Genomic DNA, 144,179 nt, shown 5'->3' with positions numbered 1-144,179 from the left:
AGTATTCTATTCTGTCTCCATAGGGATATGGTCAAAATAATTGCTGTTAGAGACAGTCCAGGGGAATTGATTACCTTTAAAGAATGTTCTTTCTCTAAATTTTGAATAGAGATCAAATTGCGTAACATGCTGTAGCTGTTTATCATATTGTAATATTACTGTATTTCTAAAATGAAAACTGTTTCTTATATCAGCAAAAAATAGACTAAGACTGTTTAGAACTGTGATGTGAAAAGGATTTCTCTTTGCTATGCAAAAACAAATTGCTTTGTTCCAGCAGAATGCTGAGTACTTGATAAAACCCATACATCTTTGATCTTAGAGCTTTACAAATTATGTCCCTAATCTAGCATTTGCTGCAGAAGAGTAACTTGAGAGATATGCAATTCCAGAAACAGAGAATGGAAATCTAAAATGATTTTATCTCAGTCACTGCTTTTACAAGAGGATTCCCTTTTCTGGTATGTTCATTCTGTATAAAAATGATTGGGTTCTTGCATAGATTTTCCCGATTCTTTAACATGACTGCATTCTTACTTTGTAAGTGGGGAAATAATGTAGTTTGGTCCTTTACCAAGCTTATTTACGAAAATTTGTAATTCTTAAGAACTGTGAACATATTTGAATGCTATTATTATTTGCTAAAAAGAGAAATGTTTTGAGAAAGAAAATAGAGTTCAGGAATGGATTTTAAATGGACAGAATATAAACTAGGACTTATCTTAAAAATATCTGAATTAGCATCTAGCATCCCTTGAATACAAGGAAATAAATATTTATCCTTTGCTGTTTTTCATTCCCTAAAAACAATGATATTCAACAATCATTGTACTGTTAGCAATCTTCACGTTGCAAGACCATGGAAAGCCTAATCCATACTTTCTCACTAGAAAGTTACCCTTTGAGAGAAGTCATATAATGGCTCTCCTGTTGAAGATTAGAACCAATTAGTGCTGAAGCTACTTAATTATTACAGATAATTGGAATTTTACAGTCTTTACTGAACTGATGTAAAACAAAAGCTGAACAGAAGTTTTATGCTGACTATATGGATTTATTCTAATGCATTTCCAGAACTATAAGAATAGAATAACTTCAAAACTCTTTGCAACTGACCATCATGAAATGCTATTTGTTGGGGCTCAAACTTAGCACAGTTATACATTCTTAAATCAACAATATTACTATGGAAATGAATTGATTTATTCAACATACGAGCAACAAGGTCAGTCAAGAGGAAATGCTTATTTTAGTTTGATTTGGTTTGATTTTACTTTTGAATATAGCAGATGCTCTCGCATGACTTTTCCCATTTTTTTTTTTCTTAATTACTATTTTCATAATTTTTTGGAGATTTCTATAAGCACTCTTTGTGGCCCTAGGTACATAACTATACTAGCCTGGAGAAGTTATTTTTCTACAGGTCTCGGGCTGATTGTACTCTCAGTTTAAGAGAAACATAAACAATGTTAAGGAATGAAAATTGCAAAGTAATAGTATTTTCATCCACTTGGAGCTCTTTTTAAAATTTAAAGTATAATTATTAAACTTTACCTAAACTTTCATATATTTTAACCTTTACTGAAATGGTTAGGATAAATTTTAAAATTACTTGCTAACCAATAGCAAGTTTTTTGTTGTTGTTGTTGTTGATTTGTTGTTGTTTTTTTGTTTTTTTGTTTTTTTTTTTTACACTTTACAGAACACTGGAGAAACATAGGCAGTTCTGAGTATAAAGGTTATTATCATTGAATCATAGAATTGTAGTATGGCCTGAGTTGAATAGGACCTCAGAGATCATCTAGTTTCAACCCCACTGCTATGTGTAGGGCTGCCAACCAGGCTGCCCAGAGCCACATCCAGCCTGGCCTTGAATGCCTTCAGGGATGGGACATTCACAACCTCCTGTAAGATTGTATATTGCTCAACCAACTCAAATCTTTAGCATTTCTCTGAATTACAATTAACTACAGTTTCTTGAAACAAAAGCTTTACTCTGTTTTCTAGTTATGTCATTCTAGTATATGAATAAGGACTTTGCAAAAGCATGCAACATTTTTTTTTTTTTAATCTGCTGTATTCTATTATAAGATAAAGAAAAAAAAAGTCAGTCTGATTCATCTGACATCAGAAAGTAGGAGTCATTTCCTGCTGGATCTCAAAAGTGAAATATGATTGAATGCCTTAAAGACAGCTGCGAGTGAATGGCTTTGACTGAACAAATATTTAAGAGGGGAAAAAATCTTACAGAATATCAAACTACAGGCATTGCTTATCTTGTACTGAGACTCTGTGTTTTATGCCATGTGTAGCCAGAAATTTTTATTTGGAACTTGTAGTTTCGTATACAGTTAATGAAGAAAAAATATCTACAGAGGAAAAAAATTTAATAACTGTGTATAGTCTATTATACATGAGATGATGTGATGTACATTATTGTGTCTTCATCCTAACTATTAATTTCTAGCAGAAAGTTCAGATAAGGCAGGAGGATGTGGTTATCAAGTTAGATGTTTAGTAGTCACTATTGGGGGCTATAAGGAGGGTATTGCTTGTGAATAGTTGAGACTTTTTGACTGATAGGTTTTGTTGTGTAATTAAGAAGAGTAACACTAGAATACTGATTTTGGGAATAAGATAATGGAAAACTGATCTGCTTCATAAATTATTAGAGTGAGAGGAAAAACAGCTATGTGAAAAATTAATAGCATTTCATTTTCTTCATTTGTTTGTTTGTTTTTGATGTGGAAATTCTGAAGAGTAGGAAATTCACTAGATACGTGAGGAATGGAAATAGATATGACAGAGTACCTCAGAGAAGAGGCCTAGATAAAGGATAAATACTTCTGATAACACTGGAAAAACAGAATTAATGAATCTGGTCCTATTATCCTAAGGATGCATACCTTTGAAGGCAACAAGGGAAAGCCACAGCACATTAGAACAGACTTTATTCTTCTGTTTACTACATCTAGCTGGTTTGATGTTCACTTTAGGAATAGAGAGAATAGATTCTTTGCAGCATAGATATTATGGTATATGCTAAAGAAAAGCTTTCTTCCATGTCAGTGTTGTCTTGCCAGAAAGAATTTATAAAGTGGAGTTTTTCTATCTTGGCCCTTAATAAGATCTGAATGCTCATGATTATACATCTAAAAAAAAAAACAACAACTGAAGTGAATCACAATTTTAAAGAATCTTTTTAAAACTCAGAAGACAAAGTCATACCTGCATTTTCACTAGACAAATAACACTTACTTTCTTTAAATATTTTCTCTCTGTGCTCTTAGAGCATTTGTGCATTCTTTCCTCAGAAACTACATTTCCTGGAATATACTTCATAACAGCCATTTCTCTGCACATCTCTTAGGAGAAGTTGGGAAAAAAAAAGAAAAAAATTGGGCTTTATAAAAAATATGCACAATGTTAATATTAATAACAAACAAACAAGCAAAGACATACTGTGAATTCTTGAATTCTTGGAAACTTTCACTCCCATCATTCCTATATTTCATCCCTACAGGGAGAATTGAACATGACAGATATGATATTATAATTTTCAACCTCTATATTTTCTAAATAAACTAAATAAAGAGTGATGTTTATTCATTAAGAGAGCAAAGAACACAAAGAACAGCGTGATCCTTCCCTGTGTTTTCGTTCCATTAAGGCCTTTTGATCTAAAGGACAAAAAAAAAAAAAAAAAAAAAAAAAAAAAAAAGAAAAAAAAGAACAACAACAAAGAAGACCAAATAATATGGCCTAGTGGTTATATCCTGGTTGTTTCCAAGATGAGAAATCTTCATTTTTTTATTAAATGGACAGTGGGAGAAAACTATTTGGATGGTTTCTTAACAGATATAAAGATCCTTTGAGAAAACAGATTTAAAATGGTTATAACAGTGATTATTGTAAGAACTGGTCAACAAAACATGGGAAAAAGTAGATATATACTAGAAGAAAATATAAACTGAGTATATTTATGCAATTTTTTCTCAGCATAAGAGACAAAAAACTATCTGGAAACAATTTGAAACACCTGTTAAGTAATCTAACGAGCTGGAAATACACATACAAAAAAAATTAATAATTGTCAATTATTATTTTGTGAAGCTTGTGTTATGAGACAGTCTCTTCCAAGTCTCTTTTTACCTCTATATATTTCTATGTTATAAATACGGTAGAATGTAATGTGTTTTTTTTTAAAAATTAAACACTTCAGAAATATGATTGATGAACTCATGTTTCATGAATATTATCACATATATTCTTACATTGCTTGTATGAAAACATATTACTTTCAAATTGAAAAATTGCAGTTATTCAATAGGGTGTGACTATGTAACAAGATAATAAAATGTGTAATTATACATTCAATTCCCTGCATAATCTCTTTCTTTTCCAATGTGTTGTTTTTCCACCAAGCTATTATCACCTTAGAAGTTGTTAAAACTAAGCTTTTAAAAGTAATATTTATTTTGTTTATTGCATGTCTATCTTCTTGTAGTATAAAATAAAATTCCACATGCATAGAAATTCAGAGAAATAATCATGTCTACGATAATATTAATGTGTGTTGCTGATTTTTCTGTTCATGTTTAAAATCTTACTGATTTTGCTGAAGAGCTGCTAAGCAAAGATACAGGATGATGAAATAAGGAGACGATAGTTTGATCCAGGACAGCATCCTAACATTTCTTTTTGTGCATAATTTACTGACGTCAACAACTTTGGGTGGTTTGACGCAGTTCTGTGACTAATTGGGGTGAGGAGACCCACAGTCCTGAGACCCGAGAGAGGAGAAAGGGGGGAAAATGGAAAAAAAAGGGTGGGGAGTCAGGACTAAAAACAAAGCAGCAGCAACAAACTAAGGAAGAAAATTAATTTACTAAAGATGATGGTGGAATACAAGATAACACAATATAATACAATATAATTGGAACTGAAACTAATAAATCAAATAAAATGAGAGAGAGAGAGTGTCCAAAACTGAAGGCCTTACTCTAATGCTGAAGACAAGATGGGTCAGAAGAACACGCTGCAGTGATGAGCAGTAAAAGAAGGGGACATTTTGTTACTCATGAGCAGTTTTATCTTTCCCTCTAAACAGAAAATGGAAAAAGAACAGTGAAAGTCTTCTGGGAGATGTAGTTCTTCTCTTCTGAGAACCAGGTGCCTAGAAATACTGAAAATCCACGGAACTGGGGCATTTACTCTTTGACTCCCAGTGCGCTACATGATGTGGAATACTGGAATACTGATAACAAAAATCATAAAAACGTGACAACTGGACTTTTCAAAATATTTTAGCAGCATGCAAAGGTATCTAGTTCCACATTCTATACGTCTTTTCTTCATTTTTAGAGATATCTTTGTACCAAAGTCAAATAAAAGAACAAATAACGATATTTTTATAGTAGCTCTAACTTAGGCCTCTCTATACATTTCTACACCAGATATTCTTGTACCAACAGTACGAACAGCAAGCAAAATATAAACTGATTCTACTGTAGAGAAATCAGAAAATGAAATAATCCTCTGTCACTTCATAAAAACAGTGCATTAAATGGCCTAGACCTGTTATCTGAAGGCCATCTGATCATGAGGAATTTTTAAGCAGAGACCAACACAGACAAGTCACATTGTTCCTCTTGCCAAAAAGTAATCATGCTCCAAATAACAGAAAAAAGGATAGTATTGTGTGTACTTTTAACAACACTGTGGTTGCTGAATGTTTCAGGATAGTTTTGGTCAACTGAAACAATAAGTTCTATGATTTCACTTTTCTTACCTAAAACAGTCATGAAAATATACAAATAAGGGAGGTAGACTGTCTACTTTGCTTTAGTAATGTTTTCTTTGATATTGATAAACAGAAAGCTAAACTAAACCTTGAAAGACCATCTTGAAAAATGGGGAATTATCCAGACTGTGTCCTTCCAAAATAGATGTCACGGAGTTAACTAGATCAATTTACGCCCGTGACAGGGGGGCAGTAGGCCCCTGCCCTCCCTCCCCACTCCACAAAATGGGAAGGAAGGGAGGAAAAAAAAAAAACAGCTGCAACAATCTATGGAGGAAAACTTATTTTACTAACTATGATATCAGAATGCAAGATAACACAATATAATACAATCTGATTGAAATTGAGACTAATAAATCAAATAAGACAGGAGAGAGTTCCCGAGACCGACTCAAACCTGAAATAATATATAATTTATAATAAAAAATGAAAAAACAACAACAACAAAAAACACCAGCAGCAGATACAACAACAAAAACAACAAACAAACAACACCTGTATTATTTCTGTTTCACACAGAATTACTTGTACAAATATAAACTGATAACATAGTATTATATTTTTCTTTGTTATTGGAACTCAGACAAGTTTGGATGCAACCTGGATAGAATAATACATTATAACATTATTTATCATAAGTATGAATCTGCAAGGATAAAGCTTGTCTTATCAGCTGGAGACATCAACAATACAGACTGCTACCCTCAAGCTTTCCATTCTAGGCTCCCTAAACAATCAATAGACATAAAGAAACTGTTTCAAGGTACTATGCATCTCCCTGCTAGAGTAAACAGAATAGGTTTTGAGCTGATTTCTCTAGCCTTTCTCCCAAACGACATAATGACCTGGAGATAAAATACTAATGATTCTGTTCGTAGTACAGATAGCATCATATTATATTATGTACAAATGGACTCTTGAGGCGATCATCTGACATGCTCCAAGCCAATAAGATTCAGCTTATATGAGAAGAGTTTGGTTGTTGTTGTTTTTTTTTTCCCCTGGCAGAATCATAAGTTAACCAGGTTGGCCTGTCAACACCTAGTATGCTAAAAAACTGATTTTATTCCAGAGCATTCTGGTATAACCTGGGCAGCTTTCCCAAGGTGCCAGGTGGAAGAGATGTAGAAACATGGGTGTTGGAAGACTATAAGCCAAATTGTGTCAAATGTTTCTTTCTGTAAATTTTTATCTGGGGAGCTCTAAAGTTTAAGTGGAACTTTTTTGCTTTAAAAATAAACAAATAGATACTGAACATCACTATTTTCCTCTTAGAAAGCATGTGTCATTCTTAAAATCTAGTAAACATCTTATCAGAGAGTGGGAAACAGATATTTCCTGCTGCTTAAATGCTTTTAAATGCTTTTTAATGATCAACTGAAAAACCTCAGTGCTTCTCTGACCTCCATCTAATTCCCAGTCATCACAAAGTTAACAGTTCTAGATCATCAGAGTTACTTTCATAAATATCACTTTTGTATTTGTACTTGAAAACAGAAAACAAAAAGATTGCTGTAAAAGTATGAGGGATTGTTCCAAAAGTAATGCCTCCTGTTTTATTACACTGACTCCCTATGTCAAAGATGGATGTTGGCACTACAACAGTAGAAGTTGAACCTTCCCACCAGTATTCTGATACATCTTGTTGCCGTGCAACAAATGACAGAAAAGGCAGTCTGATTAAATTATATCTGACATGCATATGAAGCAAAGGAGTGTAACTGAATTCCTCCATGTAGATATAATTGCACCCACTGACATTCAGCGTTTACTGAACACTTATGGAGGTGAAACAGTGGATGTTAATGGAGTGAGGTGGTGGATTGTGTGTTTCAACAGTGGCAACAGCGACATGGAAGATGTCCACGTCCCAGATGGCAAAGCAGATTTTCACGAATGTGGCATGCAGACTCTTGTTCATCACTTGTGAAAATGCAGAGCCATCTCTATTGCTCCAGTGAAATATTACAAAAAATATGTAGGTCTTAAAACACACCATAGTATGTGATGTTCAGATATATGGACTATGAGGACACTGGGGGAAATTAAGCCCACACGAAGCTAATCACACAATGGAATCATAATTAAATAACTGATAACTGTACCAAATTCAATATCTATAAATAAAAATCTTTCGAATTTTAAATTTAATTCTATTTTTCTTGGTAATTTTATTCACTGATTTTCTAATCTGAAATCTACTGAAGTCTAGGACCATGATCTTGTTCAGGTGAAATTTTTTGCATTAAACCAAAGAATATCTGCCATCTAAAATATTTGCAGATCCCAAAATGAGGTCTTAACATAAATATAAAAAGATATCTTTAGATCCTAAATTCTAGAGAAATATTAATTACTGCTTTTGAAATTCTTACACAAAAAAGACATTTAGATTCTAATTTCTAGGGAAATATTAATTACTGCTGTTGAAACTCTTTGACTAAATTCCATTGTCACCTCTGTGAAATTTCCTGTCTTTAATAATTAATTCAAATCATATAATCCATATTATTTAAATTTCAATTTAGTACAAAGGAACTTAATCTATTTATCATAATATAATAACATTTTATTCACATTTTTATAAGTGCATAAGTACTTATAATTAAGTACTCCAATTTTTAATGCAAATATGATCTTTATATATTTATCTACTTCATAGGTTTTTAAAAAATTTTCTTACAATTTTGCATGAACAAATTGCATTTTGTGCAGAGTCTCCATAGTTGTGCACCTGCTTGATTAGTAGAGTGAAATGATGAGTATACAAATCTGTACTTACTGGCAGTTATTTATGTTGTTTTCTTTATTTAATTATAAGAAGTTTTTTAATGATTACAATATAATATTCATATGCAAAATAGACTTGACATAATTCTTACACTTTTAAACTAGATTAAAAACTAAAATTTATCTGCTGCTAATTTCAGTTATCACTTAGGAGAACTGAGATATATTTTTATTGCGAAGTAAACCAGAATGTAGAAGTTACATTTCAATGTTAACCGACTGTTACATGACAAGTAAACAAGTTTAATCGTGTTATTCACCTCATTGACTTTAATGATTCAATAATAGATGTAATAGGCACCTCAGGACCAGATGGCTTAGGGAAAAGAAGTCCCCATGAACTAGTATTTTTTCATCTCAAGTATCTGATAAATATGTTAACTCCCTGTGCTGTGATGACAGCCAGGATTTCTCACCAGCTGGCCACTGGCTCTGCACAGTGGGCGATATCATCCTCAGCCAAATGTTGAGTACTCAGCTGTGTAGTAAGGTCAAGACTCCTGTTTTGTTGCTGTAGTTTTAAATGAAAACAACGCTGTTTCTACCGATTTCATATAAACATAATAATTGTCAAAAAGAAAAAAAAAGTGAATAAGTTTTTCTCAAGTAGAGGAGTTAAACTATTCACTTAGGAGCTCTCCTCATAAAAGTACTTGTCAACCATATGCATTAGCAACATAGTTTGAATGTGCAAAGAGATACTGGGACTACAGTGATTTATCTCTCACCAAGTCATTTTACTACCCCAGTCTTTTGCACAGTACTTTGCCATCTCAGGCAGAGTCTGGATATGATCATGCCTGGCAGACATTTTAAGCATGAAAGCATTGCTTATTTCTAGCTGTCATCTGTGTTTCTATAAGAAAAGTGCCAAAGAACCCCCTTACATTTCTCAGAAATGTCAACAAAGTGGACAAGTTGATTATCTACAGCTTGTATAAGCTAACACTGTTCAGCTCCGAGGCTGCATATAGCCTAAAGTCTACCACTATTCTTTAGTTTTGGTCATGTATTTTTGTAACATTCTTGTTCTTTTATAATTTAATACACATTTTTTTCTGCCTCTGGCTGTACAAAAAATAGCAGTGGTAGAGCCTACCAAGACAAAAGGATGTCTGTAAGAGATTATTCTTTTACATCATCATCTCAAAGCTTGCTGGGGACACGGATAAATAAGTCCAAGCAAGTCCTGGGCAAGAATTGAGAAATCCTTTGTCTGGAGAACACTGATGGACAAATCCTGGGCAAGGGCTGCAAAATCCTTTGTCTGAGGGACACAGATGGACAAGGCCAGGGGCAACGAAAGAGAGAGATAAGCCACAGATTAATGGCCAGGAAGCAGTCTTTTGTGTGGGCTTATCTCGAGGAAGACGACCATCTCAGGAGGTGCTGCACATGACTCTTGCCCAAGTGCCCAGGAATACCACGATGACAGAAGAAGGAAAAAAAGGGGACCTACAACCATGAGGTTTAAGTTTTCTGGCAACAGATTCCCCATGAAGAAGAGGGGTTTCTGACAGGAGAAACCTCACAACCTGCCTCTCTCTCTCCTGGACTTGCTCTGCGCTCTACCAGAATGCTGAAGAACAAAGGTGTCTGCCCTTAGATTCCTCAGTATGGAATGCCTGACGGACTCTTCTGGGCCTGCTACCTGAGTCCTGCTGCTTCCTCCCGGACTTACCCTGAGGCTTCTTCCTGCTACCTGCTTGCTGCCCAAGGCTGGCCATGGTGCTACTGCTCTTCCCCCTGCTGCTTTTTCCTCAGACCTTTGAAATGGCGTGCAACAGGACTGCTGCTGGATCCTGGTGGTAACTATCCCCGTTTTATGCAATTTTTGTTTATTTTCCAACTTTTCTATTACCATCCTTCCCTTCTCCATTACCCTAATTCATAATAGTGCCTGTCCTCCCTCATCTCTCTGATTAAGATTTGTAATAAACTGATTGGACCAATATGTGAACCGTTGTTTCTTAATCTCATGCCGGGTATATAGATATCAAAGAACCTCCTCTGCCTCCTATATATTGGAGTGAGACAATGTCTTGTGTGTATTTTGTGTGTGTTTATATGCGTGTGTGTTCACAAAACACTTCTCCTTTTTGTTACCTGATTTATGATCTGCCTTTGTAAAGAAAACAGTATTTGTTCCTGCCATCCAAAACTGCAGAGTTTTGGACAGGAAGCTGAAATTTGTATAAGCAAAAAAAAAAAAAAAGAAAAAAAGAAAACCACTTGCATTAGCCATCTCATCAGCGAGGAAGTGATTCTGAAACACAACGTAATTCGAAAACCTGCTGTTACTTAATTGCATTTCTATTCAAATATGTCTATAAAACAAGTTGTAATTCCTCAACAACTTTAATTACATCCAAGTTGTATTAATGTGCTAGAAAATGAAGAAAAAATAACACCAAATAGTACTACAAAACTTTATCTCACTATATTTGTTATATATTCTTTACCTCATTGTCATGATTTTATCAGTATTCAACATCATAACATCATGTAGTGCACTGGGAGTTAAAGAGTTAATGCTTCAGGTCTGGGTACCTGTCCCAGAAGGAACTACTACATCCCCCAGAGGACTGTTCGCAGTTCTGTTATCGTTTCCACTCAGAGGGAAAAGATAAAAGGCCTTTATAGAACACCTAATGGCCCTCTTTTCAATCATCTGGCTTGTCTCTGTTGAGGGTGCTGTCAATTCTAATTATATTGTATTATATTGTATTATAGTGTGTTATCTTGCATTCTGATATCTTATTTAGTAAATTAGTTTGTTTCTCCTCAGATTGTTGCCACTGTTGCTTTTTAGGCTCAGCTTTCCATCCTTTTCTCTTTTTTTTCCCTTTTCCCTTTCCAGGCCATGGATCTTTGGGTTCCCCTGCCCCGCTAGTTGCGGAACCGGGGTGGACCAGCCCGTAAACCATTGACTATCATTTAAATGCACATTAAGATGTCATTTAGATGCTATCATAACAATGAAGAATTTACACTTTTCCTATCATAATAATATGTGTTTGTGAATGACTGTATATAAAGGAACTTATTCACACTACGTTCTCTTACTCTGGGATGTATTCACACATAACCTTAAAAAAGGATGAGATACCACTATTCTTCAGTATAAAAATCTCTACTTTAAATAAAGAGAAACTGAATATCACTGACATTATTCTTTGGGGTTCTTTGCTGTGGATATTCCTCTGTTTGCATCCATTCTTATGAAGCATATGTGCCAAATATATATTTATATGTATATGAGAAAAATGTTTGCTATTATAACAGGGGCATACTAAAAAAATGATAGTCAATATAATAAAGAACAGAAATATAAAGTTGTTGGTATTCTCAATTCAGCAAAAATCAATGCAAAGGTACACCTCCTGTAGGAAGAGTTGAAAGGAAAAAAAAAGAAAGCAGAAACAGAGAGAAGAGTAATTTAAAATCTCAAAACCAAAAAGACAATATTAATTTATGCCAGAAAAAAATAAGTGTGAGAAAGAGTTACTTTTTTTAATTATTATTTTACATATATATTTAACTTGGATATCGGAAGCTAGAACAACTGGCTAAGATATTCAGAAGAAGAAGAATCTTCTGCACCCTCCCTCATTAAAGGAGCAAAAATTATCTCAACCAAGGTACAATACGTATAACAATTGAGATGGAACTAATGAGGTGTTATCAGGTCATACTGAGAATTTATTCTTTGTATCACTTTATAACTGCAAGCCACACACAGAAGTTAAGTGGTGCAGAACTTTTCCAGAAAAGACTGACACTGTTTACAGCAGTTAGCAGTTAACATATTTCTACAGCACTATATTGTTTTTCAGTGGTACCCATATTCAATATTTGTGGGGACTTTGGGGGGTGTTATTTTTTTTCCAGTTCAGAGTGTCTTATAGTAGGGCTAGTCACTGCAGAATAGGTGATTGCATGAATATCAGAATAACATTCTTACCGAATTAAATGATTATATGTATTTTATGCTTGTAAATCATTTGGAGTGTTTGGAGATGCTGGCTGTTCTCGGAAAATATTGGAAAATTGCATAGGATGGTAAATAGACATGTAAAATGCAATTTTTTTCCCACTTAGTCTTTAAGGGCAACTCCTTAAAAAATTTTCTTGTCCAGCCTTTTCCAGCTACTTTGTGTGTTTGCATGTGTGTGTTCTATGTATTCAAATACTATTTTGTAGTTCTTTAAACATTGGTCAGCTGTGTTTTGTTGGTAATTAACCTCAAAGACAGAGGTTAATTGGTCAATTGTCTTTAGAGAGTCTAATGGGGACGTTAGTGCTTGTGAACAACCAGAAAGTGAAAAAGGGCAACTCTCCAGAGTCAATAAAGGAAGCTTCTATTAAAGTATTCCAATTTTAATTTGACAGTGTATACATTTTCTCCTTGTAATAACACATGCTCCAAAAGCCAAGCTGCTATATCAGATATTGTAAGTTTATACTAATATGCCATATTTCTAGATAGTTATGAGATAAACTTTTTTACTGTTTCCAGTCATAGCATGTCTATTTAAAGGAGGAATTTGTTTAAACTCTTGTGAATATATAGTTATGATACCATGGGGAGGGAGGTTTAAATTTGTTTTCAGTAATGGAAAAGCTTTCTAAAAATATATAGTTCTGGGTGGTCAAATGTATTCAATATCTCACTGAGTGGTACTATTTCTGTTACAACAAACAGCCGAACAGATTTAACAGAAGATGTCCAGAAATTCAAATAATAGCTTATCTTCTAATCCAGTAGCATTATGTTTTCTAGGTGATGATAGAAAGATCTATGTAATATGAACATAAAAAAGAAAAACAGATGATTTTTTTTTTTAACTGAGTACTTTTTTCTTTTTTTCTTTTTTTTCTTTCTGAATAGGATTAGATTTAAAAGAGAAGATCATTTTTTATTTATAAGGGAACTGACAAATCCAAATTTAGGCTGGAATAGTTTTACCATTTACTTATAGGCATTAACTCTATTTATGACTTGTTATTCAAATTAGAGAATTCAAATGACAATATTTGTACTTTTCATGAATGGGTAGAAACGTAACTAAACTACCTCAAAGATCCTAACATAATTAGTTTTTGTATCTATTATGATGTTGCCAACTTTCCCAAATTGATTTTCCATACTTCTGGCTTTACATCTTGCTGTGATTTTATAGAAAGCTGCTATTTAGTAAGAGATTAATTTGAATTTGTTCATTTCTACTCTATTTTATGGTAGCCAATAGATCTAATAATATTGTTAAAGTGGGTCATCACGGAGTACTCTTTTATGATTATATTTAAAAATGAAAGATCATTATCCTAAACCTTTTAATTTTGAGACATATCCACAACATGTAGAAACCCAATTTAACCTAGACAGTTGAATTCAAAACCCAGAAAGGTAGGAGACTGTATTCCCAATAAAAATACTTCAGATATTGAAAATAAAGTAGGTTAGACATACTATGTGGAACACTGCCTCCACTTATTTGCTTATGCAGTGAGATTTTCATTTTAATATTTAGAGTATCAAGGGAAGATAATAGACATGTGCCACAGTTGCACACCAGTTATCTTTCTCCCTTCATTCTTCCCTGAAGACAAAAGATGAAGCAATCTATCATATTTCCATCCCATTTTCCCCAAATCCCCAAATCTTCCCTCTGACCCACACCCAGATTCTGAGAAAATTAATTCAATGCTTGGCCGAGAAACCTTGAGCTACTCCTATCTGTAACACATAACACACTAGAGAGAATCTTCATCTATTAGTTAATAGTAGTTCAAGTAATTTTCCCAGATGCAGTTTTCTTCTACTAAAATGAAATATATACTATGTTTCTACTAAAAAGTCATTTTCTAAAATCTATGGATTAGCTGCAAAGCACAGTGGAGTCTAGAATTCTCACTACAGACTCATCTGTACTGTGTCTCTGAGGCATCCTTCTAGAATACAGAGCGTAATACTATGATCATCAAATTATACAAAAGTCATACACAGTGAACAGGTGGCAGAAAAACTCTAAATGGAAAGAAAAAAAGGTGAAAAAAAAAGGAAGAAAAAGAAAATTAGTGGAAGATTGGGAAAAAAATATATTAGACATATTTTTAGTGCACAGAATTTTTAATATATGAAGCAGTGTATGCAAGGAAGTGCTGTGGCATTATTTTTAATTATTTTAGGCATAGTTGCAATTACTTGATTCATATTGATCTGTACCTTTCTGCTTAGATTCTACAATTGACTTTGCAGAGATATATATGTTTCACTGAAGAAGTTAACTCCTTCTGCTGGGCCAGATGCTATTACTTTGGTAGAAGTAATTAAACATCTTGAAAATATTTACAATGAGCCATTGCTTCCAAAGAAGGAGAGCTGCAGTTTTTGTGTTACTGTTAGCAGTATCTTTATATTCAAAATGTAATGGAAAGAAATATATATGGCATATAAGTATGTGTGCATGGCTGTGTTATCATTCAGTAACCTGATGAGTTTCTATAAAAGCAAGTGTAGAGTCTTCCATCTGGGGAGGAATAAATGCACACAACAGTACAAGTTAGGGGATGATCTGGAAAAAAAACCTCTGTGAAAAAGGACCTAGTTGTTCTTGTGGACTACAGATCGGCTATGAGCCAGAAGTGTGTCCTTGTTGCCAAGAAAGCCAATGGTATGCTGGAGTGCATTACAAAGAATATAGCCAGAAGGTCGAGGGAGGTGATCCTCCCCCCCTACTCTGCCCTGGTGGGAGCCTATTTAGAATTGTGTGCGGTTTGGGGCTCTCCAGTTCAGAAAAGACAGGAATCTCCTAGAAGTGGAGGGCCACAAAGATGATAAAGAGCTTGGAGAATCTCCTGTATGTGGAAAGACTGAGTAACCTGAGTCTGTTCAGTCAGGGGAAAAGAAAACTGAGGTAGAATGATTATTTATAAATAAATTTATAAAATTTCTAAATCATATTTATGATTATTTATAAATATCTAAAGGGAGATGAAAGGCAAATGAATAAGGCCAGGTTCTTCTTGGTAGAATGTAGCAATAGGACAAGAAGTAATGGCATAAGGCTTGAACATAAGAAGTTTCATATAAACATGCAGAAAAACTTCTTTACAGTAAGGGTGTTGGAACCCTGGAACAGGCTCTCCAGAGAGGTGATGGAGTCTCCTTCTATACAGATATTCAAGACCTGCCTGGACACCTACCTGTGCAATCTATTGAAGGATGCCTCCTTTAGAAGGGGAGTTGGACACAATGACCTCTTGAGGACCCTTCCAACCCCTGCAATTCTGTGATTCTGTGATATTTTCTGATATATAAATATAGGTACATTATATGTGTATATAAATACCATACAGGCATAAATGAGTTTTTCTTTAAAAACTGATAGGAATATCATATTTTTAATAGTGACAGTAAGGCATTATAAAATATACTGTGAGAAAACACAGTAATTACAATTCTTTAGAGTAAGATTTAAGTGACAGTACAAATAATGTTGGAGAGCTTAGAGTCACTTTTCAGCTGAAAAGTGTACATGAACTTTCTAGAGCAGAGACAACTTGTATAAACGTTCATTTGCTGGGACATTAATTCATTTGGTTCCTGACCACCTGTTTCCTTTCTGGGTAAGGACATTGAAAGTAATGGAAAGATCTTATCAATAAGCACCTGCATTCATGGCTGGTGACACCACCAAAACTCTCTTTTTTTTTTTTTTTTTTTTTTTTTTTTTTTACAAGAGTTGTCTACATGGCACTGGGCTTGCAGACACCAGATGGGGTTTTCCTTTTTCAAAGAGGGTAGAGGGTCACTGGGGAAGAACTAGCAGGACTCATTGGCGGGGCTTTAAACTAGATTATTTGGGGGAGAGGGGTAGTAGCCTGCCCGTGATAAGATGTGGGATAGTACAGCTAGGTTAGAGGGACAGGGTGCCAGTGAGGGCCCTCAGCCTGCTGCCCTGAGATGGGCTAACAGCACTTCAGCGTATTTGAAATCTATGACAATGAACCAGGAACTACTAAGGCAATAGGAGAAGATAACATAGAAACTCAAAATGCTTCTAAGGAATTAAGGAGTTATCCTTCAAGAAAGTGACAAATTTGGCTGCCCAGCTTAAATGCCAGTGCATGCAGGTTGGAAAACAAACAGGAGGAATTGGAAGCCACTGTTCTACTAGAAAACCACAATATTTTTTGCCATCACTGAAACATATTGGGATGATTCCCAGAATTATGGTGTGGCTATAAATGACAAGTTTTTCAGAGGGGACAGGGGAAGAAGGAGGGGAAGATGCTTTGCCTCCTATGTCAAGAAAGAAATAGGATGTGAAGAGCTGTCCCTGAAGAATGGACATGAGGAAGTTGAAAGTCTCTTGATGAAAGTTAGAGATCAAGGCAAAAAAAAAGGAGGGAAACCAGCCGCCTCGAGATATGAAGGAAATAGCTCACAGCACTGTGAGCTATAGGCAATTCAGGAGGCTTCTGTAATATATCAAGGTGTAAGAGATTATTCTTTTACATCATTGTTTCGAAGCTTGCTGGGGACATGGTTGAATAAGTCCAAGCAAGTCCTGGGCAAGGGTTGTGAAATCCTTTGTCTGAGGGACACAGATGGATGAGGCCAGGGGCAAGGAGAGAGGGATAAGCTGCAGTTTAATGGCCAGGAAGCAGTCTTTTGTGTGGGCTTATCTCAAGGATGATGGCCATCTCTGGGGGTACTCACATGACTGCTGCTCAAGCACCCAGAGATGTCACATAGGCAGGAGAAGAAGAACGATAAAAAGGAAACCTACAACCATGAGGTTTAAGTTTTCTGGCAGCAGATTCCCTATGAAGAAGAGAGGTTTCTGCCATGAGAAGCCTCACGATCTGCTTCTCCTTCCTGGACTTGCTCTGTGCTCTATCCCTCCTGGACTTGCTCTGCGCTCTACCAGGATGCTGAAGAAGAACAAAGGTGTCTGCCCTCAGATTCCTCACTACAGAATTCCTGCATACTGACAGACTCTCCTGGGCCTGCTACCTGAGTCCTGCTGCTTCCTCCCATATTGGCTCTGCGACTTCTTCCTGCTACCTGCTTGCTGCCCAAGGCTGGCCACACTGTTGCTCTCCCCCCTGCTACTTTTTCCTCAGACCTTAGAAACGGCATGCAATGGGACCACTGCTGGATCTTGGTGGTGACTATCCCCACTTTACATGATTCTTGCTTATTTCCTATCTTTTCTATCGTCTTCCTCCCCTTCTCTGTCTCCCTGATTAGGATTTATAATAAACTGGTTGGACCAACATTTGAACCGTTGTTTCTTAATCTTACGCCGGGTATACAGATATTAAAAGAACCTCCTCTCCCTCCTATAAATTGGAGCGAGATACAAGGATAACTCCTTGAGCCAAGTAATAGACATCCCCACCAGGGGGGGATGCAATATGAGACCAATCACTCATGAGTGAATTGATTGATGACATCAGGATTGGAGGCTGTAGTGAAAATGGAACAGCGGAGTTTATACTCCTGAGGGACTTGAAGCAGAGAAAGACTAAAATGTTAGGAAAACCAATGTTGAGCTTTTCAGGGAGTTAGTAAAATTTCCCTAAGAATCTATCCTCAGAGACAAGGGAGCATAGCAGAGCTGGCAGATCTGTAAGGAAGCTTTCCTTAGGGAACAAGATGTCATGAGGTTCAACAAATCCAAGTGCAGAGTCTTGCACCTTGGTCATGGAAACCCCCACTATCATTACAAGCTGTGGAACGATAGGACAGCTCTGACAAGAAGGACTTGGGAATACTGGTGGATGGCAAATGGCATGAGCCAACAATGTGCCCCTGTAGATCAGAAAGCCGAACGCATCCCGGGCTGCATCAAAAGAAGTGTGGCCGGCAGATCAAGGGAGTTGATCCTGCCCCTCTATTCTGAGCTGGTGAGACATCCTCTGAGAAAATGGCCAAAAAATTATCTAAGGGATGGAAAATCTTTTCTACAATGACAGGCTGAGAAAATTGATGACATTCATTCTGGAGAAGAAGAAGTTTAAGGTGACATGATATTAGCCTTTCTGTATCTAAAGGGAGGCTCTAAGGAAGAAGGGGACAGACTAGCAGATTCTGTTGTGACAAGAGAAGGAGAAATGTTTTCAAACTAAAAGAAGGGAGTTTTAGACTGAATATAGAGGTTATTTTTTTTTTTACAATAAGTGTGTTGAAGCACTGGAACAGGTTGCCTACAGATGTGGTGACACCCCATTCCTGGAAACTTTCAAGGTCAAACTGGACCAGTCTCTGAGCAACATGATCTAGCTGTAAGTGTCTTTGTTTATTGCAGGAGAGTTGGACTAAATGACTTCCAAGGGTGTTTCCAAAGGGGACTTCCAAATCAATGATTGTATGGTTCTATGAAACATTGGCTTTTAATAGAACTTAGAAATAGTCTTTTGTCCACCATGAATGCAACAAGTGTAATATTTCTGCCTTTGTAACTAGTGTAGTGACCTTTCATAGACAAACTTGAAAATGTCTCAGTTTACTATCTTCCTGGAAAATGTCAGGAAATTTGAACAGTCTTCAGTAGTGGAGAGTTGGCATGTCTCTACTAAAACTATGGTTATTAAATTTCTGATATAATTCATTGGGTTTTGTTGAAGTACCTTTCAAAGAAGTATCACAAAGAAAAGGAAAGTTGTTTTGGCATTATCTCCTCATCGTTGTACTATTGCAAATCAGTGAGGTATCAAAGACTTATTTCTGTAAATATATATTTTTTTCCAACTGTGAGAATCCTTCTTTGTTTTTTTGGCTCAAAGCTTGCTTCCTGAGGTATTTCTTGTGATAAGACTCTTATTGATTTGTTGAGGAGCCAAATGATGGGTGCTACCGTGTGACTATCGACATCACTTTGGGAACCTTTGAAAGCCCCTTCCTCCAGAGCTGCTTGCCTCCAGAAGAGAGTGCTCAGGAGTGTTTGCTGGCAGAAGCTCTGGCCTGTGACTGAATAGCTCCAGCTTGGTATAGGAAAATTGGGGAATGATACCATCATGTTCTGTGAAAAACAGGATGCAGATGGGCATCCCTGCTCCCTCTTATCTGCTGGCAAGGCCCGGAAGGTGGGAACAAAGGAGTTTCTGCTGAGATCCCAGAGCCAGATGCTGCCACTCCAAGGAGAGCTGACTCAACCACTTTGGATTTGAGCTGTCACTCCAAAGGCAGCTGACTCGACCACTTTGAAAGCATTGAAAAGGGGCCATCACTGCCATGGTCACTGTCATCGTTATCGCCGTCATCAACAGAACAACAATGTATGATGATCCACCACTATTGAAGATTAGTGACTGAACTATGAACCACGCTGGATCCATGGTGGTGACTATCTCCCTCTTGCTTCCTACAGAGACTCCTTTTCTATCTTTTCTATCGCCCTCCTTCCCTTCCCATTACCGTAATTCATAATAATGTCCATTCTCCCTTTTCCCATCTCTCTAATTAAGATTTATAATAAACTGGTCGGACCAACATTTGAACCGTTGTTTCTTAATCTCATGCCAGGTATATAACATTAAAAGAACCTCCTCTCCCTCCTATAAATCGGAGTGAGACACCAACACAAATAGGTGTTTGATGCATACCTTCCTCTCCTCATGAACATCAGAGGTCAAACTGTCATAGAAACCAAACACTTATAGTCTACATTTCAATATTTTTAAATTATATTTTATAACACAATATATCACCGTAAGACAATCTATCCACAACATTAAATACTGTAAATTACTATTAATGGAAGAACACATCACAAAGGGATGCTAGTACTGTACATCACTGATCTCCCAGATAAATGTTCTTTTTCTTGAACTCATGATGTAAGAAGACACTTTGATACATATGTAATTCTTCTATTTCACATAGCTGAGTTTAAATGATCCTGTTATCTAAAAACAGCAGGTATACATGAACATGCTCACAAAATATGCATGCATCCATCATTTTTGAAATGAATAAAAAGAAGTTTTGAACTGATGGAAGTAAATCAAAAAGCATGTATTATTATTTATATAAATTGGTATAGGTCATAGCTTAAACTAGTGAAGAAAGACCTATGAGTAGTTTTGGTAGGTTTTAATGATTTTGTGCTACACCAATAAGCTGACTTGATATTATTATCTTCTCTATCATAACATCATTATCTAAGATTTAAACATTTTTCCGGAGATGTCGGATTTGTAAAATTTTTCTAAGGCTTCCTGTTCTGTGCCACTAAATTGAGACTAAATTTGTCACTGAAAATAAACAGTTTGACATTACAAAATCCTTTAAAAAAATGCCTCCAAGTTAAATTGATCTAAGGATGTTGCCCTATTTCCATTGTCACAGTACTGTTGAATTTAGGTCCGTGTATACTATACACTGAGGTAGGCAGTAGCTTACAACTCTGCAAACAGACAGAAGCTTCATCCAGAACTGCTCATCAACTCAGTTCAACAACTGATATTAGTTAGGGAACTAGTGGATTAGAACAAAGTATTTGCAAAATGTCAGACCTGTTTGTGTTCAGACAGCAAGTGCTACCTCTGAAGGAGATTAAAGATCAGCTGAGGTCCTGTGAGGGAACAAAAACAGATAATTCAGTGAAGACTGTGCACTACAATTGTAGAGTAAAATATTTTAAAATCAGCACCATCTCAAAGCATCTCAAATTAAGACCAAAAAAAAAAGTTTTTTTGAAGTCAGAAAAGCATGGGACATACCAAGCTGGAGTATACCAACAGAGAATTGGACTACAAAGTCTATGCATTTAAATGAAGTTGCTGATATAGCCTTCAGATTAAGTATTAGCTTGTGAAGAGCTATTAAATCTTCAGACTGCAGCAAGTATTGCTAGCAAGATGCCTAACTTTCCAAGGCTAAGAATTAACAGGTGAATCTGAACCTTATGACCCATCTACTAACTGCATGACTGTCAGGTGATTAATTTCCAGTCCCAGTGGAAATGTATCATACCATCCTGCACTTGAAATAACACGCTAGACTGTGCAAATAAACATAAATTAGACATTTCAACAAATCCTTCCACCTTAATCTAGCATGGATGAGATCTTAGCTGAGTAACTTCGGACTTTGAGTCAGATATTGGTCTTCACATTTAAACAAAGTTTTGGACTAACATGAGAATAATTATATAGAATTCTAGAATTAGATAGAATTCTAGAAAATTGCTCTGTGCAAGAGAAGTCTGAGGAATTCAGCTAGATTAATCGCAAGAGCAGAAAGCCAAAGAGAGACAAAATAAGAGCTTGCAAATATACAGAGGATTATTGCAAAACAGAAGAAATAAATCCTTCGTCAAGGGGAAAGGAAAAAGGAAATGAATTAAATATCACTGAGAGTGATCTAGGATAGACAACAGGAAAAAACTTTCTAGCTGTGAGGCTACTTAAGCAACAGAATTGATTGGTCTGGCAGGATGTGGACTCTATCTTTAGAGGCTTTTAAGAACAGGTTAGATAAACATCTGTCAGGAATAGTTTAGATATAGTAAACCTCTATTCATCAGGTTATGAAATAAACAAATTCCTGAAGTGATTGGGAAGTTTTTCAGCTTTATTTTCTATTACTCCATATATCTCAAAAAAGTTATGTGTAATTAATTTACAAATTATTTTACAAACAACAACAACAGCAAAACACATGGATCTATTATTCAGTCATTAGTTACATTCTTTTTAGAGGTTTCTTTTTTCTTCCCCCTCTCTCTGCTTCTTATGGCCAAATAATCCTCCCCTTGCTTAACTAATACCACTTTCAAGAGGCAAAGAGCAGAGCTGCACATAACTGTAAGACAGCGCAAGAACCAACTATTTACAGATGGTAATTCTCAATTTTTATTGTGTTGTACAATTATTTCAATTTGGACGAGGGAAACAGCTCTGACAACAAAAAAATTAACTTTAACCCAACAAATGGAGTAGCTGAAATTTTTAAAAGGTACAGAAGTTTAAGAATATTTTAAATATTTTATATTATTGTAGTTGCAATCCTACTTGTTTCAGGTTTATTCATATAGCAAAAGCTTGGACTATCTGCCTAATAAATGTATTCTTGTTAATTTATATCCTGGTTAAATGTGTGGTTATTCTAGAATATTGGATGAAAAAGCCATACTTTTCTTTTATGAATAGTGCTAACTAAGAACACGTACAAAAATATTTATCAACAGATGTGCTTTGAAGCTTGATAAGGTCTATTCATCTTTCCCCCCCCCCCCCCAACGTATATTTGTATAAACATACTCTAATTTATAAAATATGGAAGTTTTGCATAGCCTTGAAAGTGGAAAATATATTTTATTCAGCTGATGAGAAATGGTGAATATTATTTACACATAATGTTCTCCATTTCCAAATTTATGTATTCTTAAAAGAAAATAAAAATGAAAAAATAAAAGATAGATTTTTTCTCGATGTTCAGAAGTGTTTGTAAGGTATGTATATATATATAATTTAAGCACAGTTTAACTACTAAGTTATTCTCATCATAATACTCTACAAAAAAATATCACCAACAAAGGAAAGCTAAAGACAAATTTATCTTTCAAACAGTAGCAGGTCTTTTATTGTCTTTACAATAAAAGTTCCATACAGTAAATCCCATAGATATTATTCCTAAATACTGCTGTATTAATCAATAAAAGTAAACCAGTCAGAATGATTTCAAAATTCTCTCTGGGCTGGAAGACAAATGTTTATAATTCGTCATCTTATTATACATTTTTCCAATTGTTTCTCCAGAGGAGTTACTTGAGATTCTTTGGTTTTAGGTAAGGAAAATTCAAGTCTGAATGATGTTCCAGGTTTTATAAAGCATTTCTATTAGAAGACTCTCTTAACAAAAAGTTTGTGGAGTCTGGAGAAAAGGGCAGTTCAGTATAGAAAACAGCAACAATCAACAGCTACAATGCTGGCTAGATGAAAGTTGAATAATATTTTATTCTGAAAAGAAAGTTGAGGAGTAGCACACGGAGACTGCTTCCTCCTTAGTAGCAGTGAAGCACTCAATATTTGAACTTACATTTTACAGTTTTCCAGGATTAATTACTATATTCATCAGCACTTGTCTTATGATTTTACAAACATTTTTGTAAGATAATTCAAATGTTTCAAAAAACATACGAAAGTCCGTTGGAAAATGAATGGTAGTATGACGGAGCTTTTAGTGTCAGTTATTTAGATTAGCCATTTTAGACCTTGACAAAAACAAAACTCAAATTATATAAGATTACCAGAACTTTTCATAATAAAATCAAAAATAAGCCTCAACAGAATATCTTAATTTTCTAATTCTAGCTGAATAAAACCATTAAACACAGAACTTCCTGCTTTAAAACAAATATGAACTAAAAACAATAAATAAGCATTAAATATATAAAAGTTTTAGCAGTTTTTCTTCTGAAAAAAATATAGAAATTTTAAGGATAGAATTAAGGTAGGGATTGCTTCTGATGTTTCTACATTGCATTAAAGTGTTGGGTTTTTTTTGTTGTTTTTGTTTTGTTTTTGTTTTGTTTTGTTTTTTTTGTTTTGTTTTGTTTTTTGTTTTGTTTTGTTTTTTACTTCACATTAGTTTAGGGAAAATTTAAAAATAAAAATAACAAAACCACTTTCTACATACCAATAAAGAACATTAGTTGTCCTGCTTATGTAAAACAGTACAAGGATAAGCCAAAAACAGGGCACATTTTTTCCCAGTTTTATCTAACAAGCAGTGGTATCTACATCTTTCTGGAGAAGTCAAGTGTGCTAGTCATGTTTAGAAATCAAATTATATATTTATTATAATTGGTCCAAAAGGTCCCATGAAAATATTTTTACAGAATATTAGATTTCAGATCCATTTTAGCCACTTGCACCCAAAAATATCTGAAGTGTTTTGCTTTCCTATAGGAAATGTTAACTCTTTTAAGATGGAAAATTTTAATCTACAAAAATATGGATATTTCATGAATATTTTAACTTAATGTTACTGTATCTGTCAAACTGAAAAAGCAGTGCCTTTTTACAGTGGTTAATTTTATCTACTGAATTGTAATAGCAACTTGTTTATCTAATCAGAATTCATATTGTGGTACCTGAACCACTTATGAGTCCCAGTAATCTAAATATGTAAGGATATTCATGTGGATGTATTCTAAACTTACTAAGCTCAATGCATTCCAATCATGTAAGATACAACATGCGGGTTTCTTTTCTCTAACCTTACGAACACTTGCACATGTTCAGGAAAGCCCAGTGGATAAATTTTTGTATTGTTAATGTTTTTTATTAGTGTGGCCTAAAGTGGTGGCAAAATGCCCAGAAATTAGAAAGAATCCTGATGTTGCTTAGAAGTCAGAACACAGAGCCATAAAAATAGAAAGGGCTAGATCGAAGTTTGAATGCATTCTAACAAAGCAGAACTGAAGCTGTCTGTTTTATGTAGCCTTTTGTCATTCCACCTAAGGCAATTTTGCAGAAGTTATCCTAACTCCACATATTAAACAATTAGGTAAAATAATACTTTTCAGTTCAAATCTTCCCTTAATTTCCTGGGAGAGCAGAAGAGGAAGATCCATATTAGCCTAAATTGAGGGGGAAGTAAAAAAGCTATAGCTCCACTGTATTTATTTCTTCCTGTGAGAGCATTTGGAAATCTCTTCACTGGAACTCAGTATCTTAAGGATGCCATTAAAAGTTGTGGGGACAGGAAGCATACTATTGGAATTGAGGAGAGGCAGCTTTCTGCAACATAGTCAACAGTGGGTAACAGATGAAACTATTGCAGGTGTTTGTTCAAAAGTTAATATTGCTTCAAAAAGCAGTAAACATTAAATTTTCCTTCCTGCAGCTGCAGCTGTACAGCTGAGAAGGAGGAGTCAACAGTAACCTGCTTTCTATAAAAGCTGTTCTGACAATGGGATGAAACCAGTAGCTACGTGAAAGCACCGAAGAACCTTTGTAGTCTCTGAAGACCGATAGACATGAAAAGTTAGTCATCTTTTTCCCCTTTTCCTAGATAACATCGTATTTTTTCCGGAAAATTTTTCTGGCCCTCCAATGGAGTGCAAGGAGAAGGACAGGAATATTTACCCTGTCAGCAATAAGTAAATCTCAATGATAAAATCCCAAGGATAATATCACTGAATCACTGAATCATAAAATCATCTAGGTAGGAAAAGGTCATTAAGATCATCAACCTGACCTACCCAGTCTCACCACTACATCATTATCCTTGCTGCTACATCCACAAATCTCTTAAATATCTCCCAGAGTGTAATTCTACTTCTTATCTTGTTCAGCTCATTTCAGAGCTTGACCACCCTCTCCATAAAGGAATTCTTTCTAATATAATTTTCCCTTTTCACAACTTAAAGACTAGTCCTTACTTCCTATCATTTGTGACCTGAGAAAGAGAGACTGACAACTTCCTTGCTGCAACTACTTTTCAGGTGGTTTAGAATATGATGAGGTCTCCCCTCAGCCTCCTTTTTTCCCAGACTAAGTAATCCCAGTTCTATCAGTTACTCCTCATAAGTCATGTTTGGTGGTCCCTTCATCAGTTTCAACGTTCATTGCACATGCCTAGGTAACTCAATACCCTTCTTGTAGTGTGGGATCCAAAACTGAACAATATTCAAGGTGTGGTCACACTAGTGTCATATCCAAAGGAGAAATCATTTCCCTAGTCATGCTGGTCACATTATTTCAGACACGGGCCAAGATACCACTGGCCTTCTTAGTCACCTGGGCATGTTGTTGGCTTATGTTCAGGAAAATTCAAAATTCATACAAACAAACAAACAAACAAAAAAAAATAAAAAAAAAATAAAAAAAACAACCAACCAAACAAACAAAAAAACAACCAAACAGCAACAAAAAAAAAACCCACAACCATAAAGAATCTCCATCATCCTTTGAGAGTCCTGGATAATTGAGGATGTCCTAGTGGACTGGAGACTGGCAAATGTGAAGCCTGTCTTCAGAAAGGGCCAAAAAGATGATCCTGCTAGTTTCAGATCTATCAGTCTAACCTCAGTGCCAGGGAAAGTTATGGAATGGATAATCTCAGGAGTCATCATGTTTCAATTAAAGGTCAATCAACGGATCAGTCCAGGTCAGCGTGGGTTTATGAATGGTAGATTCTGCTTGGCAAACCTGATTTCATTCTATGACAAGGTGACTTGCTTAGTGGATGAAAGTAAGGCTGTTGATGTGGTCTACCTGGACTTTGGTAAGGCCTTTGACACTGTCTCCCAAAACATCCTTTTGGAGAAGCTGACTGCTCATGTTTTGGATGGGTATACGCTCTGCTGAGTGAAACACTGGCTGGATGGCTGGGCCCAAAGAATTGTGGTCAGTGGAGTTAAATCCAGTTGGCGTTCGGTCATGAGTGGTGTCCTTGGTACTGGGTTTGGTACTGGGGCCACTCTTATTTAACATCTCTATCAGTGATCTTGATGATTCTCAGTAAGTCTGTAGACAAAACCAAGTTGGGAGAGACTGTTGATCTGCCTGAGGGAAGAAAGGCACTACAGAGCGACCTGGATAGACTGGATTGATGGACTAAGGTTAACTGAATGAATTTCAATAGGGCCAAATGTTGGGTTCTGCATTTTGGTCACAACAGTCCCAGGCGACTCTACAGGCTCTGGGAAGAGTGGCTAGAAAGCTGCCTGACGGAAAGAGACCTTGGTGTACTGGTGGACAGTCAGTTGAATATGAGCCAGCAGTATGCCCAAGTGGCCAAGAAGGCCAATGGCATCTTGGTTTGCATCAGGAATGATTGTCATGGTTTTATGATTTTTGGTTTTCAGTATTCCACATCATAACATCATGTACTGCACTGGGAGTTTAACTGTTAATGCCCAGTTCTGGGTACCTGCCCGGAAGAGAAGAAGAACTACATTCCCCAGGGGAGTTTGCGATCACAGAGAGGAGATTTACCTCCTGGCAAGGTCACCTGATGTGCTCTTCTTCATCAAGCTCTCCTCCCTGCTGCTCAACTGGACTGTGCATCTCACCTCAGTGTTATGGTGAGGCCTTTCCACCTTTCAGACACACTCTCATTACATTTGATTCATTAGCTTTAATTCTAATTATATTGTATTGTAGTGTGTTATCTTGCATTCCAATACCATATTTAGCAAATTAGCTGTTTCTCCTCAGATTGTTGCTGCTGTTTTTAATTATTTTGGGGTCCCCTGTTTCCCTTTTCCAGAGGTGTGAATTTTGCGAAATCCCTCCACCCCGCTAGTCACGGAACTGGGCAGAACCAGCCTGTAAACCATTGACACTCGTGGTGGAGAATATGGGCAAAAGCTGATTTTTAGCTTTCTAGAATGAATCTCTCTCTCTGCTCTTGGAGAGCTTCATTGGGAAAGTTTATTTCTTTCACAGGTGCTCACTGAAAACTTGACCTTGAAAGTCCAGGCAGACTAACAATATTCTGGGATATTTGTAAACTTTGAACACTGCTATCTTGCTTCTGTAAAGAGAAAAAAAAAAGATTCCGTTTTCTCTTTTAAACCTGTTTGCAGAGGGAACTGCTAATCTTACAGGACTTGGGATTTTTTAACAGGTTCCCAATCTCTCCTTTGAATCCTTTATGCATTTTTTGAATACTCATCTGATCACGCTGTTAATCTCCCTGAATGTACTGCTCATCATTACACTCAGTATTTGTATTTATCATATTTTGAGGAAGCCTTCCCCAAAACCAGAGAATACTGAGTGGCAGGGAATGTGGAGAGGCATGGGAGAAACTTTAGAGAGATGGACATCTTCGGTGTCATGGAACTTTACTGCTGAACACTCTTGAGAGTTTAAACAGATAATTGAGAGGAATGCTGCAGCTCAGGCAGATCTGAGGAGGCACAGATTTGGGGTCTGGCTAATGCTTATGGGCCTTGTTCAGTACTATCCCAGAGAGGGAGAGAGTTTGTGAAATTGAGTGAGAGCGTCTGAGAGATGAAAGGGAGAGTCTCAGAGAGACAGTACAAAATGAGCGAGATAGTCTCCAAGCTGAAAAGGAAAGTCTCCAGGAGAGACTCTGAGCCGAGAGGAAAGATCTCCAGGCTGAGCGAGTCTCCTAGTCGAAAGAAAAGACCTCCAATCTGAGAGAGATGCCCTCTGTGTTGAGAGAGACTCCCTGCAATCCAAACTCGACACCCTCCAATCTGAACAGGACACTCTCCAAGCTGAGCGAGACACCCTCCATTCTGAGAGGGACATCCTTAAGTCTGAATGGGATGTACTCTGAACTGAATGAGATGCCTTCTAGCATGCAAAATTCAGTTTCCAAATTGAACTAAACAGAATTCAGTCTCATCAAGCCACGCTCGAATCTGAACTAAATATCCTCAAAATCAAACGAGACAGACTCTGAGCTGAGCTGGAGGGTGAGAGCATTAGAACTGACCAACCTAATAAACCACAGGAGGCACCACAACTGATGTCAGTTGCCCCTGTAAGATGATGGAAAATGAAACGAATCTTGACTCAGTTAGAACAGAAGAAAGAGGAGGATGGGTGTCATGGCTTTTTTTATTGTTGTTGTTTTTGTTTTTTGTTTTCAGTATTCCACATCATAACATCATGTAGTGTACTGGGAGTTAAAGTGTTAATGCTCCAGTTTTCCAGGTACATATACCTATACATCAAGGAAGTTATGGGATCTGGCCCTTCTGGGTGGGGCGGTCTCTTACTACCTTGCAGTGGTGCTGGAGGGTGCTTTCCTAGCCGTTCCAAGCTTGTCAGTTTTGACTCAGTCTCAGGAACTCTCTCTCTCCTATTTTATTTGATTTATTAGTCTCAATTTCAATTAGATTTTATTAGATTGTCTAGATTGTGTTATCTTGCATTCCGATATCATGGTTAGTAAAATAAGTTTTCCTCCATAGATCATTGCCGCTGTTTTTTTTTTTTTTTTTTTTCTTCCTTTAGCTCAGCTCCTATCTCCCTATCTCTTTTCCCTTTCCCTTCCATTTTGTGGGGCCGGCGAGCAGGGAGGGAGAGGCAGGGACCTCCTGTGCTCCTGTCACGGGCATAGATTGACCTAGTTAACTCCATGACAAAGGAATGCGGGCTGAAGCTGCATTTTGACTTTTAGAACTAATCTCTCTGCTCTCGGAGAGATTCGTTAGGGAACTTTATCAGTAGTTCAGGTTTCTGTACTGAGAAACTTGACCTTGAAAGCCCAGCTGTACTGGCAGTATTCTGGGATATTTGTAAACTTTGAGCACTGCTTAGTCTAGGCAGTGCTTTTTCCTTTTTTTTTCCTCCTCTCGTCAGCTTCCATTCATTAACCCCTTTTTAGCAGCTACCAGTGACGAACCCACTCTTTATCATGGGGGCGCTGTGTAAGGGATTAAAAATCATCATGTTCCTTGCGACTTATTGGCCAATTATCAATGCCATGGTTTCTTGTTGTGGAATTGTGTTCATATATAACCAAATAAGGGAACTCATGAAGACACCTGCATGGTACTTATATGCAATGTGGCATGATTTGAATTTTGACACTAACATCCCAGATAGAATAGCTAATTTTACAAACAACACGATGTTCAGGCCCGTTTCCAAGGTTTTTTCTTCAGTTTGTCACACGTTTTTTGAATGCCAAATTGATGCTACTTTTGTGGGCATACTCCTGTGTCTGTTATCACTCCCCCTGAATGTATTCCTATGCATTCGTGGTATATGGAAGGAGTCTTCTCCAAAACCAGAGAATACTGATTGGCAGAGAATACGGAGAGGTTTAGGAAAAATCTTAGAAGTATGGGGACCCGCAGTGTCATGGGATTTCACTCTTGAACACATATGGCATCTCAAGAAACTAAGCCAGTGGAAAATGGAGGCTGACAGGAGACTACCTTCATCTAAATGAAGTCATACCCCCATTGAGTGCTGCTGTGCTGGACATGTTAGAACTCCAATATGAGCTGGAGTCAAAAGCAGCCAAATGGTATGTCATCACTGACCTTGCTAACGCCTTCTTTTCCATTCCTATGGCCACAGGATGTAGGCCACAGTTACTTTCACATGGAGGGGCGTTCAGTATACCTGGAACCATTTGCCCCAGGGGTGGAAACACAGCCCAACCATTTGCCTTGGGTTGATCCAGACTGTATTGGAACAGGACAGTGCTCCTGAGCACCTGCAGTACATTGATGATATCGTTGCGTGGGGCGATACAGCAGAAGAAGACTTCACGAAAGGAGAGCAAATAATCCAAACTCTTCTGCAAGCCGGCTTTGCTATTAAGCAAAGCAAAGTGAAAGGACCTGCCCAGGAAATTCAGGTCCCAGGTATAAAATGGCAAGACGGCCGTCGTCACATTCCGACAGATGTGATCAACAAAATCACTGCCATGTCTCCGCCCACTAATAAGAAAGAGACACAATCGTTCCTGGGTGTAGTGGGTTTTTGGAGAATGCATGTTCCAAACTACAGCCTCATTGTAAGCCCCCTTTATCAGGTGACATGGAAGAAGAATGATTTTGCGTGGGGTCCTGAGCAGCAGCAGGCTTTTGAGCAGATTAAGCAGGAGATAGCCCGTGCCGTGGCCCTGGGGCCAGTACGGATGGAACAGGATACGAAGAACATCCTCTACACTGCTGCTGGAGAGAAAGGTCCCACTTGGAGCTTGCGGCAAAGAGCCTCAGGAGAGACCTGAGGCCGACCCCTGGGATTTTGGAGTCGGGCGTACAGAGGGTCTGAAGAGTGCTACACTCCAACTGAAAAGGAGATCTTAGCCACATATGAGGGGGTTCGGGCTGTTTCCAAAGTAATCGGTACTGAAACACAGCTCCTTCTGGCAGCTCAACTGCCAGTGCTGAACTGGATGTTCAAGAGAAAGGGTCCCTCCATCCATCATGCAACTGATGCCACTTGGAGGAAGTGGATTGCATTGATTACACAACGCGCACAGACGGGGAACATCAGTCGCCCAGGAATCCTAGAGGTGATCATGGACAGGTCTAAAGGTAAAAAGTTTGGAACATCACCAGGAGAAGAAGTACCACGTGCTAAAGTGGCCCCACCATACCATGAACTACCAGAAAATGAAAAGAAATATGCCCTGTTCACAGATGGATCGTGTTGTATTGTGGGAAAGCATCGCAGATGGAAAGCTGCTGTGTGGAGCCCCACACAACAAGTTGCAGAGGCCACTGAAGGAAAAAGAGAATCAAGCCAATTTGCAGAGGTAAAGGCTGTCCAATTGGCCTTAGACGTTGCTGAACAGGATTCAAGCCATTGCTTTATCTTTACACTGATTCATGAATGTGGCAAATGCCTTGTGGGGGGGGGTTACAGCAGTGGGGGTAAAGTAACTAGCAATGAAGGGGTAAAGCTATTTGGGCTGCTGAACTGTGGAAAGACATCGCCTCCCGAATAAAGGATATGATTGTAAAGGTGAGCCATGTACATGCTCATGTGCCCAAGTGTCGGGCTACTGAAGAAAAACAAAATGATTATCAGGTAGATCAAGCTGCCAAAATTGAGGTGGCTCAAATAGATTTGGACTGGCAGAACAAGGGTGAACTATTTCTAGCTTAGTTGGCCCATGAGACCTCAGGCCATCAAGGAAGGGATGCAACATACAAATGGGCTAGAGACCGAAGGGTGGACTTAACTATGGATGCTATTGCGCAAATCATTCATGACTGTGAAATATGTGCCCTAATTAAACAAGCCAAGAGGATGAAACCCCTCTAGGGGGAAGGGTGATGGCAAAAGTATAAATATGGGGAGGCATGGCAGGTTGATTATATCACCTTGCCATGATCTCGCAGTGGCAAGTGTTATGTGCTTACCATGGTGGATGCAAACACTGGGTAGCTTGAAACATATGCAGTACCCCATGCTACCGCCCGAAACACCATATTGGGTCTCGAGAAACAAGTCCTGTGGTGACATAGCACTCCAGAAAGAATTGAGTCAGACAATGGGACTCATTTCAAAAATTGTTGTAAATTCTTGGGCCAAAAAATAAAAAATAAAAATAAAAAATAGAAAAAAATAGAAATAGGGAGATCCTCTCTTTAACAAAAAATCTTCCTGGTTGAGATTACTACTAGGTAAGTTTTTCTTTATGGTATCTCCTTATCAGGCTGCTTTATACATTCTCTAATAGCTCTTGTCATGAGGAAACACAAGCAGGCAGTTGATCAAATATGGTGACATGAAGGAAGATTTGCTCACAAAAACAAAACAAAACCATATTGAGGTAATAAAGTCTTAAAGTAAGGTGGCTTTAATAAAGAATTCTCTTTATACTGGAAGAATTTTTTTTTTAGATTTATGTCCTGTATACTATGATGACAACTCAATAATGATTGCACCAGACCCTTATAGTAATAAGATTTAATATGGCGACGTTTCCAGAAATGTGTTTTTTGAAATGGTATAGTCAAAGACTGGTTCTCTGAAGCTGAATCTCGTTGTCTTGTTTATGAGTCTGAATTCAAATAATTATATATGGTATGCAAAAAAAGAAAAAGTAAAGTAAATTGGTGAACTAGTTATTACATAGAGCAGATATACAATCACTGTGACCTATTCATGCTACGGAAGTAGAAAGAAAAAACCTTCTTTTATAAATGTTTTGAAGTTTGCACTTGTGTGTGTGTGTGTGTGTGTTAAAAACACAATAAAATCTATTCTGTGTGCAGATGTATTACTTTGTAAATGTCTGAAGTTTTGCCTTGAAGTACCAACTATTCTAGAAATGATTGCAAAGCTAGAAAATTCTAAATTGGTATTTACATAATTGTTCATTACCACTTAGAATCTCAGGATGGGAAGTACCATTTATTTTGCTAAACAGAATAGGAACAGAATTGATTATTTTTAACTTGAATTCATCAAAAAGCTTAAAAAATAGCTTGAGAATTTTATACAAGAATATTTTTATATTATTATTCAGTTTTGAATGTAAGGTTATACATACCACAATTAATTAATTACACAATTAATTTGTAAGGACAAAAGTATTATTCTGGTTGTGGAAAAAAGTTTTAATTCATTATAACTTGTCAGCGCCAATTCACAACTTGAAATACACAAAATGTTTAAAAACACAAGCCTGGAATCCAAACTCACAGCTCTATTGGATAGTAAAACAAGGTTTCACACAGCAGAATACCTTTAAATCTCAATATTATCTCTCTCTCTCTTTTTTTTTTTCTCCCATATCCATCTTCAGTGGAAAAAAATATCACAAAGGAGATAAAACCTAGTCAGTTGTATCTTTACCAATATTTTATTCTACTCCACTGTAGTATCTCTTATGTTGAATAGATTGGCACAATCAAATTAAACTTAGAACTATTATTCTTAATTTGTATTTAGACACTATATTGTCAATTCCATTTCAGATCTGAAAAATAAATGCTCTCAAAATTAAATAAAAATAAAAATAAAAATAAAATATAAAAACAATTCTAGTAGCATCAGCTTTTCTAATCAAATATGTGAATTTTTCATAACTTTAATTTTATTTGGAAAACAAGTAGAGTTATAGACACCATTCATTTGCCTGTACTGCATGTATAGAGCATCAATAAGAGCCTTTGTGAAAATGAACAAGCAAGCAAACAAACAAACAAACAAAAAAACAGCATAAAGGATTCAATTGGCACACCAATTGAACACTCAGAAAACAGAATCATAGAATCATAGAATCACCAAGGTTGGAAAAGACCCACAGGATCACCCAGTCCAACCATCCACCTATCACCTATAGTTCTCACTAAACCATATCCCTCAACACAAAATCCAAACATGTTTTTGCATCTAAATAGAACTGTTTCCCATTTTCTTAATATAGAAGCGTGCTCAAAAGTATGGAATGTAATGCAAATAGGATTTTTCGTTATCTAAAATCTTTCTTACAGAAAATCTTTTCATTACTATTATGCTCAGTCTCCTTCAAAATTATATAACTATTATTTTAATGTGTTTAGAAATATTTTATTTCTTTTTTTCTTTTATTTCATCTTTGTTTTAAAGTGTGTTTCAGATCAATCTGATTTTTTTTTCTACTTTGTTCCTTATGTTTCCTTCCCATAATACTCCATGATTTCACATAGACTATGTAACTCTGATGTCACTTTGCCTTGTAGAAGATAATAATACCATAAATCCTAGATTCAAAATTTTACAAACTGCATTAAAATTCTCAGAGAAAGAAATCTCACCCCAGTACTTAAAGTACTTGGATGAGTTTACTGGGAGATATGTTTAGAAAGCTGTTAGAGAAAAGGAAAAACTTGTTTGGTCAAAAAGTCTTAAAGTAAAGCCCTCTTACAAATGCAAAGAGGGCTTTATTTTAAGAACTGACTATTAATAATTTTAACTCTGCCACTAGAAAGTTTGGACCTATACAAATAACACTGATGTGTTCTGTCTTCTCAGTTTTAAAAATCCTGACATTTTCACTGATGTAAATACTTGATTTCATATATGCATTCTAAGGGTAGACAGTAATTCTACAAACTCTCTTTTTTTCTTCTCTGTAAAGCATTGCTCCATTTCTCATCCCTGGATAATACAAAAACATTTCATCTACAAATCCTCAGAAGTGTGTACAACTGCCAGCTGATTACATGGGTATAGAACAAAAGCAGAGAATTTGTGGAGTATGTTAGTATTGTAAATTCACTTCTCTCTGAGGTGAATTTTGCAAATAGCGTAGTCTAAGTGTAAGAAGCTGACAACTTCTTAGCACAGTTGAAATCTCTGCTAACCACATTTGCTTTGTCATCTCATAATAAGGACAAATTTAGTCTCATTTTCAAACTTGCCTCTTCAAAAGCTCCTTAAGAATACTGCTGTTTGTATAACAATAAAATTGTATCTAGAATTATTGTTTCTTGGGACAGATGAACCAAGAAGTCAAAGCTGAGGTTTCCCCTTATATGTTTCAAATGTGCAATACAGGAGAAAAGCAGAAAATCATAGATAAATATTTATGGAGTGGAATGCATATACTAAGTATCATCAAGGTCACTGTTACATTATACTACTACCTCACTTTAAATGAAGATATCATGAATTTAAGATACTCTTAGCTACAAGCTGAGAGAGTCTCTCATCTACTGACATTCACCAATCTATGGCAGACACAAGTAGTTGGAGTGCACCTTCAGTAAGTTTGAAAATTACACCAAGCTGGGAAAAAGTATTAATCTTCCTGGTGATAGGAAGGCCTGACAGAGGGATTTGGAATAGGCTGAGGCCAACAGAATGAAGTTGAACAAGACCAAGTTCCAGGTCCTGCACTTTGGCCACAAAAACTCGAGGCAATGCTACAGGCTTGAAGCAGAGTATTTCAAAGACTGTGCAGAGGAAAAGAACTTGGGAGTATTGGTCAACGCTCAGGTGAACATGAGCCAGCAGTGTGCCCAGATGGCCAAGAAGGCTGATGGCATCCTGGCTTGTGTCAGAAATAATGCAGTCAGCAGGAGCAGGGAGGTGATCGTTCCCCTGTACTCAGCTCTGGCGGGGCAGCATCTTGAGTACTGTGTTCAGTTTTGGGTCCCTTTCCAGAGAAGGGAAACAGAACTGGTGAGGGAACTGGAGTACAAGTCTTATGAGGAGCAGCTGAGGGAAACTGTGTTGTTTAATCTGGAAAAGTGGAGGCTCGGAGTAGACTTTATCGCCCCCTACAACTACTGAATGTAGATGTTCTTGGAGATCTTTTCAGTTCTTAATGATTCTATGACTGTACATCCTGAGATCATAGTGTCCCATATAACCAGTGTTTGTCTACTCTGAGAAACAAAAATGGAGAATTCATGGTGATGCAATTTCAGATCCATTGCAGATGCACTCACTGTTTTCTGCTTACACTTGTGGATGACTCTCTCCTCACTCTTACCTATGACGGAGTTCTACATCTGTGTGGGTTTTTGTTTGTTTGTTTGTTTGTTTGTTTGCTTTAAAGATGTTTTCTGTATGTAAAAGTAGAAATAGTGATGGTTATTAGTTGTCACGGTTTTTTGGTTTGTTCTACATGAAAATACCATGTAATGTACTGGGAGTTAAAGAGTTAATGTTGCAACTCTGTGGATTTGTTGATAGTTCCAGTTACCTGGTCCCAGAACAGAATAACAAACTACAACTTCCAGAAGACTTCATACTTCCATTTCCATTTTCCTGTTGAAGAGAAAGATAAATCTGACTGGGAGTCATGGAACTGCCTCATTTTGCCCATTTTACTCTGTGTGCTCCCTGACCATCTCAACTACAGCATTAGAGTAAGGACTTCAGTTTTGGACCCCCTCATTTTATTTGATTTATTAGCTTCAGTTCCAATTATATTTTGTTACCTCATATTCTGTTATTATATTTAGTAAGTTATTTTCCTTAAGCTCACTGCCGCTGTTTTCCTCATCCGGAGCCATCTCCCTACCTTTTCTTTTCACCCCTTATCCCTTCCCCAGGGTGTAAGGACCCCACTTAAGTGCCTGTACACTAACACATGGAGCATGGGGAGCAAACAAGGAGAGTTACAGGCGTGCATGTGCCTACTTGGCTATGATGTCACTGACATCATTGAGATATGGTTGGGTGGCTCTCAAGACTGGAATGTAGGAATAGACAGGTACAAACATTAAGACAGGCAGGGTAGAAGGGATATATGTATGGCCTTCTAGATTAATAGCTAGCTGGAATCCATGGAAGTTCACCCAGGAATGGATGAGCGACTGACAGAGAGCTTTAGGTGAGGATTAAAGACAAGGCAGGGGAAAGAGACATCATAGCAGGTATATGCTACAGGCTGCCAGACATGGAAGACTGAGTGGATAAGGGCCTCTATAATCAGATAGGAGCAGTTTACATTCACAAAAAATGGTCCTCACGGGTGCCTTCAACCAGTAAAAAATCTGTTAGGACAACAGAACAAGTTACCCAGAAAGGCTGTGGATGCCCCATCCCTGGAGGCATTCAATGAAAGGTTGGTTGTGGCTCTGGGCAGCCTGGTCTAGTGCTTGTCAACACTGCCTACATCAGGCTGTTTGAAGCTAGATGATCTCTGAGGCTATTTTCAACCCAAGCCATTCTATGATTCTGTAACAACAGCAGGACACCAGCAATTAAAGATGTTCCTGAAATGTGTTAATGGTGACTTACTCTTCCAAGTGATATGAGAGAAGGTGCTATGCTGGACTTCCTCCTCACCAATGGGGAAGAAGGGAGTAATGAGTAATGTGAAGCTTAAGGCAGCTTTCGCTGCAGTGAACATGAAAAGGTGGAGTTCAAGATCCTTAGGATGTCAAAAAGGGTGCAAAGCAAGCTTGCTATTCTGGGCTTCAGGAGAGAAAATGTTGACCTCTTCAGGGAAGTGTTAAGCAGTGTGATATGGAATAAAGCAATGGAGGGAAGAGGAGCCCAAGAAAGCTGGCCAGTATTTAAGGACTATCTACTTCAAGTCCAGGAGCAACACATCCTGAGAAAAAAGAAAAGCTAGCAAGAATGCCAGGTGGCCTCTGCGGGTGAACAAGTTGTTCACGGACTTATGTAGGTACGAAAAGAAATTCATAGAAAGAATTATCAGGACTGGAAGCAGGAACGGGTTATCGAGGACTAAAGAAGTTGTCCGACAAACAGGGATCAGGTTAGGAAAGTAGAACCCAGATTGAATTAAATCTATCCAGTGACATAAAAGGGAACAAGCAAAAATTATACAGGCATATCAGTGATAATAAGGTCAGGGAGGATGTGAGCCACACTGGAAAGAAACTGGAGACACCTTTGTGTCTGGCAAGATTATAGAGAAGGTCCTCCCAAAGGCCCTACTAAGGCACATGGAAAATAAGGATTAGATGATAACCAACATGGTTTTACCAAGGGATAAGGAGAAAGCTGAAGTGCTCATTGACTTCTTCATCTCATTCTTCACCAATAAGGGCTCTAGCCGCACTGTCCAAGCTGCAGAAAGCTAAAGTAAGAACGTGTAGAAGGTAAACATGCCTGCTGCAAGTGAAGGTCTGTTTTCAGATCATCTAAAAGAATGTGAAGATGCACAAGTCCATGGGACCTGACAAGATCCATTCACAGGTTCTAAGGAAAATGGTGGATGAAGTTGCCAAGCCACTACCCATCAAATTTGAAAGGTCATGTCAGTCTGGTGAAGTTCCCACTGATTGGAAAAGGGAAAAGATAACCCCCATTTTCAAGAAGGGAAAAAAGAAGATCTAGGGAACTGCTGCCCAGTCAGTCTCACCTCTGTGTCTGGCAAGATTATAGAGAAGGTCCTCCCAAAGGCCCTACTAAGGCACATGGAAAATAAGGATTAGATGATAACCAACATGGTTTTACCAAGGGTAAGTCATGCTGACAAACTTGGTGGCCTTGTATGATGGAGTTACAACATCATCGGATAAAAGAAGAGCAACTGATATCACCTACTTGGACTTGTGCAAAGTTTTTGACACTGTCTAGCATGACATCCTGGTCCCCAAATTGGACAATAATGGATTTGACGGATGGACCCCTTGCAAGATAAGGAGTTGGATGGATGGTTACACTGCAAGAGTTGTGGTCAATGGCTCAATGTCCAAGTGGAGACTGGTGATGAGTGGCATTCTTCAGGGATCACTATTGGAACCAGTGTTATTCAACATCTCTATAGGTGACATGGAAAGTGGGATTGAGTGCAGCCCAGAAGGCCAACTATATCCTGGGTTGCTTCTAGAAAAATGTGACCAGTGGGTCAAGGGACTGGCCCCTCTACTCTGCTCTCATGAGATTCCACCTGGAGTACTGCACCCAGTTCTGGGATTTTCGACACAAGGAGGACATGGAGCTGTTGGAGAAGGTCCAGAGAAGGGCCATGAAGATCATCAGAGGACTTTAGTACATCCCCCATGGGGACAGTCTGAGACAGTTGGTGCATTTCAGCCTGGAGAAGAGAAGGCTTTGGGAGGATCCTATAGAAGCCTTCCAGTACCCGAAGAAGACCTGCACGAAAGCTGGGGAGGGATCTTCTATATGGGTATGTAGTGACAGGACAAGCAGAAATAGTATTTAAGTAGAAGAGAGTAGATTTGGACTAGATATTAGAAAGAAATTCTTCACTGTGAGGGTGGTGAGATGATGGTACAGGTTGCCCCTAGGGGTTGTGGCTGCCCCCTCCCTGGAGGCATTCAAGGCCAGGCTGGACAGGTCTTTGAGCAACCTGGTCAAGTGGGAGATGTCCCCGCCTGTTACAGGGGGTTGGAATTAGTTGATCTTAAAGATCCCTTCCAACTCATACCATTCTATGATTCTGTGATTCTCCTTGGCCCTCTTATTGTTAAGGTATTTCTGAAAACCCCTTTTTTTATTTTTTACAGTGGTAACCAGTTTAAATTCTATCCGGGCTTTTACTTTTCTGATTTTCTCCTTGGATATTATGGAAATGTCTTTGTTCTCTTCTCATACGTTTGCTCCTTTTTCCAAAGACAGCAAAGTAGCAAAGATAGGTTTTTTATTTGTTTGATTGTTTGTTTATTCGTTTGTTTGTTTGTTTTAACCTCATATCTCAGTGAAATCTCCCTATTCATCCAGACTGGTATTTTTCCCTGCTAGCTCTTCTTACAGCACATTGGGATGGCTTGCTTCTGCCCCTTTAAGTTTTCCTTCTTTAGAAGCATTCAGATTTCGTGGACCCCTTTGCCTTTCAAGAATCTCTCCCAAGTGACTCTCCTAACCAATGTTCCAAATAGTTCAAATCTGCCCTCTGGAATTCCAAGGTAGCAATTTTACTTATTCCAGTTCTGACTTCAATAAGAATTGAGAACTCTCTCATTTTGTAGTCACTGTACTGAAAACAGCTCATGATCCTCATGATCACTTTTCACACCAGTCCTTCTCTGTTTGTGAGCAGCAAGTATAGTACGCTAACACCCATGGTAGGCTCTCTTACCTGTTGTGTCAGGAAGTTATCTTTCAGACGGTCCAGGAATATCTTGTTTCCTGTCTTCTGTATTGTATCTCCAGCAAACGTCTGCAAGTTGAAGCCCTCCTCTGAGACAAGGTCTAGCAATTGTGTGACTTCTGCCAGGTACTCTTAGAATGCTCCATCTGCCTCTTCATTCTGGTTGGATAATCTGTAGCAGACTCTCACCAGGATAATAGACTTCTTCCTCATCCTTAGGGCAGAAGTCACTAAAAAAAATTGAAATACAAAACCAAGTAGCCTTCCAAGTTGCCTGAAAAAAAAAAAAAGAGAGAGATCATCGAGTCCAACCCTCCAGTCAAAGAATGTTCCCTACACCAGGTCGCACAAGTAGGTGTCCAAATGGGTCTTGAATATCTCCAGAGAAAGAGACTCCACAACCTCCCTGGGCAGCCTGTTCCAGTGCTCTGTCACCCTCACCGTAAAGAAGTTCTTGAGCACATTTGTGCGAAACTTCCTACACTGTAGTTTCTGGCCGTTTCCCCTTGTCCTGTCTCCACACACTGCTGAAAAAAGTCTGGCCTCACCACTCTGCCCCCCACACCTCAGATATTTATAGACCTGGATCAGGTCCCCTCTCAGTCTTCCTTTCTCAAGACTAAACAGACCCAGTTCACTTAGCCTTTCTTCATAGGAGAGATGCTCCAGGCCCTTCACCATCTTTGTGGCCCTCCGCTGGACTCTTTCCAAGAGATCCCTGTCTTTTTTGTACTGGGGAGCCCAGAACTGGACACAGTACTCCAGATGAGGCCTTACCAGGGCAGAGTAGAGGGGATCACCTCCCTTGACCTGCTGGACACGCTCTTTTTAATGCACCCCAGAACACAAGGGCACATGCTGGCTCATGGCCAACCTGTCGTCCACCAGGACACCCAGGTCCCTCTCCGCAGAGCTCCTCTCCAGCAGGTCATTCCCCAGCCTGTACCGGTGCATGCAATTATTCCTCCCAAGATGCAAGACTCTACACTTACTTTTGTTGAACCTCATCCGGTTTCTTACTGCCCAGCTCTCCAGCCTGTCCAGGTCTCGCTGAATGGCAGCACAGCCTTCTGGCGTGTCAGCCAATCCTCCCAACTTCGTATCATCAGCAAACTTGCTGAGAGTGGCCACTGTCCCCTCATCAAGATCACTGATGAGATGTTGAACAAGACCAGACCCAGCACTGAGCCCTGAGGAACACCACTGGTTACAGGTCTCCAACTGGATTCTGCACCGCCAACGATGACCCTCTGCGCTCTGCCAGTCAGCCAGTTCTCAACCCACCTCACTGTCCACTCATCTATTCCACACTTCCTCAGCTTTGTTATAAGGATGTCATGGGAGACAGTATCAAATGCCTTTCTAAAATCAAGGTAGACTACATCCACTGCTCTGCGCCCATCCACCCAGCTAGTGACAACATCATAGAAGGCTACCAGGTTGGTCAAGCATGACCTCCCCCTGGTGAACCCGTGCTGACTACTCCTGATAACCTCCTTCTCTTCCAGTTGTCTGGAGATGGCATCAAGCACAAGCTGTTTCATCATCTTTTCAGGGACAGAGGTGAGGCTGACTGGCCTGTAATTATCTGGATTATCCTTTTTGCCCTTTTTGAAGACCGGAGTGACATTGGCTATCCTCCAGTCTTCAGGCACCTCCCCCATTCTCCAAGATCTCTCAAAGATGACAGAGAGTGGTTCAGCAATCACCTCTGCCAGCTCCCTCAGCACCCGTGGGTGCATCCCATTGGTCCCATGGATTTATGAATATTGGTGTTGCCTCGGCACTCTCAGACCACCTCTTTCCTGACTAAAGGAAAGTCTTCCATTCCCCAGACCCTCTCACTAACCTCCCCGGTGTGGGAAACCTGAGGGAGAGCCTTTTCACTGAAAATAGAAGCAAAGAAGGCATTCAGTATCTCCGCCTTCTCAGTATCCCCCGTTACCAGAAAAGCCCCCTCACTTAGTAGGGGAGCCACATTCTCTCTAGTCTTCCTTTTACTGTTAACATACTTTAAAAAGCCTTTATTATTATCCTTTATCACCTTTGCCAGATTCAATTCCAGGCGGGCATTAGCCTTCCTCGTTGCACCCCTGCAGGCCCTGACAACATTTCTATATTATTCCCAAGTGGTCAGACCTTTTTTCCACATTTTGTGGACCTTTTTCTTCCCTTTGAGTTTGAGCTCCTTGCTCATCCACACAGGCCTCCTGCCACTCTTTCCTGATTTCTTGCTCACAGGGACACACTGATCCTGAGCTTGGAAGAAGAGCTGTTTAAATGCTGACCAGCTCTCACAGGCCCCCTTACCTTCTAACACCCTTGCCCATGGGATAGCTCCAAGTAGGTCCCAGAAAAGATCAAAGTTGGCTCTCCTAAAGTCCAGGGTAGCAATTCTACTTTTCGCTTTCCTTCTTCCACTCAAGATCTTGAACTCCACCATCTCATGGTCACTACAACCCAAGCCGCCCCCAACGTTTACTTCTTTGACAAGCCCTTCCTTATTAGTGAGAATAAGGTCCAGCAACATCCCTCCCCTCGTTGGTTCCTCCACCACCTGCATCAGAAAGTTGTCTTTAACACACTGCAAGAACCATCTGGACCGTGCATGCCTGGCCATGTTGGTCGTCCAGCAAATATTTGGATAATTGAAGTCCCCCATAAGCACCAGTGCCTGGGATTGTGACGCTACATCCAGTTGCTTATGGAAGGCCTCATCAACCTCCTCCTCCTGGTCAGGGGGCCTGTAGTACACACCCACAGCAGTGTCAGCCATACCAGCCTGCCCCTTGATTCTCACCCACAAGCTCTCCACTGCTACACCACTCTCCCCCAGGCAGAGTTTAATACGTTCTAGCTGCTTTCTCACATAAAGAGCAATTCCACCACCCCAACTCGCTAGCCAATTGTTCCTAAAAAGCACATAGCCCTCCATGACAACATTCCAGTCATATGAGCTGTCCTACCACGTCTCCGTGATTGCAATGAGATCGTAACTGTGCAACCGCACGCAGATCTCCAACTCTTCCTGTTTATTTCCCATACTGAGCACATTAGTGCACAGACACTTTAGGGAAGCAGTATCTTCCTGCCACTCTCCATCCCTTTGAACTCCACCCTCATCATCCATCAAGCTCTGTTTTGAGCCTCGAACTACCCGCTCAACCCAAGCTGCCCTCTTTTTTTCCCCTCCCCCTTCTTACCTAGTTTAAAGATCTTTCAATGAGTCCCACCAGTTCCTGGGCTAGGATACTTTTACCCCTTGCAGACAGGTGAGTTCCATCTGCAGCTGTCATGCCAGGAGCCTAGTAAGCTGCCCCGTGGTCAAAAAAAAAAACAAAATTCTTGTGCCTGCACCAATCTCTAAGCCATTTATTTATGAGGAGGGTTTTTTTGATCCTCTCAGTGTCCTTCCCCGCCACTGAAGAGATAGAAGAAAAAACCTCCTGAACGCCTGCTCCATCAAGTATGCTCCCCATTCTCTCGAAGACATTTTTGATAGCCCTCAGGCTTCTCTCAGCAGCATCATCACTGCCGACCTGAACTACCAATAAGGGATAGTAGTCAGATGGGCATAAAAGCCCAGGAAGCTTCCTGGAGATATCCCTGTCCTGTGACCTAGGGAGGCAGCACACTTCCCTCCAGGTGGGGTCAGGCCGACATATCGGCCCTCAGTTCCTTTTAGAAGGGAGTCACCTACGACTATCACCCTCCTTTATTTTATTTCTTTACTAGAGGAGGCAGTCTTCAAGCGTGGAGCTGACTGCTTCTCCTTACAAAAGCTTGGAGGCTGTCCCTCCACCTCATTCTCAGCCACCTCGCCCTCCAGTTTCAGGGCTTCAAACCTATTACTTAGAGGCACCTGAGGAACTGAGGTAGGTTGGGAGGGGCGCCACCTGTGTTGCTGAGGTGGGACCTGCTGCCATGTGAGAGCACTGCAACTGACCAACCTAATCAACCACAGGAGGCACCACAATTGATGTCAGTTGCCCCTGTAAGATGACGGAAAATGAAACAAATCTTGACTCAGTTAGAACAGAAGAAAGAGGAGGAGGGGAAAGTAGAGAAAACAGTCCCTGTAAGAGAAGAGGAGGAAAGAGGTCCAGAGGAGTGGCTCCAAGATTCAGGGGAAGATACCCTGAGTCCAGGGGAGGGGCTCTCAATAAGGTTCGATCACCAATGCCTAGGAGGGCAACCAGAAGTCCTGAAAGGGTAAGAGGTGAGCAAGATATCATTGCCATTAATGAAATTCAAAGTCTGAGAAATGACTTTTCACATCACCCAAATGAGCCTACTGTCACCTGGTTACTTCGAGTTGGGACAATGGGGCCAACAGTGTGTGGGTAGATAGTAGAGAAGCTCATCGACTGGGTGGCATTGCTAGGGACTCTGCCATTGGCAGAGGTATTAGCACATGCCAGAAAGGGTCCTTCACCCTCTGGAAGTGAATGTTGTTAGCTGTAAAAGAAAGATACCCCTTCAAAGACGATCTGATGCCTGAGAAAAGGAAATGGACTGATATGGAAAAAGGCATCAGTTGTTTGAGAGAATATGCTGTGGTGGAAATGCTATACAGCCCCAATTTCATTCCTAATGAGCCAGACCAAGAGCATGATCCTGAAAGAGTCAGGTGTACACCAAATATGTGGTGTATATTCACAAAGACTGCACCAAAAAGGTATGCCAGTACCCTTGCAGCAATGTATGGCAGAGGAGAAAGAAGACCTCTTATAAATGAACTGATTAATAAGCTCCAAGACTTTGAGTTACATTTAAGCCCTCTACGAGCTTGTGTTTCAGCCATTGCAAAAGTAGCTGAAAAGCTGGAGAATGGAAAGCAAACACGAAGATATAATAGGCAAACTGTCTACCATGCGTAATGCTGATGGATCCATGGTGGTAACAGATACATCCGATGGAGACCAGAATTCCTAAAACAGCCTACTGGAGGGGCTGATCAACTTGGTTTCCTCCCAGCCAGTGTCATTCAACATCTCAGCTATCAAAAGAAGATGTCCTCCTGCTCGAGCAAGTGACAACAGTAAGACTATGCCGTATATGGCCTTGTGGCATTCCCTACGTGACCATGGAGAACATATGAAGAAGTGGCATAAAAAACCTACTACTGCACTTCAAGCATGAGTAAAAGAATTACAAGACAAATCAACCACCAAGGTGAACTTCTCCAAAAAGGCGATTGCTCCAGTTGCTGCAGCCAACCAAGGTAAAAAATAGAGGGGCCCTGCCCCCAGTCGGGGGTGGGGGAGAAGGGATAATAGAGTTTATTGGACTGTGTTGATTAGATGGCCTGGCACATCAGAATCACAGGAATATAAGGCCCTGGTGGATACTGGTGCACAGTGCACTCTAATGCCCTCCAGTCACCAAGGGACAAAATCAATTTGTATTATGGGGTGACTGGGGATTCCCAAGAGCTGACTATGTTGGAGGCTGAAATCAGCCTCTCTGGTAAAGACTGGCAAAAGCACCCTACTGTGACTGGCCCAGAGGCTCCATGTATACTTGATATTGATTACCTCAGAAGGGGATACTTTAAGGATCCCAAAGGGTATCGATGGGCCTTTGGAATAGCTGCTGTAAACACAGAAGGTGTTAAGCAGTTGTCTGTTTTGCCTGGCCTATCAGAAGATCTGTCTGTTGTGGGGTTGCTATGAGTGAAAGAGCAACAGGTACCGATTGCTACAAAAACGGTGCACAGACGGCAGTACCGCACCAACAGGGATTCCTTGCTCCCCATTCATAAGTTGATTTGTCAACTAGAGAGTCAGGGAGTGATCAGCAAAACTCACTCACCTTTTAACAGTCCCATATGGCCAGTGCATAAAGCCAGTGGAGAATGGAGGCTGACGGTAGACTACTGTGGCCTGAATGAACTCACACTCGCACTAAGTGCTGCTGTGCCAGATATGTTGGAACTCCAACATGAACTGGAGCCAAAAGCAGTCAAATGGTATGCCACCACTGACCTTTCCAATGCCCTTTTCTCCATTCCTGTAGCCAAAGAATCTAGGCCACAGTTTGCTTTCACCTGGAGGGGCATTCAGTAATCATAGAATCACAAGGTTGGAAACAACCTATAAGATCATCTAGTCCAACTGTCTTCTCATTACCACTTCTACTACAAGCTACTAAACCATATCTCGCAGCTCCTCATCCAGATGCCTTTTGAACACTTCCAGAGACGGCGACTCCATGACCTCTCTGGGCAGGCCATTCCAGTGCCTGACCACTCTCTGAGAGAAAAAGTTTTTCCTCATGTCTAACCTAAACTTCCTCTGATACAACTTGCGGCTATTTTTCCAGGTCCTGTTCGTTGCCAGGGAGAAGAGGCCAAACCCCTCTTCACCACAACCTCCCTTCAGGAAGTTGTAGAGTGCAATGAGGTCTCCCCTGAGCCTCCTCTTCTCCAGACTACACAATCCCAGCTCCCTCAGACGTTCCTCATAAGACTTGTGCTCCAGACCCCTCACCAGTTTCGTTGCCTTTCTCTGGACACGCTCCAGGGCCTCAACATCTTTCCTGTAGTGAGGGGCCCAAAACTGAACACAATACTTGAGGTGCGGCCTCACCAGTGCTGAGTAGAGGGAGATGATCACCTCCCTGCTCCTGCTGGCCACACTACTTCTAATGCAGGCCAGGATGCCGTTGGCCCTCTTGGCCACCTGGGCACACTGTCAGCTCATGTTCAGCCAAGCATCAACCAGCACTCCTAGGTCTCTTTCTTCTTCACAATCATCCAGCCACTCATCCCCAAGCCTATAATGCTGCTTGGGGTTATTGCAGCCAAAGTGCAGGACCCGACACTTGGCCTTGTTGAACCTCATCCCATTCATCTCAGCCCAGCAATCCATCTTATCTAGATCCCTCTGTAGGGCCTCCCTATCCTCAGGCAGATCCACATCACCTCCCAACTTGGTGTCATCTGCAAACTTACTGAGGGTTCACTCAATCCCCTCATCTAGGTCATCAATAAATATATTAAATAAGATGGGCCCCAATACCGACCCCCGGGGGACACCACTCATAACGGGTATACTTGGAATCGTTTGCCCCAGGAGTGGAAACATAGCCCAACCATTTGCCATGGGTTGATCCAAGCTGCACTGGAACAGGGAGGTGCCCCTGAGCACTTACAGTGCATTGATGACATCATTGTGTGGGGCAACATAGCAAAGGAAGTTTTTGAGAAAGGAGAGCAAATAATCCAGATCCTTCTGCGTGCTGGTTTCACTATTAAGTGAAGCAAAGTGAAAGGATCTGCCCAGGAAATTCAGGTCCTAGGTATAAAATCACAAGATGGATGTTGTCACATCCCGACAGATGTGATTGACAAAATGACTGCGATGTCTCCACCCACTAATAAGAAAGAGACACAATCTTTTCTGGGCGTAGTGGGGCGTAGCCTCATTGTAAGCCCCCTTTATCAGGTGATGCGGAAGAAGAAAGATTTTGCAGCAGTAGGCTTTTGAGCAGATTAAGCAGGAGATAACCCAAGCTGCAGCCCTGGGGTCAGTACAGACGGGACAGGATGTGAAGAACATCCTCTACACTGCTGCTGGAGAGAAAGGTCCCACTTGGAGCTTGCAGCAAAGAGCCTCAGGAGAGACCTGAGACCAACCCCTGGGATTTTGGAGTCGGGCGTACAGAGGGTCTGAAGAGTGCTACACTGCTTCTGAAACTGAAAAGGAGATCTTAGCCACATATGAGGGGGTTCGGGCTGTTTCCGAAGTAATCGGTACTGAAACACAGCTCCTTCTGGCAGCTCAACTGCCAGTGCTGAACTGGATGTTCAAGGGAAAGGGTCCCTCCATCCATCATGCAACTGATGCCGCTTGGAGGAAGTGGATTGCATTGATTACACAATGAGCACAGATGGGAATCATCAGCCGTCCATGAATCTTAGAGGTGATCATGGACATGCCTGAAGGTAAAAAGTTTGGAACATCACCAGGAGAAGAAGTACCACGTGCTAAAGTGGCCCCACCATACCATGAACTACCAGAAAATGAAAAGAAATTTGCCCTGTTCACAGATGGATCATGTCGTATTGTGGGGAAGCATCGCAGATGGAAAGCTGCTGTGTGGAGTCCAAGTTGCAGAGGCCACTGAAGGGAAAGGAGAATCAAGCCAATTTGCAGAGGTAAAGGCTGTCCAGCTGGCTTTAGACGTTGCTGAACAGGAGAGGTGGCCAATGCTATGGTGAGGCCTTTCCACCTTTTGGACACTCTCTTTCATTATATTTGCTTTATGGGCTTCAATTCTAATTATAATGTATTATAGGGTGTTATCTTGCATTCCAATACTATATTTAGTATATTAGTTTGTTTCTCCTCAGATTGTTGCTGCTGTTTTTTTCAATTATTTGGGGTACCCTATTTCCCTTTTCTGGAGGTGTGTATTTTGCGAAATCCCTCCGCCGCACTAGTCATGGAACCGGGCCGAACAAGCCCATAAACCGTTAACAGGAAATTAAAACAGTTATATATTTAATTTACTCATCATCAAATTGCTCACTCACTGGAACATCTTAAACACATGTGTGTGAACAGTTTATTCCTAATCTTTAATTCACTCATCACACATCTAAAAATCCAATATCAGCTTCTTTTCTGCGTCTTTTTTGTTTTGTTTTGTTTTCCCTAGGGCATACAAAAATGCTTTAAAGAAGCAATTTTTTGTTAAGTACTGAGAAATCAGTTTGTTAATTAATTTTCAGAAATGTACACATTGTCAAAGATGAGGTTTTTTCTTGCTTCATTTTATCACTTAAAATCCTTAAAAACAGTCTTCTCCAAAAAAATATTTCAGGAAATGCATTACTTCAGAAACTACTACCAAAGTCACTCAAATTCTGTGGTTTTATTACGGAAAATATTGCATTGCAGGTAAACTTGAATATATTTTTGTACCGCCGCAGGACAGAATAAAACAATCAAGAATATGTAGCACTCTATATATAGAAAGTGATTACATTGAGTAATTTGTACAGTGTTTCATATTTTTTCAAGGAGCTTAGAATCAAGTTTGTAACAGAAAATTTTGTCTAATCTTAGAAGAGATCATTTTTTGAATCCTTCCTGTAAATCCATTGATTTGCAGAGAAGCTGAAAATATCATAGTATGTGACCTTGTGTCTGATGATAATCTGAGAAATTATAAAAGGAATTTGATGCATCTGTTTCAACAGATTTTCATGTTTTGTAAAGCATCATTCATAAGATTTCTGCAGCTCCTTTTTTTTCTGCATTTGTTTTAAATTCTAGTAACTTCATCCACAAGTCAGAATTAGTCATACTTTAATATTAATAAAGATAGATAGAAAACAATTTCTGTAGACACATGGCTCCAAAATTGGTATTTGTGTTAATAATACCAGTATCAATAATTCAGTATCATTATTTCTTTCTGCTTGTAACTTCACTTTTTTTCTCACCTCATAGAATCAAAGAATGGCCTGGCTTGAAAATGACCTCAAAGACCATCTAGTTTCAACCCCCCTGCCCTGGGCAGGGTCACCAATCACTAGACCAGCCTGCTCAGAGCCACATCCAGCCTTGTCTTGAATGCCTCCAGGGATGGGGCATCCACAACTTCTCTGGGCAGCCTGCTCAGTGTGTCACCACCCTTTGAGTGGAAAAGTTTTCTAATAACATTTTCCATTTTCTAAATGTTTTCTGAATGTTTTCTTTAAAACATGGAAAGGAAAGGAAAGGAAAGGAAAGGAAAGGAAAGGAAAGGAAAGGAAAGGAAAGGAAAGGAAAGGAAAGGAAAGGAAAGGAAAGGAAAGGAAAGGAAAGGAAAGGAAAGGAAAGGAAAGGAAAGGAAAGGAAAGGAAAGGAAAGGAAAGGAAAGGAAAGGAAAGGAAAGGGTAAAAGAGACTGTAAGAGGTTGCCTTTGCTTAACTGAAAATAAAGTAGGATCTGTAAAACTTGTTTCGGTCTGAGAGGATGAGAACATCTGACTTTGATCAACTTTGACAATGTATCCATAAATTTTAGATATCATTCTACAAGTGTGTTTTAAGCTGATAATACCATGTTAACATTCAAATAGCACTTAGTTCAATAAGTAGCTGAAACTTCATGCTAGTAAGAACCCCACAGAATAGAGAATTTTTTTTTACCCTCAAAGAATAGGGTATAGAATAGTTATGTTCTTATCTGTAAAGAATTTTCTTCTTGAATTGCCACTATCTCTACTCAAAAGAATGACCAAGTTTGAGATCTATAGTAAAGTAATACAGTAGATCACATATGATCTCCTTGAATTGCTCTACTGGAAGAGGAATGATTTTTCACCATACAAAGTAAAAAAAGCTGTAATATTTGAACAGTTCTACCTCTTCACCATTCAGCATTGAAGCTAAAGCTGCTTTGTTCCCCATCAGCCATCATGCTAACGCACACAGACTCAGTCTATGAAATACATCCCAATGCTGTAAAAAGGGTTTTGAAAAGATGAATGAATCTTCAATATTTCAGAATAAATCTTAAACATTACATATTTTAAACTTACATAGATTGTATACTCCAGATAAGGATGGGTTGCATGTTTTATTTATTAATGACAGAGCATCCTGAATATAACATTTTAACATATTGCATTTTCTATAACCACTTTGATATTCATACTTCTTTATTCAAATCAGAAGTTATATTTAATAATTGCTAAGGCCAAAAAAAAAAAAAAAAAAGAAATAGATTGGCAAATATGACAGGAATACAAGTTCTCTTAAATGTGGAATGCATCTGTGGGCAAAGGTGATGACTCTGGGTCGTAACACAGCTCATTTAAGAGATATAATGCATTACAGTGGAAAATATTTACTTGAAATGACGTGTTTTGGAGTAATTCATAAAAAAAAATTCAGATAAATGGGCAATAAGGGTGTGAAACAAGAGTTTAGAACTACTAAAGAAATGATTTTCCTCTTACATCTGAAGAGACTTTGAAGGAAAGCCAGTAAATCACTGGTTAATCTTCAGGTCGTCCTTTATATAATAAAATGGATACTCCAGAGAAGACAAAAGGAAAGCTTAGCAGATATATCTTTTGAAGCTTCAGATGACAGGGAGTGAATCCCTGACCTTGACCAATAATGGATGAAATAACGGATGAAAAAATGGAAGATGGTGTAAGAGAGAAGGCACTTTTAATTATTTTGTGATTTACTTTAATTTAAATCAAACTTTAATTTGTTGTCATAGATTAAAGGTGGCTGCACAAGCAAATATAATGAATTCAAGGTGTTTCACAAAAGCTTAACCTGGATTTATTGTTGACATGTGTTTTATTCATCTCCTTGGGCAAGGCTTTTTCTTTTCATGTTTTTCTTTTCCTTCCCAGAGAAATCAGTGATTTAAAGCAAATTAATGAGAAATAAATAAAAATGAAGCAAACTCCAACTTGACTAGAAGGTTTGTGTTTGTGCGGTTATTTTGAAATAATGTTACAAGCAGCTGTGTCTTATTCCACTTTATTTACTTTTTTTTTCTGAATGAGCAAAGAGAAAAACTGTTCTCTACCATAACTCTGATTCGGTCCTAATCTGGAATAACCCTTCTATTAATATTATACTAAAGCTCAGGAAATGATGTCATAGGCCACATATTAGTGCCAAAATACATATGAAGTCAGTTGATTCTATTTATTAAGACCATACAAGGTCTCTGACCTCCTTACAGTGAGCAAACATTAGGCCAGCTGGCTTACAGATATTCTTTTATACTTAATCTGTACACTCGTATCTGTTAGCAACTTTTCATTTCATCACGGCAAAAGGAGTACCAGGACTGTAGCAGTGGTTTATATGGTTATATTCAGACTGCATGACTGGCCAGTAGAAGTACATACTGTGTCATTTTCATGTGTTCATTAGCAGTGGCTGATAACAACCATACTGCTTCTTTCAGGTAGATAAATCATATTAAACTGAGAACCTGGAAATGATCAGATTAGTTAGCTCTGAACACACATCTCACTCTACAGAACAGAAATATTTAGCTTGGCAAGAATTTATCACTGGAAAACTGAGTATGAAAGCATTTAAGAAAGCATTTGCAAAAGTTTGTATAGGCACAAATCCCTTTTTGAGATGCAAGTATGGGTTAGAGGTGTTACAGATTTCCAAAGAGATTATCTGAATCTGTAATGGAATGGTGCAAAGTAATTTTGTTTAGTAGACAGAATCTACATTTCCTGAGCCCATCAGGCTCTGCAAACTGCAAACAAATACAATCTGTTTATTTTATGAATAGACTGGCTGTTCAAAAGCTTCAGATCTCAAAGTAGACCTAATTCAAAACATTTTGTCACCATTCACATTCCTCCACTAATTCACCATGCCCACATAAAAAGGCATAGTGTTCCATATTGGGACTGGGTACATATTCCATAGTTATAGTTATGCATTTTCTTTTTATATTGGGTGTAAAAGTCAGGGTTCTAGTAACTGGTCACTGCAGGAGTCAAGAAGGCAGTGAATTGCCCTGGTTGGTCCCCAAAGACTCTGAAATGGAACAAAACAACTCATTCCGTGGTGGAACTTCAACCCATCAGAGGAGCTTATAGTACCTATACTCAAACATATACAAGTAAGAACAGCAGCCTTAAGGGGCAGGAGGCAGCTGGTAACATCACTTTGATGTCGTGTAGTGTGGAATATCCCTGATCCCTATTTGCTTGGACAGCTTCTTTATAGTCCTCAGTAACCCATGCCTGCTTCTAGTCCTGATAGAATACTTTTCATGCCTACGTAAGTCCATGAACAATTTGTTGATCTGCAGAGGCCAACCGGCATTCTTGCTTGCTTTCCCTTTTTCTCAGGACATCACTCCTGAGCTTGGACTAAACAGTCCTTGAACACTGACCAGCTTTCTGGGGCCCTTCTTACCACAACGGCTTTCTTCAACATATATTGGATTCAGGGGGGAGCATTATGATGGGGAAAAGTCTGAGAAATTCATTGCCGTCTTTTTTTTCCTGTCTTTAATGTTCAGATCAGTTATCCTCAGGATACTCATTCTCCAGAACTGGAGAACTGGAGGACTGGATTGAGGAGCAGTATAAACTCTTCTCACATAATTCAGGAGGAAACCATTAGCAACCTGTTTTTCAGCTTGTATTATCAAAAGTGTACGGAACATGATGGGATTCACCCGAGGGCACTGAGTGAGTTAGTGGAAGTGCTCACCATATATTTTCCATCAATTACCAGCTGTCCTGGTGAACCATCTGTGATGGTATGAGACAACTGAAGTCTTGCCTATATGACATCCATCTAAAAGAAAGAATGGAAGGAGGATCCAGAAAACTAGAGGCCTGTCAGCCTGTTCTCAGTTTAGGGAAAGGTTATAGATCAGATCATCTTGAGTGTGATGAAACAACATTGGCAGGACAATCAGAGGATTGGGTCCAACCAGCAGATTCATTAAAGGCAGCTTATGTATGACCAACCTCATCTCCTTCTCTGACCAGATGACCCACCTAACAGATGAGGGAAAAGATGCTAATGTAGTCTACCTAGGTTTTAGTAATGCTTTTGACTCTGTCTCACCCAATATTCTCCTGGGAAACTGGCAGCTCACCGTTTGAACAAGTATACTCTCTGATGGGTAAAGAACTGGCTGGAAGACTGGGCCCAGAGTGTTGTCATGAGTTAAATCCAGCTGGTGACTGGTCACTAGTGGTGTTCCACAGGGGGTCAGTATCAGGACCACTTCTGTTTTGTATCTCTACTGATGATCTGGATGAGGAGATTGCGTGTACCCTCAGTAAGTTTGAAGATGACACCAATTGGGAGAAAGCATTGATTTGTCTGAGGGTAGGAAGGTCCTACACAGGTGTCATGGTTTCATGATTTTTGGTTATCAGTATTCCACATCATAACATCATGCAATGCACTGGGGGTTTGACTGCTGATGCTCAAGTTCCGGGTGCCTGTCTGTAGGAGAACTACATTTCCCCAGGGGGCTTTGTGGTCAGCGAGGAGATATAACTCCTGGCAAGGTCACTTCTTCACCTGTGCTTCTTCGCTTGAGCTTCTCTGCCTGCACTTCTCCATCTGCACTTCTCTGCCTGTGCTTCTCTGCCTGCGCTTCTTCATCGGTTCAACTGGACTGCACTTCTCATCTCAGCATTGTGGTGAGGCCGAACCACCTTCCAGACACACACTCTCTTTCTCTCTCATTATATTCTGCTGATACTGTATTTAATAAATTAGTTTGTTTCACCTCAGATTGTTGCCACTGTTTTCAATTATTTCGGGGTCCCTTATTTTCCTTTTCCAGGGGCGCTGATCCGTGGATCCCTCCGCTCTTCTAGTCACGGAACCGGACTGAACCAGCCCGTAAACCATTGACAACAGGGATCTAGTATCAATGGACTGAGGCCAATTCTACAAGCTTGAATAAGATCAAGTGCTGGGTTCTGCACTTCTATCATAATATCCCCATGCAACAACACAAGCCTGAAAAAAAGCCAGAAAGCTGTGTGGCAGAAAAGAAACTGGGGGTGTTAGTCAACCTCCAGCTGAAAATGAGCCAGTAGTGTGCCCAGAGGGTCAAGAAGGTCAATGGCATCCTGGCTTGTATCAGAAATAATGTAGTCAGCAGGACCAGGGAAGTGATTGTCACCTGTACATAGCACTCGTGAGGTCACACCTCGATTACTATGTACAATTTTGGGCCCTTCTCTACAAGAAAGACATTGACATTATCTTTCTTGTCCAAATAAGAACAATGAAACTGGTGAAGGATCTGTAGCATAACTCCTACAAGGCGCTGCTGAGGAACTGAGCTTCTTTAGTCTCAAAAAGAGGAATCTCAGGGAAGACCTTATTACTCTCTATAACTACCTGAAAGGAGGTTTGAGTGAGGTAGGGGCTGCCTCTTCTCCTGGGTAACTTGAGACAGGACAAGAGAAAATGGGCTCAACTTGTATCCAGGTTGGATATTAGGAAAAAATTCTCCAAAAGAGTGGTCAGGCACTGGAACAGACTGCTCAGGGAAGTGGTTGAGTCACCATCATTGGTGGTGTTCAAGAAGCATGCAGATGACAAACTAAGGAATATGATGTAAGTAACGATACTGATAGTAAGTTGGACTGGATGATCTTGGAGGTCTTTTCCATCCTTAATGATTCCTTGTTTTGATGATCTGAGTTATTCAAAGATGACATCAAGGAAAGAATGGAGGCCAAAGAACGGCAATCGTGTTTACACACTTCAGAACAGTAAAGGTAATATTTCCCATAGTTGAGAAGACTGGGCTAGAGCTCATTATAAGACCCCTGCATAGTGTTGAACGATACAGTTTAAATATTCTACAAACTATCTTCCTATTAAAAATATCTAGATCCAAACTTTTATTGCTTCCTGAGTTGACAGGATTTGCTGCTTATTTTGGAAATGTTTTAGATTTTTTTTTTGTTTTAAAAACGTAGTTAACAATTTCTTTTTAGTGATTTAAACTGAAATCATGGGTCTAAGTGTGTATTAAGGATTATTTCACGCTTTTGATCCTTGAGAGCTTATGTGGGAGGAGCACTTTTAAAATCAAATTCTCCCCAGAAGCTTCAATCTGTCTCTTTAAAATGCTTTATTTATAAACTACATTTTATTTTTCCTTCTGTAGGCAAATGAAAGAAAAATCTTTTGGAAGCTAAAAAGATTTGTGAGCCTGCTCTGTCCTGTTAAGAACTTTATTCCAAAATTACTTACGATACTTTTTCTTCTCTTTCACCATTAAGAACAATCTGTATTATCAACTATTTTCCTGTGGTACTTTTTTTGCTTTGTTTCTTTGGTGATTGATTGATAAATTGACTTTTGTTAGTTTTCTTTTGTTTATTTGTTATTTTGCTTTTGTTTTGTTTTGTTCTTCTCTCCAGTCACCACTCCTAGCTGCATTACAGCAGCCTCAGTCTGCCACTTCAGAAAACACTACTAGCTTCTAATTAAGAAGAGACCTGTGACATTTATAAATTAAAATTTTACAGATTAAGATTAAGTGAAATGAGCTTGCCTTAAAGTCAGTTAGAAGCATATAGAAGAAATGTATTCAATAGCAATATCTAAGTATTTTTTCATAGTCTGACAGCAGATCCAGATACAATTTTATATAAATATATGAACAATATCATCCTCAAAGAAACAAAGAAAGATGGGTTTAATTGGATGTAGGAGGCATCCAAGTAACAAAAATTGTCAGACTAAGGCCAACATAAGTACAAGGGGCTGCAGATAAGAAAGCTATCCCCCCAAATACACTAGAAATATGTCTAGTATATAGCCTACTTCCACCTCTCATGCCCCTTTCTGGGAGGGAGACAACAGTGAAATGAGCGATGAAAATCAAAGAAGAAAAACAAGACCATTAGGGATCCAATTTACCAGCAAACTCTCAAGCTCGATCACTTAGATCTTGGCTTCTACAGACAATATTCAGTACAGTGCTAAGTGTACATTAACAGCTAGCTTAGAATGTCACCATTAAATACTATCAGTTTTTATATACAGGGATGGCTGAAAATGGAGAGTAATTGGCTGTATCACTAAGAATGTTTTTCATGAATGGATTTAGTATCATAATTTTGAAAATGAAATCTGTCCTGATACCTCTAAAAACTCATAGATACATAGAATCATAGAATTGTATAGAATCATAGAATGGCCTGGGTTGAAAAGGATCTAAAAAATCACCATGTCAATCCCCCTCCTATGTGCAGGTTTGCCAACCACTAACCGGCTGCCCAGAGACACATCCAGCCTGGTCTTGAATGCTTCCAGGGACGGGGCATCCACAAACTCCCTGGGCAACCTGTTCCAGCACCTCACCACTCTCTGTGTGAAAAACTTCCACCTAATACCTAACCTAAACTTCCCCTGTCTTAGTTTAAAACCATTCTCTCTTGTCCTACCACTATCAACCCATGTAAACAGTCATTCCCCCTCCTGTTTATATGCTCCCTTCAAGTATTGGAAGGCCACAATGAGGTCTCCCTGGAGCCTTCTCTTCTCCAAGCTAAACAAGCTCAATTCCCTCAGCCTTTCTTCATAGGAGAGGTGCTCCAGCCCTCTGATCATCTTTGTGGCCCTCCTCCGGATCTGTTCCAAGACCTCTTGAGCTGGGAGCCCCAGGCCTGGATGCAGTGCTCTAGATGGGGCCTCACAAGAACCAAGTAGAGAGGGGCAATCACCTCCCTTTCCCTGCTGGCTACCTCTTTCTTAATGCACCCCAGGATACACTTGGCCTTCTGACTGCAGGTACACAGTGCTAGCTCATGTACAGCTTAATCAGTCCTAATACTCTTGTTGATACATATCCAGCCATATATATTAGATCTACATCTAGTCTATTTCTGTATCTATTTCTGTATTTACCATCTTTATCTAATCTATATCATCTATATATCTATATCTGACGGTAACTTTGTAGATATATTCACAGGCATGCAGATACATGCAGCTGCAAAATGCTCTTAATTATTCTATTCTCAGACTGTGATAGGCTGGGAATACAAAATATGTGAAATTTTACAACACTGGTGCAAAGAATAGAGTGGTATCTATCACTGAAACTTTTTTTCATGCTACAAAGGAAAGACTGACTCCTCCTGACTTCATTCACATTATTTTTGGTGTTACACTTTGTGACCACATGTACCATACAGGTAATCTCCCAGTTCTAGAAGAACACAGCATTCTCCAGGTCTGATCCCAAGATTTATGAGATGTTTCAGCCTGACTGTTTGAAACAGATCATAGAATCGCTCATGTCGGAAAAGACCTTAAAGATCATCAAGTCCAACCACAACCTAACCATACTTCCCCAACTCTAACAACCCTCCACTAAATCATGAGCCAGGATGTCACTGGCCTTCTTGGCCACCTAGGCACACTGCTGGCTCATATTTATCCGACTGTCCATCAGTACACCAAGGTCCCTTTCCATCAAGCAGCTTTCTAGCCACTCTTCCCCAAGCCTGTAGGGTTGCATGGGGTTGTTGTGACCAAAATGCAGGATCCAACACTTGGCCCTGCTGAAACTCATACAGATAACCTTGGGCCATCAATCCAGTCTATCTAGGTCCCTCTGTAGTGCCTTTCCCCCCTCAGGCAGATCAACACTCCCTCCCAGGTTGGTGTTGTCTGCAAACTTACTGAGGGTGCACTCAATCCCCCCATCAAGATAGTTAATAAAAATGTTAAATTGAAGCAGCCTAGGTACCAAGCCCTGGGGAATACCACTCGTGACTGGCTTCCAGCTGGATTTAACTCCATTGACCACAACTCTGATGTGATGATGAGAAGTCAGCCATCCTATACCATACAGAGGAACCCAAATAAACCACTAAGCTTTTCTGTGTGTCAGTTGGCTTCACAAAGGATGTCTCCTCATGTAGATATGCTTCTCGAGGTTATGTTTGCTGCAGAGATCCCTTATACCTTGATATCAAGAGACTTCTTGCTGATGCAAATCGTTGCTAAGTGACTAACAGTGGGTTAAGCTTTGCAAGCTTCAGTAAGATTATATCTTAGATTGATTGTGCACATACAGTCCTTTAGATATAAACTGTTGTTCAAGCCTGGGTCTATGAGTGGATTCATTCATACCTACACTGTTCTGAGAAGGAATTTAGAAGGAAAGTGAATTCATTCTAACTCATGAATCAACAGGAGGCTCACACTATGAAGTGTCCTCTATGCAGTAATAACCAAGTGTATCTTGTCATCTTGAATCTTGTTAAGTATTGATTACAGTTAAGCTTTTGAGAAGAATTATTTTATATCAATAAATATATTCTTCTATCTTACGAACAAAGTGTGTAATTCCACCCATGGCACATGCAACAACTGCTCACTCACTCCTTCCAAGTTGTATGTGGGATAGAATGAACTAGGTACAAGAACTTACGGATTCAGACAAGGACAGATTACAAAGAAAAAGCCGCATGCAGATTCTTGGTAAAAATAAATAAATAAATAAATAAATAAACAAGTGAACAAACAAGCAAATGAACAAACAAACAAGCAAATAAATAAATAAAATTAACTACTTCCCACTGGAAGATAGATGTTCAACTACTTCACGGAGAACAGGGTAGCAGGGTTCATCATGTCTAATACTTACTTGGGAAGACTTGTCACTCCAAATGTTCACCTTTTCTTCCTTCTTTTCCTTAGATTTTATTGCTGAGAATGACACTGAGATATCGAATGATATCCATTTTATCCATTTCAATCAGCTTGCTTGGCTGTGACCAGGCTGCAACCCCAGCCTCCTCACTGACAAGGTGGTATGAGAAGAAAAAAGTCCTTGACTCTGTGTAATATCTGCTCAGCAACAGCTAAACCATTGGTGTGCAATCACCACTATTTTCATCAAAAATCAAATAAGCAAATAAGCAAAAAAAAGTATCAATCGAAAAGTCAAAGTATCATATAAGTCTGTGCAAAGAAAATTAACTCTAATCCACGTAAAACACATGCCTTCTCAAACATCATAGTCCACATGTAAGGGTTATTAGACTATATTATTGTTGAATAAATTGATCTGGCTCTCTATTAAAAAAGTAGTAGTTCTTTACACAGATATAGGCCACAGGAGACAACGACTGAATACATGAAAGCCCTCAAAACCTTCACACTATCTATTGGGTAAGATACATAAAGCAAAGTCTCCATACCAGCCCTGTTCTCTTTCAAGTGGTTTGCAGATTTCCAGTCACATTTTCCTCCCTGTGGGAGTTACTAACTTGCTGTTTATTGACATGGAATATCATACAGTCTCATAAGTGTTTCCCATCTGAATTTATCTTCATGGCTTCACATTTTTATATCAAGATATATTTCCAGAATCAGATGCTTAATAGGGGAAAAGAGGATGGAGGCCTAGAACATCTCAACCCAATGCTTCTTAGTTCATCTAGTACCTTTAAAGAGGCAGAGATGGTCTGGAGAAATTCCTCTGGCTGCTGCTTAAAATTTGGTTTGGCTGAATGACAATAGTTATAATAATAGCCACAAGAAACCTGTGCTTGAATACTAATTTCAGTGTGAAAGCTGAGTTATCAAGAAAGCCCTTCAGAGAGTGCACAAAAGGGTGGTTATGTGAACACTGACAAGAAAAGACAAATGCAGATAATATAATAGAAAAAATCATAGCCAGGTTCAGAAGTGATGTCAGTTTAAAGACCTACAGACACTCTCATGAAACTGTAGTTGATGACACTTGCAAAAGGTAGAGATGAACAAAGGTATCACATATGATCACCTAAGTAAGCTGAAATTCAAGGCCAGATTCATTCTACATATCTTCACTTCATCAATATACACCTTGTCACTACAAATTCTCCCAGTACCAATAGTTTGCTTTTAATCTCTTGACTAATATCTAAGTACTGGAAGCAAAAATATTAGTTTTGAACACAAAATTATATTTAATAATAATAAATCAAATTAACATAAAATTAAAGAGTTTGGATGAGGCTCCTGAATGTCATCTTTTCCACCCTTCCTGCTCAAGTAGTGGTTTTACTCTAGCAGGGAGCTCAACATCACACACCTACTTGCTCATCAACTTATGGGTTGAGGTTTATTAGGTAAATAAAGGTTTATTAGGTAAATAAAGAACTTTGAATGACAGCAAAGCAAAACAAGAAAATTATTTAAAAGTTTCCATCAGCACACAGTTCAGCCACTTTCAGGAAATTATTGAAAGAAAAAGAAAGAAGGAATATTATTGACCTGCATTGATAAGAATTTATTATGACTTCATAGATCAAAATACATGATACCATGTGTAAAAACTAATGGACTGTCTAATAGATCCTGTTACTTGGGAACACATCATAAAAGAATGATATCAGAAAAGTCATCGTAGAATGACTAATGTTCATCACAGAGTAATGAAAAGGCAGACTTGACCTTAAAATGTTTCAGGGAAAGTTTCTGCAGAAGACAGAAGTAGTACTGTTTGCTCATAATACACTTATGAAGTTTCTTCTGGAATACACGTTTTTAGGTCACTTCTATTTAGAAAACTCAGAGGCAGATATAGCTGAAGACATTAGAATGTGGATATTAAAAAAGAACATACATAGTCTGGTTATATTAAGAAGAATGGTCAGAGATATAAACAGAGATTTTAAAATCTACTTAAAATAAGAAAAATATTTGGCTGAGAATAAACTGGTATGTATTGGTTGTGAACAAATTTAGGACAGACATTTCAGGTCATTGGAATTATGGGGTTCAGACATGGATTTTCTGTGGGAAGACTAGAGTCAAAAATCTATCTTGTTTGAAGAAAGATTATGATTTCTGTGCTGGAAGGAATATACAGTGTAACTATTCATGGAAAAGAAGCTTGAATCATGAATCACAGAAGTTCCAAGTTTGGAAAAGACCCACAAGATCATCCAGGCCAACCGTCCACCTATCACCAATAGTTCTCTCTTAAGCATGTCCCTCAACATGTCTAAATGTTCGCTGAACATCTCCAGGGTCAGTGGCTCCACTACCCCCCTGGACAGCCCATTCCAGCGCCTTACCACTCTTTCAGAAAAGTATTGCCTCCTAGCATCCAACTCAAAACTCCCATGGTGCAACTTGAGACAATTCCCTCTCGTCCTCTCACTAATTACATGAGAGAACCTCACTACAATCTCCCTTCAGGTAGTAATAAAGAACAGTAAGGTAACCCCTGAGTATTCTCTTCTCCAAACTGAACAATCCCATCTCCCTCAGCTGCTCCTCATAAGGCCTGTGCTCCAGACCTCCTCATAAGCTTCATTGCCCTTCTCTGGACACTCTAGGGCCTCATTGTCTTTCCTGAAGTGAGGGGCCCAAAACTGAACACAGTGCTCGAGGTGTGGCTTCACCAGTGCTGAGTACAGAGGGACAATTACTTCCCTGTTCCTGCTGGCAACATTATTTCTGGCACAAGCCAGAATGTCACTGGCCTTCTTGGCCACCTGGACACACTGTGAGCTCATGTTCAGCTGAGTATTGACCAATACCACTAGATCTATTTTCTCTACTCAGTCTTCCAGCCACTCTGCCCCAAGCTTGTAGCACTGCCTGCGGTTGTTGTGGCCAAAGTTCAGGACCTGGCAATTCAGTATGCCAGTAAGCCAGGAGTTTTCTTTAAATCACAGCTTTCTAGTCTGAAGTATGACACAAATTTAAAGCATCCTATTATTGCAAAACTGTCTTCTGATGTCATCTTTATTTCCAAACTTCCCCCATTGCTTCTACAGCATTATAATAGGTTATTCTCCCTGTAAATGAGATTCAAAATCCTAAAAAGTTGTCAATTCTTGAAATGCTTATAAAGGACTTCTCAGAATTAAAAAATAGCACTGTTTCACCATTAAAATTCAGAATCAAGTGACAATTCACACTTTATTCTGTTAATTTTCACAGAATCATGCTGTTATCTTTAAATGTGCAGAACAGAGAATTTTGCACATTCTACAGAAACAAGTATGAGAAATCTTAACCAGGTCTGATCATCTATGATAATCTATCAGCACTTTAATTTTCTTAACATGATATATTGGAATAATTGGTGCTGTCATGGATAATCTACATACACTTCTCTTAAAAAAGCTTATTGATATATCCATCATTCTAAAATCTACTCATCATGAACACGCTAAAACAACGTTGCATTAACAAATTTGCTAAATAAAATAACGTTAACCAGAGACTTTGCATATTTCTCGGCTCTTAAAATATCTAATCAGGAGAACTACTAATACACTTTGGCACTAAAGTTATAAATTATGCATAACACAGCATAACATTAAAGCATTAACATAATTTAACAATACCAATCTATCAGTTTCTAAGCCAAATAAATAAAAGTGCTATATCTGAATGTCTTGACTTGATTCCCCCGTTTGCACGTTTATCATTTATAGCAATAAGAATGTATCTTCGCTAATATGCATTTTGTCACCTATTATACAGTACAGTTAGCCTAAGACTGGCTGTTTAAGATAGATAATAACACCTAACGTCATTCTGACCTTTTTGTTAGATTTGAAATACATGTAACAACTAACATCATCAAAGATACTTCAAATAGTATAGCAAACATTCACAAGAAGAAAAGATAGCATTTATCCACGATTGTCACTCTCATCATACTCCTAGGAGTTCTGAAATCTCAGCTGATTTATTTTTTTTCCCACTTCAGGTTTTAAGCCAGTAATATGGAAAACTATGTAAACTTAGTGGTTTCCTTTAGACTTGGAAGGATAGAACTGGCATTAACATAAGAAATTGTGAATATTCATCTGATCTGTAATATTTACTTATTTTGTGGTATGATCTCATTTAATCATTAGTTACAAATACAGCACTGGGAAAGACTCTTCTGTTACATACATAGACAAAGCAAATACGTGCAGTATAGGGGGGATAAGTGACATCTCAGGGTGTGCAGTATCACCTTATGGTGCTTCTAGACAGAGAACCAGAGCAACTGTTATAGTGAAAACAACACAACATAACAATAAAACAAGCAAACAAACTTCCTTTTTTGTAAAATGATAATTAAGTGATTTTACTGAAAAGTTCCTTGCTACTGCATGATTGCTTATAATTTTGATGTTATGTGATGGCAGCGTTCTGTTTTGATGTCCAAAATAATCTAAATAAAACTCACCTGATCACATGTGACTTACCATCTTTTTCATATCTTTCTACACTTATTTTCATTTTAAATGAAGGAGAAAACAAAGAGAAAACCTAAACATTCATAACAGCATTACATTTTGACTCTTCTTTAACATATTTTACAAAGACAAAAAGAAAAAGAAAAAAAAGAAAAAAAAAAAAAAGAAAAGTTAGCAGACATCAATTTCTACCAAGATTTTCCTGGAGAAAGCAAATGAAATCATGAACTATATACAACCAGACTAAGTACTTGCAGTTAACAACTCTGATTTTCACTGAGAACTTTCAGTTTGCCCACACTGAAAAGTGTAAATTTCAACTTAGCTTCTGCTTGTAGTTCTTTTGGGCAAATAAATACTCTCTTAAGAGTCTATCTATAAAAATAATTCAATATTATTCTGTGGGAATGTAGATAAAACATATGATTATTTAGCATAACAAAGGTATTCTCATCAGAGGTACTTTTGCTAAATAAGTTCATATTCTTGTTCTAAAGCACTTCAGTATTTTTCATTTAAAACTTTTTTTGTTTTTGTTTTTGTTTTTGTTTTAATTCAAGACTGAAGAAAAAATCTAGTAGAATGTCCACATCTGTATCTAATAGTCTTGATCCTTCCTATTGTTTTATGTTGAGTTCATGACTTTTATATCATTAGTAGCACGGTGGGCTAGCTTTTGCAGAAGAGCAGCTAAAGGCCTATGCTGTGACTCAGAAGATGGGTATCAATTTCTTCAGGCAGATGAGAGCACTGAACACAAATCTAACTTGTTGGACAAGTAGTGTAACTCTTGTTACATTATACAACGTAGGCAACACTAGCAGTAAATATGACCATAGAAAATTTTAAATTAAGAATCTCAAGTTCCTTTCCAGAGTACTTTTAAAGAAATGGAAACAATCCTCAGGTTCAAAATTTATGTGTTGAGAATTAAAAGAAATATGTATTAAACATTTTAGAAAGTACTTGATTCTCTACACACAGAGAAGATCATGAGTATCAGTGAAGATGAGGGTGTAGACATATATTTAAGGGATGCAACATAATCCAGAATGAAATGATTCATGACTGCAGAGTAACATTATTTAATTCTATAATTTTTCAAATTTTTGACTATATGCTTTAATATATTTTTTCTTTTTATGAAGTTCTAATGAATAAATATAACTAAATATACTTGCACACCAAGATACCAAAGTCTTCTGTAAAACTTCCTTAGTTACTCTATTGCAAATTCTTCTAAAAGTAAACTTATTTTTATGATGCTGACTTTTACCCTTGAAAAAAAGTCTTAATTTTTTTTTCCTTGTCAATGAATCAAAGTACATTTAGATTAAATAATGAGCTACTGAATTACTGTAAAGGAGGCTTTAAAATGGGGTACTGAATGGAGCATTAGTACAATAAATTTATATCCCTGAAAATAGTTTTCTAGTCATTTATTCATGTCTCCTTTGTATAAAAACTTTGCACAGTGGTATTAATATGTCATAACTGTATTCTCACACCATCTTTTCTCTTTTTAACTTAACTTCTAACTTTAGATTCCATTGCAGATTTGGCAAAGGAAATACACACAAATACTATCAGAGAATTACATTTGTTTAAATATCCACTATTTCTGAACTGTATTTATTTGTCCTAGTGACTTGCAACAGACAAAAGTTGATCTAGCATTGAGTTATAATCAGCTCAGACTATAGGAAATGAAAGACTCAACAATTAAATGAATTGACATAGGGACTTACTACTATTTCTGTCATGGTGGCAGTTTCCAATACAACTTGACATACAATGTATAAAAGCAATTCCAAATATAGTTACATGATTTGGAGTACACTGCTGGGACACTGCAATTTCTGTATCTGCCATAGTTTAAGCAATAGCTACCTTTTTGTGTCCTTTTTTTTTTTTTTTTTTTTTTTTTTGATAGCAATGCAGTGACCTCTAGTTATATTATATTAACTATTAAAAAAAAAATTAAAAAGAAGTTCTTAAGATAGTTTTTAAATATGAGTTTTTTTTCCAAGTTTTTTGAACATCTCTGTGAAGTTCTTCTCAATGAGAAAATATGTGTAACTTTTGGTTACATGTTACAATAATCTCACCTATGTTAAATAGCCATAGTTCCAGTAAAATCAGTCTACCATAGCAGGAAATAGTTTCTCAGGTGATAAGACTCTAGATTTTCTAGATCAGCTCTAAAAGCCAGTAGTACATAAAAAATCACGGCAGGGTTTTGATGCAACATGCCTTTTTAATTTTTAAATCCTAATAACTTCATCTTTGCTGCCCACCAATATTCTGTTATATTTTGTTGCTGTGCGACAGATGGCAACAGACGGGCAGTCTGACAAAATGTCCTCTGACACAAAAGCAAAGACATATCACTGAGTACTTACACATGAAAAAAATGGCACCCACTGAAATTGGTGAATGTTTATGGAAAACGAGAAGTGGGTGTGAGCTCAGTGAGGTAGTGGGTGACACGTGACAGTGATAGTGACAGTGAGTCATCTTCACTAGTGCATAGCAGCATGTGAGCTTTTGTTGATCCCTGGTGAAAATAGAATCATAGAATCATGGAATCACAACGTTGGAAAAGACTTACAAGATCATGTAGTCAAGCCGTCCTCCCATCACCATTACTACTACAAGCTACTAAACCATATCTCGCAGCTCCTCATGCAGACACCTCTTCAACACTTCCAGAGATGGTGATTCCACCACCTCCCTGGGCAGGCCATGACAGTGCCTGACCACTCTTTGAGAGAAAAAGTTTTTCCTTATGTCTAATCTAAATTTCCTCTGGCCTTTTCCTTGGGTCCTGTTCGTTGCCTAGGAGAAGCCACTGACTTCCAAAACCAGAAGCAATTATTAACAGGTTCAAAACTAATTTGAAAACTTTTTTTTTTTTTTTTTTTTTTCCCATATATAATCTACCTCAGTCACAAAGTTGTTGTTTTTTTGTTTTTTTTTTTTTTTTTGCTTCCTTGTGAAAATTCTATTATGCACTTTTTTGTGGAAATATATGTAGATGACTCTGAAAGTCATGTCCTCTATTTATTTCCATGGAAATGACAGGAGATAAAAAGAGCACAATAATACCATTTGATAGAGTAAATTCTTAGCTACAAAACATTTTTTTCAGTGTAGCCACCACCATTAGATATGTATTTTTGCAAGTAATGAAGAAGAGTCTGCATTCTGTTCTTTGTTTGAATGTTTGAATCAGAAGATGTGACCCACTATATCACAGCTGCTATGATGGTATCATTGATAAGTAAAAGTTGCTCATACAGTCTATCTTTCAACAGCTTCAGCAGATGGAAGTCAGAAGATGCCAAATCTGGACTATATGTTGGGTATGGTAGGACAGTCCAGACAAGATTAGCAATGTGATCCAGTCTTCTAACTGGTACATGGCCAGATATTATTATGTTACAATAGAAAAGTAGTTTTCTTTGACCTGACTTTCAAGGATCGAGCTCAGTCAGTGTTGTGATGGAATGTTAAGAGTTGATGGTTTGTCTGGGTTCGAGTAAATACAGAAATTTCACCTCTTTCCTATCCCAAAAGACAATATTCATCACTTTATGCACTGAGCGCAACATTCGCCCCCTGTTCTCAAAGCGTCTTCAAGCATAGTGCTGATAGCATTTGCTGAATATTTTCCTTTTGGGCATGCAAGTAGTTACTAGTCTCCTGACTTTGATTCGTTCCAATATTGGGAAAGGAAAAGCTATCCCAAAGGAGACATTTCTTTCAGGAAAATAATAAGTCAAATGGTATTTTCAATTATAGTGAAAATATAGAGTAGAATTAAATTCTTGTTAAATTGAGGGGATTAAATCTAAGTTTGCATTTCAATACTAGAGATAAGTATTTGGCCTAAAATTTCCTACATCACATCCAGAAATTTGTTTGGCTTCTGAATGTATTATTCAGATAATCCAGATTTCATTGATGAATTATGTTGATGGAAGATGCTAGTAACTTTTTCAGAAAGAGAAGCTGAGATATATCCATATGCATTTCACATGTGACATGGAAGACAGGAGAATAGATATTTTACATAATAATAATATATTTGAAAATAAATATACATTTTATTTCCTGACATCAATGGGTCAAAAATACTCCTCTACATTTAATCTTCTGTTCTCAGCTGAAATAATCTCAATAAGTAAATAAATAAATGCAAATTATGTAATTACCTCAGCAAGTTTTTCATGTTGAGTTAAGTTTCTTTTTCTTTAGTTGGTTGGTATTTAAAACCACATAGTATCAGTCACGTATCTGGTAGGTTTGCCTTTTTACTTGAACTTCTAGAACTTTTAAAATCTTATTTTTTGCTTAAACTTTTTTAAACTCTCTCTTCTTATTTCTTTATTATTATTATTATTATTATTATTATTATTATTATTGTTATTATTATTTTGAGAGAGAGAAATATCAATACCTGTCACATCAGGTTAATGATAATTAAAAAATCCTAAAATTTAAATAAACTTTTTGAGTTATTGGTTATACTGTACAAAGTTTAGTATCTACATATGAATAGAATTTGATATGAGTAACAATTTTAAAATACAGCAGTGTTTTTTCATTTATACTCAACTATTAATACACTACTAATAAAATAAAATAAAATTAGATAAAATAATAATAATGAAATGAAATAAAAATTTAAAATATTAAATAGTGTGTATGAGTATGTTGCTTAAACTATCTCATATACCACAAGTTTTGCAGCTCCATTTAACCTTTTGGCTCAGTGTCATGGGTCATGGGTGGTAGTGAAGGTAAATGGATAATATAATCATAGAATGTCCTGAGTTGGAAGGGACCTTAAAGATATCTAGTTCCCCATGGGCAGGGCTGACAGCTGCTCAGTCAGGCTGCCCAGGGCCCCATCCAGCCTGGCCTTGAACGCCTCCAGGGATGGGATATCCACAACATCTTTGGGCAACCTGATCCTGTGCCCTACCATCCTATGAATAAAAAAATTTATCCTAACATCTAATCCAAATCTCCCCTCTTTTCATTTAAAATCATTCTCCCTTGTACTACCACTATCTACCTGTGTAAAAAAATCTGTCTTCCTTCTAATTATAAGCTTTCTTTAAGTACTGGAAGGCTGCAACAAAGTCTACTTGGAGTCTTCTTTTTTCCAGACTGAACAAGCCCGGCTCCCTTAACATTTCATCATGGGAGAGATGTTCCAGCCCTCTGGTCTTTTTCGTGGTCCTCCCCAGAACCTTCTCCAACAGCTCTATGTATTTCTTGTGCTTGGGGCCTCATATCTGACCACAGAAATCCAGACAGGGCTTCACATGTGCAGAGTAGAGGAGAAAGAACCACCTCCCTCACCCTGCTGGCCACACCTCTTTTGATGGAGCCCAGGATTCTGCTGTTGGCCTTGCAGACTACAAGCACATGTCAAGTTTTTTTTTTTTTTTTTTTTTTTCCATCAGAACCTCCAAGTCTTTCTCTGCAAGACTGATCTCCAGGAGATCTTCTCCCAGTCTATACATACTGGGATTGCCCCAATCCAAGTGCAACATCTTGCACTTGACTTTGGTTGACTTCTTAAGGTTCATGTGGACCCACTTCTCAAACTTATCCCAGTTTCTGCTTTTAGTTATATCAGTTGCGTCACTCAGCTTAGTGTCATCTGCGAACTTGCTGAAGGTGCGCTTAATCCCAAGATCTATGTCACTGATAAAGTTATAAAATAACACTCGTCCCAAGACAGAGCCCTGGAGGACACCATTTTGACTTGCCTCCACCTGGATGTAGATTTATTAACCACAAACCTCTGGCTGTGACCATTCAACCAATTGTCTATCCATTGGATAATCCAGCCTTCAGACTCATTTCTCTCCAATTAAGAGAAAAGTTTGCAATGTGGGAACGTTTCAAAGGCCTTGCAGAAGATCATATAGACAACATCACTTGCCCTTCCTTTGTCTACCAATACTGTTGGCCCATCATAGAAAGCCACCTGATTGGTCAGGCACAATCTGCTATTAGTGAAGATGTGCTGGCTGTCTCAGATCTTATCTTACATGTACCTTATCTTACATGTGCCTTATCTTACATGTACCTTAGTACATTTTCCTGCAATATGTGTTCCATGATCTTCCTAGATACAGACCTGAAGCTCAAAAGCCTGTAGTACCCCGGGTCTTCTTTCTACCTTTCTTAAAAACTATAGTTATCTTTCCCATTTTTCTTGTCATGAGGGAATGTGCCTGAAAGCCATGACTTTTCAAATATGATAAAGATTGGAGCTGAAGCCCCATCAACCAGTTCCTTCAGAACCCTGAATGCATACTGTCCAGGCTCGTAGACTTATACATGTTCATTCTGGCCAGATGCTCTTGAACCTGTTTTGCTTTCCCAAGTAGGTGGGATTTTACTCCCTCAGCATCTACCTAGAAGTTCAGGGATGTGAGAGATGTGGGAAGCCTGACTGCCAGTGAAGAGTGAGGCAAAAATTTTGTTGAGTACCTAAACCTTCTCAATTTCTGTTGTTGCTAATTTCCCTTCTCATTTATCTAAACATGTACGTTCTCTTTGGCCTTTTTTTTTTCTGACCAATGTACCTGTAGAATCCCTTCTAGGTATTTTTCACATACCTCACCAAATTCCATGTGTACCTTGGCTTTTCTGATTCTATCTCTACAGATTTGGACCGCATCTCTGCATTCTGGCCTTGAACAACTCCAGAGAGAAGTCAAGCCTTTTCAACAGATTAATTCATACATAATTGCAGTTCTTCCTTAGGATTGTTCTTTTAGATTTCTGAACTTTCTGGGAAAAACAAAGAAACAAACTAAAAAAAAATCTAAATAAAACAAAACAATAAAGCAAAATAATAATTAAAAAAACACAAAATATAAATTAATAAATAAAAACTCAATAAGATATAGCATTTATTTTATAATTTCCCCGATGTTATTAAGCTATATATAGAAATGCTTTCAAAAGCATTTACTTCAGCATTATATCAGGTCTTCAATCTGCATTTCAGAATAGCCCCTTCAGCATTACAGAAACAAATTGTATTTTACACCTAAAACTGTAATTTGCATAGCAGATAATAAATAGCAACCTTGAAACCCAATTGTTATGTTAAGAATTACAGTAAAGTACAGAAAGATATTTCCTAAGTTTAAATGTTTTGAAGATGTGCAACCACAATATTGCCAAGAAATGCCCATACATCTGGACTGATCCAAACTGACATCAGTAGTAGAAGACTCCAATATAATCTTTCAAAAAACTAGACATTCTTGGCAATAAAACTAAAAATATGACTAGATTTACTAGTTCTGTTATAAAATTGGCAGTCAATCTTTTCAAAAATTTTAAAGGCATTATCAGCTGAAAGAAATCCAAGTGATGATATGCAAAAAGAGAGCACCTGCTTTTCTTTGATGAACACATACTGCTAAATACATGAGTTCCCGGTCTAAGACACACATGTGCTTCTGTAATAGATGTCTTTTTAAGTAATGTCTGGGAAGATAACGTAATGAATAATCAGGTCAACATTGCTCCATTAAAAAGGCACTTTCATGCTGAGCATGTATTGAAAGGATAATTTGTCTTGCTATTTTAATCACTGTCAACAATAGCTGTTTCTGAAAGGCTTTCTTCCTTACCTCAACTGCCCCTCATTCTGTACTATAAAACAAGGCTTGATTTGTAAATACTAAAATGATTCAACACTAAACGGATCTATTTTTGAAATAAAAATAGAAAACGTTAAAATATCTACAGTTTTTTCAGTCACTCTGAAAGTAACTCTTCCTACTTATTTCCATGGAAACTACAACAGATACAAAGAGCACAATGACACTATTTGATAGAACAAATTTTCAGTTACAAAACATTCCTTTTCAACCACCACCATTAGCCAATACATGTGGATGAGCTGATCCCTTTACTCCATGGTACGGCAGCTGTGCATTGCTGTCCAGAACATGACTTGTCTTGTTACTGTCACTACTGCTGAAACACACCATCAACAATGTCACTGGGCGAACAACCACTGTTTGGTCTCCATGCATTTTCAGCAAGTGCTAGGTGTTACACACCTTTGCTTCATATGCACTTCTGTGTCAGATGCCATTTTGTCAGATTGCCCTTCTGTTGCCATTTGTCACACAGCAACAAAATTTAACAGAATATTGGTGGGAAGGTTCAGTCTCTACTGTCCTCCCACCAACATCTTCTGATGTTGTGGGCCAACATAAACAAACAAACAAACAAACAAATAAATAAATAAAGGTATTACTTTCAGAACAGCCCTCATATAACATCAAAATATCACTGTACTATTTATTACAACATCTGGATTGATTAAATGCCTAGATTCAATTACTGTAATATCTTGAATATGGCCATCTTGGTTGCTCATATGTTAAAAGATTTAGAAAATGATTCATAATGCCATTATTTATTACTCTCAGGAAAGGGAACTTCAAATGACGCATTCTGTTTTTCTATTCTCTTAAAGTATAAGTGCATTCATCACCCATCCTTTACCAGTTACTGCCAAACTGTTACTTACCGTCCTTTTTCAAGCAAGGGGAGGGGAGTGGAGGTGAACTTAATGGGATTCATCAAAGCCAGGTGCAAAATGCTACACTTGTGTTGGGGCATGACTGTGAGAAGAACTTCTTGAGATTAGCGTTGCTGAGACTCTACTGGTAGATTAAAGACTTAAAATGTACCAGAAGCATGCACTTGCAGCCCAGAATGCCAACAGTATCCTGGGCTGCGTCAAAAGAGGGGTGGACAGCAGGGAGAAGGAGATTACTGTCTCCCTCTACTCTGCTCTTGTGAGGCTTCATCTGGAGTACTGCATCCAGGTCTGGGGCCCCCTACACAGGAAAGATGTAGAACTTTTAGAGAGAATCCAGAAGAGGACCATGAAGATGATAGATGAATGCCAGCTGAAGGAGCTTGGCTTGTTCAGCGAGGAAAAGAGAAGGCTCAGGGAAGACTGTAGATTCTAGATTTCCATTTCTTCAGTCACTACTTCTAAGCTAGTATTTAGACACAGTTTCTAATTTGACTTTACCAGGTTTTTCTCTTAGGGGAAAAAAATTAGCACCAGATTCCCTGAACTGAACATCAAGATGGAGTTTCTGAAAGTCTGAAGTGATTATATTAACTGTTCTCTTTTTCACAGTACAGTACTATTGCTGACAAGCAGAAGATTCCAATGCGTAGGTTGTCAAATGCTTTTGATTGAATATGCTATTTGGGAGCCAAAACACATCATAAATACATATTTCATTAATTTTTTTTTTTTCCTTTTTCCCATCCTCTTCTTCTTCTTCTCAGAAGGCAGATTTTTCAACACATTTCCCTTCAACATATATTTATAGACATGGGTAAGTGTTGCAAAGTTGAATTATTTTATTCTCAGTCACTGTATCGAGTGGATTAGAAAGGTGCAGATTTATTTTTCTTTGAGCTTTTTCACTAACCTTTCTTTTTTTTATTTTAAACAATACAGTTAGAGGCATTCTTTAGCTTTCCCAATATATCAAGAGATTATTCCAGTCCTATCAAGCAGCAGAGAACACTATCGCCACTCCTATACTCTTCCTAAATAAGAATCTTTTTTACGTCTGAGACAAGAACTTCCCCATATTTAGTTTTTTTTTTTTTTTTAAGATATCCATTATCTTTTAACAAACCATTACATACACCTCTACAAGATTCTTAGTTAAAATCTGATTATGAAAGGAAATGTTTATGATATGTTTTTTTTTTTTTTACTTTGAATGCCATTTTATATGTTATATAATAAATTATAATACAGAATAAAAATGAAAATTTATCCTTTAAAGTTTTGTTAAATGGTAGGCACAACAAGAAGTCCATCTTTTCTCATGGGAATTTTGAAGGAAAGTGATTAGAGGGATCATCCTGCAGAATTAACACTCAAACATGGCTAGGTGGAGAAGAAGACTATTAAGAATTATAAAGTTCAGCTCCTGAAAAGCTTGACAGCTCATGTTGTAAAGATGGTCTTACTGGTTTTTACAAATTTTAAGTATTCATTATATAACACATAAGAAATTTAAAAATGCCTCTTGTCATCGAATAGAGGAAGGTAATACAATCAAATCTAGTTTAATTTCACCTTCTGTAACAGAGTAGCAAGCTACCTTGAGAATTATTCTATAAAATTTATTGCAGCATTTTCAGCAATCTCTTGTTCAGTTCAATCTTGGCAAATAAATTGAAAGAGATTAGTACTTAAGAAATCAGGGAAGTATGTATTTTTCAAAACAGATAAGTGGAATGAGTTCAGATAGCTATGGGTAGATGAAGAAATCCTCATATTATTTTATTTTATTTTATTTTTTCCCTATATAAAAGAAATCCCAAAGATTTCTTTAAAATCACATATAATTTAATCTCTTGCAATGAGAAAATGAAAATGTTTATTTAGTTTTTTAAAAAATTATTAGTTCATTATCAAATAAGTTACTTATACAGCCCTTTTTGGCCCTTTCTGTCAGAGAAAAAGCCTCTCAAAAGAACAGAGATTCAGATGCAATATTTTTCAGAGAGCCACAAACAAAAGATAAAAACAAAAAATTGCTGTAATTCTAACAACAGTTTGTTGTAATAAAAATAAAATAGTAAAAGCGCACCAAAAAAAAAAATCAAATGCTGAGATCTAATTTCAGTATTATGATGAGATACATTTGTATTTCCACTAAGTAAAAAAATTGCTTAGTACTTAGTTATGCTAGAGAGCTGATGTATGGTCTGTTGCTTGTGATGCTCTCCTTTGAGCACTTTCCTGTTGGTTAAACATTGTTTTGATATCATTTTAAGTTTTTCAGCGTAACTCTCAGTGGATTATTTTTAAAAATTCTGGTGGTAAACTAATCAAAAGTATAATAGATAATAATATAAATATGAGGATTACGAATTGCTACCGCAGATGTTCTAAATATTTATAATAGAAAAAATACGCAAATGATCGTTAAAATGAAGAACCTGAAAGAATAGCTCAGCATCACCATGAAGGACACTGATTTTGTCAGTGGAACATGCACTAAATAATGCTTTTATCCTAAGATCTTTCCATCACTGAAATAAGATTGATACTGACCTACTTTATAGTGGGCATAAAACAGGAAAGCCATTCCTTCTTTTTAACTAATGCCAAAGATTAAAGAGGTGATTTATCTACCTGGACTGTATCTCTGCAGGACACTAGTTTCAGAACATGGGATATTTATTTATGGACAGTATTATAGAATTCATAAGCCATGTAAATAATTAATACTCACTGCATGAACTGATTTTTTTTTTACTATTTTTAAGTTTTTAAATAGCCACAGACTTCTGGGACTGTCCCGCTACATTCATGTTCCAGTTTTGAAAACTTCCTCTTTTGAGTTTTCAGTGATGACAATGAAGGAATTGCTCAGTACAAAAGCAATCATTTCAAGAGAGGACAGAGATACCAATCATTTATCAGCTGCACAGGAATCATTTCTGAACAAAAGAAACAGATTTAACTACTCTTTTTCCAACCATTTCTATTGAACGCTAACTGTACTGTCTTTTTGTATTTCCCTCACTGTTAAAATTTCTCCCCAACAGCAATCAGCTAAACAACTGCAGCCTTCTACATCAGTTCTGCCAAGTCTTTTATGAATATTTCCACATTTCAACAAAAGGAAATACAGGCCTTTCCCAGTCCAAAATATCCAAAATCTTATGTTGCTTATTCAGAATCTAGAATAATTATTAGGAAAAATGTAGATAGGAGTTCAACAGTTAATTAAAAAAAAAAAAGTTTATCAATTTAAAAAAAAAAAGCTTATTTAGTATCAAATTTAAACACAACTGTGACTTTACACAGCAACAGCAACTTGAAAAATATTCAAAAGTCATATTTTATCTGAAGAAAGAGTAAGTAGTGAAATAAAGAGAAAAATGCTAAGTAGAGATGGCAATATTTCTCTGTCCCTTAAATTACATTAATATTAGATGTTTGAGTGGAAATAGTTGATAATGATGCACACCTGTAATATATTGAAGATCCAGATTACTGAGTTGTTATGCCAGATTCATTTCACATATGTCAGGTTTACATTAAAGAGAAATTGCTAAGGAAATTTTTTTTAGAGCTTATCAGTGCTATGCAAGGACATGTCATAACAATATGATGTCTCAAAACTATATTTCTATTTTATCTTCACATCATAACAGTGGGCAATTCTGAGGTATATTCTGAGACATACAGAATGTATTTACTATAAGAAGGGCAATCATTACATATCAGCTACAGATGTAGGAATATTTGTAATATGATAGAACTGCTATTTAATGTCACAAATACCTTACCTCATGTCAGCATAGTGTAAGCCATGAAGTGATGTCAAACTTCAATGCGGACTTAATCATTATATGTTCAGTAGTTCATAGAGTGATTTTGAACAACAGTATGCTGTACTATATATTGCAGCGTACTCTGTAACCATCAGTGATTCTTTCTACCTTCTGTGTTGTCTTTTGGATGCTAATCTGTTCTAGTGTTTTTTTGAGATCCTAGGAGTAACTGTTGAAAACACATATATTTAATAAAAAATATTATTTAGCAGATTTAAAGGCTGGATCATTCAGTGGATAAAGAGTTGTTTAGATGGTAGTTGCCAGTGGGTTGTGATCAACAAATCTATGTCAGGTGGAAGTAAGTCACAAGTGGTATCCCTGAGGTCTTGGGATCTGCTCTTCAGCATCTCCATCAATTACATAGACTGAGTATACTCTCAGCAAGTTGATGACACCCAGATGAGTTGTGCAATTAACTCGATATAAGGGAGGGACGCCATCCAGAGAGAGTTGGACTGGCTTCAAAAGTGGGCCAATGTGAACCAAGTGAGGTTTGACAAGGCCAAGTGCAAGGTGTTACACTTGGGTCAGGGCAATCACAGATGTGTGTATGCAGAATTCATTGAGAGCAGCCTTTCAGAGTAGGACTTGAGGTTTCTGCTGGACAAAAAGCTAGACATAAACCAGCAGTGTGCACTTGCAGACCAGAAGGCCAGTGGTAACCTGAGCTGCATTAAAAGAAGTGTGGCCAGAAGGGAGAGGGAGGTGATCCTTTCCTCTCTAGTCTGTCCTTGTGAGGCCTCATCTGGAGTACTGTATCCAGGTCTGATGCTCCCAACACAGGAAAGATGTGAAACTGTTGAAGAGAGTCCAGATGATCAGAGGGCTGGAGCACCTCTTGCATGAAGAAAAATTGAGGGAGCTGGATTTGTTCATTCTGGAGAAGAGAAAGATCCAGGGAGACCTCATTGCAGCCTTTCAGTAGTTGAAAGGAGCTTATAATTAGGAAGGATACCAAGATTTTACAAGATCTGATAGTGATAGAACAAGGAAGAACCATTTTAAATGGCCAACATAATAAAAGAGAAGGCATTACTTTCAGAATGCTGTCTTTGATGAACAGGCACAATTGGAAGCTGTTGCCATCAAAACCTGTCCTCTTTATAATTAAGGCACCAGGAAAAGCTTTGCTGTGTTGCCATGGTTAAGAAATAAGTGACATCATGAAACATGTCTTATAGTAACAAATAGTGAATTAAGTCCATGGTATTAAATATTAAAATCAAATCGTCCATATCCAATCCAGCCTCTGAAATTAGTTTTATAGCTGTATTTTCCTTCTTTTTATGTCAATTTTGGATCTCTTAACGTAGTTCTAGGAGCTGGGCACATTACAATTAAATATTTTTGTTTTATTATTGTTTAAGTATATTCTCTGATTGTGATGTTGATTCTCAAAAAAAAAAAAAAAAAAACCATCAATTGGAAATAAAAATACTGAAAGTGTCACAAAAATAGCTATCAGGTATAAATCACTTGTACAAGGTGATGGAGAAGGAAAAAAGAAATAGAAAACATTTGAAGCATTTCTGAGGGATTTGAAATAATAGCATGAACAAAAGTATTTAAATTACTTTTGATGAAGATATAGATTATCCCCACTCCTAAATGTAGCTTACAAACATGAGGCATTTTCATTAATTATTCTCAAAATAAAAACTGTCACAAGACAATTGAGGACAAAAATGAATTCCAATTTCAAATATTTTCTACTACGTATGTTGTAAAACAAGAAAAGAAATTGGGTTGCTAGTTCAGTGAAGTTGATTAAACGTCTATTGGTATCACTTTCTAATATAATGTTCCTGTAGGCCCTAAAGTCTTAATTAAGAAATATTTTTATAGTTAGAATCGTTCTTAAGCTGGACTTTTTATTTGAAGTCATTTCCACTGATCCAGACATACAATTTGCAAGATTGAACTTGCAGACATCTGAATATACAAAATCCCATACGAGAGAGAACATATTTACAAAATATTGGTGGTCAAAAAAAAAAAAGAGACATTGGACTCAGAGTTGTACTCAATTATGTACGGATGATGAACTGTCATTGAATAAAACACATATCACCAAAATGGCAAAAATCATATGGAAAAATTTGCCACCAGGACCAAAATAACAAATGTTATCAATCAGATAAAAGAACAGTCCATTTTCTAAAGTGGAAAGTAAATAGAGGTGAAAGTGACTTTTTAACCCTGCTTTTCATTTCAGCTTTTCCACCTTAAGAAATGTGTCTTTTTTTTTGTGTGTATTTGTTTGCTTATTCTTTTTCCCCCATAAAATGATACTTTATGCAGTACATCACACCTTGATGTGATCATACTTTGTCAAACTGCATATCATGGAAGATAGTCTTCTTTATTCTTTCCAAATATATTACATACAAGAAGAATTGTGGGGTTTTATTATAAATAATTAGAACATTTATTTTACTTTTTTTTTTCCATTCGTGTTAGCATAAATTGCCAAACAATTGCATTCATTCATAAAATAAAATAATCAATTGTCGACTTTAATGATCTTTTTTGTAATAGTAGAATCATTTTGTTTGCATTGCTTCTTATAAATGTAACAGAAATATCAAATTTTATTTCTTCATTTTAAATCTTCCATTGCAATCTTTCAAAGCAAATGCGTGCTCAGATTTTCATAACTTCATGTGTCTCAAACAAAGTTATCTTTAGTGTTTCTTTTTCTTTTGATCCCTCTATATCCATCTATTTGTATCAACAAATACCTACACCAATACAGATAGATAAATAGATACATGGCTAAGTATGATGAATAAAATCATACTTTTACTATTTCAATGTATCACAATACATAAATCCTACTGCAGCAGTTATGCATAAGATTTCTCTATTAGCAAGATCTTAAATAAACTGGGGAGAGTTGGTTGGCATTAGTTGCACCTAATTAGGAAGAGATGGGTATATGTGAAATATTTTTTTCATATACATCCTCTGTGTAAAATCTCATTACTCCCACAGACAACCACTGTACAAAAACAAGATCTGAGGTTTTTATTTGATGCTAAAATACAATCCACACCATGTCATAAACATCTTATTCACTTGGAGTATTTTTTTCTTTCTCCTTGTCCAAGCATCTTCATATTTCTGATACAGAATTCTTCTAACTTAGTATACTTTCAAAACTTTTATATATATATTAGAAAAATATTCATTTGCAGAATCTAATCTACTTCCTGGAAACTTTTTTTCAGTACAATACAGTTTGATATTGAGGCATAATACCACAGATTGTTTGGTAGGCCACAATCTTGTATAACAGACAACTTATTCTCCTAACAGGCCTTTTTTGTCTCTAATCTCTATGAATCTATGATAGTCAAACTGTTTCAGCACTGTTCTTTCTCTCTTTTGTTATCTTTTTATTTGCATGTATCTATGCATAGATGACATTTTGCGTAAAACATACCCTGTTTTAACATTTGTACTTGAAACTATGTAATGTTTAGTATTCTGATATTCTGTTCACCCAAAAATTATTCTGCGCATAGACCTTCACATTATAATCATCTTGATACTTCAAATGTTGTCAATTTATTCTTTATTATCTTATCCCTAACTCATACTTGCTTATGTACATGATAAAAAAATCATAAGCCTCCAAAAATAAGAATTGCTGCATTTTGAAAAGTGGCAGCAACTCTAAATAAATTAATATTCATCTAATGATGAGGTATATACATGGAGATAAATGTTAAATATCCTTCTGTTATTAAAATTGACATGGTGGAAATGAAAAAAAATAAACATTTATGTATTTATTTACATTGGGCTATGCAGTTAACAGAATGCTTGTTTAAAACCAAAGAACACTTCACTACTGTTTACTTTTCTCCTCATTCATCTTATATGTTATCAGCACAAATCAGTTTTCCCTATGGAAAAGGAAAAGCAAAAATAAAAAAAGACAAAAACAGAAAAACAACTCAGTCTGCTATCACCCAGATGATATGCAAGAAAAAGCCCCATATTTTTGGGAAACTCTTATCTGTGGCATGCAGAAACACAAAAAATATCAAAATAGAAATACATCAACATTAATGTCACTGAGGAGAAGTGAAGCAGGATCTGCCACTTTGATTAAGAGATCACATGACAAAACTCCTTCCTGTGTGCAGAGAACAAATAAATAACTTTGGCAAAGAATCAGAGTTGCCGTTTTCTCAAGTAATGATTATAAATTACTTTGTAATCTTCGTTGCACCTCACTCTAATTACACTACGATACATAAAACTGAAGGACACACTCCTTTATTTATATTTTCTCCATATCAAGTGTACTAGATTTGTTTCAACATAGAAGTGAAGTTAGCTTTCTCCAACTGTTTATACTCTTCAACTATTTTTGTAAATATATGTGTAGTTTGAAATAATGGACTTCCAGAACTAGCACGATCATTTTTTTTGTCTTCTTCCTTGTTTTATAAAATAATCTGGTACATTTGAATGAGAGATTTCTCCTGTCAGAGTGAATACTAGTCAGGAACAGTATATGTACTTGAAAACAATGCAAAATCACTGTATTTACACTGTTCTAGTATCTTGACCTTAAAAAACTCACCCAGAAAATCCAGAATTACAAACCTGTATTATGGTTGTTTGTCAATAATAAGAAACAGGGAGAAATGTCAGCAAAACAACAGTGTCAGGGACAGGTAGTCTAGGCCAGGGCCATGGGAAAGAAGCACGGTCCAGATGTCTTTGTATTCAACCATTACAAATGATTTAATATTCTATCCACCTCATTGTTTAGTTAGTCCAAGATATTCGTTGTTTTCGATAAAACAATTGCCTTAAAACTTAATGAATTATTTTGTTCTTTTGTTCCTACTGCGTTTTTCATGTTTGTTACTTGAAAATTATGCCAATAAAGAATACAGAGGAACAAAATCACTGACAGCTGAGGGATCCAAATATAGGATCAGCACTGGGTACTAGCTGGTGCTGATTGCTAACTGCTCATTCTGTCGTCATCTTGTCATATTTTAAATATGTTCTGCTTCTGGTAAGGAGAGAAACAAACCATTCATGATTTAATTGTACTTGCCAGCAGTCATGAAACCTAACCCTTTTCTAATTTGTAGTCTTTAAAAATGATATAAATACTGCCTTTTGCTCTCTTCATTCAAAATTGATTGAAGAAAAAACTTGTGACATCTGAGGAACCCACCCTCAGTACACTAACTGGTTTTGCTGCTCTACACATAATAAAAGTCTGCAATAAGGCCTATAAAGAACATGTGGACAATTATCATAGGGATAATTGGATAAATAAAAACATGATACTGCCATTCTTAAAAGGTTTTGAGTAATCTAGTCTTGAAATTGCACAGAATTTATTTTTCAATATATAATTTTATGGAATGCTATGTTTCTTTTGACTTTCACTACCCTGTAAGATTATTTTCTTACTCATAATTTCTGAAATCTGGTAGTATGTAATGGCTTTTCTTTTCTTTTCTTTTCTTTTCTTTTCTTTTCTTTTCTTTTCTTTTCTTTTCTTTTCTTTTCTTTTCTTTTCTTTTCTTTTCTTTCTTTTCTTTTCTTTTAGATGTACGTGTCCTTCCAGGTTATTAACAATTAGTGCCTTTGTATTAAAACTCAGTCCCTTAAATATTCATGGCTTTTGGTAATTCAATTCTTAATATATATTACAAGTGTTGAGTGCTACCAGTAATTATATACTGTCTAATTGGTTTTGTGATTGTAGTAAAGACTTAGAGAAACTTGTAAAGTCTGAAATTCTAAAACTATAATTTAAATTCTGCTAAATGTACATACATATGTAATAAACAAAATGGAGAAAACTAAGAGCTTGGAACACCACAGGACAAAATGTAAGGAAATTAATTATTAAGACTCACTGTTATAATTTTCAATATAATTTTCAACATGAAGAATAGAGATGAAGAGCAAAGTATATCACAAATGTTTTAAAATAGTTCTATCTCTTCAGTCATCATCATGACTCTCCTTTAGACCCACTCCTGTCTATTCACTCTTTCTTTTTAAATTATGAGTAGCAGAACTGGGCACTGTACACAGTATATATCGAAAACGGCAAAGGATTTAAAAAAAAAAAAAAAAAGAATTTAAATTACTAGATAATCAAATTTTGGAATATATTGCCATAAAAATAAATTAGTATTAACAGGTTCTAAAATGGATTATTATAAATAGCAGATACATAAACAGATGTTAAAGTTAGTGCATGAGAAGGCACCTTATATCACTATTTCACCAGTTGTGGCTAACAGAGTTTACAAGGGGAATGGATTGTAGTAGCCAGACTACTACTATGCTGTTCTGAAATGGCATTTCCCACTACCATTATTGGAAGCAGGACTAAGTGGATAGTTACTCTGATCCCAAGAACATTTCTTACATTCTTATTTTAATGTATTTCTATGAAGTTCAAGATTCCATTTTCTTAATTGTATGTTGTATTATGTAAGTTTGTGATTGAAAGTCATCCTTCTGCAGTTCTTCACGTGAAGATGGATATTTTCACAAAATTCATTATCATACCAGTAGTAAAAAAAGCTTAACTTTATGGTCCGAAACTGTGCCCAGGTTTCACAGAATCATGGAATTGTAGGGGTTGGAAGGGACCTCCAGAGATCATCAAGACCAACCCTCCTGCCAAAGCAGGCTCCCTACACGAGGTCACACAAGTTGGTGTCCAAATGGGCCTTGAATATCTCCAGAGAAAGAGACTTCACAATCTCCCTGGGCAGCCTGTTCCAGTGCTCCGTCACCCTCACCGTAAAGAAGTTCTTGAGCACATTTGTGCAGAACTTCCTATGCTGTAGTTTCTGGCCGTTTCCCCTTGTCCTGTCTCCACACACTGCTGAAAAAAGTCTGGCCTCACCACTCTGCCCCCCACACCTCAGATATTTATAGACCTGGATCAGGTCCCCTCTCAGTCTTCCTTTCTCAAGACTATACAGACCCAGTTCACTTAGCCTTTCTTCATAGGGGAGATGCTCCAGGCCCTTCACCATCTTTGTGGCCCTCCGCTGGACTCTTTCCAAGAGATCCCTGTCTTTTTTGTACTGGGGAGCCCAGAACTGGACAAAGTACTCCAGATGAGGCCTTACCAGGGCAGAGTAGAGGGGGGGATCACCTCCCTTGACCTGCTGGCCATGCTCTTTTTAATGCACCCCAGAACACCATTGGCCTTTTTGGCCACAAGGGCACACTGCTGGCTCATGGCCAACCTGTCGTCCACCAGGACACCCAGGTCGCTCTCCGCAGAGCTCCTCTCCAGCAGGTCATTCCCCAGCCTGTACCGGTGCATGCAATTATTCCTCCCAAGATGCAAGACTCTACACTTACTTTTGTTAAACCTCATCCGGTTTCTTACTGCCTGCTCTCCAGCCTGTCCAGGTCTCGCTGAATGGCAGCACAGCCTTCAGGCATGTCAGCCAATCCTCCCAACTTCGTATCATCAGCAAACTTGCTGAGGGTGGCCACTGTCCCCTCATCAAGATCATTGATGAAGATGTTGAACAAGACCAGATCCAGCACCGAGCCCTGAGGAACACCACTGGTTACAGGTCTCCAACTGGATTCTGACCCTCTGCGCTCTGCCAGTCAGCCAGTTCTCAACCCACCTCACTGTCCACTCATCTATCCTACACTTCCTCAGCTTTGTTATAAGGATGTCGTGGGAGACAGTATCAAAAGCCTTGCTGAAATCAAGGTAGACTACTGTCTCGCTCCGATTTATAGGAGGGAGATGAGGTTCTTTTAATATTATATACCCGGCGTGAGATTAAGAAACAACAGTTCAAATGTTTGTCTGACCAGTTTAATATAAATCTTAATCAGGGAGATGGGGAAAGGGAGGATGGACATTATTATGAATAAGGGTAATGGGGAAGGGAAGGAGAGCGATAGAAAAGAAGAAGCAAGGAGTCTCTATAGGAAGCAAGAGGGAGATAGTCACCACCATGGATCCAGCGTGGTTCATAGTTCAGTCATTGAGCTTCAGTAGTGGTGGATTGTCGGGCATTGTTGTTCTGTTGACAACGACGACGCAACGACGACAACGGTGACCATAGCGATGATGGCCCCTTTTCAATGCTTTCAAAGTGGTTGAGTCAGCTGCCTTTGGAGTGACAGCTCAAATCCAAAGTGGTTGAGTCAGCTCTCCTTGGAGTGGCAGCTTCTGGCTCTGGGATCTCAGCAGAAACTCCTTTGTTCCCACCTTCCGGGCCTTGCCAGCAGATAAGAAGGAGCAGGGATGCCCATCTGCATCCTGTTTTTCACAGAACATGATGGTATCATTCCCCAATTTTCCTATACCAAGCTGGAGCTATTCAGTCACAGGCCAGAGCTTCCGCCAGCAAACGCTCCTGAGCACTCTCTTCCGGAGGCAAGTAGCTCTGGAGGAAGGGGCTTTCAGATGTCCACAAAGTGATGTCGACTGTCACATGGTAGCACCCATCACTTCCCTCCTCAACAAATCAATCAGAGTCTTATCACAAGAAATACCTCAGGAAGCAAGCTTTGAGCCAAAAAAACAAAGAAGGATTCTCACAACTACATCCACTGCTCTCCCCCCATCCACCCAGCCAGTGACAACATCATAGAAGGCTACCAGGTTGGTCAAGCATGACCTCCCCCTGGTGAACCCGTGCTGACTACTCCTGATAACCTCCTTCTCTTCCAGTTGTCTGGAGATGGCATCAAGCACAAGCTGTTTCATCATCTTTTCAGGGACAGAGGTGAGGCTGACTGGCCTGTAATTATCTGGATTATCCTTTTTGCCCTTTTTGAAGACCGGAGTGACATTGGCTATCCTCCAGTCTTCAGGCACCTCCCCCATGAATGCGAACAGAATTCACCTTCTTCATATTCTCTGGTATGAAGTTATGTACCTGCTTTAGGAGAAGAACAAAGATAAAAGCACAATGATATTTGAATTGTTGGGGAGCACTGTGCAGAAACAAGGCTGTTTCAAGTTTTCAGCTTCTGGTACTGTCTTGTCAGTGAGGGGGGCTGGAGAGAAGCAAGGAGGTGGAAGGAGACAGAGCCAGGACAGCTGGCCTAAACCATCCAAAGGGATATGCCATACCATACAACATTGTGTGGAAACAGCAAAACAACAACAACAAAAACTATAAAACTGAAGGGAGCTGGCTAGGGATTTGGGTAGGCATTGACCAGTGAGTGGTAAGCAATTACCTTGTTCATCACTTAGCATTAGAAGCATGAATAAAATATTAGATCAGGAAATATTGCTAGAATCACAGCCTTAAAATTTAACATTAGAAGCATTTTAGGTATTTTTTAGAAAATACACAGACACAGTCAATAGACGTTCTACTATTAGAAGATTCTTTAAAGTCAGTGAGTAGATCCATCCATTTTGGTCTCACTATTTAAAGAAAGCTCTGATGCTTGGTTAAATAGTTTCAGAAAATATTATTTCCTTGAAGAATGCAAAGAAACTGCTTACTGTTCACCATTTTTATTGCAGAACACATCCCCTTGAGAAAAATATGGATTTGTAATAAGACTTATTCTCTCTCTCATTATATTTGATTTATTAGCTTCAATTCTAATTATATTGTATTATCTTGCATTCTGATACTATATTTAGTAAATTAGTTTGTTTTTCCTCAGATCGTTGCCGCTGTTTTTAATTATTTTGGGGTCCCCTGTTTTCTTTTTCCAGAGGCACAGATCTGCATATCCCTCTGCCCCGCTAGTCACGGGACAAACTAGCCGGTAAACCGTTGACAGCTACTTATATACATTAACTATATTTTGTATGTTATATGTGTCCCACAACAATTCCTTTTTACTCAATGCAGCCCGGGCAAGACAAAAGGTTAGACATCCATAGTCTTGACAGCTACTGAGGCAGCACGGATGCTCAATAAATACAGTGTTTACTTAGGAGAATGAAGTGTGGAATTTTAACTTCCTTTTAGAAAAGAGAGCTTAAGTCACAGTTCTTCCACTAAGACTAATACTTACTAGATCTTCTAATCACTAAGAAGCTGTATAAAGGAGAAGTTTCAATAATTCATATATTTTGTTATGAGTCTTCTTAGGAGTCTGTGTTAGGAATCTGACTAGAATATTCTGGACATGCTGGTTGTGTTCCTTGTTGTGTTAGTGCTCTTCAGAGATGTAGACTGCCCCTTCTGCCACCTGTCACATAGCAACAAAATATAATGGAATATTGGTGGGTAGGTTCAGCCTCTTCTGCCATACCACCATCTGCCTCTGGCACTATGGACATGCACAGTCATTACACCAAAAAATGAAGAGCATCTCAATCAGCTCATCTGAGCAGGTCACCTAATAGTGGTTACTATGTTGAAAAAGAGTGTTTTGTAGATGAGAATTTCCTCTATGAGATAATGTTACTTTACTCTTTGCATCTGTTGTACTTTCCATAGAAATAAATAGGAGGCATTATTTTTAACAAACTACATATAGTGTGTTTCTATTAAATGTAAGAATCTATTTTGAAATCAGCTCATTATCAGTCAGAAATTTTTGTTCAGTAAAATGCTAAGAAAAATAATTTATTTTTTTGTCAAAATTATTCATAGCTCATGACCAAAAAACTGAATTTCACTGGGCAATTTATTAATATTCTCTTATGTTTATACCTGACTTAAATAATCCTTTCTTGTTCAGTCTCCCCAAACTAATTGCTATTTTCTCATTCAGATTACAAATATTTTGTAGACAAGCATTTTCTAAAATATATGTATGCATGTATTATAATACACTCTATAACAATAATACTTAGTATCTATTTTCTGTAGTTAATTACCTTGTCAAGCTTCATTATCCAAAGAGAAGATATTATCTTCACAGTGGCAAAGAAAATGGTCAAGGAAAGAAACTGCAGGTCCTGTAGGGAAAGGAGCATCACTATTAAAGGACAATACAATTGCTTTGGAGACAAATAGTTAAGAAGCTAAGACTTCCTTAATACTTTCTGAAAAGTATCCTTAACTTTTTTTTTGTACTCTATTATTCAGTCAATGAGACTACTGCTATTTGGTACAATAACTGAATCAAGTACTCTTGTGAAAACAATATATCATCAGAAACAATGTTGTCAGTTTTTATTACTATTTTTGAAAAGAACTCTATCTGCCTTATAATTTAAATCAATCATCATATTTTTCATTTTTTCATGTCTATGCTTATCACTTTCAATAAATATCAATCAAATCTGTTTTGTGGAGCTTTTTTCTGTGGAACACTTCCCTCATAAGAGTGGATGTAGTCTACCACATGAGCTGGACAGCACTGTCCAACATTTAATTTAGATCCATTTTGTGATACCTTATCACCATCTGTGCAAGACCTGTTAATATTTTTATTATGGTTTTAGTTGCCACATAGCAAGTGCCCTATAATCATTTAGTCATAAATTCTTAGTAATTCCCCCGAGTTTCACTTGATTAATTTCTGGAAAATTCCTTAGGTACATATCTCTCTTCTATGGGTATGTAGACCAATAAATCCATACTAGCTGGCAAAAATGTAGTCCAGAAGTATTTCCATGTTCTATCCATTAAGTAAAACTGTCCATCATAGCTATAGTATACAATTTAAAGGAGGATGTGTGAAAGATACAGAAAGCAATGCAGAACAAAAAATGACTGAAACTGCTGCCAAAGAAATAGAGCAATGTATGTAATAGGAGTAGTCTATATCATATCCTAAATCAGCTTGAATATATTGCATAATTAACCAGATACTTATAACACAGTCCATTTTTTACGCATTGAGTTGTGTGATACTTCTTGCATTAATAAACGGTATTCATACTGGAAAAGGAAGACAACTATTCCCTTCTGACGTGATTTGTCAAATGGTAGTAGACAGCAGAATATTTCCAATTTATGATCCAAACTGTTATCAAATTTAAGTATAAAGTTCTAATCATCTAGGAAATAAAGAACATAAAATGTTTGACTTTAAAATATCCAATAAATAATATTTACAACGATGTTTTTTTCCACGGTGTAAATAATTTGATTATTTATTACAGAAAATTATTTTATATATTTGAAATTGTACTACATGTCCATACCAGGGTTTTATAGGTGCAGTACCTGTTGCTCATGAAATGCAAAGATTTGCTTAACCTACTGTCAGGGAAAGTCTGGAAGGAGTACATAGTGTAAAATATCACAGTGTTATATCATGACACAGCTTTAAGATTACACTTCAAATTATTACTAAAATAGTAAAATGTTCTCTGATAAGATATAAAGTAATGCTTACTCAGAAATACCATTTTTACTGCCCATATTTAGCTTGAAATATCAACTAGCTTCTTAGAAGAGTTTGTTGTTTCATGTAGTCATTCATTTTAGTCCACAATCATGTTTTATTGATGCAACTATTTACTACAGGCTACCTATATTCACTTTTCAAATAACCAAGTCCATGAAATTATCATATTTTTACATCTTACAGTTTAGTCATTTGTATAGAACAAAATAACAAAATGGTTAGAAGGAATCTTTAGAGACTGTCTAGTCCGCTGGTTCAACAGTATCAGATACAACAGGTTGTTCAGGACCATGTAGACATGGTTTTTGGAGGCTTTTGAAGTCACCCAGGAAGGGAAAGTCCAAAACCTCTCTAGGAAACCTTTGAAAGGGCTCTGTCATCCATATCATACAGAATTGCTTCCTGATGTTCAGAGGGAACCTCTCATGTTCTTGTGTGTGCTCACTGATTCTTATCCTATCATTAAGAATTTCTGAAAAGAGTCTAATTGCAATTTCTTTACCCCCTTATCAGGTATTTATATGCATTGATAAAATCCCTCTGAGCCTCCCTTTCTCCAGGCACCCAGCTCTCTCAACCTCCCCTCATACAACAGGTGCACCAGACCCTCCATCATTTTTGTGTCCCTTCTTTGGAATCTGTCCAGTAGCTCCATATTTATTGCACTGGAGCCCTGAAGTGAACAGAGCAGTACAGATGTGACATCACCAATGCTGCCTAAGTAAGGAGGTAAGAATCACCTCCCTTAACCTGCTACCAAAACTCCTTATGCAGCCTAGGATATTGTAGGCTTTCATTGTCTCAAAGACACATTGCTGCTATTTTTTTCCATCAGGACGAAAGAGGTCCTTCTCTGAAAATGTTTTCCATCCAGTTGGGATCCTGTGCTGGTAAATGAGATTATTCCTCCTCATGTCCAGGACTTCAGACTTCCCCTTGCTGAAATTTATGAGATTCTGTAAGGCCTATCCAGGACCTTATCTAGTTTGTTAAAGTATCTCCAAGCAGCAGCACAGTTCTCTGGTATATTAATCACTCCTCATAGCTTCGTCATTTGTAAATTTTTTGAGTGTGTACTCTGTTCCATATTCTAGGACTTTCATGAAGAAATATTGTGCCCCATATTAATTATTACTCCTGAAAAGAAATCTTACTATTAAAAAGAGAGGAAAATAAAATATCAAGTATCTTGGCCTTTTCCGTGCATTTTTCTCCAGGTCCCCTGTCCAGTTTAGCTGTATACCTACATTTTCCTTAGGCTTCTTTTTGATGGCAATGAAAATGCCTGTACATGCTTTTTCTGTTGGCTTTCACATTCCTTGCCATATCCAACTCCAGGTAGATTTTGACTTTCCTAATCCTATTTCTACATACTTGAATACTATCTCTTCATTCATCCGCCTCTGCTTCCACAACTTGTACACTTCTTTTTTATGTCTGAGTTTAGTAAGGAGTTCCTTGCTCATGCATGCAGCTTCCTGATGTCTTTGTTTGTTGTAAGCTGATTGGGATTGATCATTCTTGAGCTTGGTGCAGGAAACTCTTGAAAATCAACCACGAAAATCAACCACCTTTCTTCTCTTCAGGGCCATATACAATGTGGTTCTTACAAGCAAATCAGTAGACAGACCAATGTCTTCCCTTCTGAAGAGCAGAGTTGTACTCTTGCTTTAGCCCAGCTTTTTCTTTGCAGAGCCTTAATAACATGACCAGTCAGTGTTGCCAAAGGTGTTCCTGCTATTCATGCTCCTTCCTGGTTCTTTCTTGTTTGTAAATACGGATTCCAAAACACCTCATTTATTTCTCATTTGTTTCTCAGTCACTTTCATTAGCAAGTTTTCGACAGTGCTCTCCTGTAACCTCCTCACTTGCTTGTTCCATACTTTGTGGAGCTTCATGCAGCTGTCTGAAAAATGAATTATTTACTTTTTCCTGATCAGAAACTTACCACATTGTCACCTATGTTAGTCTTCCAGATTTCAGTTGCCTTATAACCTATTCCTACGTGGAGCTTCAGCAATTTCTGCTGCTCTTTCATTTTAAAGGCAGCTTTGCCTTCTCACCTGTCAATATCCTCTATATCATTGCTTTCATTCATCAAATGGCCTGGTGATTACACTATATATACTAATAACATTCATCAAGCATTTGTCCTCAGGAAAAAATATTTTCCTCTGATTTTTACATAAATGAAAACATCTTAGATATATCTACTTAATGCAAAAATACCATATCGCCTAACAATCATGAGCAAGAAAAATATTAACTTCACTGATTAATTAATTAAATTACACTAATTAAAAATGTAAGCCATATAAATCTCAGAACAAATTTTGAATTAATAAAATTCCTAATTATTCATAATACATGTCATTTTGGTTCAAAGTCCTAGCTGTAAAAACCAAAATAGTAACAATGCAACAATTACCAAATAGAAATACTCCTATTCTTATCTTCCTCGTAATTCTTTGTTCTGAAATTAGTAATTGTTTCTAATCGTTACTGGTTTTGCTTTTTATTTTATTTTGTTTTATTTTTCCAAAATCCTTTCATAATACAGGTGAAATAACAACATTCTTTTGCTCCATATTGTGTATACACTGTTATTTGTATTTATTTTGAATCATTTTCCGCATGTTGTCATTTTCTAGGGCTAGAAGTAATCCTGCTGTTCTTGTTACCTCACAGATTACAAGAGCATTTTAGATATAGTTATTCAGATCGGTAAATGAAATGTCTGATACTGAGGCCTTAGTAGAAGCAATGTAATTTAGAGTCATTCAGCCTTTCCTCTGATATAGCATAATCTTGAGAAGAAAAAGTAAGGCCAAGTTCAACAGATTTACAGCATCCTTGCTGCTTTCAAGGCTGAAGATATTTTTATGTTATCAGGCAGCTACTTTGTACTGTCCCAATTTAGCATATTAAACTCTTCCAAAAGAGTCCATAATGCACAGTGCTATTGAGTATAAATTGCATATGCTACTTTAAGGATGCATTAACTTTTCCTCTCATCTGACAAATGCAGATCTTATGCAACTAAAACTTTATCTGATACCTAGAGCATAAAGTAATAACTATTTAAATGAGAAATTTATTTGGCCTTTGGGAAAAATTCATAATATCTCATTCATGGTTAAAAATATTTGAATATAACCAGAATATTTGTATCAACCTACACTTGATTTTGAATGTTTAAAATTGAAAAACCCTGCTGCTAGCAAGGCCTATTAATGTGAATATTCAAATGGTATTATTTTCTTCTCCCAGAACTCAATGATTTTGTGAATTTTTCCCTTCTTGGAAATAAAATGGTATAACACAAGAAACATTTAAATGGAGATAATAGAAATTATCTGTTGAATTGCTGTTTTTTGTTTGGTTGTTTTTTTGTTTTTGTTTTTTTGCTTTGTTTTTGTTTTTTAAGCCTTGAACTACAAGAGTTTGTAGCTTTACATTTGTTAGGTTTTGCATTTTAAAGTTCTTGCCTAAGAAACTTCCTTTTACAGTGATTCAGTCTTTGCTATGTAATGCACTAACAGTGTGGAGAAATAAGCTGAAATAAGAACTGATCGAATTTTTGGTGAACAGAAAAATAAAGAAGAAAAGAAATGAAAGAAAAAATGCAATTTAACCAACTTTGTTCTTTTTACATGTTTCTATTTTTTTTAGCAAAGATGAATCACATATATTCGGCTAGTTTTTGAATGCAGTATCAAAATACCATATCTCTGTTATAAGAAACTTGTAATGCAGTGATAAATGCATAAGAACAAAGAAAAAACACAGTAGAGATATTACTTCCTAAATATTACACAGCTGTTTGCTGACAAAAACCTCCAACAGAACTTGTTTTCTGGCTTCCAGAATGCTGTTCCATGTTTCCAATTAGACATTGCTCAATTCTCTATCAAGAAAAGTTATATACTTATAAAATGACACTCTCTATAACATCTTTTTGGATGCTTTCTATTAGTATGAGGAAAATTAATTGACTGAATTTAGTGTTTTTTTTAGTATAAATGCAGATAATCTAAATCACCCCACCCACTCACCAGCTTGCTTTAGAAATACATTTCAGTAGCCAGAATGATACTTTCTTACTCACTAAATCTCTTATATTTTGCATAGAAAAAAAAATTGTTAAAGTGTAGAATGTAAACAATATATTTTATTATTTTTATAGAATTTATTGTGGATAATGGAAAGCATCTTGAATAAGTAATGCCGCCTTATGTCCTACAAACTGCTTCTGGAAACTGAAATAATAAATCTCATAAATTGTACATTAAAATAGTAAACTGCACATTTCTAAGACATTCTCATTTATTTCCAAAAAAATCTCCCAAGAAACAGGAGACTGTTTGCTAAGGAGTCAAGCATGTGAGCCCATAAGTTATTGATTTGCCTACTGCTCATCTAATTTGAAAATAGCATCAAACCCATAAAGAATATAGCCTTGTATTTTAATGTGTTTTAAAGTCTTCATTTAATTCATTACATTTGCCTCTACTAACTGAGGCAAAAAGACATGTGAAGTCAGCTTGGCGCATTCAATTTTGTAGGCCGGTGTCTGAAATCCTGTTCTAATATTCTGATGATATTATCTACTCAAAACTGGGTCATTTTCTGCTCATAATTAACAAGGCTATGTATTCACAACGGATTTTTATAAAGGAAATAATAAACTATTAAATAGATGGTACTTAAATAGAGAAATTGAGTCTGCTTGTCATAGCTATTGATTTGACATAGACCAAAGCAGCAATATTGACCACACAAGCTACTTATGCATCTTTTCAATTTACATTGTAGTAGAGCAAACTTACAGAGCATAATGGGCAGGAGGAGGGTGTGGAATTCAGGTTTTGAAATGCATTATCCCACATCTCCAATTGCAAGAATGACAGCCCATATATGTGATGTCTTACCCCATGAATATCACTGGCCATCGCAGTTGTTATACTATTAATACTGGACAGAAAATTTGGCTTCAGGTCCTTTCCTTGAGACATATATGAAATTTGAATCCATATTCCTCAAAGGAGTTTGGTAAATGTTGCAGATATGCCATGCCATAGGAAGCTTCATGAGACCTATATCTCAGTAACAAGAATAGTTTCTTTACTACTCAGTTAACTTCAACAACTTCTTAACCTGGACTCATTAAGGTTGAAGCAAGAACCTGTAAAATGGAGAAAAATACATAGCTTCAGGTTTACATTTTTGCTTTTATATCACAAGATTCAAGTTAGATTAAATTGACAGCTGTAGTACTCTGTATTTTGGAATAATACCTATAAGCTGCATGTGACATGCAATACTAAAAATTCCAGATTCCATGGACTACTGAAAATCAACCAAACTTGATGTTCTATAGTAAACAAAAGCAATTATCTTTGATTTCTCATCTGGCCAAAGTTGTATTAGTTACAGTAGTTTTTTCTTTCAGGAAAAAAAAAAAAAAAAAAAAAAGTTGATCATAAAACAAAAACATCGGTTACTCCGTATTTAAAGCCCTGCAAGTGTAAAATTCATTTCAGTGTGTTTTATACTGTAACAGTTTTGTGCAGTGTAGAGATAAATATGTTATAACTACTTTACCTCATTTTACACTTTTTAGAATTTATTGAGTTTGAAATTAGAAAAATTAAAATATTTGGTTTATTTTCTGCCAAGATATTCCAGAGGTAATAGATTCAATGTCATAAGGAACAGTGAAAATCAAAGACAGACTTTTAATAAGAGCTACAACATGGGCTTCTAAATCATGTTCTTGCAAGGATTTTGGCCCTTATTACAAAAAATGAATTTATACCATGAATTGTGACAGAAGCCATACTTTGAGCACAAATCTTAGATAAAACTTGCCAAATAAATATTTGCATCACTTTTTATTTAAGAAAACCAAAATCCTGAGGTTTAAAATGTACATATAGATATGCACAACACATACTCATGCAAATACACGTATATTGTACATTTATATATATACATGTAAATGAGATTTTAACTAACTTTTGAGTTATGGATTTCAAGTAAAATCATTCCTGTTAATGAACTAAGGCACAGTGTCTATAAATTTGAAAGAAAGTGAAAGAGTTGATGAAAAAGTAATCTCTTGCACATTTTTACACTCCTTCAATAATTTTATTGACATGACAGTTAAGTAATCCATTTTCAGCAAAGCTTTCTAGACTTCTTCTATGACTGCCCATATACTATGGATATTTTACATTGCTTCCTAATGTTCTCAGCTAAAGAGATAAAATAAGTAAATTGCTATCTGTTTGTTATAAAGGTTAGGTGGAAATGCCCATATCAATACAACTTCGTAGCTGAAGATGATATTCCTTCAGAAATGTCTTTTCAGATGCATTATCTCACATGGTTCAGTTACAGAGAAAGATCTTCAGAAATGCAGTGTCTCTGACACTGCTGAGTCTTGATCATGTGCACTTGCAAAGGAGTAAAAAGAAACAGAATATTAATCAGCTTTTTGTTATCAATAAAAATAGAAAATTCTCTGTCTAGAGCAGAGAAGATATTTGTCACTTACATTCAACATGATTGATGATAAAGAAATGTTGGAACATGTGAGCAAAGGACAAGCAGAAAATATAATTGTTGAGTTACTTTCAAGAAATAATCGGCCAATTCTTTCCATGCACTGCAATAACTATGAAGGACTGTTCTTTATATACAAGTTATAAATGATATCTCATATTTCATGTTATTTGTTTCTGAGTACCAAAAATATTAGAGTATTTGTTCTGAGCCGTACCCATGGCCACTCTGTCTTAGAGTTACGTTCCTAAAAGTGGTCAGCAATAGTTCCATAGTAAAGTGATAGGGCTCATTTCCCAGTGTAAGAGATTATTCTTTTACATCATCATCTCAAAGTTTGCTGGGGACACATATGAACAAGTCCAAGCAAGTCCTGGGCAAGGGTTGAGAAATCCTTTGTCTGAGAGACGCAGGTGGACAAGGCCAGGGGCAACAAGAGAGAGATAAGCTGCAGCTTAATAGCCATGAAGCGGTCTTTTGTGTGGGTTTATCTCAAGGATGATGACCATCTCAGGGGGCACTCATATGACTCTTATTCAAGTGCCCAGGAATGCCACGATGGCAGAAGGATAAAAAGGAAACCTACAACCACGAGGTTTAAGTTTTCTGGCAACAGATTCCTCACGAAGAAGAAGAGGTTTCTGCCGTGACAAAACTCATGACCTGCCTCTCTCCCTCCTGGTCTTGCTCTGTGCTCTATCCCTCCTGGACTTGCTCTGCACTCTACCAGGATGCTGAAGAAGAACAAAGGTATCTGCCATCAGATTCCTTACTATGGAATTCCTGCATGCTGACGGATTCTCCTGGGCCTGCTACTTGAGTCCTGCTGCTTCCTCCTGTATTGGCTCTGCGACTTCTTCCTGCTATCTGCTTGCTGCCCAAGGCCGGTCACGCTGCTGCTGCTCTCCCCCCCTGCTGCTTTTGCCTCAGACCTTTGAAACATCGTGCAATGGGACCACTGCTGGATCCTGGTGGTGACTATCCCCACTTTACGCGATTCTTGCTTCTTTCCTATCTTTTCTATCGCCATCCTCCCCTTCCCTGTCTCCCTGATTAGGATTTATAATAAACTGGTTGGACCAACATTTGAACCATTGTTTCTTTATCTCACAGTGGGCATACAGATATTAAAAGAACCTCATCTCCCTCTTATAAATTGGAGCAAGACACCTACTAAACTATTTCAGCTTGTAGAAAGTAGAAACAGAATTAGAGCTGGAAGACTACAGCTCATTTCAGATTTTGAACAAAATCCCTTTGGCTTTGTATCCTGCAAGCAAATGCCTGAGGATTTACACTTCAGATAAGAATTTAAAGGTGCATTTAAAAGCTTGTACTCGACTATACATTGCAATAATTGTACTACTGTACATTTCTACTAATTCTGGCTATCGATCCAGTCAGGTGATATAAGCAATTGTGTCTGACTTTTTTGACCAGTCACAAATATTATAAATGATATATCTTTGGGATAATTAAATCCAGTCATTTTAAGAATGTAAATGAATATTAGTAGAATTAATTTGCATAATGAATACATTTAAGAAAGTTGTGATCATGAGGATGTAGCAAAAAAAAAAAACAACAAATTAAATTCATTTAATAAATTATTCATTACTTTTTTTCTCCTAATTATTCATTCAATTCTGAATGTAACAAGTAACAAGACACATGTTCAGCAATTTTATTTGTGCTGTAAAGTCAATGAATCTCTTTCTCACTTCTGTGTATAGTTTCCTTTGCAATTCATTGTGAGGCTGTTAATTTCTGCTTGGATAGTTTATTTATTTTATAAATACTTTTTGCTTTACTAGACAGCACTTCATACATTTTACTTAAATCCATTCTCAGTGTTTCCCAATGAGACTTTAGTCCTATTTCAGCCTGCAAAACAATGTTTACAAAGGAATAAATCAGTTCTTTTTCAGGGAAGCCCAGACACTTTCAGTAAAGTATATGTCACAGAATCACATGTCAAGTTTGTTCTTATGACTAAAATTGTTTAATTTCAGATTATTCCATTAAATTTTTTATAGTGATATCTTGTGTGTCTTTGAGTTACACTATGTGTTTTGTTATGTGCCTTTGTAACAAACATATATGTATATGTATATTTACATTTATTACAAAACATTGTAATTAGGAAGAAAGGAAGAAATAGAACACAAATATTTTAATATTTTGTGGGATCCAAATTCCACATCCAAATTCCTCTACTTTTTATGCCTTTTGAGCATTAACTTATTGTAGCTTAGCACTAAGAATATAAAATTTTGTATATAATTCCTCTTTGGCAACAGTCTTCATCTAATTTACATTATGATCATTTCTAGACAGTTCACTTGCCACAGAGCACATCCACAAATAATGATGTCTATTCACAGCACTCTATAATTTAATTCAAGTTACAATACATATTGTATTGTATAAATCATGAAGTGCTTCCATCATTCCTCTGGAAGTAGCTACAAGGACTGGATCACGGATGCCCAAACTTGTTTGGGCTGCACCGAGTGAAAAGAAATTATTGTTTGCTGTATATAAAATACATAACATAGTTAATGTATATAAGTATCAAAACATCATCTTTTATATTTTTATTAAAAATAATAAAAAAGAGAGAAATAAAACACAAAACTTGTGGGATATCTGACCTTATTTTTGTGAAATATCGATGTACTGTTTGATAGAAGTGATTACAATTCTTAGTAAGTTCTCACAGTGCTTGTGAGAGATTTTTAATGAAATTTTACTCTTCCTGTACTTCACCCTTGAAAAAAGCTGTTCACAAATGTACCTACTGCCAAAAAAACGATGAGAAGAATAAGGTATGATTGTGAAGTGAGGGTCATTTTTCTCTGCTAAGATAAGTCTTATAAAAGTCTAGTAGAGAGTCACAATCATTTTTTTCTTTGAATGGAACGTCTGAATGCAACTCTATGTTCCATTTGAAAATGTGCAGATAATGTATTTAATGTTAACTGAAAATGGAGTTGCAAATACACACACACTCAAAAAAAAAAAAAAAATCTTGAAACCTATTCTTTAGTTCTTTTATCAAAATAGAAAGCAACGTTGTATATCTTGAGTTAGCACTGCACTGCACCCTCCCCTTTTCTTTGTTTCAGCCCAGGCAGTGCTAATCACACACTGATTATCTGGTTGTTGCTATGTTGGATGTATGCCTGGGGCTGGGCTGGGCAGAGCATCTTGAGAAGAGCTAGTGCCAGGATGGTGTGGGGCAGACTGTAGTATGAACTGTGCTTAGATGCATTCCTGCACTTTATCAAATCTTCTGAGGATCACTAATAAGCAATACTTTGAACTTTTACCAAGACATCTGAGAAAATAATATACTGACTGGGTGCTCTATTAGCTTTCTGTATTTATCTCCAAAAGGTAAATGAAGTGGCTTAGCAAAACATGAAAATTTCTTGAAGAAAGGAAGTAAATAGATAATATAAATAAAATCAAGGTTATATAGAATGACTAACTGTTCCTTTTTTAAAAATATAATCACTTGTATGTTCTCTTTCTAACTTCCAGATAAGAAATGTACTTAGTTATTTCTTGCTACCAACATCCTATCATACCACAAAACTTCAAGAATTTGTCATCCCTCTTGCTGAATACTAAGGAAGCCAGGGCTAATTCTTAAGTATATAATGATCATCATGCACTCTAGACATCCTTTCCTTCCTATTATCTACTCCTGTTATTTATCAATTTCTGCTTGATAATGAAATTACAGGTATTGTGTAAGCCTATACACAATGCTTGCATCCAAAGAAACTTTTTATTTCTTCCACCCCTGCATTTGATTTGCCGCCTTTGAACAAGCATTCATCACAGAATGAAATTGATTGCATAAGCCTTTAAAATTTTTGCAAATGTTATACTTTATTTATAATTTTCTCTCAACCATTTTAACATAGATACACAACATATCGTAAAACTTAAATTCAGATTTAGGGAGTTGGAAAAATCCAACTTGCTTTTTTTCTGTCAGATACCTCCCTTCCTTCTGAGCACCAGATTCTTTCAGAGTGGGATGACAGAACTATGGAAATTGAATTTAGCATAATAGAAGCTTCTCACAAAACCACTATGAGTGTCTTTATCACTGGTGTTATTGGTTAAGAAGAAAGAAGGAGTAGTGTCAAAGTTGCAGGTGTTTTGCATTCTTTCCTTTAGATTTTAATGAGATCTGGAAGGACTTTAAGGTTTTTTGTTTTGTTTTGTTGTTTGTTTTATTTTGTTTTGTTTTCTTGTACTGTATTTCTACTTATGCCTTCCTCATAGGATAGTTTTCTTTGTAATCAGAAATATGACAGACAAAATATATGTTAACGTCTGGCTTGCACTGAAATTGTGAAAAAAAAATTATGCTGGAAGTATAGCAATTTGAATAAAATCCTTAGAGGCTGCAGAGTCAAAATGGGAGTCAGAAGGAAGTTGCAAAATCAGCCCCAAGTATCAGAAGCTGAATTTGAAAATTAACCGTAATAAGTATATAATGTTTGGAAAGGCTGCATGGCTTTATTTAAGGAAAAAAAAATATCTATTATTCTATACAAGTTACAGATTCATTTCAAAATGGCAACACCTGCTCACAAGGAACACAAAGTCAAGTAGAGATTCAAACTGTGATAATGGTAAAAAACTCAGATAAAAAGACACAGTTATAAAAACAGCTTCTTGAATCTCAGTTCCTCTCTAAGTTCCCTTTTTGATTGACAGTAAAATTCACAGAAAATTCCTGTCCATCTTCAAATCCATATTTTGATTTTCAAGAAATTTGTTTTTATTTTGGCAATAGCAGTCTCCTTTTGACCAGTGTCAGTGAAAGTCCTATCTTAGCCTTCAATTTGGAAGAAATTAATGTCATTGTAGTCTTACAAGATACTCCTCATCATACAAATGTATTTAAACATGTGGTCATACACACTGAGAGCAATTTATCTTATTTGCATTTAAAAGTAATGAAGTCCAGGAAATAACAATATGCTCAAACAGTTAAGGACCTGCAAATTTGCAGTTGTTCCATAATGTACTGCATATAAGAAAAGAATCTGAACAGTAATGAAGATAAAAGTTAGGCGTCTTTTGTCTTTGCGAAAAAAAAAAAGGCAACACAGATCAGTGCCCATTTCCTCCCTATGAGGCCTACCTACACAAATAAACATCCCAAATGTAGGGTAACCACTTAGGAATTTGAAAACTAATGAAATGTTACGCTGAAGGGCAATAAACAGTTCTCTGAAAGATAAGTTGATTATCAAAATTAGATATCCTTTCCTTAGGTAAAGTGGAAGCAGACTGTGTCAAGCACTGAGTCTTATCACTTCTGAAGAGAAGTCAAATGCCATTTCTCCTTACTTGTCAAAAGGAAGAAATTATTCTCCCCAGCTACACATTATTATCCACCATCTGTGTGATAGCTTCTCATAATTACTTACATACAGAGTCTTTGATAAGCCTTATTCCCAATAAACAGAAAATAAAATTAACTCTCATATTTGATCAGTCATTGCAAAGACTTGGAATAAATATATTCGAGTTTTATTTTTCTTTTTCAGAAACCTGACAAGACATCTGCTGAAACACACACTTAGAAATCTTTCTTTAGAAAGAAATTCTAAATGAAGCTACAGTCCTTGAAAACTGAATGTACTACATGGTCAATTGAAAGAAATCATTCACTTTCTGCTTTATGAAATGGATCAACAACTAAAAGAATACAAGAAAAAGCAGAATTACATGGTAGTCAGGCATGTTTTCTTGCTTTTTTTTTGTCACTGAAATTAAAATCAACACCTTGAATAGGCACTAATAATGCATTCAGAGACTTTATTAAAAAAAAAAAAAATAGAAGGGAATGAAATAGATTTGAATAAAGAAATAATTATATGTCCATCAATGCTTATCTGGAATGCTTTTATAGCTCCAATTATTGACTTTTGGTACACATGTATATAATTTACTGTGACAAGAAATGAATGTTTTCCCCTCCCCAAAGGAAAAAAAAAGAGAAAAACTATAACATATGTGTATTTGTGTATGTTATAGGCATTAAATATTTTACTGAGGACTAACCAATTAGATTAATAGTTACTATTCAGTCTTCAATTTTGGACCTCAAGATTAAGTCCCTTCATCATTCATTTTAAATAAGTCTTTAGAAAATTGACATTTATTTTTCACTGAGTGAAAAATTTTTCCACTGAAATTTTCCTGTTGACTTCAAATATCATATGTCTGGCAATATAATTTAAGCAATTAGAATAATAATTGGTTTAAAACAGACAGTGCCATGAGCCAGAAGTATGTTCTTGTGGCCAATAAGGTCAGTGTTATTTCCTGAGGAGCATTAAAAAGAGCACAACCAGCAGGTTGAGGGAGGTGATCTTCCTCCTATACTCAGCCCATTGAGGCCACCTCTGGAGTGCTGTGTCCAGTCCTGGTTTCTTCAGTTTAAAAAAAAAAACAAAACAAAAAAAAAAAAAAAAAAAAAAGGGAACTTCTAGAAAGAGTCCATCAAAGAGCCACAGAGATGATTAGGGATCTGAAGCATCTCCCTTATGAGAAAAGGCTGAGAGGTCTGGGACTGTTCAGCCTGGAAAAGACTGAGAGGGAATCTTATCAACACTTATCTTAAAGGTGGATGTCAAAATATGGAGCCAGGCTCTTTTTGGTGGTGCTCAGCAGCATCTCCTCCAATGTAGAGAAGATATTTTAAGATATTAAGAATAGAGGCAGTCTGGGCTGCAATGACCAAGCCTTGGTTGGGTCTGTGATCTTGATGAACTTGGGCCTGGCAAAGGGTGGAGTCAGGACCCCTCATACAAGAAAGATATTGAGGCTCTGGAGTATGTTCAGAGAAGGGCAACTAAATTGATGAGGAGTCTGAAGCATGAGTGCTATGAGGAGTGGCTGAGGGAGCTGGGACTGTTCAGTCCAGAGAAAAGGAGGCTCAGGGCTGACCTTATAGTTCTCTACAACTACCTGAAGGAAGGTTGTGGTGAGGTAGGAGTCAGCCTCTTCCCTCATGTAACAAGCAATAGGAATGGCTTCAAGTTACATCAGGGGAGATTCAGGTTGGGTGTTAGGAAAGACTTCTTCTCCAAGAGAGTGGCCAGGCACTGGAATATTTACTAACTTTGCCTTTGTTGGTTTAATACATTAATTTCTTTTTTAATCATTAATGTAATTTTTGGTACCTTTTGGAGTTTATTTCTATAGTTTTTGCCTTATTCTATGTCTAGAGAAAAAATATATCAATCAAACAAACAAACAAATCAACAAAACAGTCTCATAAAATATTCTTAAAGACTTCAGAACTTTACATGTAAACATTTCTCAGACAAGATTCTCATATGACTGTCAGATTATTCTGCAAGTAGTTTTCCAAAATAAATGTAATTACTTCTAAAGGGAAATACTACTTAGTATTATGGAATTATAAAAATTTATTCAGAAGAAGTTGTTTGCAAACATGAAAATTCCCTATTTTCCTACTATCTATGGTCAGTATAATTTTTAATCTATTAATTTCTTCATAGGAGGCCACCAAATTGGTCAGGCATGATGTGTCCTTGGTGAAGCCATGCTGGCTTTTTCAGATCACCTCCTCATCTCACATGTTTCTTAACATCTCTTCCAGGATGATCTGCTCAGTGATTTTTACAGGCATATATATGAGGCTCACCGACCTGTAGTTCCCTGGGTTTTCCTTTCTCCCTTTCTTGAAAATGGGAATGATGCTTCCTTTTGCTCAGTCACTGGGGACTTCACTTGACAGCTATGACTTTGCAAATATGATGGAGAGCAGCTTGGCAACAACATCAGCCATTTCATTCAGAACCATAGGATGCAAGTTGTCTGGCCCTATAGACTTGGCCTCATGAGGTGCTTTTGGATTTGCTCCAGTCTTACAGTTGCTGGGATTTTTTTCCCCTAATTCCCACCTACAAGCTAAGAGAGACAGGAAGCTGACTTTCATTTAAGACCACTCTCCTTAAGATCAAAGTTGTAACTCTATTCTTCGCTAATCTCTCATTCTTCAAGATAAGAAATTTTACCAAGGCATAGTCACTACAGCCCAGACCATCTCCAATCTCAACTACTTTAATAATTTCCTCTGCACTGGTGAGCACCAGATCTAGCAGTGAAGCACTTCTGGTTGGTCTGTCCAATACCTGGACCAGAAAGTTATTATCAATGAAGTCCAGGAGTCTCCTGGGTGCTTTGCAGCTTGTCAAATCACTTTTCCAGCAGATATCAGGTGATGGAAATCTCCCATGAAGGTGAGAGCCTAAGAGAGTGACACCTGTAACTGAAGCAAAAATGCCTTGCCTACAGGTTCCACTAGATCAGGCAGTCTGTAGTAGATTTCAACCACCGGAAAAAACAATGCATGATTATACCAGTGATCCGACTCAGAGTTCTTAAAGGCAATCAAAGTTTCCCCACTGGTTTTACCAAACTTTAATGAAGAATAAGGGTTTTGACCTTTTGCACAAAATAAAAATATAGTAGCACAGATTCGATCAGTTGCTCCTGAACTACAACTTTTCTGTATACATTTATCTACCAAACAGGGGATATTCATCTCAGACTAAAACAATTAATATTCATTCTGATAAGATGTATTCTCAAACAGGCCCTGAAAACATTTAGTTCCAGTTAACTTACCTACTCTGAAGTAGGAAACAAACCAAAAACTCCTAACTGTTTAATAGATACAATAAGGGAGAGAAAAAGAAAGTATCGGTTTTCAGCTTTCTTGTCTTTTTGGTATCAACTACACTTTCTTATGTTGACTGTATGTTTTTTTCCAATCTCATACGGAATATTTATTTAGTGCAAAAGATTAACATCACACCAATTTAGTGTTCAGGCATTATGTACACACGAAAATATATGTCAATCTAGATAACAGTATAACAGTTCTAAAATCTGTACAAAAAAGGTTTTTCAATTAAAACAATTTATTCTTGATCCTCTTTCTCTCACAGGTTTTCAGATAAAATTCCTTTTCAGTAATTCATTCAGGTGAAAATACAGTTAAAAGTCAGTCAAAAGTTTTAGGAGAACAATTACAAGAAGTAAAGCTTGATTTTAACTAATATAAGATTAAAATGTCCTCAAGCAAGGCAAGTAATACAAATTATTGGGTAAAAGCAACCAACATTTGTGTAAATTTACCAAGATAAATAAGTTCTTCTATATGACTTTTCTATTTTAGAACAGTTGACTTGAAGAGAAAACTGTGTAAAATTTGAAACTTTAAATTGTCCACTTAGCAGTAGAGTCCATGAAAGATAATGAAAGAAAATCTGTTTTTAGAAAAGTGTACTATATTTAAAGAAAAATACTAGATTAAATTTCATGAATTAATTTATCTGAGGAGTAAAAAAGAAAAACAAACAAGTCCATAGATATTAGATGTTATTGGTAATTACTTTTGACTTCTGTTTTAAATGCTATGAAGGTTAATCAAGTTTGAGTTTCAGCTGAATCTGAAGGGATTAAACTTTTTACCTTTCATAAAAGGTGGTTTTGCATCCGATTGCAAGATACTTCTCAGAGAGGTGCTGTGACTATTTCTCCTACGACATTCTTTCTGTTTCCTACAAGATACTTCACTGTATTCGCTGAGAAAAATTCTGATCTGTCTGATCACTCACCAGCAACTTTAAAGTCATTCATTTGCTATTGTTTTGGCTCAGTGACTAATTTTTTTTCCAAAGCAGAATCAAAATTAGTAGGAAAGAATAAGGAAATAGAGTCAATAATTATACAATGGCCTCAGGAGTCATAAGATAAAAATTTTTAGCTTGAGATGAAATTATCTAATATATGTAAGACTTTGATCTCAACTTTTTAGTCTCCTATACCTGGTGAATTGTACACTGTTGTGTCCAAGACATGAGTAACCAGTTTCTCTACGACAATAGTGTGGACAACAGTGTCAAAAAGCCTTACTAAAATCAAGGTACAGAACATCTAGAGGCTGTTCTTCATCCATTCTGCAAGTCATCTTGAAATAGAAGGAGACCAATTTAGTTGGACAGGATCTACCCTTCATAAGACCATGTGAGCTACGTCATGCACTGGGTAGGATTTATTTACACCCTTGCAACAAACTTCTTATGCTATCTCTTTTTACCTTCTGCATTAACTTCTAGACTGGGAGAACTGGCTGTACAGTTTACATCTTTTATTATCTAATTTTCTTGAAACATAAGAATAATGTTTTGCTACCCAAGATATCTCAGGTAGGTTATTCAAAGAAGCATAGGCCAGTGCCTTTGGGGATCATTTTTCAGAAATAGGAATCAATCTGGATTTCTTCATCATGAGTAGTTTTTTCTTTATTTCTAGCTAGATAGATAACACTGAGTCAGCTGCAGTTTTTTCTTGAGTGGAAGAACAGTCAGTAGTTATGTCTACAGCACTTTTTGTTGTTGTTTGTTAGTTTCAGTATGATTGTTTGAATCAGAACACAGAGTTTTAAAAAGAAATCTACATGGGATGGATAAAGTAGGGAACAGCCCTTGGGCCATGCTAGCAATGAGTTGGGCAGGAATGATCAGCAAGCTCTAGCAGAAGGGATGGCCAGAAGTATCTGGAGTAACATCAGCAGAAGTGCCTCCAAGAGATTGAGGAAAATTTTTATCTCCTTCTACCCCGCACTCGTAAGTATTGTATCCAGTTTTGTGTCCTTTGGTACAGAAAAGACATAAACACACTGTAGAAAAATCAGTGTACAGGCATTAAGATGATCAGGGCTGGAGTAGCTGCCCTATCTGGAGAGGCTGAGAGACCAGGACATGTACAAACAGAAGCAAAGAAGTCTTTGAGACAGCTCATATCCACTTCCATTTGTAAGGAGGTGACTGTGAGAACACAGTTTTTCTCTTCACAGTAGGGCATGGAAGCAGGGATAAGAGGCCCTCACCTAATTTTCAGTAAAATGAAAGAAGTTCATATTAAATATAACTAGAAAGTTTTCTTGTGCAGACAGTCAGGCAATGAGATACGTAGAGAGATCATGCATCCTTGAAGATTTTCAAGACACAGCTGGATAAAACCTTCAGAATCTAGACTGACACTTCTGTAAGCAAAAATTTTTAGAGGGATGCTCTGAAAGTAATGCCTCCTATTTTATTATGTTGATTCACAAAATCGGAAGTGGATGTTGGTGGTATGACACTAAAGGCTGAACCTTCCTGCCAATATTCAATTATATTTTGTTGCTGTACAACAGATGGCAGCAGAGGAGCAGCCTAACAAAATGATGTCTGGAATGGAAGTATGTATGAAGCAAAGTGTGCTGCTGATTTTCTCCATGCAGAAAAAAATTCCACATGTTGTCATTCATTGATGCCTTCTGAATGTTTCTGGAGACAAAACAGTAGATGTGAGCACAGAGGGGCAATGGGAGATGCATTTTTATCTTTGACAACAGGAACACAAAAGACAAGCCACATTCTGGATGGCCATCCACGAGTGATCACAACTCAAAATGAAGAACTTCTTGATCAGCTCATTTTTGCAAATCAGTTAATGATGATGATTATGTTGAAAATGTTTTCTGTGGCTGAGAATTTGCTCTACCAAATAGTTTTATTGTGCTCTTTCTATCTATTGTAGTTCCCATGGACATAAGTAAGAAGCATTACTTTTGGAGTGACTTTCAAATATTAACCTATTCTGTTTATGAAGAGAATACAAATGTGGGCATTGACTCTCATAGAATGTATAGACAACCTGTAGATTGAGCTGTACTGTCTTTATCATTATTGCAGAATTTCAATTATTTCTACTCACAAGTTAAAAGGAATCCATATTCCACCAATGATTACATTCCTTGAATTTCTTCTTGTAAGTACATTTTCATACCTTTAGCTGTGAGTCTTTAATGAAAACTGTAAAAGCCGTCTATACAGTTCCTGATTTGACAGCCAGCAGCTGCTGTATGAGCTAGTACTATCTAAAGCATTTTCTCTCTTGTTTGTTTTTGCCTTTGGCATCATCAGTTCTTCATCTTGTCTTGGAGTCAAACTATGCAAAATTATTGCTTATTACAGAAAGCTCTAACATTTTAATGTTTTGCAACTGGACTTAGGTAATTAAACATATTTCTTAACATACTATTAACAGCAAAAGCCCAGAATGAATATTATCCAATGAAAGTTACAAAGAAAAGTATTTTACAGATGCTTCCAAATAATTTATAGGCAAGTTTTATGAAAATTTTAATGTTGTCTTTAAATCTACCTTTACTATCTTCTTCCTAACAGATGTTGCCTTTTTAAAAGGTTAGAATTAGCATAAGTATGCGCAATTTTAAACAAACAACAGCAGCAACAACAAAAAATAAAAACAAGATACAAGAAATATATTGGTATATTGGTAAATTATATTGGTTATTGGTAAATTATTGTATCAAATTCTGTATAAAAGAACGCATAAAACTTTAAGATATAGAAATCTTATTTCTAAGAAGACTTATTTGAGCCATCTATCAATACATGACGCAAAGTAAGGGGCCTTCAAAACAATATTGTTCTTCTTTTTCACTTTGGATTGTTAAGACATGAAACGTAACAAGAAGATTGTTAAGTTTTCAAAGCAAAAATCCATTCTGTAGTACTGCAGCAAAATTTAAATTAGCTGTAAATTTCGCTTAGGGGCAAGGAGTTTAAGGAACATCTGGAGATTCTGAAATAACCTGCGTTCATTTATGTTATTTAAGTTGTAAAATCATATTCAATCTTGACCCACTCAGGAAATCTAACATAAACATCCTGCTGATTTTGACAGTCATACAGCAAAAACACCCTCTAATGAGCATTTAATAGTCACCAAAAGTTCTGCATTAAGTACAAAGCCCTTTTGATTGCTTATTCCACTAATTTAAAGTAAATGCTTTTACAGATGGCATCTGTTAGGATGCGGAGCGTGTGCTGCATTTATATGTAGCCATTGAAAATAAATTCCAGCTTTGGTATAAGGATTGTACAAAAAAGATCAAACATGAAACACTGAGTAAACATTTACTGGTGATATTTTTAAAGCTCTTCATGAAATCCTTTCCAATACCTGAATACAATAGTCAAAGTATATGATGTAATTGAGAAATATTTTGGCAAATTAGCACCTAAAGAAAAGTGAATGAGCAAAAGAAATTGAGCTCTTCAGCTTTATTTGTCTTTTCCCCTGAGGTGCAAAAAATATTATATTTCAGTGTTCCTTCGAACTATATTAGGATTACAGGAAAATAAAAAGAGAGAGAGAGAGAGAGAGAGAGAGAGAGAGAGGAACACTGTTAGTCACTGTACATTAATTAGAGAACAAAAATAGATCAGATTTAAACGACCAAAACACAGAAAGAAAACTAATGCAGTTAACTACTGTTTTTGAAGAAAAAGGACTATCAGTTATTCTTGTGTCAGTATCAAGCACATAATCAACAAAAGTAATGCTAAAACACATATTTAAAAGTATGAAAATTAACACCAATTTTTATCAAACATGTCCCAGATGACCAAATGTTAGAGTTTGCTGTATTTTTACAGAAACACCTCCTGCATATTTTCAGATACTGAGAAATTGAGGGCATACAGATAAATAACAAAATACTATTTTTAAAGAAAATATCAATTTATTGAAATGCAAAGTATGTAGTTTCTTTTTTTTTTTTTTTTCCCAGTAGTTGCCATTCAGAGCTTTATTACTAGTTACAAGCTATTAAAATTATCATAGTGTGTGTGTTCTCATACAAAACATATAGAAAGAGCCAAATTAGAAACTTCAGGGAAAAACTTTCTGATAAAATATCAAGGTCTACTAGTCCCTGGAAGAGAGAAAAAATATTTTTTCTGAAGGTTATTCTTATTTAATCTAACAAGAGTAATAATCACAAACTCTGAAATTTTTAAATTTTGCTTGATCCCCTGTTCCAACACCTAGAGCTGTTTCTTGCCCTTATCTCAACTCAGAGGCAAGTATGCTATGTGCTACATTCCAGGGCCTTTTTCATCTGCTAATGAAAATTGAAGATTACCCTACTTTTATTGCTTAATGTGCAACTAATATTTCTTCCAATAAAAATGTAAGCAAGAAGAAGAGTGCATTTTTTTTGTTTACAGATGCGTATGTATGTAATACACAAGCAAAGTCTGCTCAGATTCACATCAGCAGACCACAAAGAATTCCACTTGAAATCACAGCACAAGAAATTCTCAGATTTTCAATAATTCATATAAACGCTGTGTCATTTATTCTTTCAATAAAGTTAAATCTCCCAGTACATCAAAAAATAAGAAAATATATTCAGATAGCAATTACTGCTCCAGTCTTTAGCACTACTTTTATCTTGTTTTACTTAGGATTAATTATTTGTAAAATAACACATATTAACCACTGCAATACAGCTACAAGGAACTCCAGAAAAGCTTTTTCTAAGACACTGTCTATGTTTGTTGTCACAGCTGAACTAAATAATCAGCAAGACCAGTTTAAAGCAAGAATTCTTGCAGTAAGAAGGATATTCCTTCCAATGAAATTTATTTACTGTTGCATGTAGGAGGCAGTAATTCTAACTGAAGGGGAACAAGAGAGGAGCAAAGAAGAATGTTCTCTTTTCTTTCTAAGAAAGGTGGATAAAGACAGTGAAAGAACTGATAAAGAAGTGAGAAATACCTTTGTAATGAAAATTTAGCAGATAGCAGCATATATTTCATTAATTTTCTAATGTGTATGCCCAAAACATAATCCTGAAGAAACTCTGTCCTCTGGGAATAAAAGGGTAGTTCACTGCTTACTAACTTTTCTTGACTGCAAAATTACTTTTTTTTTTTTTTTTTTTTTTTCTTTCTCTCTATTGAACAATAACTTTGGTGGAATGGACATATACTACAGTAACCCCGTATTCACAATCTGGATATACACATAGCAGTGTAAGCTAAGGTCATGCAGCCAGAAGTTTCAATGGTTTTAATTTGAAAATAAGTAACAAAATTAGATAGTATGAACTTAAATTTTTATGACAAATTTATATTACTCCAATATAGGGTGTCCACAAAATTTAAAGGAATATTGGCAGGACGATTCAACCTCTACTGCCATACAACCAAAACATAGAGAACATATTGAGAACGCTTCTTAGACTGCTGATGGAGACTAGATGAAAATTAGTTTTAGTTCTCTCTTGCTTTGTCCTGGATTCCTCTTTTGACTGAAGATCAAGATGACCTATAAATGTTCATAGGAAATAGAATATATATAGTGCAATTTACATACTTGCAACTTAGAAATTCAAGCCATAGTTAATCTGTCTATTTTCTGTTACATCTTATAAGGAGTAAAACAGATGATTCATTGTCTTATTTTAAGATGTAACAGGTCAATAGAAAAAAAGTGATGTCAGGGTGAGATGAAAAACCTGAGACCCCCATATCACTGCAAAAAGCAACTTCTACTTTGCATATGATTATTAAGATTGGAGTTGGAGTTTTAACTGCTGTGTAAATTGTAAGGCTGGGTGTTGAATTATGAGGGATACTCTGAATGAAATGGCTCCTATTTTATTATATCGGCCTATAGTGTCAGAGATGAAAGTTGTTGGTATGGCAATAAGTCCTGAAACTTCCCACCAATATTCTGTAACATTTTGTTATCCTTTAACTGATGACAGAAGGAGTAATCTGACAAAATAGTATCTGACATGGAAATGCATATGATGCAAAGGTGTGTAATTTCCACATGGAACAAGTTGCACCCACTGACATTCATTCACATTTGCTCAGTTTATGGAGATCAAACAGTGGATGTGAGCACAGTGAGGTGGTAGGTGATGCATTTCAGCAGTGGAAACAAAAACTGGAAAGATAAGCCATGTTCCAGACTGCCATGCCAAGATCTTCAGCAAAAAATGCATTGGTAATGGTGACTATTTGAAAAATAATTTTTTGTAGCTAATAATCTTCTTTATCAAATAGTGCTATTGTGATCTTTGTATCTGTCGACGGTGCCATGACTAATAGGGCAGGAGGACCCTGGGAAACTGAAAGGGGTGGGGAGATGAGCCTGAAAAGAAAATCAGTGGCAATGATCCGAGGGAAAAAACTAATTTACTAAATAAGATATCAGAATGCAAGTTAACACAATATAATACAATATAATTGGAAGCTAACAAATCAAATAAAATAAGAAAGAGAGTGTCCAAAAACAAAGGCTTTACTCTAATGCTGAAGGTGAGATGGCTGGGGAGCACACATGCTGCAGAGATGAGTAGAAAAGGAAAAAGGGGAGGACATCTGTGACTTGTGAGCAGTTTTATCTTTCTGAGAGGAAAATGGAAACGAAATATGCTCTGTGGCATGTAGTTCTTATTCTCTTCTGAGACAGGTATAGCCAGACTATAGACAAACCATGGAACTGAAGCATTAACTCTGTAACTCCTAGTGCACTACATGATGTTATGATGTGCAATACCAATAACAGAAATCATAAAACCATGACAGTACCTGTTGTAGTTTCCATGGAATTTAATAGGTAGCATTACTTACAGGGCAACCTACATACAATTGTAACACTGGAGAAGGTCTAAGGGAAAGCAATACAATGCAGAAAGTAAATTAGTGTTTGCTAACCAGAAAAACGGAACACTATGACAAGACATACAAACATAAAGGCTCAAACTCATAAAAAGTTTCTGAAAGGCAAGAAGAATTTTTTTTTTTTTTGATTCCACAAAAGATAACAATGGTGATGAAATTAGATTTAAACAAAATTTAAACCAAACAGGCTTGTACTGGAAGATTTTTTTTTTTTAATTTTTAGCACACTGAGGTAGATAGAATTTCACCAAGTTTTGATTGAGATGTGTCTTCTGACATAATGGGAGATGAACATAGTATTCTATGAAGCCCATTTTAGTTATATGTTTTTGTTATTACTTCTTTTCCTTTTTCCATCCCTTCCCTTCCATATTCTTCCTCTCCCCTCCCCTTTCCCAGTCTTGTTTGTGAGTTTCATTTCTGCACACAATTTTATCTTTGAGTTCTCTGCATAAGGAAATGCCCTGCAAGTAACATAAGATTAAGAAATAAATAAAATACATTTTTATATTTTTCTACAGTAAACGATCTATGTACTTCAACCATTTTATGTTGATGACTCGCATATACTTTGTATATGTGTCAGAGGAAGTCATGGATCCCATGATATACCAAATACTGAAAAAGTACCTGATCTGGAAAAAAATTAAGGGGTTTCATTTATCTTTGATCTGTAAAATGCAAAACAAACAAACAAACAAACAAAAAACAAACAAAAAAAAACCAACCACTGAATTTCATAGATTAATTTTTAAAATAACGCTTTAGAATAACTGACATTCAGAACAATGTTCTGTACTGTCTATTTTTAGTAGAAGCACTTCCATACAAAAAATCTAGGTAGACCACCCACTCACCTTGGTGTTTACTTTTCACCATCTCGTAAAATACTTAGCAAGTAAGGCAAGTGAGTTAAATAATAACTATTTTTTACCTTCTAATTTCTAATTTTGTTTTCAATTAAAATTGGTTAATCCTCCTTTGAAAATGAGACTTGAACTTCTAATGTTTAAGGTCTGTTATTGGAATGCATTTTCTGTATATAAGTTAGAATTACCATTTATTCTATAATAATTTGAAAAGCTAACAGCTGTTATGGCTTTCAGAATAGACTGCAACATGTAAAATTGTTAAGCAAACTCAATATAATAAATGAAAAGGTGCAAATGTACAATTTGATGGTCAAATTTGTCATGTTTTCTGAAATGAAAATTTTCAAAATCAGAAACCTCTTGAAATTTCATTTAATAATATAATTATTGAAAACCATGGTTTTTTCAGGTTAGTAGCATGTACATGATTATAAGCTTCTTAAAATAAGTTAAAGTATTTTTTGTGAAAGACGACAAGGGCTCCATAAGTGAAAGTAAAAAGGCAAGAAGACTTCACAGTGACTGAGAATAGGGGGGTTAAAGAGGATATTTAGAGATAGTTTATAGAAGTAAGAATGTAGAGCTTGTTAGAAAATAAGGGATGACAGACACTGGGTCTGGGATAGTGAGGGGAATGAAGGCCGTGCTGATAAGGTTTGAGAACAACCCAGAGACATTTGGCAAGGAGGTAATTAGATGTCCACAGGGTGAGAAGAAACTGGTTTGGGAGGATGCCCCCCGGAAAGGTCAGAAGTTTACAGCAAAAAGGTCTGAAGCCTTCACAAGGAAGACAACAAATCTTCATCCCACTATGCAACCGACTACGCACGCACAAGAGGGGAGGGTCTGCATGCTGATGAACTCTCGGGGGTGTAACGAATATATATCCGAATTCTGGGAAAACTATTTATTATGTATTAGTTTGGCCTATATCTGTAGCACGATTTTTCCAGATGGTGTGCAAGTTAGGAGGAATGATCTCCCTTGCACCCAGTGTCTGTGCAGCACCGATTAAAACATACCTCCTTTTATAACTACTTTGCAGTTATAGAGTTTGATTCCTCACGTCATTTTCAATAGTCAAAATCATAAATTATAACAAAGCATTTATTTGATTTTAATAGTGAGGTTTTTAATTCAGATATGATATTTAGTTGTGCTGAAAAATTATCCCAATATTTCTTTCATTAGCGTGGTCATATAAAATTTCTTAAACAATTTCAGTAGGTGTGATGTTTTATATATTAATGAAGATTTTTATGAATCTTAAGAAAAAAAATAAAATTAAAATTTGACACATTAGAGTACACATGCATGTTCAACACTACATTAAATTAAATCTATAAAAGGAACAACAATAGATTTTCTGAGCAGATCATTTCACTGGAAAATATTTAAATGAACCTCATTCTTGCTTGTAAAATAATCATATATTGCAAGTTGCTGCTGTAATTTCATTTAATTTTATTAACAAAACATTCCGGCTTTTTGAGGAAACATGTCCTTTTATAGTCAGAAAGAGTCTTTTTCAAAAAAAAAAAAAAAAAAAAAAGTGAAAAAAAATTTATCTCAGTTTCAACTTCAATAACAATTTCTCTTAAATTTAAAAAGAAAAAAAAGTACAAAAAGAAAAAAAAAGAGACAGGAGGAATATACTGTGGGATAAAAAAAGATTTCCAGTGAAGAAAGGGTTCTTCAAATAAGTTTGAAACAAGATGGAAATATGGCTGTGTAGGAATACATATGGAAAAGGAACCACAGGAGGGCATTTGTAATCAGGAAGTAATATTAGTTTTAATGAGGGGAAGCAGCAGACAAGATAGCTCTTTAAGACTTTGAAGGAAGAGAAGAGATCAGAAAAGACATACCATTTTAATTTCTTAATGGATTAAAGGTTTTTGAGAAAACAGTGAGTCTGTGTGTTAATCTGAGGAACATTCCTATTTAAAGTATCTACTGTGAAATCCAGAAGAAGGTATAATTGAAGAAAGAAAGACTGTAATCAGAAGTATTCTTTCTCCACTTTAGACTGAGAGGTTACTAGTCAAGGAATGTAAGGAAGATATAATACTAATGACCATTATATTAATCTCTAATTTACATTCCCTCCCCGTCTTTCCCCCCCACATTAAATCCATTGTTGTTAGATGTAGCACTGTGGGAATGGAATGTTGTTTCTCTATTTGATATTAAAAGGAACAATTGGTTTGAAGAAGTAGAACATCATGCATTTGTATTCTGTAACTTATCCTTAGAAATAGTTGATCTAAGAAGTAAAAATACTGTATATGTTAGCAGCATGTTTTAGAAACATTATTACTGAATTATGTGATTAATTCTTTCTTGCAAAACTGTAATAGTTGTTAAATGTTCCAAACAATGTGAGTATAGTATTAGGGATTAGAAAACATATTGTAGAGTTGTTCTGTTAGGATAAGAAACTCCCAGGAAAAGAAAAATAGGTTTAGCAAACATCAAAGAAGCTAGGGCCTCTACACAAGGCCTAACTGCCTCACTCCGTGAGAAGGTTGGGATGTGACAGGCAGGCATCAAGGTACTCCCATCTGTCCTTCTCCCGAGCTTATCTTCATGGAAAGGAGGACAAGCAGATATCCGCAAAACAATGATCAAGTGTGGAATAAGTTAATTAATTAATTACAGATTTACGTTTAGGCAGCAAAGGTTTATGTTTGTCCAGTGTTTGCATGTTCAGTGAAGCGTCAAGAAGATTGTGAACCTAAAGTACTCAGCCAATGAGGAACTAGGGGAGAAAGAGATAATCATCAGGCAATAGTGAATAAAAGATGTAGTGCTGTTTTCTGCGCATACTCCTGCTTGCAGGAGGCCCGCCATTGCAATTGCGAATAAAATCTGCTTTATCAGAGATACTGTCCTAGAAAATTATTTGGATATTTCCAGCAGTACAGTTAAGCAAATACTTCACTATTAGATAAAAGTAAGGGGAGGATAGTGTAGAAGTGTCATAACTTCTAAAAACAGGAATAGTGAAAATGTGGGAGCAGGAGTAGTGACTACAGAAGATATTGAAATGTTCAGAAAAATGAAATTTATGTATTTCATCCCTATTGGTTTATATACTTATGCCCTTCATCTTTTAGCAGCATTTAACTCTAGCCTGAGATTTTAGACAAGAATCCTGGTGTACATTGAGTGTAATCCTTACTAAATCAGGGTCCTAACCCTTTCTTCTGAAAATAACTTAATTTCACATTAACTGCTCCTTGAATAAATTCTTTGTTTTCTATTACACTGTGCATAATTTTTTGAGCTTTTATTTGCCACGCATGTTGGAATTATGACATCACAAATTATGCCCTGAGGAGTAGCTCACTTGCCTCAAACATGAATAAATCAATGTTTTAATGCACTTGATTTTATTATTAAAATAAATAAATAAATAAATTTCAATCATTTTACCTTTCAAAGTGATTTTCTTTCTTTTTACATCCATAACCTCTTGACACTACACGTTTTCCTACCAATAATTTCATTGAAATTAATAGATCTATAGGGAATGAAAAACCCCTCAGTAGAGTTACCATTTGAATAAGTTCTTAAATCCAGAAATAAAAAAATAAGCATGTACATACTCTGTTATTTCTTAATATACTGAATTTTGATAGTATTAGATTATCAATTTAAACCCTAACCTCTCAACAGTATTCAGTAAATGGTTCAAGGAGATGCATTCATTTTGAAAACACTAGAAGGAAAAAAGTGCTATTGAAATATTTGATTGATATTAACATTTTTATGTTCTCATTTTTTTGAATAATAAGACTACTCTAAAATATTGAGCAACCAGCAAAGAAAAGTTATCCTTATAAATTTTGGTTTTGGATGGAACACCTGAGTTATATCTTTCTGGATGTATCATCCTTGCCACACCACTGGAAATTACAAAAAGATCAAAGAAACTTGTACTTCTGACAGAGAACAAATTAGATGTAAACAATTGATGCTGTTTCTAGATAAAACTAATGAAAAAAATTCTAATAGAAAAAATGATTTACAATTATAAATATAGAAGCTCTCAGTCCAGAATTATTCTCTGGATGTAAACTCAAACTACGTAACTGTGAGATAATACAATTTGAATAAGAAAATTCTGTTTTAACCACTTTAATTCTAAAATAAGGATTAAAACACATTGGTGGCACACATACACATTGTCAGTTAAAGTACACGTTAAAGTATGGCACTTTAAAACATTAGTTTCTCTTAGACAATTTGGACTTATCCACTAATTTTCCATTGGAATTTGAACTTTATTGTCAATTTCCTTTTTTTCTTATACAAAGAGAAAATAACTCTGAGCTTCAGTGTTTGAAACCTTCAATACCTCTTGCAAAGGAAATTGCATTTTCATTCAAGTTATTATAAGGTTGTGAAACTGGAAGCAATCAATTTCCTAACAACTCTTTGTTCTGTCAACCTAAATAACAAGTGTCTATTTGGATCACTCTACAAAAAAATCATCCCATAAATGTCATCATCTGATAATTTAAATGACTTAAGTGACCAATAATCAGAGACTAAATGACTAAATACAATCATAAGTGTATCATTTGTTTCCTTCAGTTGTTTCTTCTGTAAGGCAAGTCTAACTGAAAATCTAAAGCACTCCATGAAATTCAAAATACATTATCAAACATTTGGAAAGTAGTTTAATTTACTGTCCTGTGGTCCTTCTTTTAGGGTAAGCAAAACAGCAGAATAGATCTCTGTGGAATGCCTCTAAAGGAAAAGCATTATCCATTAAAGGCATCTGGATTTTACTCAGAGAGCACTGGAAACTCTCTAAGACATTGTATTGCATTCCCTGGGTCATCATTATCAACATTATCAATGTCAGCCTCATAGGACCCATTTTATACATCATTCACACCAAATAATCTTATCAAATATTACCTGTTGAGGCTTCTAGGATTTCATTTCTGTACAGAAACTTGTAACGTTCCTTACAAACCATGTGAACTTACAGATTTGTTTTACTTAGTTTTTATAATCTACTTTTTGTGTATATATATAAATATATATTCTCATCTACTAGCTGACATATGACTGGAAAACACCTTGAAAGAAACATGCTATCACAGACAAGAACATTTCAGGACATTCTATTATCCTTGTGTTTCTTTCTACTTCATTTTTGTCAAAGCAAATGTACATCTCATAAACAGAAGTTACTAATCCTTATAGTGTATGGGGAAGATCAAAGAAAACTACTTTTATAGCAAACTCACTAAAACAGCATTTCCAGGATTAAACTGAATATTGGAGCTCTAGATGCCTTAATAGATACATTATTACTCCTTCAGTAAATGAAAAGACAGGTTAGGTCTCTTAAGAATTCTTTATCAGTGTTCCAAATATTATGTAAATGTCCAAAAAATATTCATACTCTTTATGTTCTATTGGATTCAATAGCTTTCTTTTTAATTCTAAGGTGTGAATTGTGATACACTGAAGGAAACCTTGGTCTGCAGCAGCAAAATACTATGAAATCATCAAAATGTAACACTGAATTATATGTTCATCATTTTCTGCTCATTGACATCTTTCAGGAGAAAGGAAAGACTATATTACAAAAAGAGATTTATTTTCTTCTAAATAAGGATAGCTTCTCCTGGTGTCTCTTCCCTGGTGAATCTTTCAGCCTAATACTTTCAGAATAGTCTTATATAGTATGAGAATTCAAATGTTATAACCCTTTTGTAGTGTGTGCCTGTGCAGTAGTTCTGTGGTATGTTCTGTGGAGATTTTAAAACAGTATAATGTTTCTTGTTAATGGAGGAACAATAATGAAGTGTATATCTTCTTATGTAAATAAGTTCTTTCAATTACAGTGCTTTAGTTTTATTCTGATTTTCTGAGCAATGCTACAGTCAGCCCTGGATAGATTATTTCTTTACTCAAGTCTATTTTTGGATTGAATATCATATGCGCATCTTCTGTCCAATGATGCTATCACTCCATCGTAGAAAGACAGCAGACTGGTCAGGCAAGATCTGCTCCTGGTGAAGCCATGCTGGTTGTCTTGGATTACTTCCTGGACATCCAGGATGACCTGCTCCATGATCTTTCCAATTACAGACGTGAAGCTCACCTACTTGCAGTTCCCTGGGCCTTCCTTTCTCCCATTCTTAAAAATGTGTATGATGCTTCTATTTCTTCAGCCAGCAAGAACTTCACTCAACAGCCACAGTTTTTTTAATATCATAGGGAGTGGCTTGGTAACAACATCAACCAATTATTTCAGAATCTAGAGGTGTATATCATGCGGCCCCATAGACTTATACCCATTCAGCCTCATAAAACTGTCTCAGATTTGCTGTTCTCTTACAGTGGGAGGGATGGGAGGGATTTTGCTTCCACCTAAAGATTCAGGGACCTGAGAAACGTGTGAAACCTGACCTCCAGTGAAGATGGAGGTAAAAAACTTATTAAACACCTCAGCCTTCTCCATGTGTACTTTGTCACTTCTCACTTCTTGTTTATTGGTGGGAATACGCTCTCCTTTTTCTGTCTCTTCTCACAAGTGTTCCTGTAGAATCCCTTGTTGTTTTTCTCATCCCTCTCTAAATTCATTTTCACATGCACCTTGGTTTTCCTTATCCCATCTCATGTTTGCTTGACATGCTTGTATTCTTTCCAGGCCACACATCCCTGCTTCCTCTGCCTGTACATGTCCCTCTTTTCCCTCAGTATAGCCAGTAGATTCTTGTTCTTCTGTGCCAGTTTACTGCCTTGTCTATTTTATTTCCTGTTCTAGGGTATGGCGAGCTTTTGTGCTCTCAGACAGTGTACTTTAAGAGTTGCCAGCTCTGCGCTGCTCATTTGTCCCTGAAAATGGACTCCTAGGAAATCTCATTCAGCAATTCCTTAATCAGACAAAAGTTAACTGTCCTCAAGTTCAAGACTTTGCTTTTTGCCAGGCCCATATTCCTTGATATCATGAACTCAGCCCCATTTCTGTCTTATAATGAGGGAAGATAAATGAAAAAAGAATTTTAAAATCGCTTTATAATAGACTTTTTATGCTTTTTTTTTTTTTTTTTTTTTTTTTTAAGTATGTTGGGTGGGAGTATTCCTTGATGATCAGCTCTGAAGGGCAAAGGGGTACAGAACAGCTGAACATTCCTCAAAAAGAAAATCTTCAATACTTAGGAAAAGGTTGTCTTTCTGTGCCATAAAATGAGCAGGCAGAGAAGAAGCCTGACTGGAAAGGGAGATGTTGCTGAGACTCTGGGAAAAAAAAAAAAAAAAAAAAAAAAAGGACAGTTTACCATATTTTGAGGAATGGTCAGATAACTCAGGAAGAGTACAAGGATATTGGTAGGATATGCAGAAAGGGAATTAGAAAGGTGGAAGCCTAGCAAGAAATAAATCTGGCTATCACTTTTAAACATATTAAAAAAATGTTTTTACAAATATATTAACAGCAAGAGGAGGGCCAAGGGGAATCGCCATTCTTTATTGTATGCCACAGGGAATGCTATTACTGAAGATGAGGAAAAGGCAGAGGTATTCAATGCCTTCTTTTCTTCTGTCCTTGATAGTCAGGCTAGTTATCCTTAGGGCACTCATTTTCCTGAGCTTTAAGATGGGGAAGAGAATAACGATTTCTTATCCAGTGAGTGGTCCATCCGTCAAGTCCACTTTTCTTGAAGTTGGCGACGAGGATGCCATGCAGGACAGTGTCAAAAGCTTTGCACAAGTCCAGGCAGATGATGTCAGTTGTTCTTCCTTTATCCACTGACAATGTAACTCCATCATGAAAGGCCACCAAGTCTGTCAGGCATGACTTGCCCATGGTGAATCCATGTTGGTTATCACCAATCACCTTGTCTTCATCTCTAAATGCTTGGGGCAGATTGTCTGGAAAACTGTTTCAAGGAAAAAGATCTGAATGTGTTATTTGACAGCTGGCTGAACATGAGACAGCAGTGTGTCCAGGTGGCCAAAAAGGCCAATGGCATCCTGGCTTTTACCAGAGATAGTGAAGTCAACAGAAGCAGAGAGGCGATTGTCACTCTGTACTCATCGCTGGTGAGGTTCCACCTCAAATACTGTATTTGGTTTTGGAAATCTCACTACAAGAAAGACACTGAAGGCCCTGGAGGATGTCCAGAGAAGGGCAACAAAGCTGGTGAGGGGTCTGGAACACAAGTCCTATGGGGAGCAGCTGAGGGAATTGGAATTGTTTACTCTGGAGAAGAAGAGGCTTAGGGGAGATGTTGCTCTCTAAAGTGACCTGAAAGGAGATAAAGGGCAGATGTAGATCTCTTCTCCCAGGTAACTAGAGAAATGGTAATGGCCCCAAGTTGCACCTGGGGATATTCAGGAATAAGCTGCCAAAGAAACTGTTTTTGAGTCACCATCCCTGGAGGTTTTCAATAAAAAGGTAGATGTGGCACTGAGTTTGGTGGAAATGGTGGTGATAGATAGATGACTGGATTAGATGATCATAGTGTTCTTTTCCAACATGTGATTCTATGATTCTACGTGTGTCTGCTACATATGAATAACATTATCCAACTATAGTTACAGGATTTTTTTGCAGTTTTCCACTGGGAATTATCAACTTATCTTTGTTATTAAGTCTGCTGCAGGCTAAATAACATAGAGATCATTTGAAGTATTTTTTTTTTTTTTTTCACAGATAACACAAATGTGGTATCTATTATAAGATTCAGAAGACTATCACAAGTTTAAAATTGCAATTCTAGATTTCCAACCAGTGTGGGATAAAACAGCATCAAAAATGCTACAAATTTTATAAGAAAAGCTTAAGTTAACTTTAGGTTAAAAAATCTTCATCTACAGAAATAATTAATATTGAGATCTTACCTACTTGGAGTTGCAAAAACACCTAATCTGAAGCCTTTTTCAGAATAAAATCTCACTGAAAACAATGTTTACAAATACACGTTAAGTAATTACTTAAGAAATACCATTATTAGAAAATAGTGAAATAATCATCTTAATCGCCTCATTGGCAAATCTATGAAAAAGATAATAAAAATCATTGTCTGCAAACAGGAAAATATTCAAAAGTAATGTTGAGAAGCACTTTAATAAGGAGATTCATTACTGAATATACGATGCTTTGAAGGGCCCATTGAGCTTTGATTATCTTATTGTGGTCTCTGTGCCTAGAACCAGTTATCCAAATCAAAAGATTAACCCTGAGCCTCCTATTCCTACTGAAGTCTAGTACAGACTGTTAATAGATTAAGTTGAAGGGCCCTTATGTTGGGTGCGTGCATTGTTTCATTCCTTGAAGTACTCCAGCTACAAGACACCAACCTGATTACATATATCGTAAACAGTGTGTCTTGTTTTGAAATTTTGATGTATTGTAATGAACAACATAAACACACACAAAACTTCACACACTGTTATTTTGGAGCTGAAGTTTGGTGCTTATTAAAATTCTTTCTGTTCTCTATCAGGCAATGCTATTCAGCTATAGTGATTTCACCAGAGGTGAAATATCCCTTATTCAGAATGGGAAATTCTAAAATCCAGAAATACAACAACACAAAGGCATCAGGCTTTCCCTTTAAACTATTTGTGCCACTTATTTCCCAGAAACTGGAGTAGGCATAAAAATTCCAAATAAAAAAAGAACCTGCAGATAAAATTTAAATTATTTTCAACTGAAATGATGAAAAAAGACCGGAGGAATAGGCATGCTGCTTCCAAAATGGATTATAATTCTTTATAATTAACTATTCTTGCTTTTTTAATAAATTTATCTTTTATCAAACCTCTCATTCTTCATAGAACCGCTCTCACTTTCTTCCTGTCACTTTCTGTGTAAAGCTAAAATAAAATTAAAAGTTGGCAGTTAAAATAACTACATAAGTATGGCAAACATCCAAAATTCATGCAGTCAGATCTAGAGTCATCTTTACACTTGTGAAAATGTATGAAAAAGTATTTAGCACTCCAGAAATTCTACTTGGATAAGAGTTTACTCAGTTGAAGCTGATTGACAGTAGCTTTTATGTTTCAAGTTTTTAAAGAAGAATGTGCAGTATCTGATAAATGGTGCTCCTTACATTATCCTGCCTAATACTTCTGTCAATGACTGAGTCCCTAGCAATGCTATCCGGTTGGTTAGCTTCTCTACTATCTAGCCACACACTGCTGGCCCCATTGTCCCAACATCAAAGTAACTAGGTGACAATAGGCTCATTTGGGTGGCATGAAAAGTCTTTTCTCAGACCTCAAATTTAGTTCATTTTCAGAGATCCATCAGCAATGGTAATGATATCTTGCTCACCTCCTACTCTTTCAGGACTTCTTGTTGCCCTCCTGGGCATTGGTGACTGCAACTTTATTGAGGGCCCCTCCCCTGGATTCAAGGTCACTTCCCCTGGATCCTGGAGACACTGCTCTAGACCTCTTTCCTCCTCTTCTCTTACAGAGACTACTTCCTCTACTTTACTCTCCTCCTCCTCCTTCTGTTCTAACCGAGTCCAGATTTGTTTCATTTTCTGTTCTCTTACAGGGGCAAATGGCATCGATTCTGGTGCCACCTATTGTTGATTAGGTTGGTCAGTTTTGATGCTCTCACTCTCCAGCTCGGCTCGAAGTCCGTCTTGTTCAATTATGAGAGTATTTAGTTCAGATTGGAGGGTGTCTTGTTCTGTTTGAAGGCTGTCAAGTTTGGAGTGAATGGAATCTTGCTCAGATTTGAAGGTGTCTTGCTCGGAGATCTTCCCCTTCGGCTTGGAGACTTTCTTTCTCTGCTCAGAGACACTCTTGCCAGGTTTTCAGATTCTCTCTCCTGACTACAAGACTATCTTTCTCAACACGGAGATTGTTCATCTCAGTTTGGAGACTCTCTCTTTGGATTGAGTGACTGTTTCTTGATAAGGAGACTCTCTTTCTGGACCTGAAGATTCTCCCTCTCGGCTTGGACTCTCTCCTGGAAACTCTCCTTTTTGGGTTGGAGACTCTTTCGCTCATTTTGTATTGTCTTCCAGAGACTCTCCCTTTCAGCTCGGAGACTCTCCTGGAAACTCTTTCTTTCAGACTGGAGATTCTGTTTCTTGGCAAGAAGACTGTCTCTCTGGAACTGGAGATTCTCCCTATCAGCTCGGAGACACTTTCTTTCAGCTTGGAGACTCTCAATTTCAGAAACTCTCTCCTACTCTGGGATAGTATTGAATAAGGCCCAATAGGCATTAGGCAGGCCCCAAATCATTTGTGTCTCCTCAGATCTGCCTGAGCCGCAACATCCCTTTCTCAAATATCTGTCTTTCAGGTGTTCAGGAGTAAAGTTCCATGACACCGAAGATTGCTCTCAAGTCTCTCCCAGGCCTCTGCACACTCCCTTCCATTCAATATCCTCTGTCTCTGGGGAAGGCTTCCTCAGAATATTATAAATCCAGGTACTGAATGAAATAAGTAAAATAACGAACAGTACATTCAGGGAGATTAACAACATGATCAGATGAGCATTCAAAAAATGCATAAAGGATTCAAAGGAGAGACTGGGAGCCTGCTTAAAAATCACACGTTCTGTAAAATTAGCTCCAAGCAGGTTTAAAAGAGAAAGTGGAATCTTTTTTTTTCTCTCTTTTACAGAAGGAAGATAGTAGTGCTCAAAGTTTACAAATATCCCAGAATACTGGCAGTCCGCCTGGACTTTCAAAGCCAAGTTTTTCAGCACAGAAACCTGAAGTCTGATAAAGTTCCCTAACGAAGATCTGTGAATGCAGGGAGAGATTCATTCTAAAATCTAAAAAGCAGCTTTTGCCCGCATTCTCCACCAAGAATGTCAGTGGTTTACAGGCTGGTTTGGCCCAATTCTGTGACTTGTGGGGCGGAGGGATTTCATGAATCCACACCTCCGGAAAAGGGAAACAAGGGACCCCAAAATAATTAAAAACAGCTGCAATGATCTGAGGAGAAACAAACTAATTTACTAAATATGGTACAGGCATGCAAGATAACACACTATAATACAATATAATTAGAATTGAAGCTAATAAATCAAATATAATGAGAAAGATTGTCTGAAAGGTGCATAGGCCTCACTATAACACTGAGGTGAGATGTACAGTCTGGTTGAACAGCAGGGAGGAGAACCTGATGAAGAAGAGCACATCAACAAAGCCTTATATCTGTTCCCTCTGAGCGGAAATGATAACACAGCAAACAGTCTTTTGGGGAATGTAGTTCTTTTTCTCCTCTGGGAAAGGTACCTGGAACTGGAGCATTAACACTAACTCCCAGTGCACTACATGATGTTATGATGTGGAATACCGATAACCAAAAATTTTAAAACCATGAGAATTTTTATTTATATTTTTTTTCATAAAAATATATTCATGATCATTCTAGATCAGATGCTGGGGAAATTTTTTTTTTTTTTTTTTTTTTTTTTTTTTTGGTCTTACTTAGATGAGGTTGTCCTTTTGCACAGGCATACTATACTTACTGAAGTAACTGGTAATTGTTACAGAGTTACTGCTTCTTTCTCAGAAACATAATTACTGAAGATTTAACTAGACAAAATTGTGTCAAGAAATAGGTTGTTTATCCCCTACTATGGATTTTCTTAAGTATCCACTGGTATGTATCTTTTCCTAGGGTCTAGTTTATATAACTCATTCAAATATAATTTACTGCATTTTCAGATTTATTTGAGCTCATTATTAATATTTCCTCACAACTCACTGAAATCTGCATCAGGAATTTAGATCTCAAGAGTAGTTTTATAAGGTTAATGAATCAGACTACAGATATTTTAAAAGGACTCTATAAACTCTATCACTTTGGGATAATATCTTGCTGTGAAATGTTTTCAGACTAGAGGTTGCCTTTTGTGAGAATCCTTCTTTGTTTTTTTGGCTCAAAGCTTGCTTCCTGAGGTATTTCTTGTGATAAGACTTTTATTGATTTGTTGAAGAGGGAAGTGATGGGTGCTACCATGTGACAGTCGACATCACTTTGTGGACATCTGAAAGCCCCTTCCTCCAGAGCTACTTGCCTCCGGAAGAGAGTGCTCAGGAGCGTTTGCTGGCGGAAGCTCTGGCCTGTGACTGAATAGCTCCAGCTTGGTATGGGAAAATTGGGGAATGGTACCATCATGTTCTGTGAAAAACAGGATGCAGATGGGCATCCCTGCTCCCTCTTATCTGCTGGCAAGGCCCGGAAGGTGGGAACAAAGGAGTTTCTGCTGAGATCCCAGAGCCAGATGCTGCCACTTCAAGGAGAGCTGACTCAACCACTTTGGATTTGAGCTGACACTCCAAAGGCAGCTGACTCGACCACTTTGGCACCATTGAAAAGTGGCCATCATCGCCATGGTCACTGTCATCCTTAACAGAACAACAATGCACGATGACCCCCCACTACTGAAGCTCAGAGACTGAACTATGAACCACGCTGGATCCATGGTGGTGACTATCTCCCTCTTGCTTCCTATAAGGACTCCTTGCTTCTTTCCTATCTTTTCTATCACCCTTCTTCCCTTCCCCATTACCCTGATTCATAATAATGTCCGTCTTCCCCTTCCTCATCTCCCTGATTAAGATTTGTAATAAACTGGTCAGACCAACATTTGAACCATTGTTTCTTATTCTCACGCCGGGTATACAGATATAAAAAGAACCTCCTCTCCCTCCTATAAATCGGAGCGAGACACCTTTATAGTAATGTCATTCAAGATCAGAACTTCTGAAGGCCTTGTAATTATTCTGGATTGAAATCCATATGTCTGAAATTGCACAGTAGTTCTGTTCTCTCCGAAAAGTAACTAAGATTAGATCTTGCTCTCTCTGTGCAGTCAAATATATATTCAGGTAAATATATACAAGTCTGCCTGGGGCAAAAAAAATCAAGAACTGGCCTATAATAACACAAATAACTCTAACTGGAATTAATTCCATCTGACACTCCATAGTGCGCACATAAACACAGGTTCACACAAGCACAGTACTCCTGTAAAAAGATCTAAGGATAAAGACTTTGTTCAAGGAGCGCCATTAAGAATGGAGGGCAAAAAAAGCCATTTTCTAAGCCACAGGTAAACAAAGAAATCATGCTTAGCATTGAGCCTGTGAGTTACAATAATGATCACAACTCCATGTCCTCCCTAACACCTTATGCTAAGCAGTTCAGAAAATCTAGTACTTGAATGAATTTTATGAACATTTTCCTTTTGTTGTAAGTCTAGTATGAAATCACATCATAAGAAAAATAGAATAAAATCTTATTAAATATATGCATCATTAAAAAAATAATAGTAGTAGTGAGGAAGTTCTTTCACTTTTTTTTTTTTTAGTAAATAATAATAACTTAAACATTTATATTTAAAATTTAAAGATGTAATCTAATTCATCACTTTATTGTTGTTATTACTTTTAAGCACACAAGAAAGCAATTCAAAAGCAATGGAGCACTTTTCTGACTGGATCAAAATTGCTTTCCAGTATAAATCCAATGTTTCAACAATTCAAGAATAATTTTATCTTTTGTTTTTCTGCCATTTCACAATAATATCATTTTCTTTATTGTCCACCCTCCCCTTCTATTTTTAAAGCTGTTACTTGTATAAAACATTATGTGTAAGAATTCACTCACAGCAGAAATAACAATAATAATGATCCCAAATAACTATTCATCATTGGATTAGCCAATGAACTTTTTGTCTTCCTGCCCTGCACAAACAACACAATGTGCCTGTGAGACTGAAGGAGAGCATAAAAGTGCAGACATAAAAACATAAAAAATGGTTTGTCTTGAGAGAAAAGACCTCGTATAACTCTTCTGCACGTTTTCTGTGTAGGTCTGGAGAAAAGGTGAAAGGGCAAAATCAGTAAAATAAATGCATTAAAATGTAGCTTTGCACTTAAAAGTGTGAACAGTCCTGGCTTCAGTAGGAAGTCAGATGAACACACACTCCACAGTTTTAGTCATTTTAATAATTGATAAACATATCCTATGTTGTATCTTTTTAATTTTTAAGGAATTCATATTTATATATTTTTTTTTATTATTATTATTTTTTTTTTACCAGATTGGGTATCCCTGGTTAAAACTATGTAGTGCATGATGTACAGGTCAGCTGTTCTATGTATTTACACAACGGTGTTTCAGTGGGCCTTATCATTCTTGTGATGATAACCTTTTAGTTGATTGGAGCAATGGCAGGCTATGACTTAAGATTCTTTTATTTCTGGAAGTTTACACTACTGAAGATGTCATAGAAAAAAATACTTACTTTCTTAATCTTTGCAGAAAATTTGACAGTGTATTTGCTGATCTTATAAAGGATTATTAATTTGTTAAATGATAAAAATACAAATATGGAAATTTTTTAATTTGTTTGATAGAAGACATGCTCTAACTCCCCAAACTCTTTATTTTTAATTCTGAAGAGAGTGTTTCTAAGTCTTTTAAAATTATTCTCCATTCCATTACAAATTAATCCAGTTATCAAACAAACAAGATCAGACTTGGGTGTTGATTTTAAGCAAAGCTTTTTGTTTACTTGTTTATTTGTTTGTTTTCTTGTGACCTATTTTTATTTTGATAAACTAACTTCAAAGAAATTACAAAAAACTGACAAGTTTGAGATTTAATTTTTTTTAATAAATTTCAATTACTCAAAGAACAATTAATTTGCTTACTTGTCTGCCTGAATGACAAGAAATGTTTGTCTCACAAACTGCTACTCTTGAAAATTAAGTAGTGGATAATATTTGATTAGTGAAAAAAATATTATTCTCATTGAAAGATAAATTAATTTGAAAGTTTTCTGTACATGTTAATATTATATGCAACAATATATACTATATCAAGTTGGAAAAGATTATCTGGTGACAAAATAAACACTACAAAACCAAAAGCTATTTGAAAGTACAGTTGTTCTTAGCCTTTACCATAAAAACACATACACTCTTTGAATTATACATTCCTCACAGGTTCCAACTGATCTATAGACCTATACACTACAGTGGTTTGCAACTTTTTGTCTCAGTAACATCAGCATCTATTTTATATGCAAGTCCTAGATCTGTGACTTCATGGTAACGGTGCCCTGCCATCAGATACAGAAGCACTTTGTTCTGCCTCTTTTCATGCTAGTGGAGTTTTTCCTAGGGGTTGCTCCTTGTTCTGAAACATGAAAATGTGTGAAGCATAAAACTCCAGCTGTGAATACTTACCTCCCTGCAGTGTTAAAAAGTTCAATATACAAAACACCTGGTTTCAAGCAAAATGTACACTAAGATATATGGCAATGAGACAGATTTAATATACCCCATAGGGCCCTCAAGCAGTTTTTAAATTAAAGAAACAACATAGCTTGGTTCCTTTCTTTTTCTTTTTCTTTTTCTTTTTCTTTTTCTTTTTCTTTTTCTTTTTCTTTTTCTTTTTCTTTTTCTTTTTCTTTTTCTTTTTCTTTTTCTTTTTCTTTTTCTTTTTCTTTTTCTTTTTCTTTTTCTTTTCTTTTCTTTTTCTTCTTTTTCTTTTTCCTTTTCCTTTTTTCTTTTTCTTTTTCTTTTTCTTTTTCCTTTTCTTTTTTTCTTTTTCTTTTTCTCTTTTTCTTTTTCTTCTTCTTTTTCTTTTCCTTTTCTCTTTCTCTTTCCTTTTCTTTTCTTTTCTCTTTCTCTTTCTCTTTCTCTTTCTCTTTCTCTTTCTCTTTCTCTTTCTCTTTCTCTTTCTCTTTTCTCTTTCTCTTTCTCTTTCTCTTTCTCTTTCTCTTTTCTCTTTCTCTTTCTCTTTCTCTTTCTCTCTTTCTCTTTCTCTTTCTCTTTCTCTTTTTTTCTTCCTCATTTTCATTCCCTGGACATGCCTTCCAGTTCTTTTACCAGCTTTGTAGACTTTCTGTGGATGCGTCCAAGTAAGCCAGTAAACTTTATATCATAAAGACCAGAACTGCATGCAACATTTAAGATGTAGCTGCACCTACACTAAATATAGCAAGAGAATCTCCTCTTTTGGCTGGATGGCCATGCTGTGCTTAATGCACCTCAAAACATGATTTGTCCTCTTCACTACCAGGCACAATGCTGGCTCATGCTGGTTTCAGACCACTTTCTGTTGAAGTGCTCTCTAGCTACCCATCTCCTCAACTGTACTTGTGTCTGGCACATTACTCAATCCCAGATGCAGAACTCAGCATTTACCTTTGTTTAATTTCATGTCACAGGATGTCCAGTATTCTAGATCCTACATCTAATATATCTAGACCACCCTGCAAGGCTTCTTGTCCTTCTGGAGTCAACAGCACCTCACAGCTTAGTATTATTGATAAACATACTAAGGATGCATTTCACCTTGCATCCAGATAATAGATGAAAATACTGAATGGAAGAGGACCTATGGGAACTCCAATAGTGACCAGACACCAGTCAAATGCAGCTCCAGCTAGATGATAAATTTTGAAGCATGCAGGTGAAAATGACTGCAAGGAGACCAGTTGAACTTCATCCAGCAGCAGGGATTCCTCTGTCTGTTGTCCATACGTGGACCAACGCCAGAATCAGAACTCTCAGAATGCGTAACGTCTGTAAGGGAGTGCAATGACAGCTCAAGTGTATTTTATTTATTTTTTCCTAACACATCACCATGGATTTAATTATCACATAGCTCCTTTAATAGAAGATAGCCTGTCAGATGTCATTTCTGAACTGTAATGAAAGTCAGGTTAAAGGAAAGAATGCAACCATGAAGTTTAACTAACTCACACTGATATCATAAAGAAACTGGTAACAGATTCAAGAGTAGAATTCATGCAGATATTTAAATAACAGGTTAAAAAATTTATATTATCTGTCCATAGTTTCTGCTTTCAGTTTTCAACTGATGAAAAAACAAAAAAAAAAACAAAACAAAACAAAAAAAAAAAACCACACACACACACACACAAAAACAGATTCCAATGTCATCTATATTCGGTAGATTTTGCACTCTGTTTCTGCTAACACTTGGGATTTGTTAAATGATAGCCATTAAATATTATCATTTTAGTGGTCATCACAAAGTAAAATCAATCAATTAATTTAAAGCTTGTTAATGAATGCATTACCTTTATGTATCTCTTGAGATGGATAAAGAAAGAATTATTGAAATAGCTGGTGTAAATTTACCAATCCATGTAAAAGAACATTTTATATTCTACAATAAATTTTTGCTGTCTTTCACACTGCTTTAAAACCATTCATACAGCTGCCTCAGAACTATATTCTTTCATTGTGCTTGCATAAAATATTGTTTGAATTAATGTTTAGAAAATGATATTTTCCCACAAAATAGTATTTAAACCATTTTTTGTTATTAACAAGAAGAAAGCGATTTTGTTGACCATGTTAATATCAGAAAGTTCCAATCAAATTTTATGTAATAGCTACATTTGCAACTTCCTCAAAAGAAAACAGGATCATGTAGACTCTCCCTTCTTTCCCCTTCCCTTTCCTGTTAATATCAGGTATACATTTTAAAGGCAATATCAAGTATGGAACATGACAAAACATACTCCACAAAGAAATGTTGTCTTATTTTTTATATTTTTACTTCCTAAACAACAAAATTATCTGAATTCTTACATGTTTATAAGCAATCAGAACTTTTTTCCCCATAAGACTAACAATTGATTTTCTATCTCAAGTTTGAATCATCAGAACTTATACATATACATGCATCTATATACATGTGGTAATGGAAGAGTCATTTTCTTTTGATTGCAAGATTTCCCAGTGCTATTAAAATTTTAATTAAACAAAACAGCTTTCTAGGTTATTTTTAATCTTTACTGATTCTAAATTAGGAAATTTTCCAAGGAGAATAATTGCATTCATTTCAAGTTGTAATGGTCTGCAGCTTGCCTTAGTGCTGTGTTGATCTATAAAAATTCCATAGGAATCCTATGTTCTGTGCAGTCCATTTGATTAAGTACTAGTTAGAAGAAAGAGAAATAATAAAAACATTTTTTCTCATTTAAAATGTGTTAACAGAAAGAAAAATTACTTAGTGTACAAGGAGAAGCTAAGTTAATGCCAAGAAATATCAAGTTTAAAAGCAATAATCTTCCAAAGATAACAGGAAAATAAGTATTTGTAACATACCAAAATTATAAAAAGTAAAATAAAGAATAATCTTCTTTTCACTGGACATTATACTCTAGTAAACCTCTAAAATAAGCAGGCTGAGAAGTATTTATTTGATTAAGCTTATATCCTGATATAGATAAATTAGATTTTTTTGGTAGTATAGCTTACTGAAATATTCATCATCAATTATAATTAGTGATGAAATAATTTCCTTTTATGTCTGAACGGTGTTTGCAAGCTGATACTGATTTCAATGAATGTATTGAAATGTCTGTAAAGTTTAATCAAATCACTGACCCCCCCCCAAAAAAAAAAATCTTGCCAATGGAATAACTTTGAATACACACACTAATATATCACACATACTTCCAATTAATTATTGAAATAATTATCACTGATCTCCTATATGATTACACATTTTAAGCAGAAAATGTGAGAGGAATGCCCAAGGAATAGCAAATTAGAACAGAAGTACTATGTTACACATGCATGACAGTTCATTCATAACAGAATCCTTGTGGGATTATAAAATACTTCAATATATTCAGTGCCTTTCCAAATATTCACAAATGGCATGCTCCCAAAAATAAACCATTTATGACTTCCACATTAAAAGTTCTTGCAAAGGTATGGGGGTTTTATTTGGTTGTTTTTGTCTCTGTTATGATTTGCTTTTGTTTTGTTTGTTTGTTAAATATGGAGAATACCTTCTCACAAAATTGCAGAACATAAATGATCAGTCATATTTCCAGGTTCCATTGAATGGGAATGGTATTTTGTAATAACTGATATTTCTAGGTGTTTAAATGAAAAATCACATTCCTTGCTCCAAGCAAGAACTTTTATAAAAAATGTAAAATTTGCTTGTGTGTTTGTTAATAAAAATAAACTTTTCAGTCAGTTCAAATCCTTTTTCAGAACCTACTTTTGATCATTATTTATTTACTAGAGTAACTTGCTTTACAGTCCTAAAAAAATTAGGTGAATATCTGTTAAAAGAGAGATCTCTGCAGCTGCCCATTTCAAATATTTAGGACACAGCCCAGAAAGACAGAATATGAGAACATCTCCCACTTTAAAATCAATCCTGCAGTCAGTAGAATTATCAGAAAAAATGTATATTTTTTAAATGGATACCTGTTATTCATTCTGTTAGTACTAAGGAACTTGAAATATTCCACAAGATGTGATTTAAATGTAGTTGGATAAAATATTTTTTTTTTTTTATAACACCGAATGTGAACCACTGTGCCTTAAATTCAAATAAACATATCTTCAGTTACATTTTCAAGGGTAAATTGACCTTGGGAACAGGATAATCAAACTCAGAATTTCTCATTTTTATATATTGATATGGTAATTTTATTACTTGTATTTCACAGTGACCAATATTAAAAAATAAAATAAAATAAAAATTTGTGTTCTCTTTGATAGCTACATTGTTATCTTATTAGTTTTGTTTGTTTAGTTGTGTTGTGTTTTTTTTTCAAGTTACACAGTATTTTGCTGAAGGAGAAATTCTCATGCATTTTATTTTGGCACTCCAGTAATGACTAAAGACAGAAAATAAATTATCATTTCTCTACTCTATCAAGCAATTTTTTCTTCCTTTCTTCTAAGAGTGTCCACATGGAATCTGCAGGAGATGATGCTTTTATTTCTGTCATGTGAATTATTAGGATGACGCTGAAAAGAAATAAATCTGCATTTCTAAAAAATTTACATAACATTAGGGAAGAATGATATCACATGTATCCTTTAGGAAAGTGTGTTAACACTAATTCTTGATCTTGCCTATCTGTAACAGTCTATCATTTGGTGATAAACTCCTCAAGACATACTGTTTCCTTTGAAAGACTAAAAATGACCACTGATCTTAGGGTAGCATTGAAAAAACAATAAATCTGCAATCATTCTCATCTTTGCAACTTTTTTGTGTGTGCATATTCAGAGGAAAAAATAAAAATAAAAAAAAGCAGTCAAATCAACCGAGACAAATAATAAAAATACAACACAACTTGGCTTTTCAGTCAGTAGATGTCAACATCATTAAATAGCATATTGAGAGTCCTAAGCATCATATGAAGATCACTTATTTAACAATAAAATCAATTTTAGTAGAATATACTATTCTTTACCACCATATATATATAAAATAGTTTAACTGTCTTCTTAGATATCTTATTTCTGTGGCAACTGAATTCTATAGTAATACATACTTTCTGAGGCAATATCTGAGAAGTGTTGGCATACAGATATCAAGAGCTGTTCTTACCAGAAGTGTGAATAAACTCTTTTTGTTTGGGGTGTAGAGTGGTATTCACATATAGATATAAGCTATGTCATGGCATCCGACTTGTCCCATTGCATTGACATAACAGTCTATGATATCAGAAATATTTTGATCAGCTTCCTGTAGAATACATTTAGAAAAATTAAAATCTTATACATTCCTTTTTTTATAATCTCATTCTGCATTTTTTTTAATTATTATTATTACTGTTCTTTACCATTTTCATTCTGCATCTTTACATTAGCTTGGTGTCTTCCTCCTACAGAGGTTTTTCTGAAGTTGTATTCTAATTAAGTCTGGCTTTTCTACATTTTTTATCTAAGCACTGACATAAAATACTAGCAATAAAAACATATTTTTATACTATTTCTTACTTTTACTATATTTCGTACTTTTACTATAACCTTACTTTTACTATCAATCTGGTTTACTGTCAACTAGACTCCAGTATTTTTTTCACATGAAAATCTAAAGGAGTCTAGGCATCCACTCTTTTCCTTTCTCTCCCTGGAAAATAAGAGAAAGTATAAACAAATATCTTTATTGTCTTTGGTCAAGTATCTCAAAACATTTTGTGTAGGGACTAGTTTACCCCTACTGTATCACCATGCTTACTTTCACAGACTACTTTTAAACTCTGCTGCAATCAATGGAAGTAATAAGAAGATAACTTAATCAAGTTTCTGATGAAGTTCATAACTTGAACTTCATCAGAAGTTTGCTTGCTTCCAGAGAGAGAGAAGAAAAAAGTCCATCAATTACTGTAGAGAATTTACAGAATATCATTTCTGCTCTGGGTTACTTTCAAGGCATAATTGCTTGATGTCAAAATCTGCCTCATTCTTGATAGTCTCTCTGTGCATTTCTCTACATCTGAAAATATGTAGCAAAGATATTTGAATAGCATTTGCCATTGCTCCTAAAACATTTAGTGTTCCTAAATAATTTGGGGTGATTTCCACCTCTCCTTTCCTCCTCCAAATGTTTTCCATAACAGTGGGAAAAAGTTCTAAGTTAAAATATTTTAAAAATTTAAAATTCTGAATTATTAGAATTCAGAATTTAAAATTTAAATTCCAAAAACAAGACAAATATTACTTTCTTATTTTAAATGAAATGTCAAATCTGTGTGCATTTGATTATCCTTGTTTTAAGAATAAATTATCCTACATCAAATGTAGTATATTAATCAGGATTTTTTTGTGTGTGTGTCAGAACGAACCCATAAGAATTCAATGATTAGAATAAGTGAACACTCTCTGTAACAAAGGAAAAAAATTAAAAGATAGATATTAGGGAAAATCCTGTCATGCCATGAATCCTAAACATGCTATGTCAAGTTCATTTATTCTCCTACCAGCAGTCATTATGCCTACAAGCAGAGTGTAATGACCAGAAATAATAATATGAAATAATCTATTCATAAAAACGTAAGATTTCCATTAAAAATGAAATAACATTTTTTTTTAAACCTAAATTATATTATTGAATCTTCTTGAAAACTTATGAGAAAAGCAGGTCTGAACTGATTACCCATATCTTCTAGTTAAGATACATCCATGTGAACTCATTATGCGATATTTTTCGACTTCACATTATATAATTACATGTTGTATTTGTATAGGTAGTGTATACAGTTATATCCAGACAAGTAATTCTTTTTATAGATTTCCCCATCTTCAATTAATTGCCAATAATAAATCATCATTAACTGTAACACATACAGTGATAAAGTAATGCAGCATTTGCATCAAAGAAAGTAGTAGGATGAAGAGAAGGTATGACTCAGAATCACACAAGGGTACTTACAGATCATTCTTATGGTATATTTTTTGGGACCATCTTAATTTAGGACTGCATAAAAACATGGAATAGTCCTTTTACAAAACCTAAATGGCAAAATTAATTTCTGAATGCAGTAATGAGCTGATATAAACCAATCTCCATTCTCTTAGTATAGAAATAATGTGTTTGGAGAAGAAATAAGTACTGTATTATCTGAATAACTAATGAAAATGCTGAGAGAAAAATAGTTGTAGAAGGTATGCTGCTTCTGTTAATGTACTGATGAATAAGTGCAAGAGTAAGTGAATGATAATTCTGAATAAATGCATTAACCTGATTTTCTAAGGTGGGCAAAATAGGTGTACTTTCTCTAGTGGTTCAAGTTGACAGGAAGTTGTACATGAGTCAGCAGTGTTCCCTGTTAACCAAAAGGACCAACCATGCCATCAGCCTCTGCACTGACAGCTGATCAAGGAGAGGGATTGTCCTGCTCTGCTCTGTGCTATTGTGGCCTGACTTCAAGAACTGTGCACAGTTTTGGAACAATATAACCTAAGAAGTACAATTGAAGATTGTCCATAGGAGGACTATAAAGACAGTGAAAAGTCTAGATGGCAAGATACGTGAGGAGCAGCTGAGATCCCTTGGTCCATTCAGCACAGAGCAGAGAAGCCAAGGGGAGGCCTCATGACAGCTGTAGATCCTCATAGGGAGCAGAGGGGCAGTGCTAAGCTCTGCTCTCTCTGACAGTGATAGGGTCCGAGGTAACGGTATGTCAGAGGAGGAGCAGCTGTGGGGTAGGGAAAGGGTCTGCACCATAGGGCATGGAACAGGCTGCCCAGGGCAGTGATCGTAGCCTCAAGCTGCCAGAGTTCAAGAATTTGGAAAACAGGGCCAGAGTTGGACTTGATGATCCTTGTGAATATGTTCCAACTTCGGACATTCTATGATTATATGATTCCATATGTCAGGTGGCTAATGTTAATATTAACTTGTTTTCCACCATATGTTAGCTAAATAAATATCTCTCAACTTCTGATCTATCTCTTTCTGCCTTATATTTATGCCTCTTCCCAAACATTTAAAAGTTGTTGACTGAAGGTAAAAATGGCATTCAATCCTTGCTGAGGTTACAGAGGTCACAAGGGCAACCAAGCTGTAATGTTCATCTGTACTATTCAGTTTGTTCTTTGGTTTTGAGGCAAAACAAATATGGCATTTATTTCTCTGAAAGCACATAATTTTGTGCCATTTTTGAATAAATTCTAGATGAGTAAAAAACTCCTATATACATCATCACAAATCAATGGCTTACAAAGGTACCTTAGAATATAACTGTCTTATTTTACAGGATACTTAGTGTTTGCAACATGAAGTTTTGTTTCTGTCCAGCTTTGTATAAAATAATGAATACTTTATTTTTCTAAAAACAAATTTATGTTACAAAGTCACTTTTCACATTAATTGATGATGATTCATTCTGACATCCCTCTATAAAATTCTGCCAAACACTATGAATTATTTTGATTTTAAAACTAGCATTAAGGAAAATAAGATGAATCCTCTGTATGCTCAAATAGCAAAAAAACACAAAGAAAAAGTGATGTCAGACTTGGAAAGTGAATGAATATATTTAAAGAAGAAAAAGTAAAACTAACATTTTTCTTTTAGTACATGGGAGATTGTACCGTCCTCAGTGATACAAAATTAACTTAGGATACTGTTGTACATATTATCTAATGATTTTCCAGGAACTATTTTTTTTTTATAAATTTAAATAAATATGAATGTTAATGTCGCTGACATTTACATCATAAGAGAAAGAGGAATGCTTTAGTCATCCAGTTAAAATAAGTATAATATGTATTTTTCCACAAATGTTTATCATGGTTCTAAGTCTTTGAAAACAGTTTAGTACTTTCCATCTGAGTGTCAGGAGACTCTCTTTCCTAGCTCCATCATGAACGTGCTACTCCATCCTAGGTAGGCAAACCCATCTTTGTCATTCTGAATGTTAACAGAGTTTTTCAGGGTGTGTTTATGCTGTGAAACCTCATTCTGTGTTACAGATAATTCAGGTAGTCCTTGATTGCTGGTTACATGTGTACTGAATAATCAAGGTCATGTACTGATAGTCTGAATATCACTTCAGATTGGCCAAATTTGTCCTTTGTTCCCTCATCCTGTATGAGCAGAACCACAAAAATAAACACTGTATTTAGTGTGACAAAAATGTTTGATCTTTAAAAATAACTGCCGAATATGAAAAGCATTGTAACATTTCATACACTGCACAGCTGTTGTATTCTCCTTTCAAATAGTGAAGATAATTAGCCTTGGCACAACAACATATTGACACTGGTACATTACTTGAGTTATGTCAAAGTAACTCAAGTATCTCCACAAAATTGTCCTTTTTAATGCAAGCATACACAACAGGAATCAAATTTTCCTTTCCCATATTCTACTGCTTAGATAAACTGCAGTAATAAGTCACTAATTAAAATAAAATAAAATAAAATAAAATAAAATAAAATAAAAAGTCATATTAGAAGACTGCACTTTAGTAGAGAGGAGAAAGAAAACATGAAGACACTAATCAAAAAAATAAAAAGAGGAAATCATATACCAAACTCATACTAATCATTTACTGTTCTATAATAAAATTCAATATAATAATTTAAAACAGAAAATGTAAAATTTTTGGTAAGATAGTAAATTATAAAGCAGCATGAGATTGAACAGCATTCCAGATGTCTAAGACATAGGAACATTCACAACTTAAAATAGTACATCTAATAAAAAAAAATTAATCATTTTTCCCAAAATACTATAGAAAAAGTAATATGGAAAAATATTTTTCCTATGTAACATTCTCTTATTTTCTGAAATTCGATCTTACTATAAAACAGGCAGAGAGAAAATAATGCAGAGGTATGAAAACTTTTTAACATAAATCATTTATATTTATATCACATGCATATATATATTATATTTGCTTTACCTGTATCTATTTTAAGTCTAAACAACTAAATATTGCTACAATGATACTATTCCTGATAATGTCTGTATTACTGCTAATATTGTAAATGGACTTGGTAATCTAAACATTAGCTTTACATGGTCCCTTTAGTTCCAACCATACACAGGTATGTTAACATTAAGATTGAAAAATGAGATTTTATTGCTTTCCCTTCAAATCAAGTAGTACACTTTTTCCCAGCATTCTGAGTGGATTTCAATGGCATGTGGAAAACATTGAAACTGGAAGAAATTATTCATTTAATATTTCCTTTCCTTTTTTGCAAGTGGGATTTTAGTAGGTCCAACTGGCAATGTGCTGTCTGGATCCAACACATAGAGAAGTTATGCCCAATTTGTTTCAAAACACTTGTAAAACAGCTGTCAAAGTAATCTGAAAAGCCCCCACATAAAGACTTTTTGCTCTTCCTGTGGACAGGCTGTTAGTAACAGCTGGTGAGTTGCCACCAGTAAGTAATACGACCCTAAGCTTGGGGTTTGGCCTGTATCCCAGGTGATACTTGACCATCAATAAATGATTCTCAGGTAGATAAAGGGCTTAGCAAAACTCCCTGTTAGAAAACAAAATTGAAGTAGCAGAATCAGATGTGACACAGAATGCTTACCTTTCCACAGTATTTTCTACTCCTAGGCACAGTTTATGGCTAATGTTGTGACAAATTGTGTTGCAAGATCCTCTGTGTAGCTGAAGAAAGGTCTCTGTTTAATGCTTTGGCTATACTGATAGGTTGGTACTGTGGAATTAGTTGCAAAAGTCTGTGTTTTGTCCTCTCAGGTAATATGGAAAGAAATAAAACGTTTTCAGTGGAGCATTGCATCAAAATCCCTTCCTGTCTTTTATCTCAATCCTTTGGGCTTTATTGTTGTAAGAAATTCACTTCTGCGTTCTTTCTAAGTGATGTGTCACAGTGATTCTGGCAACATTATACCTGCCTTTTTGTTACAATCAAAATATATCAAGCCCTTCAAGTAGCAATCGTTATCAGTTTGTGAAAGGAATCAGGAAAGCTGGAGTAACAACATTACAATAATGGGAAAGATTAAGCAGCGCAAGTCATTTTAACACAATCCAGCTTCCACTTCACTATGGGAAAGTTGTAATGGAAGGAGGGAAAAAATCTAAAACAATTAACATATATGTTTTTTAGTAGTGAAACAAACCAAAATCGATGCCTATTGGAAGCGCAATAGATGGTTAATCCTGAAGCATTACATGGAGGGGGATGTTATACCTCTGTCAACAAATTGTGTTATATATTCTTCTTTCCCATTACAGTAATTGACAAAAGTCACTGCTGCTAGAGGATTATTTTTAGGAAATGATTATGTGTCTAAGCATAGAGGGGGAAAAGCTTTTAAGCTCTTGCTCTGTGTGTGGTTGTTTGAAAGGCGGTTATCAGTATGTCAGGGTGTGTTGCTTTGGCGTCGTCTGGCTGTGAAGCCACACAATGCCTCTTATGTATGAGATGCAAGGTGATCTCAGGTTTAACCAAAACCTTCTTACCTACCATTATGGGTGACAGGTAAAGGGAAATTTCAACTAACTCATGTCTTTCTGTGTGCAATTCGAACTAATCATAACAACAAAGTTCTGTCTCAAGTTCCTTGAACTCAATTTCTCTTTTACCAAGTATTGTTTTTAAATTGAAGAGTGCTAGAGAATATTTCTAAATGATTTCTTTACTCGCAAATGTAACAGAAGTCAGAATCATGGATTTCTTAGTGTTCATAAACTTCAGTAAACACTTAAGCTAAAAGTCTGAGTAATTAAGAGCAAATGTTCTCAAGTTAAAATAAAAATCACCTTTCTAAATGAGTTATCTACATGAATGATACTACTTATTTACATACTTAAATGTAGATTTTGTGGAAATAAAATGCAAGGTGCTGCTCTGTGCCTTTTTTTTTTTTTTTTTTGGCCTCATAACTTCTCTTGCCTTGAGGTAAGATACTTTTAAAATATTTATTTTATAAAGTGCCCAGAATGCCAAGTTCCTTAAAAAGGGAAAGAAGAGAATGTGCACAACTTTATTTAGATAAAAGGTTAGTAATTCACTCCTTTTTTTCCCTAGAGAAAATATTTCTTGTATACAATGAAGGCAAATTCTGCCTGAAATGGAAACTTGAGGAAACCTCTAGGACTTTCAATGAGACATGATTTTCTTATTTTCCTTGATAGCTGAATATTTCCATCTGTACTATGGGTATACTGACACCTCCTGAGGATATTGCAGCCTATTCTATACCAGTGAATTGAACTGATTAGTGCCATAGGATCCATGTTATGCAAATGGACTACTACACAGTGATACCCAGATATGATTCAGAGGATAGAAGACAGACTGTTCTGAAGGCAAGGAGAGAAAGCTGAGAGTTTGACCATATGAGTACAATATATGCTAGTACATTTGTGCTCTGGGACAGAAAAAAAAATACTTTTGATCTATTTTATCTCCTTCTGTATACATTATAATTTTTCCAAAATATATAACATATTAATTGTCTTATTTTTATAGATTTTTAAATTTAGTTTCTCCAAGAAAAACTTTAAAAATTACTTTTAATTTCATTTAAGAGAATGTCCGCATTATTTTTGTCAAGATCTATTTAGCTTTGTAATTCTCAAATATTGAAATCTAAACTTTTTTTTTTTACTGTAAAGATTGTAATTCACTGAGAGAAAAAGTTACAGAAGAATTCAAAATGATAATAAAATATGAATGTCATTCTATATTATTACCAACAGTTTTCTCTACTGAATGTTGTTTTCCTACATAATTTCAATTCAGTTGTGCTTAACATGTAAGTGGATTGTTGTTTTTTTTTTTTTTTAACAGCAGAATTTCTGTAAAAGCCTATCTGACTGTTTGCGTTTCCACAAGAGCTGCTTGGAATTTAATGCCTCCTATTTTATTATGTTAGCACACAATGTTGTAAGGAGATGTTGGAGGTATTCCAGTAGATGTTGAATATTCCTGCCGGTGTTCTGTTACATTTTGTTGCTTTGATACAGATGGCAGCAGAGAAGCAGTCTGACAAAATGGAGTCTGACATGGAAGTGAGTATGAAGCAAAGGGATGCCACTGAATTCCTCCATGCCCAAAAAATTGCACCCACTGATATTCATCAACACTTGCTGACCATTTACAGAAACCAGACAGTGGACGTGAGCACAATGAGGTTGTGAATGGTACATTTCAACAGTGTCAACAATGAAATGAAAGACAGAGCACCTCACATGAGCTTGCACAGCTGTCATACCATGAATTTAAGAATGTCCTGATCAACTCATCCACATGAATTGGTTGATTATGATCAATCTAGGTCTGTGTACATAGCTGAACATTAGCTTAATATGTTGGAAATAGTGATGGCAACACTAGAATATCACAAAGTTTGTGCCAAGTTGGGCCCATGAATGCTCACACAGAACAGATAAAACACTGTAGATAAGCTTTTAAGGACAAATCAAACAAATACAAGGCTGAAGGCAACAGTTTCCTGGATTGAATCATTACTTGTGACAAGGCTTGGTGTCATTACTATGAGCTAGAATCAAAACAGCAGTCTGTGGAGGGGTAGCATGTGAATTCACCATCAAAGAAACAATACCAGATGTAGCCCTTGGTGTGCATTGTCCTTTGGGATAGGAAAGGGTTAATCCTTCTGGGTTTCCTGAAATCCAGACAAATAATTAGTTCTGAAACCACAGCAAGATGCTGTCTAAGCTGAAGGCTCACACTTCCAGAATCAGGCCAGAGAAGAAGACAACCTTTCTCTTGCAACACAGTAATGCCAGGTTCCATACCAGCTTAAAGACTGTATAGCACATTGCAAATGTTGGCTAGACTGTCCTATTACATTCACTCTATAGTCTGGATTTGGTGACTTCTGACTTCTTTCTGTTTGGCCTGATGAAAGACTGACCACAAGGGCAACATTTTCCTAGCAATTATGTAATCATAGCAGCTGAGAAACAGTGGGTCACCTACACTGGTGAAGATATGTCTGAGTGCAACATGCAGGTTGTTGTTTATCACTGGTAATAATGCATATTTAATGGTCATGATTTTGTTGAAAAAGAGTGTTTAGAGAATTTTCTCAACCAAATAATGTTATTGTGCTTTTTGTATCTGTTGTAGTTTCCAGGGAAATAAATAGGAGGTACTACTTTCCGAGTTACCTACATATTTTCATGGGTTCTCTTAATACTCTCACAAAGTGAGAATTTCCCTGGGATGATTTATTCTAAAAGAAAAAATGTTCAAAACGAATACTTTTAAAATCAGATTTAATAGAAAGATGAATATAATTTGATAAAATTAATTCAAATATAATTAAAACAGAAAAGAGAAACAGATAAAAAATGGATCCTACTTATTCTTTCATGCACCTTAATTTTTCTCATTCGAATATGATGAAGTGGCAACAAAGAGGAACCCCTTTTATATGTGGTATTTAAATTATGTTTGAAAGAAAGTTCTGTGTAGAATATAGCATGTATATAATAAGAATTGTATGATTTGTATTGTTTGTTGGTAGCAAAATGATGACATTTTCATGAGTGCAGAGAATTAACAAGAATTTAACAAGACTCTCAAGAATTCCAGTTAAAACATACACTAAGGAAATAAGAGTTAGCTGCTACTAAGCATGAGGTATAGACAAAGACTGTGAAAGTGATACTCTTTTGGTCTCTACTGTGAAATCACAGACATTAGCTTCTGTGAATGATATCTTTTACTTAGAATGGATTTAATAATAAGAAGTAATTTAGAAGGCTGAGGTCACTATTTGTCTACATTTTTGAGAAGTTTGCTGCCTTTCACCTTCAGTAATCCATTACTTTAACATAACCTGCATTTCATTACGTATAA

The 144,179-nt window shown here is 36.4% G+C and overlaps 1 long non-coding RNA gene and 1 pseudogene across 1 annotated transcript; both read right to left on the bottom strand.

Moving 5' to 3' along the window:
* Positions 1-33,604: 33,604 nt before the first annotated feature.
* On the bottom strand, positions 33,605-84,785 carry LOC146545641 (uncharacterized). Its single transcript, XR_014880840.1, has 3 exons — positions 84,682-84,785; positions 40,530-40,815; positions 33,605-36,775 (listed from the first exon to the last, which is right to left on the bottom strand). It is a non-coding gene; the product is annotated as an uncharacterized LOC146545641 (long non-coding RNA).
* Positions 43,272-70,953, bottom strand: LOC146545642 (uncharacterized; annotated as a pseudogene).
* Positions 84,786-144,179: the final 59,394 nt, after the last annotated feature.

Source organism: Meleagris gallopavo, chromosome 1, assembly GCF_905368555.1.
Source record: "Meleagris gallopavo chromosome 1, MGAL_WU_HG_1.1, whole genome shotgun sequence".
NCBI classification, from domain to species: domain Eukaryota; kingdom Metazoa; phylum Chordata; class Aves; order Galliformes; family Phasianidae; genus Meleagris; species Meleagris gallopavo.
This window is presented reverse-complemented; position numbering and strand designations above follow the sequence as displayed.